At 47.5% G+C, this 140,997-nt stretch overlaps 4 protein-coding genes and 1 pseudogene across 28 annotated transcripts; 3 read left to right on the top strand and 2 right to left on the bottom strand.

Annotated features, from left to right (window-relative positions):
* The first annotated feature begins 28,087 nt into the window (after nucleotides 1-28,087).
* Znf496 (zinc finger protein 496) lies at nucleotides 28,088-52,167 on the top strand. 18 transcript variants are annotated; one of them, XM_076542431.1, is made up of 11 exons: nucleotides 28,103-28,322; nucleotides 28,525-28,659; nucleotides 30,530-30,634; nucleotides 30,738-30,823; nucleotides 30,973-31,399; nucleotides 31,673-31,850; nucleotides 35,816-35,892; nucleotides 42,629-42,761; nucleotides 43,256-43,366; nucleotides 44,483-44,593; nucleotides 49,860-52,167. In XM_076542431.1, exons 5-11 carry the CDS (start codon nucleotides 31,010-31,012, stop codon nucleotides 50,609-50,611), a joined length of 1,752 nt encoding a protein of 583 aa, XP_076398546.1. In that variant the 5' UTR covers nucleotides 28,103-28,322; nucleotides 28,525-28,659; nucleotides 30,530-30,634; nucleotides 30,738-30,823; nucleotides 30,973-31,009; the 3' UTR covers nucleotides 50,612-52,167. The 18 variants fall into 18 exon arrangements, with proteins under 18 accessions (XP_076398543.1, XP_076398544.1, XP_076398552.1 ...); XM_076542428.1 differs by lacking the exon at nucleotides 30,738-30,823 and having other exon boundaries at nucleotides 28,088-28,322; XM_076542429.1 differs by lacking the exon at nucleotides 30,738-30,823 and having other exon boundaries at nucleotides 28,088-28,322; nucleotides 28,525-28,722.
* Nucleotides 52,168-57,104: 4,937 nt separating this feature from the next.
* On the bottom strand, nucleotides 57,105-59,533 carry LOC102906703 (large ribosomal subunit protein eL18 pseudogene; annotated as a pseudogene).
* Nucleotides 59,534-65,688: 6,155 nt separating this feature from the next.
* On the top strand, nucleotides 65,689-75,086 carry LOC102906394 (uncharacterized). Of its 2 annotated transcripts, none has more exons than XM_015990376.3 (4): nucleotides 65,689-65,826; nucleotides 71,517-71,643; nucleotides 71,842-71,899; nucleotides 72,633-75,086. In XM_015990376.3, exons 1-4 carry the CDS (start codon nucleotides 65,824-65,826, stop codon nucleotides 73,834-73,836), a joined length of 1,392 nt encoding a protein of 463 aa, XP_015845862.1. In that variant the 5' UTR covers nucleotides 65,689-65,823; the 3' UTR covers nucleotides 73,837-75,086. The 2 variants fall into 2 exon arrangements, with proteins under 2 accessions (XP_015845862.1, XP_076398565.1); XM_076542450.1 differs by having other exon boundaries at nucleotides 65,712-65,826; nucleotides 71,559-71,643.
* On the top strand, nucleotides 65,714-137,512 carry Snap47 (synaptosome associated protein 47). 6 transcript variants are annotated; one of them, XM_042284107.2, is made up of 5 exons: nucleotides 65,714-65,826; nucleotides 106,128-106,669; nucleotides 114,653-115,143; nucleotides 122,084-122,208; nucleotides 137,002-137,512. In XM_042284107.2, exons 2-5 carry the CDS (start codon nucleotides 106,173-106,175, stop codon nucleotides 137,146-137,148), a joined length of 1,260 nt encoding a protein of 419 aa, XP_042140041.1. In that variant the 5' UTR covers nucleotides 65,714-65,826; nucleotides 106,128-106,172; the 3' UTR covers nucleotides 137,149-137,512. The 6 variants fall into 6 exon arrangements, with proteins under 6 accessions (XP_042140041.1, XP_006997288.1, XP_042140042.1 ...); XM_006997226.4 differs by lacking the exon at nucleotides 65,714-65,826 and adding an exon at nucleotides 88,174-88,306; XM_042284106.2 differs by lacking the exon at nucleotides 65,714-65,826 and adding an exon at nucleotides 88,300-88,424.
* Nucleotides 79,483-87,976, bottom strand: Jmjd4 (jumonji domain containing 4). 2 transcript variants are annotated; one of them, XM_006997228.4, is made up of 6 exons: nucleotides 87,712-87,976; nucleotides 87,358-87,523; nucleotides 85,165-85,299; nucleotides 84,761-85,028; nucleotides 83,675-83,821; nucleotides 79,483-83,431 (listed from the first exon to the last, which is right to left on the bottom strand). In XM_006997228.4, the coding sequence occupies exons 1-6, from the start codon at nucleotides 87,974-87,976 to the stop codon at nucleotides 83,132-83,134; spliced, it is 1,281 nt and encodes a 426-aa protein (XP_006997290.1). In that variant the 3' UTR covers nucleotides 79,483-83,131. The 2 variants fall into 2 exon arrangements, with proteins under 2 accessions (XP_006997290.1, XP_076398566.1); XM_076542451.1 differs by having other exon boundaries at nucleotides 83,675-83,749.
* Nucleotides 137,513-140,997: the final 3,485 nt, after the last annotated feature.

The raw sequence follows: 140,997 nt of genomic DNA, 5'->3' as shown, positions 1-140,997 counted from the left end.
ATATATATATGTGTGTGTGTGTGTGTGTGTGTGTATGTATGTATATATGTATGTATTAATATGCTATATACCATTATATGTATATATATATATATGTATATATATATATATATATATATATATATTAAAGCCAGGGCCAATGAGAAGGCTTAGTGAGTAAAGATGTTTACCAACACACCTGAGGACGTGATTTCAATTCCTGTGGTCTACATGGTAGAAGAAGAGAACCAATTCCTTTGTGCCATGGCATGCAAATGTCAAACAAATGAATAATGTAATTTAAGTGATTTATTTTTTATGTGCATTGGTTTTTGCCTGCATTTATGTCTGTATGATGTCTGTATGAGGGTGTCGAATCACTTTGAGTTGGAGAACAGACAGTTGTGAGCTGTCATGTGAGTGCTGGGAATTGAACCCGGGGCCTCTGGAAGTAGAGCCAGTGCTCTTAACCACTGAGCCATCTCTCCAGCCCGAATAATGTAATTTTTAAACCCCAGACTTTCAGCCACATAATAATAATGCACTCCTGAACAGACCCAGAGCTCCACTGGACCTTCCTCATCTCAACTAGCTCGTCACTTCAGCTCACGTGGCTCTCACCTGTGTTACCCAAGTCCCAAGAATCCTTCCGACACATCCTGCATACTAGATGTCTCAATACCCTCCATGTCCAACCCTGCTCCTCATTCCCGCCAAAGAGTCCCTTGACCTTTGCTAGAGAAAAGTCATTTCAAATTTGTTGAGGTCAGCAAGGCTGACTGTCTTCAGGACCTCAGCCACAGGGTTTTATAGTGTAGTTTGGGCCTGACTCCAAATGCAGTAACAACAACAACAACAAAACAGGGCATGTGTGGCTGTCTTAATCAGGGTTTCCATTACTGTGATAAAACACCATGACCAAATTCAACTCGGGGAGGAAAGGGTTGGTTTTATCTTGCGGCTCTCAGGTCACAGTCCATCACTGATGGAAGTCAGAGCAGGAACTCAGGGCAGGAACCTGGGGACAGGAATTGAAGCTGAAACCATGGAGAAAGCTGCTGCTGGCTGGCTCCCTTGGTCTGCTCAGCCTGCTTTCTCAAACAACCCAGGACTGCCTGCCCAGGGATGACACAGGCCACAGTGAGCTGGGCCCTTCCACACCGATCAGTAATCAAGACAATAGCCTCACAGACTTGCCTGTGGAAACTTCTGGAAACGTTCTCTCAATTAAGATTCTTTCTTCCCAGGCATGTCTGTCTGCGTCAAGTGGACAAAACCCAACAATGGCCAAGGGGTGTGGCTGGAGGGCAGTAGATAAAGTGACTAAGACGTCTGCACACGAGGCTGGAGAGATGGCTTGGTGGCTAAGAGCACTGGTTGCTCTTCCAGAGGTCCTGGGTTTGAGTCCCAGCACCCACATGGTGGTTTGCAACCCTCTGTAACTCCAGTTCCAGGGGGATCCAACATCCTCTTCTTGCCTCCACAAGCACCACACATACACATGGTACACAGACACACACACACAGACACACACACACACAGACACACACACACACACACACACACACACACACACACACACACACGGTACACAGACACATGCAGACAAAACACTCATACACATAAATAAATAAAAGTTTCAAAAGAGCAAAAGTACAAAACTCCTGCCCCACAGGAGGCAGGTGAGGTGTGTGGGTATCACCTGGGATAGGTGGGGGAGTTCGGACAGTGAGGAGCCTGGCTCAGGGATGAAGCAAAGTTATCAAAGAGGGGGGTCTTGGTAACTGACCCGCAAGATTCCTACCATAAGGTAGAGTTTACAAGGAAATACACAGACAGGAGCAGCAGAAAGAAGCCTAGCAGGAGCCCGGGTTTGGCTCAGAAGTAGACCACTCGCCCAGCTGGCGTGAGGCTCTGGGTTTGATCCCAGAGTTAGAAGAAAAAGAAAAAAAAAAGGCCTGACTAAAGCTTAGTCAAACCCCTGATGTCTCCTCTTAGTTACTGGTGGTGGGTGGGTACCAATGACAGAATCAAGGCCTCCAGCAATGCTTAACCCCTTCTAGCACTGAGCACTCGATGCACAACAACAACAACACACACACACAGAGTAACCCACCATTCACTGCCCCTTGCTCTCTTGGGTCATCTCCCCCCCACCCCCACCCCCGCCACCCCCGCTTCAGCCATCGATGGTCCCGAGTAAAGTCTCCCTCGCTGTTTCAACAAGGCTCAGGACCCTTTCCTTCACCTTCAATAGCAGCTGTCACCCAGGTTCCTATGGTGCAATGTCAAAAGTCCCAGAGTGAGGAGTGTGGGCGGCAGTACAGCTGAGTGGCACAGCCTGGGAGCCACAGCGATCCCAGAAGATGGAAAAGAAGAAGAAGGTCCCAGAGTGAGGTCATTGCAGTTTTGCGTCCGTCAGATGTTTCGCTGATGCCTTTCTGCGTACACAGAAACACAAAGTGTCCTGTCACCTGAGGACTTGTACCCGTAACGGTTGATGGAGGAGGCAGATGTTTGCTCCAGTGCTCCAGCCGCTGGGGAAGTGCACACGCTCCTGAACGACCCTAATGACACTCACTGGGACACACGAGCAAGCCATTGTGGGCCAGCGGCTAAGAGGAAAGGGTCTGTGGGAGAGGGAGGGTAACAGGGTGACTATGAATGCAGGAAAATGTCATAGTTAAATCATCACAGATAAGTCGTAGACTAATAAAAGACATCTTTAGATGCGTGTGTCATTGCACTAGGTTTCAAGTTTCAAAAAAAGGTGTGGCCAATGCAAGCGTTTAAAACACTTCAGTGGCACATCTGAGCTGTCATTTCCCTTTTTATTTTTATGAACTGAGATTCCTAAACCAAAAAAAAACAAAATTAAAAAATTAAAAAAGAGAACTGGCCTCAACCTGCTGTCTGTCGCAATGCTTTTCCCAACTGCCCTGTACTTCCCTTTTCTGCTGTCTCCCTCAGCTGCTGCCCCAACTGAGTGGGTGTGTTCCCACTCTCATGCTCTTCCCCTCCCCCTCCCTCCCCTCCTCCCCTGCCCTCATAAGCCTAGCCTGGCCTGGCTTGACTGTTCTGCACCCCCAATGTTTCCCTCCTTGCCCCACTGGGGAGAGGAGAGGTCACACCACTTGGGTCCATGGGCCACTCCGGTTACTTTCTGTTTGCCCCTGCTGGTCACCAAGGACGTGATGACGACAGTCTGCCCTCCATCACCGGATGGAGAGAATGGAAAAGCGAGAACTGAGAACCGAGAGTGAAGCCAGAGCACCAGAGAGCAAAAGCTAGCTACTGAGAGCAAGCCCATGTGGTCTGACTGAGGTTTCCAGGAGAAAGGCAAAGTGAGATACTGGGGGGACATTGCGGGGTGAGGGCTTGCCTAGCTCTTAGTTCATAGCTTGCCACATAAACTTCCCTGTATTAAGTTGGATGCGGTGGCACACACCTTTAATCTCATCACTCCGGAGGTAGAGGCAGGAGGATCTCTGTGAGTTTGAGGCCAGCCTGGTCTACTGAGCAAGTTCCAGACAGCCAGGGCCATACAGAGAGACCAGGTCTCGAAAAAAAACAAAACAACAAACAAACAAAAAACCAGTTTCCCTGTATTCCAAATAATTAAGATATGGACACTGATAAAGAATATGCAATTATTTACAGTGTGGCCTAATAGAGAAGAGAGAGACTCTTAGTTTCTCTCTGCCTTTCCAGGTCAGAGTTACAGATTTCTAGAAAAGGTGAAACAAAATCCCGGAGATACACATATGTAAATTTACCTATGAGATAAGCTGTCAGAGCTACGTGAAATCTCTTCCCATGGGCAAGCTTCTCTCCTGGTGCCGGGTTTCAGCCTTTTCCACCCCTGCCTTGGATTGATTCCTGGGGAAACTTTTAATTCATAGGGGTCCATGGCTGTAGGGTTCCTAATGTACTGGTTTCAATCCTCAGCACTGGGCACGGGGGTGGGGGGCACCTCACTCATTCATAGGCCACCCAGTCCATGGTTATAGCAGCTCAGGTGTACTAAAATACAGTGGGTTGGTATTTTAAAATAGAATGGGTCAAGCCGGGCAGTGGTGGCGCATGCTTTAATCCCAGCCAGCACTTGGGAGGCAGAGCCAGGCAGATCTCTGTGAGTTCGAGGCCAGCCTGGTCTACAGAGTGAGTTCCAGGACAGCCTCCAAAGCTACACAGAGAAACCCTGTCTCAAAAAACAAAACAAAACAAAAACAAAAACAAAAAAAAAATGGGTCAGTAAGGACAGAAGTGGAATTGAGTCTTTATATGGTTGTTTTGGTTTAGGAAAGTTAGGTTGTGTTTGTTTCTTTGCTTAATTGCTTGCTTGTTTTTTGAGACAGAGTTTCATATTGTCCAGGCTGGCCTGGAGTCTTTTATGTAGTCAGGGATAACCTTGAACTTCTGACTCACCTGCCTCTACCTCCAGAGTGCAGGTACACACCCAGTTTGATGCAGTGGTGGGGGGCAAACACAGAGCTTCACATATGCTAGGCAAACACCCTGCCAAGTGAGCCACATCCACAGCCCTATACAGTTCTTACTTGGAATTTCTGTAGGAAAAGTTCTCAGGAAGTCCCAACAGCCTTCAATCCTGCAGTCAGGGTGCTGCAGGCCAGCAGCGCACCCCCTCCTCGAGAAATCATAAGCATGTCTTGGGGTTAGGAGAGAAGGAGTGTGACATTTCCCTTTCCTGCTGGCCAGCCCTGCTGTCTCTGAAGCCCCCAACATCCTGCTCAGGGAGGCTAAGAGACAAACCCATCTGCTGTTAGGAAAAGCAGTCAAGGGTTTCCTCTGGCGCTATGAGTTCTGACCCCCGTAGAGATGAGGAACGTGGAAAGAGATTGCTGTGGAGGAGGGTCCCGCGTGGGGATCACGGGTGGGAGACAGGTTGCTGTGGAGGAGGGTCCCGTGTGGGGATCAGGGGTGCGGAGACAGGTTGCTGTGGAGGAGGGTCCCGCGTGGGGATCACGGGTGGGAGACAGGTTGCTGTGGAGGAGGGTCCCGCGTGGGGATCACGGGTGGGAGACAGGTTGCTGTGGAGGAGGGTCCCGCGTGGGGATCAGGGGTGGGAGACAGGTTGCTGTGGAGGAGGGTCCCGCGTGGGGGATCAGGGGTGGGAGACAGGTTGCTGTGGAGGAGGGTCCCGCGTGGGGATCAGGGGTGCCGAGACAGGTTGCTGTGGAGGAGGGTCCCGCGTAGGGATCAAGGGTGGGAGACAGGTTGCTGTGGAGGAGGGTCCCGCGTGGGGACCAGGGGTGCGGAGACAGATTGCTGTGGAGGAGGGTCCCGCGTGGGGACCAGGGGTGGGAGACAGGTTGCTGTGGAGGAGGGTCCCGCGTGGGGATCACGGGTGGGAGACAGGTTGCTGTGGCAGGTCCCACTCCACACCTCTTACACAGGGCTAGGATGTGGCCTCCCAGAACGATCTGATTCGTCAGTCTCGCGAGGACAGGGCTCTGTGAAATAATGCCCTCTGCTCAGATGGAGCACGTCAACACAAAAATGCAACTCTCGACTCAGGGGTAAGAGGTAGTTTATTCTCAAGCCAATGTGAGTGACCACGGCCCAGGAGCAGGTTCAGGTCGCCCCAGATTCCATGTTCCGATGTGTGACAGCTTGGTGAAGTTCTTAGAGCAACAGAGCAAAGGAAGTGATAAAGCAAGGCCCTACCAACAAACACACTGGTGGACGGGCTGGAGTGATGCTCAGTGCTTCAGAGCACCAAGCGCTCTTCCAGAGGACCAGAGTGTGTTCCCAGCAGCCACGGCAGGCGCCTCACAACTGCCTGTAACCGGCGCTTGCATTCACTTGCACATACCCACACAGAGAGGCATACAAATAGACATAATTAAAAAAAAAAAAAAAAAAAAAAAAAACCAGATCTTAAAAAGCAAAAAAGTCTGGGTGGTGGTGGGGCACGCCTTTAATCCCATCCTCGGGAGGTACAGGCAGGTGGATCTCTGTGAGCTCAAGGGCAGCCTGGTCTACAGAGTGAGTTCCAGGATAGCCAGAGCTACAAAATAATAATAATAAATAATAATAATAATAATAATAATAATAATAAATAAATAAATAAAACAAAAATTTAAAAAAAGAAGCCAGGTATGGTAGCATATGCCTTTCATCCCAGCACTCAGGAGACAGAAGCAAGTGGATCTCTCTGAGTTCAAGACCAGCCTAATATATAAAGTAAGTTCCAAGCAAGTCAGAGCTACATAGTGAGGCCTTAACTCAAGAAAGGAAGGAAAGAAGGAAGGGAGGGAGGAAGGGAGGGAGGGGAGGGAGGGAGGGAGGAAGACAGTGAAGGAGACACCCCCTCCCATGCACAGCAGGGGCTCCCACCTGGATCCTGGATTAGGCACAAACCACACCCAAACACAATGAGATCTTTTATTAAGCCAGAAAGAAAAGTTAAAGTGGCTGCTTTCTGATTCAGGCAGAAAACAGCAGCAGATGACCTTGAGGTGTGATTTTTTTTTTTAACTGTATTTTTATTTTATGTGCATTGGTACTTTGCTTGTATGTATCTCTGTGTGAGAATGTCAGATTCCTTGGAACTAGAGTTACAGACAGGTGTGAGCTGCCATGTGGGTGCTGGGAATTAAATCTGGATCCTCTGGAAGAGCATCCAGTGCTCTTAACTGGTTGAGTCATCTCTCAGGTGTGATATTTAATTTATTTATTTTAATTTTTTTATTTTTTTGGTTTTTTTGATGTCTTCCTGTTCTACCCATTTGGCTATAAGAGACAGAATTACCATCTTTATGCCTGAATAAAACTCCATTTTGTATATAGACCCTATTTTCTTTCTTTCTTTTTCTTTTGTTGTTGTTTTCTTTTGTTTTGTTTTCCGAGACAGGGTTTCTCTGTGTAGTTTTGGTGCCTGTCCTAGATCTTACTCTGTAGACTAGGTTGGCCTCAAACTCACAGAGATCCGCCTGGCTCTGCCTCCCAAGTGCTGGGATTAAAAGCGTGCGCCGCCACTGCCTGGCATATTTATTTATTTATTATGTATACAGTGTGCTGCCTGCATGTGTCCTAGCAGCCAGAAGAGGGCGCCAGATCTCATTACAGGTAGTCGTGAGCCACCATATGGGTGCTGGGAATTGAACTCAGGACCTCTGGAAGAGCAGCCAGTGCTCTTAACCTCTGAGCCATCTCTCCAGCCCTCAGGTGTGATTTTTAAGAGGAGAAAAGCAGGAGGTCCGTGTTAGAACGGGCTAGGATACAGTAGTAAGGGGGGTAGGGGACTAGGGAGAAGAGGAAGGGGACAAGGGAAAGGGGGCAGGGATATTTGCTCCAGGAGGACAAAGGACTGCCTCTGGATGGATAGAGGGAGACAGATGTGGTCCATAGAAAAATAGCGGTTTATAAAGGTAAAGGGGGCCGGGCGGTGGTGGCGCACGCCTTTAATCCCAGCACTCGGGAGGCAGAGGCAGGCGGATCTCTGTGAGTTCGAGGCCAGCCTGGGCTACCAAGTGAGTTCCAGGAAAGGCGCAAAGCTACATAGAGAAACCCTGTCTCGAAAAACCAAAAAAAAAAAAAAAGGTAAAGGGGGAAACACCATATTAGGATGAAGTGTTTAATTTTGGTTGGGCATGTTTATTAGGGCAGCCAAACGGGGGCTTTTTATTGCTGGACTTCAAAACTTTGATGGCTGGACCTTGGTGGTCAGCCTCAGGAGGAGGAAGTGGCCAAATAAGGGAGTAGAGACCTTGGTGGCTCGCTTTAGGAATGTAATCTAACAGTTTTTAGCAAGGCAGAGGGAATGGGGGAGAAGGGCAAGGCCTGCCAGAGCCACATGATCGAGTGGGCTAGCATCCCCTCAGAACGAAGGAAAGCAGTCCAGACATGGTGGCTGCATGCCTTTCACCCCAGCAGAGGCAGGTGGATTTCTGTGAGTTTAAGGCCAGCCTGGTCTACAGTGAGTTTTGGGCCAACCATAGCTAACAATGAGAACATGTCTAAAATGTGTGTGTGTGTGTGTGTGTGTGTGTGTGTGTGTGTGTGTGTGTGTGTGTGTGTGTGTTGAGAGAGAGAGAGAGAGGAGAAGAAGAAGAAGAGGAGGAGAAGGAGGAAGAGGAGGAAGAGAAAAGAAAAGGGAAATTAAAATACATTAAGGTTCTTAGGGTTCTGTTTTTCTGGAAAACCCTGTCTGTTCTTAAACTCATGATCTTCCTGCCTCAGCCTCCTCCTTAGTTTCTGGGGTGATAGGAGAAAGCCACCAGTTCCAGTGAACCTTGACCAAAATAGCCTCCAACCCTGACTTCCAAACAAACTTTGACCCTCTCCATCCTCCCTGAACCCAGCTGTCCATTTCACTCATGCCTTGAGACTATTTCAACTGTCCAGCAAAAGCAGCCAGATCCTGAGCAACACAGGGAGGGCATCTGTCCCTTTAACACTCAAAAGACCCACCGTGGGGCAGGAGGGTGCCTGACCCAGCCCTGCTCTGGGAGGTCAGTTCACACAGCTACCAGACAGGGAGAAGCCATGCTCACAAGGGTAACTTTTCCAGGGTGAGACTAATTCACTGAACTCTGGATTTGGAAGCTCTGAGAGTTTCCCAAATGTTGGAAATCAAATGTGATCCTATCATCCACCCCACACCCCCAACATCAAACCCCACGGGCTGCCAAGTGTAGTAGTGCGGGCCTGTAATCCCAGCATTTGGGAAGTGGAGGCGGCGGAAAGAGTTCAGAGTTAGGGGCTGGAGAGATGGCTCAGCCAGTTAAGAGCACTGGTTGCTCTTCCAGAGAGAGGTCTTGCGTTCAATTCCCAGCAACCACAAGGTGTTCACAACCATCTATAATGGGATGTGATGCCCTCTTCTGGTGTGCAGATACGTGAAGACAGAAGAGTTCAAGGCCAGCCTGGTCCAGGACTGCCACGGCTACACAGAGGAACCTTGTCTCGAAAAACAAAGCAAAAAAGTTCATAGGTTCAGAGTTATCTTCATCTTTGGTTACAAAGAGAGTTCTAGACCAGGCATAGTTAAAATTTCAGCCTCACAAGACTTCCCGGATTTAGGTATCACTCCAAGGTCCTTGGATGTTGCTTCTAGCCAACTGGCTATAAATTCAATTTCTAACAGTCTCCCAAATTCAAGCTCAATAATTCAAAAAAAGTGGCTTTCACGACTCCTCCGGGAAGCACTTACTGCAGGGGTGACCCCCGCCAGGTGGCGCAGGGAGAGCATCTCCACATCTCATTCTCTCGGAGCAGCATGGATGTGGTGCCTGTTGGGCGCTGTGCTGGACCGCGGACTTCCAGGGTTTTGAAGGACAGCGCGAGTAGCAGAGGAACTGTCTTTGCTGCCCTCTGCTGGTCACCAGTGGAACTGCCAGGGACCGCCTCCTGAGGCATTCCGCGGTGATTTTTTGATTTTCCTGATTCCTCTGGGAGGAGTACCCTCAGGACCCCGAAATCTGCATCTTTTAGAGGTGCAGGGATGACCTTGAGCCCTCAAAACCCCAGCGGTTAGACGTGCTTTTATGTCTCAGTGTTCCTCCAGGACCATCCCACACTAGGATGGTATGCTAAGGGGTAGGGGGTAGGTTGTGGGGCGAGGGGTACACATTCCCTGCTACCAAACCGCCATTCTGGTTTCAAAGCTACATCATAGCTGTGCCAATATTCGTCCCTCGGGTCTGCTTCCAGGGACATACCTGCTCTGTAGTCACCGGTCCCTATTGACTAGGGTAGAGGGGATGCATAACAGAATTGGGGCAGATCACCCTTAACCTTTGCTGGGCTGCACATAGCCTTTCATGGAGACACTGGCCTTTTGCATTAACACTTTATGAGTGGCTCTTTGCCTTTACCTCCACCTTGCCGTTCAACTCACAATGGGGAGTAAACACAAGATTAGTCTATTGGTGGGCAAACTTTCTCCTAATTGCATGGTTATTTTCAGATGTATTTATTGAGTGAAAGAGGAGTTAGGCCTAAGAAATTAAGAATACTGAGTTCTGTATTCTGGTGGGTTATATGCCAGCTCACAAAACTAAACCATATATCTTATACCACGTGAGCTTTGTTTTACTTTTCTGCATCAGAACTCAGCTTTAACAGTATCTGAATGTATTTCTGTGTTTGTCCTAAGGAATAATGGACAAGAGAAAAGAACTCTTGAGTCAGGTTTTCTGTAAAACTTGTAAGTGTTCAAGTTTTGCAAACTTCCCTCTATATGGATACCAGCTACTAAGGATTATGCATCTAGAGAAACTTAAAACTTAGTCGGCATGGTGGCACACATCGATAATCTCAGCCTGGTTCTACAGAGCGAGTTCCCAGGACAACAAGGGATACACAGAGAAACCTTGTCTCGGAAAAACAAAACAAAACAAACAAACAAAAAACAAAAACAAAAAACAAAAAAACCCTGGCAGGTGGGGTACCAGAGAGTTGGCACAGCAATAAAGAACACTAGCTGTCCTTCTAGACAACCTGGGTTCAAACCCAGCATCAACATGGCAGTTTACAACCATCTCTAGCCTCAGGAGATCCAACGCCCTCTTCTGGCCGCTGACGACACTGCACACACATGGTACAGATACATGCAGGTAAAACACCCAAGCACATAAAAGATTTTTTTTTCAGTTAATAAAATTGGCGGGTGCTGTGTTTCACAGTTTCTAAATTTATATAAGTTTCCTCTAGGAAGAGTTCTCCTTTGTAACTGGGTCAAAATATGACAGGTTCCAAACTCTCTTAATCTTCAAATGTGTTTTACTTGTGCTAAAATAAACTTCAAACATATAAAACTGTGAATAATAAAATATGAGAAAAGTGCTCGGGAGCGGTTCAGCTCCACAGGAGAGCAAGCCACCACAGCTGCCCGGAGCTGGGAGCCCCTCTGTGGTCAGGGCCTCCCTCCTGTCACCCAGGACCTGTCTTCCATATATTCCCAGCAAGCACTGGGCCTTACTTAGCCCAAGATGTATCCGCTATTTTCCCCCTTTTTTCTTTTGGTGTTTTGAAACGGTCTCTGCCCTCACCCCACTCCCACCCCCTCTCTCTCCTAGGCTGGCCTCAAACTCGGGATCATCCTCTTGCTTAAGATCCCCCGGGTGCAGGCATCACAGGAATACACACCACCCAGTCGGGCTTGCACTGGATTTCCCGGTAAACCATCCCCGGGTCATCGCCTGCCCTGGGGCCAGGGAGGCTTGGTTGCAGACATTCCCTAGCTCTGTATCTGCCCCACCCAAGCTTTTAGTTGTCAGTGAGGACACCATGTGTGGAGCTCTTCAAGACATCTGCCCAACCTCCATCGGTTGGGCGGCACCACAGCAAAAAGAAAAAGGCCCGGTCCTTCCGCGGTGTGGACCCACGTGTGTCTTCACTTTCCCAGGAATTCCTGATAAAAGGGGACCCAAGGCTGCTAAACATCCACCTGAGCCCTGGATGTCGGCGCTGAGGTCCCTCAGAGCTGACAGCCCTTCCTTGATAGCGACATTTTCTTCTTCTCCACATTGAAGTATAATGGAGCCTAGAAGAGAGCTTGAGGAACTTTTTCATTATCTTAATGTCACCCGAGTGGTAGTTTTTCAGCTTTGTGTTTAGGAAACCCACCCAGGACTTGGGTGTAGCTGAGCATTTGGCCAGCATTTTGGGGGATGTTGGGGGCTTGGGCAGGACCTGAAGCAGAAAGAGGGGTAAGGAGAGATGGGGAAGAGAGGAGGCAAACCCAGAGGGGATCTTACAGAAACAGGAAGGTGTTTCAGGCCTGCAGAACCTCTCAAGCCTTAACCAAGGGGTTTTGCTACAGGAGAGCTTCCCTACACTTCAGGAAAAACCTAAAATGTTGGTGCTAAAATGGAGATTCCACAGCTGCTTTGGAGAGATAATGTGGCAGCGGGACACACACACACACACACACACACACACACACACACACACACAGACTGCCAATCTTTTATCATACTGTTGCATACTTTTTAAAATTCCAAGCATAGGGGTTGGGACTGTACCTCAGTTAATAGAGTGCTTGCCTATCATACCGGAAGCCCTGGATTCAATCTCCAGCTTTGCATAAACCTAGTGAGTTGGCACAGGCCTGTAATCCCAGCACTAGACGGGGAGGCAAGAGGATCAGAAGTTCAAAGTCACCACTAATGAATTTGAGGCCAGCCTTGGCTAGTAACGGCCATTTTTTAAAAACTGGTTCCAGTGGATCCCATGCCTTCTTCTGACCTCCTCAGGCACCAGGCACAAACATGGTACATATGCATATAAGAAGCAAAACATTCAGATAATTAAAATAAATAAATCTAAAAAACTAAAAAGCAAAAACATTAAAATCATAGCAATAAATAAAGTAAAAAATAAAACACAAATAAGAAGTGCAATTTAGGTTGGGTGGATCACACCTTGGTAAACCAACCTTCCTCCATCTTAGGCTTGAAAGCTATCTTATAGTAAACACAAACTAGATTCATTCCTGCTTACGATTAAACCTCTGTTTCTGGAAGATTGGGCTATGGAATCTTAACTACAAATGGTTCTGTACTGCCTGTTCCAGGAACAGAAACCATGCCTTTGTTTCCAAAGGTTGTTATGACCACGTCGTTATACCACTGCCTTATTTAGGGTTTTTATTGCCATGAAGAGACACCATGACCACAGCAACTCTTATAAAATACTTAACTGGGGTTACTCTCTTACAGTTTCAGGGTTCCATCCATTATCATCATGGCAAGGAGCATGGCAGTATGAAAATGTGGTACTGACTACATATTGGTTTGCAGGCAACAGGAAGTCAAATCCATCCCGATGGGGACACACTTCCTCCAACAAGCACACACCTAGTCCAACAAAGCCACACCTCCTAATAGTGCCACTCTCTGAGATGATGGAAGCCAATTACATCCAAACTACCACGACTACCTTGTTATGTGTTATGCCCACCTTGCAACCATGTCTTTGTTTCAGGAGGTTATTATGACCAACTTGCAATACTTTCGTTCTGCCTCTGTAACCCCACCTATTTGCCTGCCAATGCCCCATTTGGAAATTCCTGAGCTATAAAAACCCATATCTTCCGCCTGTCCAAGGCTGATCTCTTGAACTCCACCTTTAGGGAGACACAGCCTATGTACATGAATTTAAAAAGCTTGCTTTGATTGTTTGTTTCGATTAATTTGGCATGATTTGGGTTGGTGGTCTTTCTCTTCACATCTGTGGGACTAACAGCCTTTAATCCCAGCACTTGGGAGGCAGAGACAGGTGAATCTCTGAGTTGGAGGCTAGCCTGGTCTACAGAGTTAGTTCCAGGACAGCCAGGGCTACAAGAGAAACCTTGTCTCAAAGAACCAAAAGAAAAGAAAAGAAAAGAAAAGCACTTTAAATAAAATGGAGGGTCTCCCTAAGCAACCCAAGTAGGTATGGCACTCAGAGCCAGGATTATAGGTGTGTGACATCATGTGTGCCTTAGGAAACACATTTATTAGAACTATACTACACACATGTATTTGCTGGTGTGTGCCAGGGATAGAAAACACTTCAGGAAGCCACTGGGGTGGGGTGAGGAGCCACCTGTAGTGGGAACTTTGCAGAGCATTCTAAAACTTAAAGACTCCAATTTCTCATGCACCCTTTTCTCAGGGTGTTGCCAAATACCATTATTATTCTGAATACCTTTTAAAGTATGTGTGCCTGTTTGGGGTACTTTCAAATACAAATTTCGCCATTTTCTTGGCGATTCAGGCTGACTCACACTCTAAACCTAGAGAGCTTTTCAAAGGTAAATGAAAGGCTTGCTTTCTGATAAGGGCGACCTCTGGAGAGCCTCCGAATAAAATTGTGCAGGGTGGGAGGGTCTCCCGTTCTCAGCAACACTTGCAAACATTAAGTGCAAAAGAAAAAATGCACACGCAGGCACCTGCTCTACCCATCCTGAGCAGTGTTCTGCTAGGCAGGCAACCATCCAGAAACACTGACCCGAGGAGACTTCTCTTCAGGGCACACTGGAATCAGCAAGCTATCTGTCCCCTCCCTAAAGCATAGGAGCCCACTGAGTTGTATGTAGATCGGATCTAGAGCATCCTTCAGCAAAGGAAGTGAGTATGTGTGAGAACCTCCTGGAGATCTTACCTCTCTTTTGCTCTACCTACTCACGTACTTGACACCAAACATTGGAAATCAAGTCATACTCCTTTGAAATGTAGTTCTGTCTACTTTCTATTTTATTTTGTTTGTGGAGGTTTTTTTTTTTTTTTTTTTTTTTTTTTTTTTTTTTTTTTTTTTTTTTTTAACACATCCCCCTGGAACTACATAAACCTTACTGGCCTAGAACCTGCAGCAATTCTGCTTCTGCCCCCCAAGTGTGGAACTAGAGGCATGTAGCACCACACCCAGCTTTAAAGGTTACTGAAACTAAAGAACAATTTTTGTCTATTATTGAGCTTATCTATTTTGTCTGAGGGCAAGAGACAGAAGGCAGAAAGAGGCCAGAGTCTGACCTCAACAGATCAGAATGTGTTTATTAGCACACACAGCGAGGGATAGCCTCTTCCAAAGGAAATGAAGGGTTCTGTGTAGGGAAAAGGTTAACTGGGACCCTCTATGGAGGTGGTGGGGGTCTTGGGAGTTGATTCAACTTCAGGGAGCTACTTGTAGGTCTGTAGTCTCCCCTTCCTGAAATTGTTTGCCCAAGGCAAGACAGAGCATCATGGGAGACAGGCTGTCTCAGCAGACATCCCTTTCTGTACTGACCAATAGTGATTGAGCAAGGTCAGCTGTAATCTCACAGGAATTCTGTTTGTGAAACTGAGGCACTCTATCAGATGATGTTTTTATGGTAACTGAACAAAGAAACCCATATGCCGGGCTGTGGTGGCCCACACCTTTAATCCCAGCACTCAGGAGGCAGAGCCAGGTGGATCTCTGTGAGTTCCAGGCCAACCTGATCTACAAAGTGAGTTCCAGGACAGCCTCCAAAGCTACACAGAGAAACCCTGTCTTGAAAAACAAAACAAAACAAAAAAACAAAGAGAGCCATAAATCAAGGTGCTTTCAAATACCCTGGTGAAAACAGAAAGGGACAGTCACAGCAGAGCAGTCTCAGGGACAGGCTTCAGCTGCTAGCTGATGACACCCTGAGCTTTTTGTTAATGCATTCAGAAAGGTTTTATTGGAGAAAGGTTTTATCAGTTGTCCGTACAGAGAGGTGGGCATGGAATGGCCGTTTAAGGGACAGCGGTAACCCAAAATTAAGAGTAATAAGGCTCTCGGTCTGTAACTTTTCAACAATCACCCAATCTCTAATCAGTTAATCAGTCTGAAGTTAATTTGATTTTTTTTTTCTTGGTAACATAAATCTTTCCTGAAGACCTTCTATGCTGGATGGGTGAGGAGGCTCCTGACCCCGGACCATTCTCCCAAGGCCTGAAGTCTTCCTGCAGCTGGATCCCCTGAACAACAACCTTGGTGCTGCAGGGCCGCAGGAATCTATCATAAGAACTCAGCTGGTTATGGCAAAGTCACTACCTGGAGGGATCAGGGAATTCCTCCAGAGGAAGCCAAATTCCAAGGAGCTTTTGGTGTTATTTGGCTTGTTATATATGAGATGTATTCTGTTATGAAAATCATGTGTGCCTTCATAGTTTTCCCAAATGACTTTTCCCTAAGAAGGGCTAACAGTGTGGACTGATCACTCTCTGGACATACACATTCCAAGTATTTGGAGAACAATCTCAGGAAAGGCCTTCTCTGGAATCAGGTATTTCCCTTAGCCACTTTCAAGGACTAACAGTGTTAACAGCCCACATGCAAGTCTCCTGACTTAAGGTAAATCCCACAAGAAGACACCACCTAGGTCAGGTAGACATTAAGTAATAGCTTTACACAATTTAGCTTGGACTTTCCTTTCTTAACTTCCTCCTTTCCCAAACCTTACCTCTAGTTCCAGATCTCCCTTTAATTATCACCAGAGGCATCTAGCTGTACTCTAGGGACTGAGCACACTTTCCCCCACCCTGCAGATAAACGGCAGATAGCTTGGACAGATAGGAGCCCCAGGAAAAAAGTAGGCAGTTTTATTTTCTCCCATTGACCTAGCAACTTACAGATTCTTAACATTTTCTACCAATCACGTTGAAGACTATAGTGGAGCACGTAAGATTCCCTCTTCTTAGATATTACCCGAATTTAGGCTTTAGTTAATTCATTTCCCCATTAGTCACTTCCCTTTTGGGCTGCAAATGATAATTAACAATTACTGCCCCTCTATGTGATTATCACCCCTCAGTTTGACCCTGGAAGCCTGGTGGTCACTATCTGAGGAAAATTCTTACCTGCCTTTATGACCCTGTAGAATTCAAGTCTGGTGACCTTACTCGACCAGAGGCTTGCTATTGCTTATTGTGCCCTGGGTGTGAGACCCCCGAAGAGACCACCAGAGACAGCAACTCACCGAAATGCAAAAACAAGGTTTATTTCAATTCAAGCCTCGGCAGGGACCTTGGTCGAATACCCCAGACATAGCAGAGGCTGGAGGAGGTGCCCACCCCTCTGCAAGCTTCATTTTTAAAGGCAAAAACCACAAGGTTACATCATTTAGGGGTGCAAGTAAGGGTACAATTCTAATTGACTCAAGTTTTAGGGGCTTTTCAAGAATTTCTGTGTTATCTTACTTTGTAGTTTTAACCATTTGTTTGTTAAACTTTATAGACTACCTCCGGCATTGGGGCATTCTGTGGTTAATCAATTGCTACCAGATAGTCCTTCAGACATCCTGACTTTGTCCTGGGACCTGTGTCAGCAGCTCTGAGAATTTTGAAACTCAGGCCTGTTTCAAGCTGGGGTGAGGGGCTTGCTTGGAATGGGGGTGCTTTGGTTCTTCAGGTTTATAACTGGATTCCTGGGAGACTTAGGTGGTATGTGGAGAAGGGAGAGATGGAGAACAGAGAGGGATAAGGAGAGCACATGTGGACGAGATGGAAGATGAGGAAGAGTCAGATGGGGAAGTACTAGCTGGGTAAGAACAAGGTGAAAAGGACCTAGATGAGGTAGAATTAAGACGAGAGAATTAAGATAGAACTTAGAGGGAACAGTAGATAAATAAAGAGAGAAATCAGGCAAGAAAGGAGCTAGACATGAGAGCAGAACAGAAGCTGTGTAGAGAGAGAACCATCACAGAATAATAAAGTGTATGGACTAAGAAGTTTCCTGTACATAGATTCATTTCTTTTCATCAAAGATTAATTATCAGCTGGTTGTAGATTCTTCCCAGACCCTGGGAGGGGACTATCGAGGGGCTTGGTAGTACTGGTAACTTACAGACATCAGTGGCTTGGGCCAGTTGTCACATTAAGAGGACAACAGGGAAATTCCTTCCTAATGACCACGTCAAGAAAATCTGAGGCCAATCAAATAATTGCTCGGCAATTATTCTGGTGGAGTTGAGGAGACTCAGAGGGGGCTTCAGAGCTATCCTGACATCCGTTGGCACCACAAGGGAGGAAGGAATGACATCTGCTGTACTGAAGAGGCTCGGTGTCCCGGAGTGCACTAGTCAGGATGGACACTGTTCAAAGAAATCTCATCTCTTTCATGAAGACTGAAACTGGCAGCCCGTTTGTCTTGAGGACATCAGTATGCCATCTGTATCTGCCTGCCTTTGCCACTGACCAGCAGGAAGGTGTAGAGATAAAAGATGGGTATTCTATGTCTCTCTTCCCTAGAGTCTGCCCTTCTCAGCTCCCCAGATGCTTACAAGCCCAGAGGACCAGCAGAGCCACTCCAGCTATGCAGATGGAACAGCAAATGATGCTTTCAGCACCAAGCCAAGGGGCCCATGGGTGCCTGGGAGGAGAGTGAGCAGTCCAGGGGTCTAGCCTTCCTCCCTGTGAAATGGCAGATTAATTTCTCCCAGCAAGAAGTCACTCCAAGCACCCAGAGATAAAGGGAGAAAGACTTTGAGCACTCAACCATAAACCTACCTGTTGCTCAAGGAGGCTTCTCCCCAAACAGAAATCTTCCATTGTTTATACAGATTTGAGCTATAACATTGTAGTCTTACACATGCTTTTACCTGCAGATGGCTTCAAAGGTTCCCACTGCAAGCTTGGGTCATTATTTAGGCAAATGGGAAGATTTACATGCAGAGATCCTATTGCAGCCATCTTTGAGACAGACCAGAGATGTTCTTCTAGGCAACTGTTAGTCAGGGTCATTGTCTTTGAACGGCCTGGCTGACCTGGGTTCTTCCTGTAGGAGGAATAGGGTTGAATGACCAGGCAGCCCCAGTGAACAAATTCCAAAAGGAACATATCCTTGGTGGATCGGAATTCTAATTCTGTTAGAAGCACATCTCTAGTTTCTGTATTTTTTTTTTTTTTACAATTTCTAAGAAGTCTGGTCAGGTGCTTCTTGCCTTACAGTTCCGTCTGAGACAATGCTCCTCCAGCTGAATTTTACTTCTGTGTGACAACATGTTCTGAGCAAGTTTATTGGTAAATCCTCTTAACATTAGTTTGCTGTTTTTATTTTCTTCTTTACCCACCGCCACCAAAAAAGCAGGAGACACAAAACTGGGAGTCGTGACCAAGTATTTTGGTCCCATAAATTCCTCCAGATAATGTGGTCCTGAATCTATCGAAGCCCATCTCGACTCAATTAGGAAGCTTGATGGTGGGTAATTTATCAGTGTTAACTGTCTGCTAATAGAAGCAGCAAATTAAAAAACAACAATAAAAAGTAATCAACACTTGGGAAACAGAGACAGAACAACTGCTGTCAGTTCAAGGTCATTCTCAATACACAGCCAGTCCCAGGCAGCCTGCAGCCCCCTTCCGGGTGTGTGCACTCTGCCTGCAGCGCCCCCTATAGTCCAATAGTCCAGATAGCAATCCAAGGACTGAAGCTTCCTCTCTACTTGGAGGGAGTTCACCACTGAGGCCGACATCTCCACCTGCCTTGCTCACTCTTTATATATATATAAAGAGTGTGTGTATGTTGTTCTCTGTATATATATATATAAAGAGTGTGTATGTGTGTGTGTATGTTGTTCTCAGGCAGGCCAGGGAACCCTCCATAAGTAAGCAAGACTCATTCCCAGAGTGGCTCCTGTAATACTGCATAGTGGATGCCCTCTGCATGCCCCAGATCAGCAGCAAACGGGGTTCTCCCTTCAGTTCTTCCTCGGTTCCACACTTTCCCTCCTTGACTGGGTCTCTGCAGAAGAAATCCCGATCATTGCAGGCCTTCCTAAGTGTCCAGGATGTGAGTTGCTCCGTATTTCCTAAAGTGAGTTGAATCCCCACATACACCTCTGCTTGGGTCTTTGTATTAGTTCCCATTCAGCAGAGAAACAGAACCAATAATATAAAGCCAGGGTGGGTATGTAGCTCAGTGTGTGTGCCTAGCATATGAAGCCTGGAGTTCCATCTTAAAAAAAGCAAAAAAAAAAAAAAAAAAAAAAAAAACAGGCCTGGAAGTACACAGCTATGATCCCAGCACTTGGAAAGTAGAAGCAGGAGAGACGGAAGGCATTTTTGTTTTGTTTCGAGACAGGGTTTCTCTGTGTAGCCCTGGCTGTCCTGGAACTCACTCTGTAGATCAGACTGGCCTCAAACTCAGTGATCCCCCTGCCTTTGCCTCTAGTGCTAGGAATAAAGGTGTGTGCTATCATTACCTGGTAAGTCAGAAGGTTTTATTTGGCTGTATGAGACACCCCCTCCCTCCTTCCCACCACACACCCACAAAGCTAACCATCTGACCATCTGTTCTAATTTTTCTGTTGTGATAGACACCATGAGCAAAATCATCTTGGGGGGGGGGTTGATTTCATTTTACAGGTTATAGCTCATCGTCACGTTAACTAAGGCAGGAGCCTGGAGACAGAACTGAAGCAGAAGCCAGATCCACCTGCCTAGCGATGATGTCACCCACAGCGACCGAGGCCCCCCTACATCTCTCTCACACACACACACACACACACACACACAGAATTCAGGAGGGATATCTGCTTAACTCAACCTCACACATACTAGGCTCACCCCACCCCCCAGCTATACTTCCAGCCCAGCCCCAGAAATACACCCCAGTATCTCTCTAAGCCTCAGTTCCCTTCCAGACATTCCAGATTGGAGAATTCAGCTCATTTAAGGAAATAAGGACCAATTCCCATTCCCTGACACGAAGGACTGCAAAGATCGAGATTTCTTCCTCTGTAGAGACTCATTCAAAACTATCAAGGAGGAAGCCAGGAAGGACCGGAGAGAGAACAGTTTGCTGGGGTCTGGGGGCAGACTCGGTATCTATCAGCTGTGCAGTGTTAAAAGGAGCCACTCTGGGAATGAATCTTACATCCTCATCAAGGGTTCCCTGGCCTGCCTGACACCCCCAGCTACTAACTGCGACGGCAGTGACACTCACCTCCAGCTGGCTCCACTTTTCTTGCGCCAATCAGTAAACAGCAAACAGGGCAGAGGGGACCCCACTTCTGCTTTGTAACTTTCTTGCAATCGTCCTAACTTCCTGAGGCAAGCTGTGAGCACTCCATCTGCACTGGAACGGGGAGATAAGGCTACTTCTACCTCAACGTGAGGCAGGACAGGATTAAAAATGATGGGGTATGTGAGGGAAAAGTGTGAGAAAGGTCTGGATTACTTGCTGCCTGTCGGGGAAACTTTGGGAACCACTGATAAAGCCAAAACTACTTCCAGAAAGGGTGTATGCTTTCCAAGAGAGGGCTTTTTAAGTTGGTATGTAAATCTTAAAAAACAAAAAAAGACAGTAAACTGCTTACTCAGGACCAAAATGACATCTAACCTTCAATTACCAGCATCAACTCTTTTCTTAATTCTAAAAATCCCTCATAAATCATCTCTCCAGCTTTGTTTTTTTTTTTAATTTTATTATTTTTAATTATGGGCATGTGTTGTGTGGGTATGTGCATGTATGTGCAGGCCAGAGGAGTTGGATCTCCTAGAACTGGAGTTATAAGTGGTAGAACATCAGGGATAGAACCTGATGTGGGTTCTAGGAATTGAACTCAGGACCTCTGGAAGAGTAGTGCAGGCTCTTAACCACTGAGCCATCTTTCCAGCTCCTGGAGCTTCGTTTTTACAGAAGAAAATTCTTTAAATTTTAACCTTTTTGTAAACTATAACTCTGAGCAATGTTTTTTGTTTTGTTTTGTTTTCAAAAAGGGGAGGGAGGTCCTTAGCAACCTGTAGAGATGTTGAGAGCCACCAAAATCTTATACTCATTGTAAAGAAATCTAATTTCTACTCTCCAAGAGAAGCCCACACTCATACTATTGGGGGTCTCTCCTTCCTCACTTTTCAGCATCTTTCTTTCTAATAATCCCTGTGATTAAGGTCTATATTAAAAACCGGGCAGTGGTGGCACACGTCTTTAATTCTAGCTCTCAGGAGGAAGAGGCAGGCGGATCTCCATGAGTTCAAGGCCAACCTGGTCTACATGAGCGAGTTCCAAGATAGCCACAGTGGTTACACAGAAAAACCATGTCTCGAGAAACTGAAAAAAAAAAAATCTATATTAAAGCCAGGTGTGGTGGCACACACCTTTAGTACCAGAACTTAGGAGGCAGAGGCAGTTGGATAAGCTTGGTCTACATAGTAAGTTCCAGGCCAGCCAGAGCTACATAGTGAGACCCTGTCTCAAAATGGGGAGAGACATCCCAGTGGTTAAGAGCATTAGCTGCTCTTCCAGAGGACCCAAATTCAATCCCAAGTACCCACATGGCAACTCAGCTCTCTGTAACTCTAATCTCAGGGAATCTGACACCCTCTTGTGACCTCCATAGACACTGCATGCACATGATAACATGCAAGCAAGCATGCACTTGATAACATGCAAATAAGCATGCACTTGATACACAGAAATACATGCAGGTAAAACACTCATACACATAATAAAAATAAATAAATCTACATTTAAAACGTCTCTTTATTGAAGCCATTAACCCATTTGACCTGAGTAAAGAAAGAGAACCCTTTGGACTGTAGCAGGGATAGACTAGAACTGTGCCTCTGTCCCTACGGCCAGTGACAAACTCACATAGTCACAAGGAAACACTCTAAGTAATGGTCATTACATCTTTTACTAGTGGGCTGTACCCTAGCCTATGAAGCAAGGCCCCACAACCCCACAATCCTTTTCACCCTTACCCACCTGGTTAAGTTACCAGTTTGGATTTCTATGGTGGTGTCCTTTGTCTGGAATCCCGCCCCACAACTGAGGGCGTCCCTGCAGGTGTCAGGCAGGGAAACAAACTATGCAGAAGAGATGAGAATGAATACCCAGTACAGAATGACTTTGTCAACCTGGATCAGACTCAGCGAGTCTAATGCCAGACTGTTCATTGTCAGCATATTTAAAGCACAGTACAATCTGGGAAAAGATTTCCAGGCAACAGTCAGTCCAATTCCAAGTACACAATAAAGCTTAAGGTGTGAGTACATAGAGACTCTTTTATGCAGGACATGTAACCATGAGAGTGAGTTCTGTAGCTAAAAGGCCTAGCATCTAGTGTGGTCTCTGACCAGTAGCATAGAGGTCGGCAGGCCATAAAGTACGTGTGACATCTCCCCTAAGGATAGGTAATGGTCTAGGAAGGGAAGAGTCTGGGATAATCATCTGGAGAATCTGGGTGAGGGGCTGCCTCCACAGATAGCCAAAAGGTCACCAGGTCATTCATAAAATGCATTCTCAGCTTTCTGGATGGAATGCAGGAATTTGATTTGTATCTCCTCCATTGAGGAGTCACATTCTGTGATTAACATTCCTGGTTCTCTTGGCGCTTCTTTGTGAGTACAAGGACCTCTGTGACCCCAACAATGAGCCATCAGCAACCTCTTACCTCCCCGACCTCTCAAGAGTACAACAGAAGTTTGGGGATGGGGGGGTGGCGGGGGTGGGGGGCACATCTGTTTTGAAGATTCTGCATTGCTGATAGACTGATTTAAAACTTCCCTGACTGTGGAGAGATGGAATGTTATAGGTTCAAAGCCAAACTATCGTGGGCTATCTTTAGCCCCCTTAATAGCCATTCATTAGTCACCTCAGTATCTGATCTAGCATCCTGTGAACCCTATGAATGCTGATCTAGCGTCCACATGAATCTTTTGGGATGTATTAACAGGCCGCTCACTCCCAACAGCCCCAAAGCTAAGAATGTCATCAGACAGCATCTGAGACACAGAGTAGCCATTTCCCTCCTTTCCTGTTTACTACTAAGATATGGAATCAGTTCACGAGCCATCTGCAGCCGAACGTATAAAGAAAATAGGGTCAATATACAAAGTGGAGTTGTATTCAGGCATAAAGAGGGTAATTCTGTTACTTACAGCCAAATGGATAGAACACGAAGACATCAAATGGTAGCATAGAAAGAAAAAAAAAACACGCTGCATGGTCCCTTCCTTCTCTCCCACACATGAAAGGTTAAAAAAAAAGAAAAGAAAGAGTAAACCGATCTGCTGGGATGCGTCAGTGGGTAAAGGTACTAACTAGGAAGCCTGGTGACCTGAGTTTGGTCCCCAGGACCCACCAAGTAGAAGGAAAGATTTGATCCCTGCAAGGTGTGCACTGACCTCCAGAGTGTGCCTTGGCACGCACATCTGCCCACACTGCAAACATAAATAAATGCAATCAAACTTTTTTAAGTTAAGAGCCAGGTGCGGTGGCACATGCTTTGGCTCACAGCGCTCAGGAGGCAGAAGCAAGCAGATCGGTGAGTTCTAGGCCAGTCAGGGCTACACAGTAAGACTGTCTCAAAACAATGATAAACAAATAAGTCAACCTAAAAGAAAACTAGAGCTTCCTGAAGACCAGGAAGGCTGTGCAGAGGGCGGGTATATAGATTACTCAAGGCATGTGTACATGAAAATGGCACTCTGTAGCTCATCAATTTGTATTTTTCAGACAGGATATCTAATTCAAGCTGACCCCAAACTCACTATATAGGAGACGACCTTGAACACCTGGTCCTCCTGGCCCCAGCTCCCAAGTGCCTAGATTACAGCCATGTAATAACCATTCTTGGTTTTTTGCCATGCTAACGTTTAATCTAGGGCTTGGTGCACACTGACAAACACTGTACCAACTTGAACTACATTCTCAGTCCCTCTTCCACTGATGTCCCAGGCGATCCTTAAAGTCTGTTCCTCCTGCTTCAGCCTTGAGTGTAGGATTGCAGATGTGCAACACTGTGTCCAGCCCTGAATGTGTGTAATTAGTGTGTTTGGGGTGGCGGGGACAACAACCTGCTATTGAGTTTGGCCTAGCATTGTTCAGTCTGTCTGAGCAAGCAAACTCCATCTTCTTGGCTTTTTCCCTATTTTTTTCATTAAGGCATCTATCACTTTATGGCATTATCTTATTGGCATTTGAATACTTTTGAACAACATACATTAGTTATAAAAAGGATTTCATTGTCATTTTCTATATGTCTCTAAAGTATTTTGATTGTATCCATTGTGTGTGTGTGTGTGTGTGTGTGTGTGTGTGTGTGTGTGTGTGTGTGTGTCCTAGTAAGTTTTATTAGGGTTGCTTATAGGATTATGAGCACCTTTGGTCATAACATTTTTTTTTTTTTTGGTCTCCTTTTTTTTTGTTTGTTTTTTTGAGACAGGGTTTCTCTGTGTAGCTTTGTGCCTGTCCTGGATCTCGCTCTGTAGCTCAGGCTGGCCTGGAACTCACAGAGATCCACCTGGCTCTGCCTCCCGAGTGCTGGGATTAAAGGCATGCACCACCACCACCACCACCACCACCACCACCACCACCACCACCACCACCACCACCCGGCTTATTTGTCTCTTATATATCACATCCTGACCAGTTTCCCCTTCCTCCTCTTCTTCCAGCCCCTCCCCCTCCCCCATCCACTCCTCCTTCTCCCTTCAGAAAAGAGCAGGCCTCCAGGGATATTAACCAAACGTGGCATATCAAGTTGTAGTAAGACCAGGCACATCCCCTCATGTTAAGGCTGGGCAAGGCAACCCAGTCAGAGGAAAGGGGTCTCAAAAGCAGGCAAAGAGTCAGAAACCGCTCCCGCTCCCACTGTTAGGAGACCCCCAAGAACACCAAGCTACACAACCATAACATATATGCAGAGGGCCTAGGTCAGACCCATACAGGCTCCCCGATTGTGGGTTTAGTCTCTGTGAGCCCCTGTGAGCCCTGCATACTGTGTCTTTTAAGACAGGGCCTCACTCCTCAAATTAGCTATGTAGCTGAGGACTGAATTTTGATCCCCCCCCCCATCTCTATTCCTGTATGCTGGGATACAGGTGTGCATCAGCCTGTCCACTTATAAGGTTCTGGAGACTGAACCAGCGCCTTCTGCTAGGCAAGGGCTCTACAACTGCGCTACAGCCCCAGTCCTGACATCATCTATTATTTCGTTCCCCTTCCAGCTTCTTGAAGTCGGGTTTTCTTCGTTTCCTCTTGTGTCGCCCTGAGTCCTGCTTCAGTGGCCCTAGCTAAACTCCTACCTCTTCCCAGCCCTCTCAGAGAGCTGGGTGTCTAACGGCCAAAGTCCCTCTTCTGGTGGGCCAGCAGAAACTGGCTAGGTCTCAGCTATCTTAAGACACAATGAAGCTCTACCTTCATTATAATCCCATCTGCAAGCTGAACAATACCTCCTATCTCCTGGCTGTTAATAATTGTCAAGAACCACAAAAGGAATGTAAGCAGACACCCAGATCCCTGGAAATTTTCCAGAAACCCCAGAAAAAAATTAACATTCCTATTTTATTAGTTGACCCCTCCCCCCATCTCCCTTCCTCTCCCCACCCGCTGCCCCCTTGAAATAGAGTCTGGTCTTGTTGTCTAGACTGGCCTCCAGCTCTCCATCTTCCTGCCTCGGCCTCCCAAGTGGTGGGATCAGAGGCACACACTCTGGCACTCAGCTTCCCTCGTTTATCACACAGCTATAACATCCCCACACCCAAGGGCTGAAAAGTTGATTTTTGAGTCTCTCTCTCTCTCTCTCTCTCTCTCTCTCTCTCGGCAAGAATAAAAGTCCCCCTCACTTCGAAGCTGGCACCCTGACTGACCAGTGGTAGCAGACATGGGGGATCGTTGGCACAGCATGTGCCAGTGACAACAGAGCAGGGATCACGGGCAGAGTGCCCTCGGGTACTTCACCCAGAACTCCTCACAGAAGCCTGCTTGTCATAGAGCACAATGTCCTCCTGCGGCTTCCAGTGCTGCCCCAGAGCCCCAACACCTCAGCTTCATTCCGGAGATCACCTTTGCAGGGATGTCTGATCCACCCTATCTTCAACCCAGTGAGGTGACAACCCTTAGGCCCTGCTCGGCACTCCTGCCTTGAGGCTGCCCCTCTGCTCTGGATTCTTCTCGTGCTCTGCAAACCAGCACCTGGCTCTGCTCATCATTTACTCTCCCGATGGCCGGTGGTGTGTCCAGATGTGTCCAGATGTGCCCAGGGATCTGGATGGGAGCTTCAAACTGCAGATGCCCTGTGGACGCTCAGTACACATTTCCTGAATGACCACAAAATGAAGCAGACAGCATCACCTGCCTTCTATGTGAGGCACCTGAAGCCCCATAAAGGTGAGGCAGGCCTGAGATCACCTGACTGGGCCTTGATGGGCATGGTTTAACACAGGTGTTCTGACTCCCAGCCCACAGGCCGGGCTCAATGCAGAAGAAACACAAAAGGAAGGCATAGTTAGAGCCCTAGGCAGCCACCAAACAGGGAGAGGGGACCTGAATGCTGAGAGGTGTGAGACCAAGGGAAGAAACTGAAGGGGAGGGGTGGGGGGGGGGGAGTCACATGAAGTGTACCAGCCATCTCTTGGCCCTGCATTTTACCTGCTTGAGGGCTGAAATAAGGGAGCACAGGAACCCTAGCAGCCAGGAGCTTAAACAGCAGTCCTTCAGGATGCTCAGCTGGCCACTTGCTAGGCTTGACCGGCCTTGGGGGTCTCTGACTGCTCTAGGACCTCGAGTCTAGGCTGTGCTTCCCAGCTGACGTTCCTGAGAAGGGACTGGCATGCACTGTGATCTAGACAAGCTGAAGGTGGCTCCTACTCTACAAGTCTCAAGTCCCAGCCCTGGGGGACCCTGGTTCGGATTTGCCGCACTTGAACAAACCATTCACTCACCCACTTGGTTCATCTCCTAAATGTCACAAAATCTGAACGTTTGACTCGATACCTACTAGTCGGAAGTGATTATCCCAGTTATGAAAGGAAATGGAAGTACACAGACCCACAAGACATAAACAGTCTGCCGGTGACGGGGTGTCTCCATCAAGCTACCTTCTTTAAGGGAACCGACTTCCTTCTATGTACCCTTGAAAGAGGATCCTTAGAAAATCAGCACAGTCGCTTACTTCTGGGCAGAACTTCCTCTGCCTCTTCCATTTGACAGTCTGCTTCCATTGTCCAGCCCCGGAGAACAGATGTGGGGAGGATTTGGACTCTATTCAGCACAGGACAGATACAGCAGGAATCGGTTCTGATACCCTAGTTCTTGGTTGCTTCTCACTCTCCGTGATGAAGTAAAAGTCTGTCCTGTCTCTATGCAATGTATCAACCTCTTTAAGCCAGCCACAAGCTCCCTGACTCTCACTCTCAGGATTGGCAGCCTTCTCTCTCCGTACTCACCAGGACCGTCCTAGTGCTCACAGAACACAGGACGCTACAGCCTTCCTTAAACAGAGAGATACAGCGGATGATTTCCGCGCCACGAAGGCGCTGGCCGATGCTTCGGCGTGCCTAGTGGATCGCCGGGTCTGCCTTTCTCCAGCCTTGCTGGCCTGGGTGGCTCTGGAAGCGCTGGCTTTGAAATGGAATTTTGGCTGGAAGGGGTTGGGCCACACCGGCACAGACTGGATGCGGGTGGTCACAGAGCAATCCCCCAACACCTCATCTCTCCTCCTCCCAATTCTGGCATTCCGCCAGCGCCGCCAGACCGGCCCTTCCCTGCGCCCACAAGAGAGGAGCAGGGAAGAGCGGCGCCCCAGGCCGGCCTCCCTGGCTAGTGGCCGCGCGAACTGGCCCCCAGCGCCCGGGTCCCGTCGGGACGCGCGCATCCCTAACGAGCTGCGGAGGCCCACAAAGCCGAAGCCCGGGCCCCGCGCCCAAGCCGGGCGAGCACAGAGCGGGGCGGGGCGGGCCGCGCGGGCCGGGGGTGTCGGATGTCACCCCCCGCGTACACCTCGGCCGGGAGGCGGGGAAGCGAACCACTGAGATGAGGAGACCTCCTCGGTCCTAGAGCGGTGCAGGAAGTGTCCCAGGGGAGGGAGCCGGAGGGCTCCGGCCTTTCCTTTCCGCGGCGGCCCGGCCTGCGCGGCCCGCCAACCGGGACGCTGCTCAGCGGTGAGTATACCGTGGTCTGTTCCCCATGTCCTGCTGCCTGAACCCGGATCCTGCTCCCCACTTCCCGCGCTCTGATCCCCAGCCCCGCGCCCTGGGTCCTGTTCCCTGTTCTCCACTTCCCGCGCCCTGGCCCTGAGCCTTGCTCCCAGCGCTGCGTCCTCATCGGTGCCCTCGGGGATGAAGCAATACGATTGTGTTTCAGGCGGCTCCCTTCGCTCCCAAGCCCAGCTGATGCTCCCTAGATGATCCCGAGACAGGGTTGGCCTGGCCAGGAACGGAATCTGGCCCATGCAGAGGAGCCGCCTCGGGGGAGACACCAGGGAGACCGGGCTGGAAGGTGAGAACCTGCTACCCTGCAGTCCCGGGCTTCGAGGTGAAGAGCCAGCAAACCTGGAAGAGTGTAAGCGACAGAAACCCCATAGTTCTCCTGGCCTAAAACACCCTCCGCATTCCTTTCCTCCGATCCTGCTCCTTCGGTAACTGCTTTGGGCAAGCCCCGCCCCTGGGGGAGCCCTCCCCTCACTAACGGTAGTTCATTCATAAAGCTTCCGCTGCCGAGGCTCCTGCGCGCCAGGTGCCAGGGTGACAAAGAGGCAGACGCCTGTCTGGCCCCGGGGTTCTCCGAGCAGTCCCCCCCGCGGAGCCGAGTGCTGAGGGTGGGACGCCGGGGTACCCCACCATGGGGTTAGGCCTGAGCCATTCAGGGCCCAGCAGGTGGGAGATAGTGGGCGGAGGAAGCTGGGAAGAGAGCGGGCGGGGCCCAGATGGGGTTCTTAATGCCGGAGAAAGATGTGAGAGTAGTCGCGGTTCACAGCCTGTTGCTTTCGGAGTTTCGCTCCGGCTGTCTGTCGGTCTTGACTTCGGAAATCAAAGGGATACAGGAAACTTGGGGTTCCAGGTGGTGTTCGGTTGCTTGGTGGCTTTTCTGGTGTCGCTTGTCTTCCGGCAGAGTGGTGCTGCCCGGCTAGGAATCTCTTCCAGGTGAGGGTGTGAAGGGTCAGTGGCCCTGCCTGGGGTTCCCAGAGTCCTGAGAGCAGAGCCCTGTGTGTCTCCGTTTGACTTTTCTCCTCGTGCTCGGAAGCATGGGTCGGAGAACACAGGTCAAGCGGAGTGACCATGCTCTGCTCTGTCCCTGGTGTGTTTGCTCTGTTGCGTACGTGATGTCCAGGGGGGTATAGAGAACCCGAGCCCCACCACGTGTGTGTGGCTGTGTGTGTGTGTGTGTGTGTGTGTGTGTGTGTGTGTGTGTGTGTGTGGCAGTCGGTGGCGCCAAGAGTTCCTGCGAGCGGAAGGTCACGAGAGACCTTCCCTCATGACCAGGAAGGTCTGTGAAATAAATCAATGTGTACCACTGCCTTGAGCATGATTTGGAAAGAGCAAGGGATAGGAACCGATGAGATTCAAGTAGTTTCTTTCTTTTTTTTAATCACATTTTTGATACTAAAATGTAATTACATCATTTTTCTCCTTCCCTTTCCTCCAGCCCATCCCATGTCCCCTCCCCCTCAAAATCTTGGCCTCTTTTTCTCTAGTTGTGACATTGTTTTACACACACACTTTAATCACACACCCCCATGCCTAGCAAGTAACTTTTTAGAATTTTTTTATTTTTAAGATTTTATTTTTCAAATTATGTGTACACCTGAGTAGACATCTGTGTATAGGTGTATGCGCTTGAGCGCAGTGCCCATGGGGGTCAGAAGGAGGTGGTAGAGACCCTGGAGTTGGTGGAATTCAAGGGCTTTGTGAACAACTTGCCTGGGGTGGATGATGGGGACAGTAGTGTGCACTCTTAACCACTAAGTTGTCTCTCCAGCCCCCAGACACCAATGGCCTTTAAATATAGGAGAAAGATTATAGCTCCATGTTGTAAGGCTTGTGTAAGTTTGGTGTAAGGCTTGTCATAAAGCGCTGATATTTGGGGGAGGGGAGCAGTTCTGGTGCACTAACCTAGGACCTTGCATCTCTGCCACTGAGCTGCACCCCTAGGCCTAGGGACGGGGTTGTTTAAATAGTGTTCTTTCTCTCCGGTAAACTTCTGCGGCTGTCTCTGAGTTCCTCCTCTGCCTGGAAGTTTTTGCCCCCGCCGACACACAGAGTGCAGGCTCTGTTGGGCCCCTGTCCACCCATCTGTCCTTGGCAGAGTGGCGGTGCCCCCTCGATGGTCTTGGATGACTCATCCTTCGCTTTTTTTTTTCCCCTTTCAGATCAGTTTGTGAAGATCTCAAGAACAGCGACAGTGACTTTGGCTTCAGAGCTTCAAGATTGCGGCCTGCTGGGGCTATATCCTCCAAGAGGACCTGTCCACAAAGGTATCACAGGTCCTGGTTTCACGTGTCTGCATGTGGCCTTGTTTGCTCCTGGGATGCTGGAATTGCCAGTGTCCTGTTGAAATGCCACCACTTTTCTCCCCAGATTTCCTGTCTCCACTGCCACCAGTTAGGGGAATCTACATGGAATGATGCTGGTGGGAAGGGCCATCTTTCTTTCTGTCCCCATGTGTAAGGACCAGCCACACCAACCTTTCATACATTTCCCAGGGATTCCTCAAAGGGCTGGTCTCCCGTGGGCTCTGTCTACCACCTCCACCCCCCAGAAACAACCACAGAAGACCAGAGCATTGAAGCCAGCGATTTCTGTTTGGAAATAGGGTCGTCTTCTGCCGCTGACCCCCATCAAATCCCATCATGCCCACAGCCCTGTGCCCACGAGTCTTGGCTCCAAAGGAAAGTGAGGAGCCCAGGAAAATGCGGAGTCCTCCTGGAGAGAACCCCAGCCCTCAGGGTGAGCCTCCCAGCCCAGAGTCCTCTCGACGCCTCTTCCGCCGGTTCCGCTACCAGGAGGCCGCAGGCCCTCGGGAGGCCCTGCAGCGCCTCTGGGAGCTGTGCCGGGGCTGGCTGCGGCTTGAGAGGCACACGAAGGAGCAGATCCTGGAGCTGCTGGTGCTGGAGCAGTTCCTGGCCATCCTGCCATGGGAGATCCAGAGCTGGGTGCGTGCCCAGGAGCCGGAGAGCGGAGAGCAGGCTGTGGCTGCTGTAGAGGCTCTGGAACGGGAGCCAGGGAGACCCTGGCAGTGGGTGAGCACCGGGCATCTGGGAGAGGGGAGCCCTGCTGACCTTGTGAGACCCCTGAGCTCAAGAGGAGAAATTCTGTCTAGATGCAGTATTTGGCTTCCTAAGAAAGCAAACATTAGTCTCTGAAGTCCAAGTTGAGATGATGGTTACCTGTCGTGCGTGGCCAGCAGGACCAGAAAGGGAGAGGGGCCTGTGCAGAGCTGTGCAGAGCCAGCAGGAAGGGCCCTGTCGCACTCCTGTCCACCTGGCCCTGACCTGCTCTCTCCGGGGTTACAGCTCAAGCACTGTGAGGACCCTGTGGTGATTGAAGATGGCGATGGGCCTGGGCCTCAGGACCTGGAACAGGAGCGAATGTCAGCAGAGTCCCAGAGCAACCCTGATGCCCAGCCTGTGGCCCTAGCACAGGGCCTCGGGCTCCTAAGCAGACCACCAGGCCAGCCCACTGAGGACCCAAGTATGTAGCCTGTCGCGTGAGTTGGGGAGCTGAGTTACCGTCTGTGTGCTCTGGTGTGGACTGTGGCGATGGCTTCTTTACATTCGGTTTTCTCTTGTCTCCTCTGAACTTTGCAGAGCAGCTGACCCAGAGTCTCTTCCTGGGATTGAGTCCTCCCAGAGGGAAGGCCTCTGAGCACATGGTGTGATGTTGTATGGTCCTCTTTCTTTGAGAGTGTTCTCAGTAGAGACATAGAGTCACTGTAGGACCGGGACCTGTGGCCTCATCTGAGCATGGCTCTAGCTTCCATCCTCTGAAAACCACATTGTCTTGCCTGGGTTACCCTGCAGCTGTAAGAAAATCTAAGATCCCCCGGGAGAGAACTGTGGCCTCTCCTGCAGATGGCCTCAGTGCCTTGTGGCAGGATTTTGGTATCTATTCAAAGCATCCAAAAGCTATATAGAGGGGGGAGTGTCACACACAAAGCCAGAGCCACCATTCCCTTGAGCTACAGTAGGTGACCTCTTGGTTCCTTGAGGTTTGCTCTCAAGGTGACAGTTCCCCAAAGCCCCTCAAGGCCTAGGGACCGTGTGTCCCTCTTGTATAACATTGGCATAGTGGCCTGGTGGTGCACACCTTTAATCCCAGCACTTAGGAGGAGTCAGGTGGATCTCTGTGAGTTGGAGACCAGCGTGGTCTACAGAGCGAGTTGCAGTCCAGTTAGAGGTGCGGGTGAGACCCTGTCTCTGTTTTCTGAGATCTAGCTGTGTCGCCCAGTCTAGCCGGAAACTCAATCCTCCCACCTTAACCTCCTAAGTTCTAGCTCCGTTCACAGCATTTTTATATAACTCAGACATATTCTGTGTGCTTTCATTTGTTTCTCGTTTCTTGATAATGCCTTCTACACTGTAAATGCTAAAGGACAAGAAAAACGTATGCACGCACCATTCATTCTCTTTGTCCGACTGGTGGTCGAGTTGGGCTAATGACCCTGGAAAGTTGGAGCACCTTGAAGTTTCATACGTGTTTGGGTGGCCTTGCCCTGTTACTCTGATTACAATGGGGAAAGTGCATTCTTGTGATTTTCAGCCATTGTTCCTGACATTGAATCTTTTGAGTGAGCAGGAGGTACAGCTCTGGGAGGGCATCTGTCTAGCATGGGTAAGCCCCCCGGTTCACTCTCCGGGACCTCACCCAAACTAAAAGCAAAGGTTGTTCTCTGTTTTTTTTTTTTTCCTTCTCTCCTTCCTCCTCTCATTCCTTTCTCTTTGTTTTTCCGATTCCCTTTCTTGGGTTGGCCTCAAATTCATGACTCTCCTGCCTCAGCCTCCTGAGTGTCACGATTACAGGCCTGCTTGATCACACTTGGCAATAATAGTCTTTGTTTAAAGAAAAATGTGCATGTGTGTGTCATATATATATATAGTGTATGTGTATATGTGTGTGTGTGTGTGTATATATGTATGTGTATATATGTATGTATGTGTGTGTATATATATATACACACATACACTATATATATAATTTTTCTGCCTGTAGACATTTACTGACTTCTGCACAAATCAGAACTCTTGGGTTTCTCTTGGCTCAAAGTGAAGGCTGGTGTATTGATTTGGTGGGGCTGCCACTGGATCTACACACTGGACCACTTACCTAACAGCAGTTTATTCTCTCACAGCAGGCCTGAACTGAAGGACGGGTCAGCCATGGCTTCTTGCTTTAGCGGATAGACAGCCACTTCTTGCTGTCACCTCCCGTCTGTGTAACTAACTGTCTTCTGACTGCCCCCTCTTTAGTGATACCAGTTATGTTGGAATTGGGCCCATGCACATACGTGACCTCATTTTAGCTTAATTGATTCTTTGGAGAGCCTTTCTCCATATACAGTCACATTCTGAGGTGTCTAGGTTAGGATTTGAGCATGTAAATTTCCAGGGGACATAGTTTAAATATATCTGGAAATAGAAGGAAAGAACCATTTCCCCAAATCAACAGCACTATGCAAGCTGGTGAGCAGTCCTAGGGGAGGAATGCCCAGGGAGAGGCCTGCTGTGAAGAATCTTCTAGATCCCAGTTGTCTGAGATAACATAACATCCACTCTGGCTTTGGGTTGCTTACTTGAGCAATACTCGGTGCAGGATTTCCTGATGCACAGCATTTGGGAAAACATTAAATACTAGGATTTGCTGGAGATACATATTGTAATTGTGAAGCTCTTCCCCCAAAGCTAGGCTTTGTTTGAGTAAAATAAGACAGCGATCCATCCATGATAGGTGGTGGGCATTGCAGAATTAAAACTTCCTCCAGATACCACAGAGAACTCTAGAACTTGCTTGGAAATAATACACTGTGTATTCTGTTTATTGAGACCACATCTCATTAGCCTGGAACTCACTGTATAACTCAAGTTGGCCTCAGAGTTTGGATGTTTGTACCTCAGCCTATAAAATGCTGGCCTTGTAGCACCACCGTACCGTACTACATTTTTAAATTCTATATATGAGCAAAATTGGGCCGTGCTTGTCATCCTGTGCCTGGTTTATTTCTCGTAGGATATGCATTCCAGGTTCACCATGTTGCACCAGTGATAGACAGGGTTTCTCTGTGTAGCCCTGGCTATCCTGGAACTCACTCTGTAGACCAGGCTGGCCTCAAACTCAGAGATCTGCCTGCCTCTGCCTCCCAAGTGCTGGGATTAAAAGCATGCGCCACCACCACCTGGCTGTTTTTCTTTTCCTTTTTTTTTTTTTTTTTACACATTAGATGTGTGGATTTTTTTTTTTTTTATTTATTCTTCTGTCATACAATACATCCCGACCACAATTTCCCCTTCCTTCCCTCCACCCAGCCCCTCCCTCTCATCCACTGCTCTTCCATTTTCCTTCATAAAAGAGCAGGTCTTCCAGCTATATCAACCAAACATGGCATAGCAGGATGTGATAAGACTAGGTACATCCCCTCATGTCAAGGCTGGATGAGGCACCCCAGTAGGAGGAAAAGGGTCCCGAGAACAGGCAAAAGACTAAGGCTGTGCTAATTCCCATTTTCAGTAATGACACAGTGGTTCTCTTTCTGCATCCTCACTAACTTGGATAACAGTTTTCTTGTGGAGCTTTGCAGGTGTCAGGCTTACAAATGTATATGGTCCCACATGGGTCCTCACCCTCAAAGAACCATAGTGCCACAATTTTAGCCTTCCCTTGGGTTTTTTTAAATATGCATCCATGTCAGTGCACACATGCTATGGCATACATGTGATGGCCAGGGGACAGCTGGGTCTTTATAATGTAGGTGCCTGGGATTGAACTCAAGTCATTGTGTTAGCAGCAAGCACCCTTACTCACTGAGCCATCTCACTGGCCCTGTGTTGTTTATTTTTTGAGACATGGTTTCTTCTTTTTTTTTTTTTTTTTTTTTTTTTTTTTTTTCCGAGACAGGGTTTCTCTGTGTAGCTTTGCGCCTTTCCTGGAACTCGCTTTGGAGACCAGGCTGGCCTCGAACTCACAGAGATCCACCTACCTCTGCCTCCCAAGTGCTGGGATTAAAGGCGTGCGGCTGCCGCCGCCGCCACCACCACCACCACCACCACCACCACCACCCAGCGAGACATGGTTTCTTAATAGTTGAGGCTGGCTGATTCTCCTGCCTCCACCTTCCAAATGCTGGGATTACGGCATGTAATACTGTACCTGGCTCTTGGGCGTATTTTAGATGATGAAACAGGTCCCTGAATCAAGGAAAGTTGAATAGCTAATTGATCAGGCCATCCTAAACCCAGGTACTCCCTGTGCTAGCCCCCATTGTCTACTTGAAAAGACTACGAGAACCCTTGTGGTTTGCAAAGGGGGGTTTATGCGGAGCACCAGGAATGCTCGCTGCCGTTGTTCCCTCTCTGCTTTTCTTTGTACAATCTGCAGCACAGAGTCCGGGAGGTGTTGGGGCCTAGGCCTGGCTCCCTTTGGGACATCTTTTCCATCTCTTCCAGTTCCGCAAGATGTTTTCCTTGTTCAGGAGCCGAGTATCAGGGACGCCCAGCCGGTGACCACCTGCCAGCTGCCCCCGGTGAGTGATTTCCGAAAAAAGCTTATCTCTGAGCCGCCCCACAGGACAGTTCTGTAGACAGTTCTGCTTGCTCAAGGACCAAGGTGAGCAGGACTGGGCTTTAAGATGCCCATTGCTTCTGCTTTTCCTGCAGCTCAAAGGGCTGCTTGCCAGGCCACCCCAGGAAACTGCAGGTGTGCATATAGAGCCCCTGGAGTAGACATCTCTCCTTTTCTAAATTCCTCCAGTGAAGAGGAGAGAAAGCTGCCCTTTACTTCACAAGGAGAGTATTTTAATGAGGTGATCTTCCAAATAGTAGCTACATTTCTGGAAGAACCCGGAGCAGTTGCAGCACCATCATGTGACCTGTGACCACGTCTTGATCACATGGGGCGGCAAGACTTGGTGTCCTGTCTGTGTCCTGGGTCACGTTTGCTTGCTTCAGTGTTGGGGGAGGGCCTGGTGTTCGGAGAGGGTGGAGCCGGGATCTGGTCTCACAGGTGGAGTGCATTTCTCTCCAGCCCGGTTTCTTCATTTACTGAGGTGCTCAGCAGACCTTAGCTTTTCCCTTCTCACTGCCCTTTCTACTGCCTTGTGGGACACTACGGTGTGACCTTCCCCCAGGGAGTCCTCCACGGGGCATAGGGCTGCACCAGCAGAAGACTGTTGAGAACTAAGGACATGCAGAGTTGACAGCCCCCCTCCAAAATGCTTAGGGCCCTTAAGTTTGGGGCAGATGTTGAAATATTTGCATTCATAAAATGAAAACTTGGGCTGGGGTGGTGGTGGTGGCTTTGTATCCCAGCACTCTGGGAGGCAGGCGTATCTCTGAGTTCAAGGTCAGCCTGGTCTACAAAGTGAGTTCCAAGACAGCCAGAGCTATTACACAGAGAAACCCTGTCTTGGAAAACAAAACAAAATGAGAACTTGGAATAAGACCCAAGTTTATGCATGTAATTCATTTGTTTCATATACATCTTATACATAAACTGAAGGTCATTTTATGCTTTTTTTTTTTTTTTTTTAAAGAGTTTTAATTACATCTTTTTGTCTGTGCCTGCCATCAGTCATGAGTGTGAGGTAGCTGGGCTGGGAGTCCCATCCAAAGCCCCAGCTTGTGTCTTCCTCTTCTTTCTGTAGCATCACTTTCTGTGCCATGGCCTCAGTGTTTGGTACCCTAGGTTCTGAGTTAAAAGGGAGAGTTTTGGGGATGGTCATGAGGTCATAAACTCATAGTCCTCAAGGATGAAGTTGGTGCTTTCACAAAAAAGGCCCCAGATAGGGCTGGGGAGATTGCTTAGTTGGTAAAGTTATCTTGCTAGCATGAAGACCTCAACTCAATCTCCGAACCCACATAAAAAAGCCAGGTGCAGTAGTAGTACACACTTCATCTCAGTACCAGGGAGGCCAAAACAGGTGGATCCCTGGGCTCCCATAGTCTACTTAGTGTTAAGTTTCAACGCCCCCCGCCCAACAAATGCTGAGGGCCTATTCAACATGTCTAAGCTGGACCTACCCCCCTGGTTCTCCCAGCATCCCTCAGTTCCTACCTGTTAGAGGGTATGGATAGCAGCATACCTGCCCTCTACCCTGAACTCTCCAGCCCAGGGCCTGGGCTGCCCTTCCCCAGAGGCTCTTCCCTATATAATCCACACATTTGGTTTGTCCCTTTTGGATCTTTGGCCTCCTAGCTGCTGCCCCTGGTTCCCCTCTCTCCCTTCTTCCTTCCCTACCCCACATGGCCCAGCTCAGTCTGGTCATGTCCACTCTGGACTCTCCCAGATGTGTCTGCCTCTGGCTATCCCACATAGCTACAATAAACTTTCCTCCACCATACCTCGGAACAGTCACGTACTTTCCTTTTTATTTCTTCTTTTCATTCACTTGGTGAATTCCAGGCCAGGGTGAGGCCCTTATCTATCAACAACAATGACAACCAAAAACTATAAAGGTAGATGGGAATAACAACTGAGGTTACCTTTGGTCTCTGTTAACACCCACACTTATGCAAATGTATGTGCATGTACATGTATACACAGATAGCCCTCAGAGACTTGCCTTGTCCCTTCTGTCTCAGAAGGACGCAGTGAAAGGCCCTGACAGTCAAGAAGTGGAGCTGCAGTTAAGGGAAACTGACTGTTCTTCCAGAGGCCCTGGATTTGATTCCCTGCACCCACATGGCAGCTCACAGCCATCTGTAACTCCAGTTCCCTGGTATCAGCGCCCTCTTCTGCCTTCTTAGGCACCAGGTGCTCAAGTGGTACACAGACAGGCCAAGTTCTCACATGCATAAAACAAACTGAAAGGTTTTTTAATGTTTTAAAAGAACAAGGAACTGCCCAGATGGGAACCGAAGATGGAGGACTGTGACACATTCCTGAAAGTGTCCTTAGGACCTGAGGCTAAGGAACTCCTTCTTGAGATTTTGAGAGAGGGAAACAGGTGGTTCATACTGAGCCTTCACTGCTGGTAGACTACAGGGACAGGACAGACACTCTCAATGGGAAGGACACTAGTCCATGAAGACAAAGGTCTTGTTTTTTCCTCTTTTTTTTTTTTTTTTTCTTTTCTGAGGCAGATTCTTACACTGTAGGCCAGGCTAGCCCGGCACTCAGGACCATCTTTCTGCCTCAGGCTCCCAAGTGCTAGCAGGATTATAGATGTGAAGGTATGGTGCTGCCCTGTCTGGCTCTTAACCCTTGCTACTACCCGGCTGGTTGTTTCCAAAAGCAGAATGCTGTGACCTTGATAGAACTTGAGCAGAGGAAAGCAACGTGGATAGATTGTTTTCTTCTTTGCTGGTTTAGCCTGAAACTGAGTTAAAAATGGTTCAGTCCCTTCTCTCCATTCTCTGGCCTGTGGCTCAGAACACCTCAGAATTTTTTTCTACCATTTCCTCTTTTTTATTTGTTTATTTTTAGGTGTATTTTGTATGTATGCATGTGTACCATGGGGGTGCTAGGAATCAAATTCGGGTCCTCTGTAAAAACAACTGTTTTTATCTGAAGAACCATCTTTCCAGACCTCCCCGACCCTTTCCACTGGACTCTTTCAGAGAAAGCCTCCCAGATGACTACCATATTTTCCTGGGCTCTAAGCAATCTGTATTCAGTCTCATCCTCTTTGGGGAAGGCTTTTTCCTAGGAAGTCATATTCTATAGGGAAGAGTGGTTGGTAGAGGAGATCTGTGACGTATCCTTTAGCCTAGTTACCACAAGTGGTAGGAGAGAGGAAGGTGGGCAGAGAATATCTAGTCACCATGAGGCCTGTTCTGTATTTTTAGAAGTGGCTTCTTTTGGAAAGGCGTAGGAAGGTAGTTCAATTTTTTTAAGCAAGCATATGCCTGGAATTTGGTCTACCAAATGGGAGAGAGAAACTGTTCAGCATTTAGAGATTATGACAGTCAAAGGACCTGCAGTATAGATCTGCTAAGCCAGCCTAGAATAGTTTGGTTTTTCTGAACAGTGAAAATATTTAGTAATTAACTTAAAAAAATACTAACAGACTAAGTGTGAGTAAGTCCATGAGACCTGGGGGAGCTGCTTAGTTTCTTGTCTAATATTTCCCACATGGGAATTTGTTGCCCACACAGCAAGATACTCAACCAGTGCACCTCCTTACTCTGTTAATGTATACACCACAAGGCAATTTGGTTGTCTAGCCACTGGGTTTTTTTTGTTTGTTTGTTTGTTTTCTTAGGGTTTCTCTGTATAGTCCTAGTTGTCCTGGAACCCACTCTGTAGACCAGGCTGGCCTTGAACTCACAGAGATCCGCCTGCTTTTGCCTCCTAAGTGCTGGGATTGAAGGCCTGTGCCGCTACCCAGTTGCTACTGGCTTTTTAATGGTCTATTGAAGAGGCCACCCTTGCAACAAGCAGGAAGGTTTCTGACCCATGTTGACATGAGAAGTAGCACATCATCATTGCAAAAGGGCTCTTCCAGAGGAGCTCAAGCCAGCCTCCTGTTCCTGGTAAATACTTGAAAGATTTTGGCCAAATCAAGTCCCCACAGAAAATGAATTGCTTGGTTTCCTCTGAGCCAGGTATGGATACAGGTGCACTGTCTGTTGTGATCCATCCTGGATTGTCTCAGGACCCATGGGTGGCAGTCTTCTCCCCACACCACAGATTTGTCTTGTTTTGTATGACTTGGTGATTAAGCTGCGGGTCACATTGCAGCATCCAGTCTGTCTGGACTCCCTTCTTAGACAGTCTGTTGAGGAATTTTGTTTTCAGTTCAGCGTCTGCCTGTTTGGTCATACTGTGGTAGGTTTTGGGGGTTAGTAAGAGCGTAGTATGAGCACTTGGCATGGGTTGACTAGATCTACTGATGGGCTAGGCAGAAGATGTGAGGTTGGAGCCTGCATCTCTTGGTTTTGACTGGTGGTCCTGAGGAGGAGGAGGAGGAGGAGGAAGAGGAGGAGGTACTGCGGACAGCTGCTGTGAGAGCTTTTCGGGTGGGTGGCAGACCTAACATTTTCTGGAGATGGTGAGATTCTGATTGAGCAACCAACTTTCTGTATCTTGGCAAAAGGAATGAGATAATAACTGTCCATCAAAACCTTAGCAACCCAGCATGGTAGCATACCCCATTAATCCAAGTGCTTGGGAGGCTAAGGCAGGCGAATTAGCTCTACACAGTGAGACTTGTCCCAAACAACAAGAAACAAAACAAAAAAGCCTAGAGAGATGCTTCAGTGGTTAGTACTGGCTGCTCTTAGGGGACCTACATGGCAGCTGACAACTGTCTGTTAACACCAGTCCCAGGGACCTGATGCCCTCTTCTGGCCATTACAGGCACTGCATGCATATGGTGCATAGACGTGCAAGCAGACCACCCTTCAACATAAAATAAATCTTTTAAAGTTTTTTACTAGCCAGGTGGTGGTGACACACACTTTTAATCCAGCACTTGGGAGGCAGAGCCAGGAGGATCTCTGTGAGTTCGAGGCTAGCCTGGGCTACAAAGTGAGTTTCAGGAAAGACACCAAAGCTACACAGAGAAACCCTGTCTCAAAAAACTGCCCCCACAAAAAAATTTTTTTAATTAAACCTTTTGTTATTTTTAGTGGCTTAAAATAACAGTCTAGCCGGGCGGTGGTGGCGCACGCCTTTAATCCCAGCACTCGGGAGGCAGAGCCAGGTGGATCTCTGTGAGTTCGAGGCCAGCCTGGGCTACCAAGTGAGCTCCAGGAAAGGCGCAAAGCTACGCAGAGAAACCCTGTCTCGAAAAACCAAAAAAAAAAAAAAATAATAATAACAGTCTAAAACCCAAGGACACTAACTGGCTTTATATAGCATAATCAAAATTACAATCAAAATAAAAAAATAATCTCGTGCCGGGCGGTGGTGGTGCACACCTTTAATCCCAGCACTCGGGAGGCAGAAGCAGGTGGATCTCTGTGAGTTCGAGGCCAGCCTGGTCTACAGAGCTAGTCCAGGACAGGCTCCAAAGCTACAGAGAAACCCTGTCTTGAAAAACCAAAAAAAAAAAAAAAAAATCTCAAGATCAAAATTAGCATAGTAACTATAGAGTAAGCAAAGGGGGTCCAGCATGAGGGGCTGGAGAGATAGCTCAGAGGTTAAGAGCACTTGTCACTCTTTCAGAAGACCTAGGTCCAGTTCCTAGCATCCATGTGGCAACTCACAACTGTCTGTAACCAGCTCCAGGGGATCCAATGGCCTCTTGACCTCTGAGGGCACCAAGCATTCTCATGGTACAGATAGACACAGACAGGCAAAACAGTCATACACAAAAAAATAGATTTAAAAGAAAAAAGAATCAGCAGCTCAAGACTCACCCCGACCTTGGGCAAAAGTGTCATTCTCAGGCTAGCGCTCATTTCCCTGTCAGAAAGAAGCTCGGAGCTAGTGCCGACATCCCAGGGACCTTGTCAGGTCGGCTGCAGATGTCCTCCCCAAGCGTGTGAAGCCTCCTCTCCAGGAGGTTGTAAGCAGTTTCTTCCAAGAGCCGTTTGTTCCCTGTAAATGAAACCACCAACCTGGACTTTCAGGTAGAAGGTCACTCCTTGTTACAACATAAAAGATGGTTTTCCCTTAACAGCCTTAATGAGTTCTTGGCAATGCCCAAGGCTTCCCTTCTCAGTAGCTAAAGAGCCTCCGGCCCCAGAGGAGGATGCTCAAATATCTGTGTTTCCCAAAGGGGTGGATCTGCAATTGCAGATAACTGAAGGTCAGGCTTTGGGCCAAGCAATGTTGGAAGTTCCCATAAATTTAGCTGAGTCTTAATTCCATTTGTCCTTTTTACCAACCCCAAGGGCTAGAGGTGGTAGGCATGGTGAAAATGTAATAATACTGAACCCTAGACAGCTTCTTTGTCACTTCCACCGTGTAAGGACCCTGGGTCTTCTCCCCTGGCCACCTCCTGCAAGACAGGGTTTTTCTGTATAATAACCCTGGCTGTCCTGGAACTCACTCCGTAGACCAGGCTGGCTTCGAACTCACCAAGATCCACTTGCCTCTGTCTCCTGAGTGCTGGGATTAAAAACCTGTGCCGCCACTGTCCAGCAAAGAGCCTCGGTCTTTAAACAAAAAAACAAAACAAAACAAAAAAAGAACCAGTAGGCTGTTGCCAGAGGCGCGTCTGCTATGCCTCGGTCTTGGTTTCTGGCCTCTGAAGTCATCAGCCATAAATGCCTCGTGTCACATGTCACCTGACCCTGGCATCTGGTCATCACAGCTGATAAACCCAAGGGCCCTGCTCCTCCCCAGCTGACAGCCCTGCTCTGTGCTTTCAGAGCCGAGTTTCTCCATTTAAGGACATGATCTTATGCTTCTCAGAAGAAGACTGGTCCCTTCTGGACCCGGCGCAGACTGGTTTCTATGGAGAATTCATCATTGGGGAGGACTACGGGGTCTCCATGCCGCCAAGTAAGACCTAGCTCTTCATGCAGCCAAGTATATGGAAGGTGGGTGGGGGCCTCAGTCCGAGTGAAAGACACCACCTGTGTGGCTGAATCTGTCCTCTTTACCTCTTACCTTGACAGGAAGCTATCTGTACAGGACCACAGGGAGCTTGTGGGTGACCTGGCTGTCCTAACATGTAGATTCGGCTCTTAGGCTCTGTCCCACAAACCAAACACGACATTATTTCAGTGTTTCCTCAGCTTCCAACCATTCTCGCTTCAGTTGCCCTTTCACGTGTATTCAGTAGGCCTCAGAGGGACGGTCCTCAGCCCTGGCCTGCTCTGTCGTATGCTGCCTTTCACCCTTGCCCAGTTCTATAGCCCCAGTGGTCTGTGTCAGATCTCAGTGGCTCTCTCTCCTCAGTCTCTTGGGCTGGACAGGGGTTACCTCACTGGGCCTGCCCTGGTCACCTGTAACAGCAGGTCACTATTGAAGGTATCCTACCTCTTTGTGAACAGATGACCTTGCAGCTCAGCCAGCTCAGCCCTCACCTGAAGAGGAGAACGGGTCACGGGTTACCGAGATGACAGACCTCCAGGGTAAAGACGCACCCCAGATCTCCTGCTTAGGTGAGTGACAATCCTGAGGCAACAAGGTAGAAAACTGTTGCAGCCAGAGCATCCCCGGGATTCCTCCACAGCTCCCGCACCCCCCCCCACTCCCCCTCACCACCACCACCCCCACCACCACCCCCCCACCCCCCCACCCCCCCGGCATTCTGTTTCTTGCCTTGCCTCTGACTTCTTTTGGTTTTTTGAGACAGGGTTTCTCTGTGTAACTTTGCGCCTTTCCTGGAACTCGCTCTGTAGCCCAGGCTAGCCTTGAACTCACAGAGTTCCTCTGCCTCTGCTGCCCGAGTGCTGGGATTACAGGCGTGCGCCACCACTGCCTGGTGCCTCTGACTTCTTGTAGAGAGTGGGAAGTCTGGATTTTGCTGTCCATTGAGACTGTGTGTTCCTCAACCAGGGCTAGTCGAGAAGGGAAATGTCTTCTGCTGTCCATAGTAGCCTTGTGTTTGTAGTAAGGCTCTCTCCAGAAAAGTGGTCAGATGCTCATGGCTGAGGACTGGGCACAAAGCACAACTTCTTTAGACACTGCTTGCCTGTGCCCTGCTCCCACACACAGATTCTGGGAGAATTCCATGGGAGAGATGGGCTAAGATTCATCTGCACCACATGTCTGTGTGCCCAGAGTGTGTGCGTGCCTGCCTGTGTGTGTGTGTGTGTGTGTGTGTGTGTGTGTGTGTGTGTGTGTGTGTCCTGCGCTATGAAGGGAAGAAGCCTTTAATAGAATCAGCAGCAACACTGGACCTCCATGCCCACAGGGCCTTCCCATCTCTGCCTCATAGGATGACCGCAGTCTATTTGTGGCGGTCTGTGGCCTAAAGGTCTGTACAGGGCCTATCATGGAAGGGGGCAGTGACCTTAGGGTCAATCAAGCTCTTGTCTATGGCCAGAGAGCTAAATGGGCAGAACTAGAACCTACATTATTCTGTCTGGCTTCAGAACCTAAGTTCATGGTGTTTGCTAATTTGCCTTCGGGTTCATTCACCCAGCGGAATGACCCCTTCATGCCAGGCCCCAGGAAGGAGCAGCACCTGCAGATCATAGCCTGCCTCTTCCTTACTTGTTTCTGGGTAGTGATACCAGTATATGATAAATGCTTTCTCCATTTTCTTTGGAAAGACCTTCCTAGTCTCCAGCCGTTCCAAGAAGAAGGAAGGAAATGGGAGGAACTGCAGGTGCCAGAGCTCCAGTCCTGCCAGCAGGGGGCGCTCACTCAAAGTCCTAGTCCAGGTGAGGAGCCTGGGTGTGGTGTGTGACCCTGTGGTGCATGGTATGAATGTGGGGGAGAGGAGATGATGGGCATGTGTGTGTTGACTTAGGACAGTAGGAGTTAAGCTGTTCCTGCTGACTGCTGCTGTGGGGTTATCGGCCTCTCGTTCTGGTTTGGTCCTGCTGTTTCCCCATCCCACAGTGGCTGCCTTTCCTGGGTGGGTTGTCGAGGGCTAATGTAGCACTGCTCTCTATGTGGTGAGTGTGTTTTTATGGGATGGTGGATGGCCAGAATTCCAAGATGATCTTGTTGGAAAGAGCGGATTCTAGAATGCAGAAGCCACTGCAGCCCTCTCAGTAGAGTCTTGTCATAGTAAACGGAACCCTGCAGAGGCAGACTACAGCATCCTGTCCTTGGACAGCACATGCAGGCGCTGCTGAACACCCCATGTCACAGTGGCTTCCTACAGTTGTCTAGAGTCCCTTTTTTTTACTTGTGACGATTTTGAAGGGAGGGCTAGTGTGTCCATCTCAAACAATGCAGGGCACTCAGAAATTAGTGCTAGGCTTCCCCTCGTGTAGCCAGAAGGAGACCTCGCTCTGCCAGTACTTCTGTCTTTTTCTTTTTCTCTCTTTTTTTTTTTTAATATTTATTTATTTATTATGTATACAATGTTCTGCCTGCGGGCCAGAAAAGGGCACCAGATCTCATTATTGATGGTTGTGAACCACCATGTGGGTGCTGAGAATTGAACTCAGGACCTCTGGAAGAACAGCCAGTGCTCTTAACCTCTGAGCCATCCCTCCAGCCCTTGTCTTTTTCTTTTCTGCATTTTTTTCATTCATATGTATTCAACTCTTAAAAATGTTTTCTGCCCTTTAATCCCAGCACTCAGGAGGCAGAGGCAGGCAGATCTCCGAGTTCACAAGGCCAGCCTGGTCTACAGAGCAAGTTCCAAAACAGCTAAGGGTATACAGAGAAATTCTGTCTCAAAAACAAAAACCTGTTTTCTTTTGCTAATGACACAATAGGCCTTAGTCTTAGAGTCTCTTGCTACAATAAAACACCATGACCATCAACAACTTGGAGAGGAAAGGGTTTATTGCAGCTTTCAGCTCTTAGGTCACACTCTATCATTGAGGGAAGTCGGGGCAGGAATCGGGAGGCAGAAACTGAAACAGGCTATAGAGGAGTGCTGCCCACTGGCTTGCTCCCATGACCTGCCCAGTCTGCTTTCTTATACAACTCAGAACTGAATGCTAGCGTTAATACCCCCCACGGTGGGCTGAGTCCTCCCAAATGAGCCATCAATCAAGAAGACGCCCCACAGCCTTTCCCACAGGCCAGTCTGTGGAGGTGTTTTCTAAATTAAGAGTCCCTCTCCCACATGACTCTAGCTTGTGTCAAAGTGACATAAAATTAACCAAACAACCCTTGTCAACTTGATATACAAAACACATCACTATTAAGTCATAAACTTTCCTTTCTTGTTTGTCCCCAAGATCTTGTATTTTCAAGATGTGATTTCTCTGTGTAACAGCCCTGGCTGTCCTGGAACTGTTTCTGTAGACCAGGCAGGCCTTGAACTCAGAGACCCACCTGCCTCTGCCTGAGTGCTAGGTAAAGGCATGAGCCACTATGTTCAGGTCAAAACATTCCAACTTTTAAAAGTTCTACAGTCTTAAAATTTAAACACTTTAAAAGTTCAGTCTTTTTGCCAGGACAATCCCAGAACTTGGGAGGCAGAGGCAGGCTGATCTCTGAGTTCAAGTCCAGCCTGGTCTACAGAGTGAGTTTCAGGACAGCCAGGGCTATATAGTGAGATCCTATCTCAAAAACTAAAACAAACAAAAATGTTCAGTCGTCTTAAAATGTCCAAAGTCTCACCAGGCAGTGGTGGTGTACTCCTTTAATTCCAGCCAGAGCTACACAGAGAAACTTTCTTGAAATACCCCCCTCCCAAAAAAGATTCAAAGTCTCTACAATTACAAAGTCTCTTAACTGTGGGCTCTCGTAAAATAAAAATAAGTTACATCCTTTCTTAGTGCAAGACAGAAAAGCCAGGGCACATTCAAATGAAAACCAAAGTCCAGCACTGTAAAACTCAGTGTTAGATGTCTAGGACTTGGGATCGTTGGGACCTAGGCAGCTCTACTCTCCAGCTCTGCTCTCCATAGCCAACACACAGCTTGTCTCTTGGGCTCCAAGGCACACCCTTTCTTAATATGCTGACAACTGATTGAGGTGACTGCCCACAATACAGATGTATCACACCAGCACACAGATATCACACACACAGACCAACCACACTATTATGTGGAAACTGAGTCCAGAATCGTAGGAAGCAAAATTTTGTATAAGTATGGTCTAAGCAAAAGATATATTCACTCCTAGGGAGAGTAGCCTAGGCAGCAGGAAGAAAGAAAGCAGTGTCTCCAACAGTTTCCTTAGAAATCCCTTGAGCTAAATATCCATGTTATCACTTAGCTCTGCTTGTCACAGAACACCTAGCACACAGTTTAGCCAAGTTCTTCTGCCACTTTGCAAGAATCACCTTTCCCTTACACTTCAGTACCTTGTTCTGGCTTCATCTGAGACACATCCCTGTTTCTACCAGCCACCTCTTCACATCTGCCAATAACATGCACCTTAACACTCTCCCGGTCTATCCATTTCCCAGTTCTGAAGCAGCTTCCACATTTTGAAATGTTTCTCACAACTGTCCCCATACATTTGGTACCAAAAGCTGTGAGACTGAGACTGTCAAAGTAGCTTACCACAGATGGAGCTTTTTCCCCCCTTTGCTGTGTGTGGATGTGCTGATAGAGGCCAGAAGAGAACATCAGTTCCTCTGGAAATGAGTTACAGATTGTTGTGAGCAGCCATGTTGGTGCTGGGAATTGAACCCAGGTCCTCTGGAAGAGCAGCCAGTGTTTAACCACAGAGCCATCTCTCTGGCCTCACACTGACCATACTTTAACCACATAAAAGTCTCTCTCGGTTCCCGAGGCCACTAGTGCAGGGTCAAGGTCTTACTAGAGTGGGCTTCCTCCCAGCTCTGCACCACCCCACCCCTCCCTGCTACCTCTTCACTGTGACCCACATGACCTTCTCTCTGCCTCAGGATTCCTTTCGGTGGAAACACCAGTTGTGTTGAGGCCTTACCTCTGTCTTTTCCTATTTAAAAGCCAGCTGTGGGGTAGAGTTTCCTATGTGTTTTGCTCACATTTTTTCCTGTCACCCTCTAGCTCCTGCTGGTCCCTTCCTTGTTGCAAGTAGCTCCCTTTCTGCTTGAGGTATTGAGTATTGAAGGTGAAGCCTTGTGTGTGCTAGGCAAGTTCATATACTGAGTTAGCCAGGTTAGCCTTGAACTCATTCTGTAACCCTGGTGATTCTTAAACTTTCAATCCTCCTGCCTCAGCCTCCTGTGCAGCTGCAGCTGGCATTACAGGATGTCCCATCAGGCTGGCTTATTTTTCTTTCTTAAAAGATTTATTTTTACTTTGTGTGTGTGTGTGTGTGTGTGTGTGTGTGTGTGTGTGTGTGTGTGTATACATTCATGTGGGTACTAGTGGAGCCCAGAAGAGGGCATCAGAGTCATTGGAGCTGGAGTTCCGGATTGTAAGCCACCTGACCTTGGTGCTTGGAACCAAATCAGGTTCTCTGGAGTAGCAGCAAGCCACCTCTCCAGCCTTTTTTAAACTACTAGGTTCTACATAGATGTCAACTTGCCTGTTGAGAAACTGTCTCCAAATACAGTGGCATTCTACCATCCTGGAGGTTACTTCAGCATTTGAACACTACATTTGGAAGGCACAGTCGGTTCATGGCTTATGCTTCCTACTGTCATAATTTCATCTCCTAGTGAATAAGGAGAGACCTTTGTCATCCACTGTAGCACTGCGTTAGCTGAAAGCCAGCGGTGATTAATAGAAGAAAGTTGTCATTAACAAGAGCTCAGTAGGGGGCTGGGGATTTAGCTCAGTGGTAGAGTACTTGTAAGTACAGGCAAGGCCCTGAGTTTGGTCCTCAGCTCTGGGGGAAAAAACAAAACAAAACAGACCCCCCCCCCAAAAAAAAAAAAAACAGCTCAGTAGCACTTTCTACCTGTCCAGTCTAAGGTGTAGAAAGTCTTTCTCAGCTTGAGTTGTCCCACCAGCAACCTGGACATCAGAGCAGCTGTGGTCCTTTCAGTCATGTAGATATGGCTGCACGGGCTTAGAAAAGCCTCCTGGCTAGAATGAGACCTCTCAGCTGGGAAACCCAGAGGAGAGATGAGCGTTGAAGCTCATCTAGCTGCTAGCTCCGTCAGGCAGACTTAGGTTGGGAAACAGTGAGTGTTGTAGAATATCATTTTAAGATGTGTTACATTTGTTTATGCTGTGGAACATTTGTTTAATGGTGTAAAAATGTCTTGCATTCTTTTATGTTGCATTTGTTTAACACTGTGAAGCTGTGTTACTGTGCCTGTCTAAAACACCTGGTGGTTGAGTTGAACATCCAATAGCGAGGCAGGAGAAAGGCTAGGCGGGGCTGGCAGGCAGAGAATAGATAGAAGGAGAAAAATGGGAGGAAGAAGAAAGAGCAAGAGAACAAGGAGATGAGGATGCTAGGGGCCAGCCACCCAGCTGCACAGCAAGCCGTGGAGTAAAAAGTAATGTAAGATATACAGAAATAGAGAAAGGTAAAAAGCCCAGAGGCAAAAGATAGACGAGATAATTTAAGAAACTGGCTAGAAACGAGCCAAGATGAGGCCTGGCAAATAATTAAGAATAAGCCTCTATGTGTGGTTTACTTGGAAACTGGGTGGCAGGCCCCCCAAAAGAGCAAAGAGTAAAACAACATGAGGGTCAAGTCCTGCTACCACGCTGCTTCCTCAGGCTTGTCCCCGAGGCTGGGACAGTGTGCAACAGAAGTACCACAGCACTTGTTAGAGTCTAGGAACAGAGGGGGCTGTGCACACCATGACTCTAACATGGTCCCTGAACCTCCAGGGTCCTTGGCACGGTGCCTAGTTCAGTCATATAAATGGCGTGTCAAAGGTTTACACAGATAAGTGCCAGATCTTAGAATTTGAAGTCCCAGTGGCTCATGAAGGCCGGAAAGAAAGATAGAGTTGCCGCACCAGCAGCCCGTGCATGGTAGCCAGACCCTCAGCAGTTACTGAGGAACATTGTAACCCCAGTCTCTGGACCCCCGCTTAAGCCTTTCTGAGTAGGGTTCCCAAGGGCTGGGGCAGGAAGTAGTCTGGACTGTTCCACTGACCATACTGGTTTCCTGTAACAGGAGGTGACCCACCGCCCCTAAAGAGCAGCCTGGACCAGGAGGTGACCATTGAGATCGTGCTGTCCAGTTCTGGGGATGAGGACTCCCAACACAGCCCATATTGCACAGAGGAGCTGAGGAGCCCTACAGAAAAGCCCCACAGTCTCCCGACCCACCGGGGCAGCACTGAGGTTGGGGGTGAGGTGCAGACCTCACAAAAGTCTTACATGTGTCCGAGCTGTGGGAAGAGCTTCCGCTGGAGGGTCAACTTCATCCGGCACATGCGCAGCCGCAGGGAGCAGAAGCCACACAAGTGCGCAGTGTGTGGGGAGTTATTCAGTGACAGCGAGGACCTGGACGGACACCTGGAGACCCATGAGGTCCAGAAGCCCTACAGGTGCACTATCTGCGGGAAGAGCTTCCGCCTCAACTCACACCTGCTCTCCCACCGACGCATCATCCACTTGCAGCCAGACAGGCAGCAGCCGGTGAAGAAGAGTGAGGAGGACGCGTCGGAAACGGAGGGTACGGGTGCCCAGGCCCTGATGGAGAAGAGCAAGGCCAAGCTGGGCTTCCGGTGCGGGAACTGTGGAAAGAGCTTCCAGCGACATGACCATCTGGTGAGACACCGTAGCCACTGTCACCTGAAGAGCGAGGGCCATCCCCTCCAGTGTCGGTACTGTGTCAAAACTTTCCGGCAGAATTATGATCTTCTCCGCCACGAGCGCATACACATGAAGCGTCGCTCCAAGCAGGCTCTGAACTCATACTGAGCAGGGTGTGGCCCCGTGAGCTAGTCCCTGCCCGAGCACAAAGCCCGAACCACCTGCCCTTTGCTCTCAGGTAGTGTTCAACTTCTGGTGCCGTGCCTCTTCCTCCCCAGATAAAGTAGCCACCTGAGCAGTCTTTCTGCTGTGCCAAACCCAGGGAGGCGAGGCAACTCCAGCCTCCAGAGCTGCATCTTAGAGACCTCCAGCCGTTTGCTCCAGCCCTCAAAGGGGCTGGGCTGCCCCAATCCAATGGCTTCTAGGGGTGGGGTGTGTATAGTGGGGAGCTGTCCTTAGAAGTCAGCCTGAGATGATTGTGTACAGGAGAGCATCCCACAGATCCACAGATGGCCAGGAGGGCCTTTAGGATCCATTGGGGATTGTCATGAGGCCTGATTAAGCCAGGTCACTGACCATATGGGGATCAGGAGCTCACATTTTAAAAGTGTGTGCACCTATCCCAACAGGTCTGTTTTCCCCCAAAAACATAAATCATAAATGTGTGATGGAAACTGCCTGTCACCACTCAGATTCCTCCCCTTTCTGTCTGGAATTGAGAGTTCAGCCCCTGAAGTCTCTGCTGGGCAAGCCAAACCCTGGGACAGAAGCTTCTGTGAAGCCATGTCCTTCAAGGATGTTGACTCCAAGGCAGTTTGTTTAGTTTCCTAGCATGGTTCTAACTAGTACTAAATAGGCTCTTCTAACAGCACAAGGCTGAGGTCTGGTGTCAGCTGGATTGGTTCTTTCTGAGGCTAGAAGGAGAGAGTCACCCTGGGTCTGATGGTCACTAACACTTGTCTGTAGCCCTGGGCTTGTACAAACGTCTCTCCATTTTGCCTTCATCTCCAATGTGTCGGGTCTCCAAACTTACCTTTTGTACAAGGATCCCAGTTTTGGGGTTGGGGCTCACCCTGTCTGCCGCAGCAGAACCCCACCTACATCTGGAGCAGCCATTTCCAAATAAAGTCCCATCTTGAGGTCCTAGGAGTAAGGACTTCAACACTGGGGTTTGAGTGGACATAGGCAAACTCCAGATAATTCCGTGGTGCTGTTATTCCTGCCTCAGATGAACCAGTTGGAGCTTGAGGTAGCTTGCTTGCCATCTTTGAATGCTGGGTTTGATCCCAGTTGTCTGCTCTCAGAGCTGCTGGTATCTACAAGGAAGAATCTTCATCCATGGCCTTTAAGTTCAGAGCCTGGCAATTCTGGGATTGGCCGCTGGCAGGAGACCTCAAGGCATCAAAAATGTGGTCTTACTGGCTAGGTTCAGCTGTGAGGGTGCTGGCCTTAGTGTGACTATGACTGGACTTGAGAGCTGCAGCCAGGCTGGTTCTGAAGGCTGGACCAGCTCTCAGCTGTGAGGAAACCTGGGAAAATGAATTCAAGGCCTCTGGTGCTCTCTCCTGATTTTCACATCAAAAAGCCTCTAACCTAGACCCAATCAAAGAATTATGAGGCTTTCTTTTTCTGCTCAGTACATCACCCAGAAATAGTAAATGCAATAAAACCATTTGGTCACATCTTAAACAAGAAATAAACTGTCAGAAGTCCTAGTTTCTAAATAGTTCTCTTCTATCCTTGTGTCGGGGAAAGGGAGAAGTTGGGTCTTATGGTCAAGGGAAGGGAGACTTCCACATGGAGGCCAGGGTCTTTGTATTCACCCTGTCTACCCCTGCACTCTTGCCTGAAGCTCACAGTTACCTGAAGGGGAAACGTGCTGTTCCCTTGTGTATATGACAGTCAGCTAAAAAATACAGGGGGCAGTAATGGAGATATCCCAAGTATACTGCAGATACTGCCAGGGAGCCCTCATTGCTGGTCCAGAGCCTTCCAGGGCATCACCGCAACTGGAAGGTCACTTTCACCTGTCTTAGAAGCCAGGGGATGCAGTTCAAATCCCAGTTTCCCCTCAGTGGTGAGTAGGAGTTACCTGTGAGGAACAGTGGCAGACCTCCTCCAAACATCCCGTCCTTACTGGACCGGATTGGTCTTTGTCTTCCTCTGGCTGCTGGTGTCTGTAGCCTTAGCTGAGAAGAGCCACTTACTCCTCCGGGTCTTCTCATAGTAGCCCATAGAAGGCTGCAGATGGAGACCCTACATCTGAGAAGCCGCCTTCCATGCTCCCCCAATTCCGTGGCTTCCCACAGTTGGTGCAGGTGCATAATAAAAACTCACTGAATTGAGATTTGTGTTCAACTTCACTAAAAATAGTGTGAAGCTGGTCGTGGCAACATAGGTTTGTGATCCCAGCAGTTCATGAATTGGAAGCAATCACCTACACAAACTGGGAAGACCATGTCTCGAACAAGTTTTTAAATGGTGGTGGATGTAGCTTGATGATAAAAAACAGTTTCCTGATGTGCTAGGCACGGACCTCAGTCCCCAGAAGCGTAGCCATAGTGGTGAGTGGTAGCCAGGTAAGTGGCGTTTAGGAGTCCTTAGGAGGAGGGAAGTCACTGTTTCTGGGGTTAGGGGAGGTGGATCCATTCCCTACCACACAGCAGAGGTTCTGCTCAGCCTCCATTGTCCTGCTCTTTATCTCCCCAACTCACCCTAGCCTGGAAAGAGGTGAGAACAATGGCCCAGAGGTCTCTCATTGTGGCACAGTGGGTGAGAAAGGTCTGCCCACATTTGTGGAGATCTGGGCCAAGTCACTTCTGCTCGATGGTCCCCCTCAGTCAAAAGCAGAACTGAGATCAGGCAGTAGGAGGATAATTTCTATCACCTTGCCAGTTCCATCAACGCCCAGACACTTATTCTCCACACCCCACCACCACCACCATTAAACCCAGGGCCTCCTGCGGTAGTAGGTTCTTCCTGAAGATTTATGCTCTCTCTAGCCACAAGTTCTTGGCAGGTTTCTAACCCCAGGCTCGAATTCTCTCCTGTTGAGTGGCCCTTAAATCTAACCAGAGAGCTGTTGGTTGCCCCAGACATCCGTACCACTGCTGCACCCATGAGCATACCTTGCTGAGTGAGTCATCAGTGTGCTCACCGGGTTCACAGCTGAGTAAGACTCTTCCTTGAGGAAGCTGACCATCAGAGAGGAGACGTCCTGTCCGATACCAGCTCCATTTCTCCAAGTGCTGCCTGGGACCATCATCAATAGGGAGATACTTCCAAGTTCCGATGGGCAAGCAAAGGCAGTGGCAATAGCCTGTATTGTTTTGGGGTTTCTTAGACTTCCCTGACCAGCAACTTGAAGGGAGATATCCCACACCTGGGATTGAGCCTTTTTTGATAGTTTGTGGTTTCTGGGAGAAGCATTATCCCCCAGGTGGAGTAATTTCAATTAAACTTTAAAAAAATTTGATTTACTTTTTTATGGGTTTGGGTGTTTTGTCTGTGTACTGTGTGTGTTCCCGGTGCTCACAGAGGTCAGAAGATGGTGTTGGATCCCATGTATCTGGAGTTACAGATGATTGGACATTGCTATGTGGATGATGGGAAGTGAACCCTGGTCCTCTGGAAGAGCAGCTAGTGCTCTTAACTGCCAAGCCATCTCTCCAGCCCCCCAATTAATTTTTTTAAAATATGTTTTTAGAAAGCTTACACAAAGCCAGGCAGTGGTGGTGTACACTCTTAATCCCAGCACTCGGGAGGCAGAGGTAGGCAGATCTCTGAGTTCAAGGTTTTTGAGTGAGTTCCAGGACAGCCAGAACTACACAGAGAAACCCTGTCTCAAAAAACCAAAAACAAGCAGGCGGCGGCGGCGGCGGCGCTCGCTTTTAATCCCAGCACTTAGGAGACAGAACCAGACGTATCTCTGTGAGTTCGAGGCCAGCCTGGGCTACAGAGTGAGTTCCAGGACAGACTCCAAAGCTATATAGAGAAACCAAAAAACTTACCACAATAGTAGGTCTCCATATGGCATTTTCAAACATCCTGTTCTTCCTCTCAGCCCCCACTCACCACTCTACTTTTCTACCCGCCTCTCCTCTTGATCTTCCCTTTACTATCCCGTCAGTTCTTTCTCCCCTTCCTCCATTTTGATCTACTAAACAGCCATCCCTCGCCCTACTGTGTAGGACTTAACATCCTGTAACTAACAGTTAAAGCAGAACCTAAAGTCCTAACAGATGATGAAAACAAAACAAAACTTTTTGAATCTATTAACTTAGCCACGCCCTAGCTTTCCACCAATCAAAGGGCTCGGTGTCATTGCATCCTCTAAGGTCTGTCTATGCCTACAGCTGAGATTCCTCTGCTTTGTGTACCACCTAGTTAACCTTTCCATCTATGTATTTTCAAAGTGCCTATTGCTTTCTTTGTTCTATTACTATAAAAAACATTCATGAAACTCCTCCCATGTTGGAACATGGAATTTGGGGTAACCTAAACCTATTTCTGGACCATGACTACTCATATTTGGCTCTAGAATAAACCGTTGTTCCCATTTGAGGTGAGAGCTGTGTTTCTGTATCCACCCTGGGTGTGTTGTTTCAGGCACTACGTAAAAGTGTCCATCAGACCCTTAGGTAGCTGTCAGTCTCCTGCCGTTTCTCCAGCATCTAACTCTGTGGATTTTTCTGTTTCCTTTCCCCTGGGGGGGGGGGGCAGGGAATCTCTGTGTGTTTGAGGTCAGCCTGGTCTACATAGTGAGTAGAGAGACCCTGTCTCAAAACAACAACAACAACAACATAACCATCACCAAAACAAAGTTTCGACAGAAGACTGTTCTTTCTCTCACAGAGGCCTGAGCTCTGAGAGCTGAGGTAGTCAAAGATGAGGGAGAACTGGTTTCTCCCTTCCTGGATGAGTCAGTGATGTTCCCTCTAATCAGGTGATGGGGGTGTCCTTCAGTCGGATGTCTCATGCTACCTGTGCTGGACTAAGGAGGCTTCCAGTCAACTAGAAGCTACCCCACAAACTGAATTTTATCTCTTTTGTTTTCAATTATTTTAACTGAAAATTGTAAGATTAGATATATATGCGTGTGTGTGTTTGTGTGTGGGCTGTGCACCTGAATGTAAATGCCCGGGGAGGTCTCACAGGATTTGGATCCACCTGGAGATGTCTGTTATGAGCTGCCTGACATTGGGTGCTGCAAACTGAACTCCAGTTCTCCTCAAAAGAGGTGTGTGTTCGTAACCACTAAGCTATCTCTCTAGCTCCTGTGTGTGTGGGGGGGGGGGGATTCAATTCATCTTCATTAGCATAGCTAATGCCATTGATCAAACTGGGAGTCGCCAAGACCCAACTTGCAGTTACATAAACAACCACACGATGTCACCATGAGCTCAAAGTATTTTAGACAAACAACCAGTACTCTACATTGAAAAGAAAAAAAATTGTCAAACATGGAAAATGATGATATCAGACTTGAAAGAACTCTCTCGACCAACCACCTCCAAATTGGACAGTTTGTCCTGGAAGTCCTGGTGCGTCCCTGATGGATGGATCCAGGAACCGGAAATTGGAACAGATTACCCAATAATTTCTCACCGTGACAGCCTCAACATCTTGAAACTTGGTTTCAGGGCCTTAGGAGGGTGGAAGGGGAGGCTGTCTTCTTGGTTCTAGCTGTCTCAAACAGTCCTGTGTCGAGGAGCAAGGATTGCTGCTGAGGGAAAGGCCCCTTTTCCCTACTTCGAAGGCCAGGTCCTATGTTGGAACTCCCAGAGCAGGGTGGGGCCTCTTGCCTAGGACAGATTACAACATTGCCACCAAATATGTCAAATCAAAGTTTTAGAGACCAGGTGATATAATTTAAAAAACAACAACCCATATTTGCTCAGCCATAACAAATGCTAGGTGGGGGGAATGGTCCTGCCGCTGTTCTGGAACCACCAACGGCGTAGAAAAGTGTTCGCATGTCCACATTTCATCAGGAAAAGGTGAGCACATAAACAGCTTACAGTGAGTCTCCATTGTCTGTCGTTAAGAGAGTCAAGACACTGGACAAAGCCTTGGGATAGGATAAAGTGTAGATGGGATGGTGTAAACCAAAGTCTTGGGATAGGATAAAGTGTGAATGGGATGGTGTAAAGCCAAGTGCTGCTGCTTCTTGGTTGGTTGGTCTTTGCTAGCAGAGTGTGGTGTTCTCATGATGGCAGATATCTGCCTTACAGGGAACAGTTTTCTTTTCTCTGTTTAGCCCAAGAGTGTGAGTCTGACCACCTCCTTCATCTCCTTCCCTGCGTCCTTTAGCCTATAACAAGGACATCTGGGGGTTTTATTATTATTATTAATTTAGAAATTGGACTTATGCATTTTATTTTATGTGTGAGTGTTTTGACTGTATGTAAATGAACCCCCTGTGTGCTTGGTGCCTGGAGAGGGCAGAAGATGTCATTGGATCCCCTGGAACTGGAGTTATGGATGGTTGTGAACCATTATGTGGGTGCTAGGACTCAAACCCAATTAAACCTGGGTCTCTGCAAGAGCAACAAGTGCTCTTAACCAATGAGCCATCTCTCCAGCTATCTTGGAATTATTTTCATTCTTCCCTCCCCATCCCCCAACATCCAAAGCTTTTTAATAACAGTAAGATCCAGGGTTATCTTTTGTAGCCACGGCTGGCCCTCAGCCTCTGGCACCCTCAAACTTCCCGCACTTGGAGCAGACATAGGGTTTCGTGTGGCTTTGTGTGGTTCCTGGGACCTTGTCAAAGTGCCAGTACACCTCCCAGGACCAGATAGGAGCACGGTGCCACGGCCCTTGGAAGACTCCAGGCCAGCTGGCTGATGGTGGATCTTACCCCCAGTCTTGAGGATGCGACTTCTGGCTGGCTGCTCACCTGCAGTGCACACACCTTCAGCCTGGGCACTTCCAGAATCCACACATCGTCTGTGACTGTCCCCACAACCACAGCTGTTTTGTTTTATCAGCCAAGAAGCTTCATCTTTTGGATCATCCAGGGCAGGGACAGAGGTGGCCAGTTAGTGCGACTCCTAGATAACCTTTCCAGTGTAACTTGATTGAAGATGAAGGTGTTTGTCTGGCTAGAAACCAGCAGAGCTTCACTAGCAGCCAGAGGAGGCTGTCCTTGCTCTTGGGCTCCTTGAGCTGAACCTTTCAGTCCTTGTGGCTGCATCAACTCCCATGATGGTGCCTCCTGCTCAGAAAACTTATTTGTAGGCTGAATTTCTTTGTGTCCCTGCAGTTGCTCCCAAATAACCACACAGAGACTTCTTATTAATTGTAAGTGCTCAGCTGATAGCTTAGGTTTGTATTTAGCTAGCTCTTATAACTTAAATTAACCCATTTCAGTTAATCTATATGCTGCCCCAAGGCCCATTTACCTCATCAACGTACTTCCCAGCCTGCTTGCTCTGTGTCTCATGGCATTTCCTCCCGACTCTGCTCTTCTCCCCAGCATTCTCTCCACCCTGAAAACCCTGCCTAGCTACTGGCTGTTTAGCTTTTTTATTAAACCAATCACAGTGACATATATTCACACAGTGTAAAAGAATATTCCACACTTACTTTAATTTTTTGAATGATACTTGCAATTTTTAGGTATTAATGGGGGAAGGTGGCATGCATACTATCTCTCATACATGAAAGATTAAAAAGTCAACCTGATTGTAAAATCAAATATAATAATAAATAGTAATTGAAAAGGATGTGTGGTGGGGAGGCTGGATAAAGAGAGATCAGATTTACAGAGTATAAGCTGTATGCATGTGTGGGAATAATGACACTAACCTCCCCCCATGAATGTATATGAGTTTCAGATGTTAAGCAAAATAAAACATTTATGAGTAAAAATAAACATATACTAAGGCATATATATTTGTGAATATATATGATACTTAACTTTATTCTTATACATGTTGTGTGGCAATTCCTTCTAATTGAAATATTTCATCATGGAGAAAGGGTCATTAAGAGGAAATATGGGGCTGGAGAGATGGTTCAGCAGTTAAGAGCACTGGCTGACCATCCCAAGGATCCAGGTTTGATTCCCAGAGCCCACATAGCAGCTCACAACTGTCTGTAACTCCAGTTCAGATCTGACGGCCTTTTCTGACCTCCAAAGGCACCAGGCATACATAGGGTACACAGACAGGCATGCAGGCAAATGCCCATACACATTAAAATAAAATAAATAAAAATTTTGAAGAGTCAGAAAGTACAAACCGAAGGGATGACTTGGTGGTTAGGAGTGCTGACGGCTCGTAACCTGAGGACCTGAGCTCATTTCCCAGCACCCACATGGCAGCTCACAAACACCTGTAATTCCAGTTCTAGGGGATCTGATGCCTTCAACTGGCCTCCCAAGGTATCAGGCACATGGTGCACAGACACACATGCCGGCAAAACACCCATACACGTAAAATAAAATAATACAAACTAATTTTTAAAAGACTCAGGAAGTAAACAAAACTTACAAGGCTCAGAAAGTAAATACCCTCAAGTCTGAGGATACTCCCCAAACTTAGAGGGACCCCAAGGTCCCTCCCCAAGGCTAGACAGCTATAGAAGTAGAAAGAACTGCTGGGGTGAAGAATCTCTGACCTGTCCAACTGCCTGAAATTGTGCAACTTTCATGGGTCATCACCTAGGCTAGGGCATGCTTGTTCAGTGAGCTGTCTTTGCATCATCCATGCTCCTGTAAATAATGACTTATCCATACTCTTATAGGGAACCCTAATAAACTCATTGGTTCACCAAGTTGACTTATGGTGCAATCGTTTCATTGATCTGTTGTCAATGCCCTGTCTGGGGTGGGTAGATGTCTGTCTGTCTGCAGAGAAGGAAAGGCCACATAACACAATGAGTGTCTAAATTATAGAGACCAACAGAACAAAAGGATGAGTTGTGGAGGAGTGGATGCACTGCCCCTGCAGTGGGTGCTGAGACACGCACCTGAGGCTGATCCATGTGATTGATGGTGGAGGATCACAGGGGACCATTCCCGACCCGGCTCCCTCTCCCCTACCTCTTTGACAATGTGCCTCCTTGCCGTCGTGGGGGTCCCATGCCCTATGTGATGGGTGGCAGCAAAGGCAACCAAGGCCAAGCCATCTGAGACTAGAATGGCACTGAGGGAAGTCCCGGGGTAGTCGTCGTTCTCTGTTTAACATGTGGGTAAAGTCCTCATGAGGATTATAGAGGAAAAAGGACCACTGCCGAGAAAGGTGGGTGTGAGAGAGGCAGTGTTTGATCCCACTTCACTGAGCTGTATAGGATGATATTCACAGGAAGATTCAGAAAAACATTGATTCGGCAGGGACTATGGGACTGGTTTAGGGGTTTAATAGCTGTTCATCTCTCTAGAAAAGTTTCTTTTGTTTCCCCCCAAAAAATCTATTCCCAGAAGGAAATCAACAATTTCTTCTTAGCCAGGCATTAAGAGCTTTGCTGAGGGGTTGGGGATTTAGCTCAGAGGTAGAGTGCTTGCCTAGCAAGCACAAGGTCCTGGGTTCGGTCCTCAGCTCCAGAATGGAAAAAAACAAAAACAAAACAAGAGCTTTGCTGAGCCCTGTGATGGTAATTTCACATCTCAAGAAAAAAATGCTAGCAAAAAATGGAATTGAATAAAAAAAAAGTACTTCAGAATGTTCCTAGCCCCCGCAGTCAACCATAAACAGTGAAGAACTCAAATGTACATAAGTAGAAAATTTGATAACCTCAAACACATAGACACAGAAAAATATTTCTCATTACTAACTAGTAATTTAATTCCAGCAGAGGCAGGGAGATCTCTGTGAGTTTGAGCCCAGCCTGGTCTACAGAGCGAGTTCCAGGACAGCCAGAGCTACACACAGAGAAACCCTGTCTTGAAAACCAAACCAAACCAAACCAAAAAGTCTCCAAAGAAAAGTAATCAGTTTATTTCTGGGCTAAAGCTAGAAGATCTTTGGTCCTCTTGGTAGCTTCATTCTTGCCAGAGGCCAGAGATTCCCAAAATGTTTTAGGGCCTAAGCTGACTCTTCAATGATTTCAGGGTGACCTAGATCATGAGATCATTAATTGACCCAGAACAGACAGACTATCAGGATTCAACAGGCACGGACTTACTTTCTTTCCCCTTTGTTTAATGAATTTCTTGTTTGGTGGCATTGACTTATACAAACATGCATGTAGACATACTGGCATGTGCTTAGACTCAGTAGTTACCTGACATCTCAGAGGAGACAGATGATCAAAGCCTGAGTGTGAGTCCCAAGGCCAATAACATAATAAAAACCTTGCCTTTGTTTGGAGCTGAGGATGTGGTTCACTTGGAGAAGTACTTGTCTGGCATGAACAGAGTCTTAGGTTGAATCACCAAGACTGCCTACACTGGGTGGTGTTGAGCCCAGCACTTGGGAGGTGGAGGCAGAGTGTTACTCCTCTAGAGGCAGTGAGACCTGGGAGAATGGAGCCGAGAAACGAGGCAGACTAAAGTCTCATGCAATAGCCAACTTTGTTCAGAGCATCAGACAATGTATACTCTGAGGGTTAAAGAGGAGCCGCATGAGTAAATTGTCCAATCACGAGGGCAAGCCGCATGTGATGAGCAAGCCACACTAGGCACAAACATGTTTTTCCATAGAGGTGTATAAACTACTAATAACAGCCTGTTGTAATGAATAATCTGAAGTAAATTCACTCCTATCTGCTACACCCACAAGGAGCATGAAAACATAATCCATGTTTTTTTAAGAAACTGAGGTCACAAGACTCTTGTCTTAGTTTCTTGGAGTTTTCTCGTCAGCCCTCAGAAATCTCCCGTGACTCTATCCTTGGACCATGTTCTGGCAGCAGAGGATCAAAAGTTCAAGGTCATTCTTGGGCTCGTAGAAGATTCAAGGCCAGCTTGGGATTCACCATATCTTAGAGAGGGTGGGAGAATGGGAAGGAAGGAGGGGAGAAAGAGAAAGAGAACTCATAGAGAAAATGGCCTATGGGGCTGTAAACGCTCAGCAATTAGGATGTCCACACAAAATTTGCCTTTCAAGTATGCTCGGTTTATTCACATAAACCTGCCTTAAAATATCATGTTAATATGAAAGTTAAACAGGCCTCTCACCAAATGGGGAACAGTTGTTTGGGCAGAACTGCTACAGCAGGGTTCCACAGCAGAGTCTTCTCCGTGAGGACACTTCAGAAGCTTGCAGGCCCCACCCATGTCAACTGTGAAGTCCGTCAGCTGGGAAGTTCTTCAGCTGTGGTAGGCTGGAAGGATGGCATTGATGGAGGTCCAGGAGGTCCTTGAGAGAGCGTAGGCCAACAGCCAGGGCTGACAGGCTGGCTTGTGTGGGCCGGGCAACAGTGCGGAAGTTCAACAGTCATCGAGGCCCGGGCCTCACACAGAGTCTCAAGTCCTCTTGCCAATCAAAACAGGCTAGAGAAGTGGTGTCAGGTAAGCCCAGCAGTGAGAATCTAGAGACCATTCCCATGTTGTGAGGTAACTCCTTCAGAGAACACAGGGACTCTTAAAGGCAGTAGAAAGTTCTTTATTTTGCCGGCTGGTGGGCTACACAGGGAATTTGCTCAAAGCGTATAGCCCTGAGTCTCACCGGTCTTTGCCTTTTAGGCACAAAAAGCACATCCTGGCTGACATACTTTGGTTAGCAAGAAGCTAAACTAAAGAAGCCAAAGAGCAAGGTTAGTACATTCCCGGAGTTGGGGCTTATGTGTGGGGTTGGGTTCTAAGGTCAGAATGGTGCCTTGAGCATGGTGTCAGTGTTAACATCAAAGATGGGAGGAGAAAGACCACTGGCCCAAATCGTGATGGCCAAATTAATTAAAGCAAGCAATTAATTAGAGCAACTTTTTTTGTTTGTTTACACAGGCTGCCTCCAAGACAGGCTTTGAGAGGTCAGCATTGGATGTGAGGAAGACAAGGTTTTTATAAAGCTCAAGGGGAGGGGTTTCCAAATGGGGGATTTGGTGGGCAAAATAGGTGGAGTTACAGGACCAGGCCAAGAGCATAACAAGTCAGTCCCTGCTGAAACAAAGACATGGTTCCAAGGCGGACGTAACAACAGGCAGTCATAACAAGGCAGCCGTATCAAGCCTTTTGAGGCAGAGCTAGGGTTGCCGGATGGTTATGAACAACTTTTTGAAATGAAGGCATGATTGCCGTTCCTGGAATAGGCAGTCCAGAACCATTTGTAGTTAAGGTTACAGGTGGGACATCACTCAGTCCTTGAGAAACAGAGGTTTAATCATAAACAGAAATGAACTTAGTTTGTCTTTACTATAAGATGGCTTTCAAGCCTAAGATGGAGGCAGGCTGGTTCTTCACCAGTTGTGCTAAGGTCTGGGGGCCTGTTAGACTCAAGGTTCCAGCTCTTGTGTTATTTCATTGACAGCTTTGTGCCACCAGGGCTCACAGCTTGGGGCTGGTTCACTAGCAAATCAACACCATCTTGGGGTTAGTTCATTAATATCAAGGCTTGTCCTGGCCTACCAGTGGCCTGCCTAGAGCTTGCTTCTGAAGCCTAGCTCTTACCAGAGCTATTCCCTCCCCAGGGATGCCCCCCGTTTCTCTCACCCCCCCCCCTCTCTCTCTCACACACACACACACACACACACACACACACACACACACACACACAGAGACAGAGTTTGTTTTCCTTTATTTGATCTCTGGAAGTCAAAGCTGTGAATGGGTCTGTAATGAGTCTATAGTCAGAGGTTCCCTCCCACCTGTGTGTGGACCGATTATCCTTCCCTTCCTGTCTGATCAGTGGAAAGGAGACGGGCACCATCATGCAGTGTGGGAATGGAGACTTGCTATTTGCGTGCTCTGCTTTCTTGGGAATCGTCTCTGCCTGAGGAAAAAGGTTAGCAGGGAAAAGATGTTCTCTTATTTCTGGCACGCAAGTGGGGGGAGTGGTCAGTGGTGGTGCACTCCTTTAATCCCAGTGTAGCTAGAGTTTTCCTGCCTGGCCCACAGTCAGGACAAATCTCTATCACCCGCCAGTCCCACAGCCGCTCAGACCCAACCAAGTAAACACAGAGACTTATATTGCTTACAAACTGTATGGCCGTGGCAGGCTTCTTGCTAACTGTTCTTATAGCTTAAATTAATCCATTTCCATAAATCTATACCTTGCCACGTGGCTTGTGGCTTACCGGCGTCTTCACAAGCTGCTGGTCATGGCGGCAGCTGGCAGTGTGTGTCTGTTGTCCCCACTTCCTGTTTTCTCTGTTCTTCTCTCTGTTAGTTCCACCTATACTTCCTGCCTGGCCACTGGCCAATCAGTGTTTTATTTATTGACCAATCAGAGCAATTTGACATGCAGACCATCCCACAGCATCCCAGCACTCAGGAGGCAGCGGCAGGTACATCTCTGAGGTCGAGGCCAGCCTGGTCTACAGAGCGAGTTCCAAGACAGCTGGGGCTATACACAGAAACCCTCTCTTGAAAAAACAAAAGGGGTGGTAGTTCAGGCTTGGCATTTTGTGTGTGTGTGTGTGTGTGTGTGTGTGTGTGTGTGTGTGTGTGTGTGTGTGTTTTGAAGAGACTGGGAGGCACGAGAGATGTACTTTCCTGTGACTGCCCAGGCAAGATAGGGTTTACTGAACACCTGGAATGTGGCTGATACAGCGATGTTCAGGAATGTTAAAATGCAGGGTAAATTTCAAAGAAATTAGCAGCAAAAAAGTAGGTATTTTGTTAATAAAAATGAAAATGTATCTTTTATGTATATTTTGCAGAATCATGTTATAGAAAACACAAGGAATTTTACTCATATCCATTTGTTGTTTATGTATTCTTTGGTTTGTTTTAGAGTCCTGAATGAAGATCTGCTCCCAAACCCTTCATCAGCACCATCCACAAACTTTACCTGTTCCTTTTAACATTCTCGTGTTGTTTCTAGAAAATTTAAAGTTACAGATGTGGCCCTTCATTAATTTCTATTAGCTAGTATTATTATTTATTATTATTTCTATTAGTCTTAAAGGACAGCCTTCCTTTCAAAGCCTAGGCTAACTCCTTATATTTGTCAGGGTTCTCAAGAACACTGATTCTCAACCTGTGTGTCGAGACTTCTTTGGGGTTGCATATCAGATATGCAACATTATAATTCATAACAGTAGCAAAATTACAGTTATGAAGTAGCAAGGAAATAGTTTTATTGTTGGGGTGGGGGTAAGCACAACATGAGAAACTGTATTAAAGGGCCTCAACATTAAGAAGGTTGAGAACCATGCTCTCCAGGAACAGAACTGATAGTATATATAATTTACTAGAGTGGCTTGTGGTTTACAGACTGGGGTCCAACAAGTTCGACAATAGCTGTCTCCCAACAGAAAGTCCAAGAATCCAATAGCTGTGCAAGCCATGAGGCTGGATGTCTCAGTGGTCTTCAGTATACATTGGAATCCTAAAGAAGTAGGGTCTAAATGCCTCAGCAGCAGGGTAGAGGAACTTGCCAGTGTGACTGAGGGCAAGCAGGCAAAAGACAAACGTTTCCTTACTTCGTGTCCTTTTATACAGGCTGCCACCAAGGTGTGGCTCAGATTTAGGGTAGGTCTTCGGACCTCAAAGGATCCAGTCAAGAAAAATTCCCTCACGGGCATGCCCAGCTGCTTGGGTTTCAGTTGATGTGTCAAGTTGACAACCAAGATTAGCCATCACACTCCTCAAACTAGGAAGATTATAACATCTAAATTTCTAAAACGAGGGCTGTGGCTCCGTTGGCAGAGTCCATGCCTAGCATGCGAGAAGCCCTCAGCCTGTCCCTGGTGCTGCATAATCAATCATTCATAGTGGCACATGTGTCACCCTAGCATTCAAAAGATGGAGGAACCACTGAGGGTTCAAGGTTGGCCTGAACTGTATTTGAGGCAAGCTACATGAGACCCTGTCTCAAAGTATTTAGAAGAAAAATTTTAAACCATTGTCATATTAGTAATTTCCAGTTGTGAATAGCACGTGTATATTTACATTATTAACTCATGGCTATGCCTTCTATAGGTCAAGGGCAAGTGTGTCCTGGCAGGGCCATCGCTAGTGTGCAGAGGAGACCTGTCCCCCAGTCTCTTCAGTCAGGGGTTGGATTACATACACCCTTTGTCACTCAAGACTTGGGGGCGTGTCCTAGGCCCTGTCTTTCAGAGTAGAATTGTCCAACCAGGCTGCAGCTGGAGGAGAGGGGCGGAGCAGGTTGCTGCACTCTCGCGGTGTTTGGCTCTTAACACTGTTCAGTCTTGGCGTGGGTTCTGCTTCTTCAGCTTCTGTGTCTTTAGCTCACCGTAGTCTAAGGTGGCCCCGCTGTCGCTAGTGTCCCCGTCAGGTGCAGACGACGCGGGACGCCCGGAATTCGGAAATGGTGAGCGTTCTGGCCGGCGCTGGCCACCTCCAACCAGAGCGAGCCTCGGGGAAGGCCTCCGTAGCGGGAGCCCGCGGCCCGATCCCGCTGCTGTCCCCCGGTCCTGAGTGGCCTGGGCGGTGGGTCCCCACGCGTCCCATCGGCCCCCGCGGCGTCCTGGCCGACCCACCTCGGGACTTGGGGCGCTGGCTTCTCGTTGTGCGTTCCTGCCGGGCAGCCACGGCTGAGCTTTCCTGAGGCATGGGAAGCAGGGCGTCAGTCTGGCTGCTCCCGGGGTTCACAGTGAACCTCCCCAAATTCCAGCTCCTTCCTCTTCCAAGAGTCTGTAAGGCAAACCCCAGCTCGTCTTGGCCACCCGTCCCAGGATGCCGGTTAGAGAGATGGGTAGTCGGGGAAAGCCGAAAGTGGAGATTTCATCGTCAGTGTGGGTCCAGTGGGAAGAGGGACAGATGAAGGGTCCAGTGACATCTGCTGTCCCAGTTCATCTTCAGCAGGAGCTTTAGGCTTAACTAGAGGAAGGCCAGACCAGAAGCAAGCTTCAACAGCAGCCTCATCCAAAGTGTGGCTCCGCCCATCATTGTCTCAGCTCACTTTAGACCTCTAGGGGACTAGGTGGCTCGCTGGAGATAACTTCTGCTTCTGTGAGGTTTGTTCTTCCCTCAGCCTTGGAGATGAAGTAGGTTAGACAGACACTACTTGAAAGATTACATGCTTAGGTTGAACCGAAAAAGGAGGGAGTAAGCCCAGAGCGAAGGCAGAGACGTCAGGCTTTCATCCCGCTTTTATTCATGTGTGTATATGTTTGCACACGTGGGTGGGTGTCTGTGGGGTCGGGGGAGGGTCCCGGCTTCCCTAGAGCTAAAGATGTAGGCAGTTAGGAATTGCCCAAAGTGGCTACTGGAAATTGAACTCCAGTTCTCTGCAAGAACAGCAAATGGGCTTAACCACTGAGCCATCTCTGCAGCCCACCCCCCCCCCCCAAGCAGTTTCTGAGTGCCGGCTTCCCCCGCAGTATTCTCAGATGCCAACTTCTAGTCCAGGAGGATTAAAAAGTGACAACCATTGCTGTCTATTTTCCTTGCTAAATAAGTAGAACTGGACACAACGTTTTTCATTTCCTCTTAGTAATGGTCCCAGGTTTCGGAACTGCCAAGGGGCTGACAAGTTTCTTAGGGCTGCCATAGGTCCTCTTGGACACCAGTCCGAGGTCTTGGGTAGAACCTCTCAGGGGAGCAGCTGGAGGCCCTGGGGCGGGAGGAATCTCCCAGAGTAGTCCCCATCTCAATAGCTAATTTTTAGAGACATTATCTCCCCCTAAGCTTAGTTCGATTCCTAGGACACATGGTTTAGTTAGATGCTGGTGAATGAGGGTCTGCAGAGTAGTATTTCCTGCCCTCTTGAGTGTCTCTCAGTTGTTCCGGGAGGAAACTTTCTCCCAAAGGATTAGAAAGACAACTCCACTACGGTGCAGTGGGACAGAGACCTGCAAAGCGGAGTAAGTGTGCGAGGGTCACAGATAGTCCGGAGCCGCCCGAGGAGGTGTGATTGCTGAGTATTTCAGCAGCACTTGGGAGACAGAATGGCCAGGTTTGTGCCGTCTTCAGAATTGCCCCTTTCCCATGTTTATCAGCCTGAAATATTTGTTTATTTGAACTTCAGCTTTAAGTATGAAATGTACTCAGAGTTGAATAAGGTAAAAAATTTTTGTTTGTTTTTTCTGAGACATGGTCTCTCCCTGACTGTCCTGGAACTCACTCTGTAGACCAGGCTGGCCTCAGACTTAGAGATCTGTCTGCCTCTGAGTGCTGGGATTAGAGGTGCGCAACCCCTCCCCCGCTGCAAAGTAAACTATTCATGAAGCTAGAAGGAAGCAGATTTCATAAAAAAAAGTAGAGTTTCATTTCCACTGATTTTTTTTTTTTAAATCCTTTGCTTCCCCTGAACATATATAGAAAAATTCCTGAGATCTCATGCCAAGGTGTGGGTGTGGAGATCAGAAGACATCTGTGGAAGTTAGAAATTGAACTCATACCATCAGGTTTAGAAGAAGTGCCTTACCTTCGGAACCATCTTGCTAGCCCAATCATTTGGTTTATTTATTTATTTATTTTAAGACATGGTCTCACTGTGTGGCCATGTCTGTCCTGGATCTTACCATAGGGTTTAAAGGTGTACACCACCACGCCCAGCCTTTTATTTTACTTGATTATGTGTATGTGTGAGTTTCTGTATAAGTCCAGTGCCTGTGGAGGCCAGAAGGTATTAGATCCTCCTGAACTGGAGTTACAGGTGGTTCCGAGCTCTCTGGTGTGCTAGAAATCGAACTTACAAGAATAGTAAGCATGCGCTCTTAACTGCTCGGCCATTGCTCCAGCCCCTCATTGATTTCTTCATTACAAATCCAGTGTTGCCTCCTCAGTTTCTCTGGGTTGCTATAGGCTACCGTCCTCTTCAAAGTGGAAGATTAAGTGGCTGGCTTTAAATCTTCAAGAATGTATGGATTTGATGCTTGAAACTTTTCCTGTGTACTGCCTGTACTATATCCCACAGGTTTTCATATGATGAACTTAAGTTTCTTTTCCTTGAACTATTCAGGTTCCTTCAGATGACTATCTGATTCTCATGTGATTTTGTACTTTGTGATTTTATTTCCAGTTTAGAGGCTTTCCTACTGTATTTGTTACTGATTTCTATTTAATGTTCACGTATTTTTAGAATATACTTTATGTACTTGCTTGTTAGGGTGTGTTTGATCACTCAGAATATGATCTACCATTTAGTTTTGCTGTGGACTGAAGTGCTCTAGAAATATCAATGAAATCCTTCTGGTTGATGTTGTTCAATAACAATATTACTATTACTGCTTTTTCTGGCTACTGGATCTGTCAATTACTGATAAGGAGTATTTTGGTGTTTCTAATTGTAATTATGAATTTCTCCATTTTGCATTTCAAATTCTAGAAGTGTTCCCTATGTAATTTGATATCTTATTTTATGTTACATATATTAAAGACAGCTGATTATTTAAAAAGTCTTATTTAGTGAGTATAGCATTCATTGACTGTAGTGTCAAATGTTTCTCAAAGATAGTTTGTCTCAAATTTTTTCCTCATTGTTTCTCTATAGTTGGTATTTTTTCTTAACTGAAAAATGGACATTTGAAAATTATAATATGGGATAACTGAAAATCAGTTTCCCCACTTTCTCTGTTATCTGTTCTTATTTATTGAAGGCTGTGTCCATTTATGTAATAAAATACTGTCCAAAACATTTCCTTTTAAAATTTTTATTTTTCATTCCTTTTTTTTTTTTTTTGTTTTTTTTGTTTTTGTTTTTGTTTTGTCTTTTGAGACAGGGTTTCTCTGTGTAGCTTTTAGAGCCTGTCCTGGAACTCACTTTGTAGACCTGGCTGGCCTCAAACCCAGAGATCCACCTGCCTCTGCCTCCCCAGTGCTGGGATTAAAGGCACGCACCACCACCACCTGGCTCTATTTTTCATTTTTTTAAAGACAAGTTCTCACTATGTTGCCTTTCTGGCTTGAACTCACTATGTAGACCAGGTTGGCCTCAAGCTCATAGAGATCTGTCTGTCTCTGTCTCCTGAGTGCTTGGTTTTTTGAGACAGGGTTTCTCTATGTAAACAGTCCTGGCTGTCCTGGAACTCTGTAGACCAGGCTAGCCTCAAACCCACAGAGATCCACCTGCCTCTGCCCCCCAAGTGCTGGGATTAAAGGCATGCACCACCACTGCCCAGCAAAAAATTACTTTTATTTTATGTATATGGGTATTTTTTTGACTGCATGTATGTTTGTGTACCACACGCATGCAGTGCTCTTGGAGGCCAGAAGAGGACATTAGGAATTCTAGAACTGGAATTATAGATGGTTAACTGTTAGCTGACACCTGGGTCCTTTGCAAGAGCCACAAGTGCTTTTGAATTGCTTGGCTATTTCTCCAGCCGCCATTTCCAAAATATTGCAGAGACTATATTGCTTATGTGTAGTCAGTTTGTTCTATTGTCCTTTATTATTTATTCAACTAGTGTTTTGACATATTTCTGTGAATGTCATATACTAAAACAGAAAAATTAGAAGAAACAGCAAAAGGTCACCTCTTTCAGTTTTTCTTTGGCGGGGAGGGGGTGGGGTGGGTTGGTGTAAGAGGACATTCCTTTAACACATAATCGGGTTGGGTTTTTTTGGTCCTTAAAATTTCTTGGAATGCATGGAGCTTTCTGAATTTCACATTATCCTTGGGTACTTTTGAATAATTTCTGAATGAAATTTTCACTGCAGCTTTCCCCCCCAGAGTTTAGGTGTTAATGTACTTGTTGTGAATATAAGCAGCAATTTATTTTTCCAGGTAGATGTAGGCTTTTTTTTTTTTTTTTTTTTTTTGGTTTTTCGAGACAGGGTTTCTCTGCGTAGCTTTGCGCCTTTCCTGGAGCTCACTTGGTAGCCCAGGCTGGCCTCGAACTCACAGAGATCCGCCTGGCTCTGCCTCCCGAGTGCTGGGAATAAAGGTGATGTAGGCTTTTTGTTTACTTGATGCAAAATAAGGTCCACTCTGCTCCTGCACTGGAAACTTAGGCTGTTGTCTTAAGACTGTTAGCATATTAGAGACAGGTTAAAACATGGATGAGAAGCTACGCAAGGCTTTCTTGCCATTTTCATGTTTTTATAGGTTTACATTCACATGGTTGATACACAGTTTGAGAATATTTAAATTTTTTTTTTTTTTTTTTTTTTTTTTTTTTTTTGGTTTTTTCAAGACAGGGTTTCTCTGTGTAGCTTTGCGCCTTTCCTGGAGCTCACTTGGTAGCCCAGGCTGGCCTCGAACTCACAGAGATCCACCTGGCTCTGCCTCCCGAGTGCTGGGATTAAAGGCGTGCGCCACCAACGCCCGGCCCGAGAATATTTAAATTTTTAATGAAGTTGTTTCTGCTTGTACTTTCATGTATCTGTGGAGGCATGCGTGTTTGGAGCATCCCACAGCCATTTTCCTGACCTCATTCTCCCTGGAATCTGTGGATGTTCATTCACATAATGATGTTCTTTGTGTCATTACTTACATGTTACTACATAACAATCTTGATTACTGTTGCTTTAAGAGTAGAAGCCCTAGTCTTATTGTGTTCTTTCTCAAGATTCTTGTAGTGCTGTATAATTTCATATGAAAATTTGCACTAGTTTTTCAATTCCTCTAAGTTAGTCACCCAGGATTCTAATTGTTCTTAGTTACTCTAATACTTGTGTTTTTAGAATTTCTTCCAAATCCTGAGGTCCCTGATAAACACCAGCAAAGGTTCAATTTTGTGAGTAGTCATTTCTAACAATAAGAACTCTCACAGTACAAATATTAGCATTGTTTTATAGAGCAGATAGTAGGGTTTATTAGTAACGTGTATTGGAGATATACTATACAATGATAAATTAGGGATAACCAAGAAATATCTTATTCCCTGGATTTACCAATGAGAAGGGTGTTTTTACTCTGCTATTGCTTTCTGAGTGCTTCAATTGAATTATAATATTAATGTAGCTGTATGTAAACAACTAAGTACATAAACTTTTAGATGACCAAATTTAGATGAACGAATATTTGGAAATCACAAAATCAGTGAACAGAGTATAGATTCCTAGTGGTATAAGTTTTACCCAGCCTCCAATACACATTGTGGGATATTTTAGAACTCAGTGGCCTTTGACGATGTGGCTATAAACTTCACCCAGGAAGAGTGGGCTTTGCTGGATACTTCCCAGAAGAATCTCTACACAGATGTGATGCAAGAAGTCTTTAGGAACCTGAATTATATAGGTAAGAATGATAACATTTCTTTACTTAATTAAAAAAAAACACCCTAGGAATTTTTTTATCAATTTGAAATGTGGAAAGGGACTACTTTTTTTTTTAATGAATAAATGGGCATATTTTCAGTGTACAGTGAACTTCAAAGCTGCTATTAATTTTTTGAAGTTCATAATTAATAGTGCTTTTCCTCGGTCTATATTTTAGAGAACGGGTGGGAAGACCAGAACATTGAGGAGGACAAAAATCCTGAGATAAATCTAAGGTAATTTGTATTCACAAAAGGGTATGATGTCCCTTGAGGGAGCGTTAGCATGTCATGTAAACTTTGGTAAACAAACGAAACAAATAAGCACAGCTTTAAACATTTATCACTAGCTTGTTTGCGTGCTCTCTCTCTCTCTCTCTCTCTCTCTGTCTCTCTCTCTTCGGTTTAACAGAGTTTTATATTTTCAAGGTAGTTGACTTCCATGTAGTACTAAGAAACTATATGACTATCACTGCTTTGATAATGGATTTGGGGAAGCCATGTTTCAGAGAGATTATTTCATTTATTTTCTAATAATTAAGATATGCCAAGACACCTGGACTTCCTCTGATTTTGGTTATAATGTAGGTCTAAGACATTATTGAATAGAAAATCAGTAATAAACCATCAATAATGTGCTTGTCTCTTTTTGTACAGAAGACATGATGATTCTGTAAAAGTAAATATTGTAAAAGTCAATGTGGGCAAACTTTCAGTGAGAATTCCAAATCTTTTGTTTGTTTTGTATTTGGAGACAGGGTTTCCGCTGTGTATCCCTGGCTGTTCTGGGACTCATGCTGTAGACCAGGCTAGCTTCAAACTCAGAGATCCTCCTGCCTCTGCATCCCAAGTGTGTGCTACCACTGCCTGGCTAAGATTATGGAAAAAAAAAAAGAGTTCACAGTTGCGTAAAACCATGTAATTGTGACTTGTCTGGAAAAGTCTTCATATGTTGTTCATTCCTTAATAGGCACATCATAACTGACTCTGGATACAACCTATATGAAAATCAAGAATATTCAGAGAAGCCATATAAATTTACACAATATAGGAACTCTTTCATTTCTCTTATGAGTATTCAAAGACATATGACAATGGACACTGGAAGTAAACCTTATAAATGTATGTTATGTGGGAAAGCCTTTCATTTCCCCAGTGAATTTAGAATACATCTAAGAACTCATACAGGAGAGAAACCTTATGAATGTAAACAATGTGGGAAAGCTTTCAGTCATTCCAGTTCCTTTAGAAAGCATGAGAGAACTCATACAGGAGAGAGGCCCTATGTATGTAAACAGTGTGGGAAAGCCTTTAATTGTTCTGGTTCCATCCGAAAACATGAAAGAACTCATACCGGAGAGAAGCCCTATGAATGTAAACAGTGTGGAAAAGCCTTCAATTGTCCCAGTTATCTTCAAATTCATGAAAGAAGTCACACTGGAGAGAAGCCCTATGAATGTAAACAGTGTGATAAGACATTCAGTTGTTCCAGTTCCCTTCGAAAACATGAAAGAACTCATACTGGAGAGAAGCCTTATGAATGTAAACAGTGTGGGAAAGCCTTCAGTTGTTCCAGTTCCTTTCGAAAGCATGAACGAACTCATACTGGGGAGAAGCCCTATGAATGCAAACAGTGTGGTAAGGCCTTCTTTTCTCTCACAAGTGTTCGAACACACATGATAAAGCACACTGGCAATGGGCCTTTTAAATGCAATGTATGTGAGGAAGTGTTTCCTTTTTCTAGTGTATTTAGAAGACATCAAACATCTCATGCTGGAGAGAAGCCCTATGAATGTAAACAATGTAGTAAATGGTTTAGTTCTTCCACTTCACTTCAGATACATGAAAGAACTCATAATGGGGAAAAACCCTATGTGTGTAAGCAATGTGGTAAAGCATTCAGTTGTCCCAGTTACATTCGAAAACATGAACGAACTCATACTGGGGAAAAATCCTATCCATGTAAACAATGTGGCAAGTGGTTTAGTGCTTTCAGTTCTCTTCAAATACATGAAAGAATTCATACTGGAGAAAAGCCCTATAAATGTAAACAATGTGGTAGAGCATTCAGTCGGTCCACTTCCATTAGAAAACATGAACAAACTCATACAGGGGAGAAACCCTATGAATATAATGTGGGAAAGCCTTCACTTCCAGTTGAAATTGATTACTAAATAGTCTTATGAATGTAAATTCTGGTAAACCCTCAATTTATCTCACAGGCTTTTGAATAAATACACTGGAAATGGACCTTTTAAATGTGAGGTATGTCAGAAGCCTTTCACAATCCCAGGATATTTAGAGCACATCAAATAACTCATGCAGGAAAGAAACAAAGTGAATGTAAAAAATATGGTAAATCCTTCGCTTCTTCTGGGTATCCTCAAAACCATAAAATAATTCATGTTGGAGAGTATCCCTACTAATGAAAGCAATGGAGAATCATCCATTACAATTGCTTTTATAAACATAAATGAACTTGTACTGGAGAAACATACTTTGAGTACAAATAAATATGGTAATATCACATTTCCCCATTTGCCTTCAAAGAAACTAAAATATTCATTGGACAATAAATCATCAGAAAGTGATTGTAAGGAATATGAAAAAAAAAAACCAGTTTTCTTGATTCTTTTAAAGGACACAGAAAGATTGACACTGGATAGTAACCCTGTGTATGTGAGAAAAATGGTTAAGGCTTCAGATGCTCCAGTTATTTTAGATTATATGAAAGAATATGTACCAGATAAAACACTATGAATAGGAATGTGGGGGAAGTATTCAAGTTTTCAGTTTTCTTTAAAGACATTAAATAGGGAGGGGGGGAGCCTGTAGCTCTAAGCAATGTGGTTAGGCTTTTTTTATAGTTCTTTTTTGAAAACCATGGAAGAACTCTGGAGAAAAGGCTGAGTGTAAGAAATGTCAGAAGGCCTTCAATTTTTCCATTTTCATTCAATGACATGAAAGAACTCGTTTAGAAAGACTGTCGGGGACGCAGAAAGTCTCCCGACTTTCTCATGGAAAGATATGTGATAATGCACACTGGAGATGGGCATGCATTACACTGACTTTACAATGTGAAAAACATTGCTTTTCTGGGTTAAAGCATGGAATGTGTCTTTATATTAGATACAATTTTGTAGTACTTTGTTGAGACTTTTTACAATTGTATTCAAAGAGATTTGTGTATCTTGGTATAATATATAATATAGTATTATTTAGTACATACAGTGTATGCATGTGTATATGTGTATCTGTAGGATACGTATAGTTTGTACATGAGTAGTATATATTATATAACTAGTTCATATGGTATGTAATTAAAATATATGTAACTGCTATTTTACTACATAGTAGCATACTACATTGGTTATGCTATTGGAATCTTATCAATGTGTAGAATAAAGTATTTCAGTTACCCACACCACTCCCCATCCCCAGCTACTTCTTGCTCCAGGAGCATGGTTACCATGGTTACCCCAATATTTAGCATCAGCAATCCATGGCCTGAGACTCCAGATGTTATCAAAATCCTCAGCATCAACTGGGTGTGGTGGTGCACACCTTTAATCCCCAAACTGGTGAGACAGAGACAGAAGGGTCTCTGAGTTTGAGGCCAGCCTGGTCTACACAGTGAGTTCCATGACAGTGAGGGATATTAAAAAAAAAAAAAAAAAAATCTTCAGCAGACTAAGGAAAGTCCTACTCCCCCCCCCCCCCTTTTTTTTTAGGTTTTTCGAGACAGGGTTTCTCTGTGTAGTTTTGGTGTCTGTCCTGGATCTCGATCTGTAGACCAGGTTGGCTGGCCTTGAACTCACAGAGATTCACCTGGCTCTGTCTCCCTAGTGTTGGAATTAAAGGCGTGCACCACCACCGCCTGGCGTAGGAAGGTCTTACTCTTTACCCCTGGGAATATGGCTATCAAAGCTTTAGACTAGGTCCCTACAAAACTACCAATATATGATCTACAAACATCCCTATCCACATCCTGTAGGATTACACATATCAAAGTTTTTTTTTTTGTTTTTTCGAGACAGGGTTTCTCTGTGTAGCTTTGCGCCTTTCCTGGAACTTGCTTTGGAGACCAGGCTGGCCTCGAACTCAGATCCGCCTGCCTCTGCCTCCTGAGTGCTGGAATTAAAGGCGTGCGCCGCCACCACCGCCCGGCTAAAGTTTTAAGGCCTAGCATCATCTTTCCTCTACTCAAGGGATGTAAGATGGTCTCTCATTTTACTCCTAGAAGAGATTAGACACCAGACTCAAAATCCAAATGTTACCTTTCAATATCCCATAGTGCTTAGGGATGATTTTCAGAGCAAATAAGAGTTAAGAGATTCTGAAAAAACAAACAAACAAACAAACAAAACAACCCTGGGCACTACTTGGGTTTATACTATAAGACTTCCAGAAGACTTCATCTAGGTCTCATACCTACAAAAAGTGGTTAAGAATGCTACATGCCCCAGTACCTACTTCGTCTCACACCTAAGGAAGGTACCCTTTGTGTTTCAAAACCTAGATTCTGGGATTACCATGTCACATACCATAGCCTTATCTTACAGGACCTGATGGAGGTTCCATGGCATCCTGTGACATCAAAACTGGCCAATGGTGCCACAATCCCATGCATCTCCTGCATTTATCTTGGGTTCCAAGGGAAGTCTTCACATGGCTGTGAAGTGTCAGCCCATGGCATCACCTATGTTTGTCCTTAGGTGAGGCTTGGATAGTTTTCAGTATCCTATAGCACAACTAATGATAGTTAACACCACAACATCTATCACTGTTCAGCCTTTGATGCCTGAGAATCCACACACCTTTAGATGACTGTGTTCAACTATTTTATGAAGTGTTGTGGTCCAGACTATCGGGATACTCATGGACACTGCTGACATCAAGCAGAGATGAAGAAAACACAGGCTGTGCTCAGTTGTAGGCTAAGATTGGAGCCTAGAGGGCACCCTGGAAGGAATTCTACAGGGATGTAGCTAGCTTTACAAGCAGAGAAAGTTTAATAAGAAGAGTGCTTCCCAGAAGGGAGATGGGCCTTAGCTGGGGAGAAAGATCAGAGGCTAACCAACATATCGGGATCTTAATACATTATTTATACAGTGTGCTCTTCTTGTAAGTATGCTTAAGCTTCAGCTGGGGGTGGGCTTTCCAAACTGTTTCTTCCCCTGGGTTGTTTCTATCACTGCTCCCTTTTATATACTGATTTATATGTTCCACTCTACTCTTCTGCCACAACTTTATCAAACCTGATGGCTATGGGGGTCATAGACATTTGCATATTTATTTCTCCATGTCTCAGTGGCCATTCCTCTTCACCAGCTAAGTAACTGCCCTAAGAAGCAGTAAGGGTATATAAATCTGGCTGTGACTAAGACCCAGATTTCCAAACTCAGACCTATGTGACGAGAAATTCTGGCTGTGCTGCAGAGAGAAGTACAGCGACTTCTACTTGGGATCTTTGGTTGGAATCTTGGGAGAAGAATTTGGACAACCCGTGTATGGATGAGTAGCAGCTGGGCACAGGAACTAGTGTGGCACGGTGTGGAGGATCACTCAGTGTCTGCTCCCTCTTAGACTGTTTTTTTTTTTTTTTTTTTTTTTCCCCAGTCTTAGCCCCGCAGAGGCATTTAGTAGAAATGCAGCCACTTCTTGGGAATTTCCCACACATGCACTGGCAGATCATGCCTGGTGTGAGGAAACAGCTAGCTGGGTGTGGTCTATGGGTGAGTCATTATGATTGGAAGGCAGCTCCTATATTCTCCCCATTGCAAGTCCTGCATACAGAGATCACATGTATAATTTCAGACCCACAGAGGTCATTGTCTAAGCTTGCATGCACCAGCTGACAAGACAAAACCTGGCTCCATACAACACTTTGTCCTGTAGATCTGAGGGAAAATGACTCATCACTCTCTTGTCATGCCTTGTGAACATTGAGAAGCAAGAGAAAAAAGTGAAACCTGCCTACCTTGTCACCTCAGCAAGAAGGAAACAATACCTGATGATGGCCACTTTTTATTGCTGTGCTTAGCTTTGCATTTGTTCCATTCTCTTTCCCTCCATCACTTCTACTCTTCCTGTGTGAATCTGCCAATTAGGTATGTTTCTCACAGGCAACAAACAGTTGGGTTTGTCTTTTTTCAGACAGGGTCTCTTTATATAGCCCTGGCTGTCCTGGAATTCACATGTAGCCCAGGCTGGGCTCAAACTCATAGAGATCCTCCTGTCTCTGCCTCCTGAGTGCTGGGATTAAAGGCGAGCATCACCATGCCAGACCATTGTTTGTTTCTTTGTTTTTTCCTTTGAGATAGGGTCTCATGTATCCTAGATGGGCCTTAGACTTCTGGATTTATAGATATACACCATCATGGTTGATCTACTTAATACTGTGAATCAAACCCAGGACTTCATGCATGCTAGGCAAGCATTCTACCAAATGAGGTGCTTTATATCTCCTGCCCAGATGTTGCTTTCTTGGGACTGGGAAAATAGTTGTTCGTAAAGAGCTTGCTATGTACGTCTGAGGACCTGAGTTTAGACCCCAACCCTCCTGTAAAAAGCTGGATATGGCAATGCATGTCTGTAGTCCAGTGCTAGTGAGATAGAGAAAGACAGATCCCTAGAGCTTAGTAGCTAACAACTGTAGCTGAATCAGTAAATTGCAAGTTCAGTGAGATACCCTGTCTGTAAAAATAAGGGAGAAACAATTGAGGAAGACACCCACCATTAACACTATCAATGTGGTTTCAGTGTTTCAAGGAAGTAATTTTTACGTTTTTGAGGCTAGTATCAGAGCCCATCTTTATTCTCCATTAATAGGCATTTCATTTTATCTTAAGCTCTTAGAAGAAAAGGAAAGGATTCCTAGAATTCACTCTGTAGACCAGGCTGGCCTTGAACTCAGAGACCCTGCTTCTGCCTCCTGGGTACTGGGATTAAAGGTGGGCACCACCACCACCACCTAGCTGTTAAAGGCATTCATTCTTGATAAGACATAAAAAGGATTATACAGTAGTAAGTTAAAGCTTCTTAAATGGTGGGCTAAAATCTTGCCATGGTTCTCTGACTGGGAATTGAACCCAGAACACTGTGATGAAGACACCAAAATCTCATCATAACTAGCAGGAAAAGATGCATGGCTTTGGTGCCAAAAGAAAGCTAATGTCTATGAAATCTCTATTTTTATTTGACCAAGAACTATAATAGAATATTTTAAGTTTCTATTGTTGTGATAAAACACTGACCAAAAGCAGCTTGGGGAGTGTCTCAGCCACTTTTCTATTGATATGACAAAATGTCATGACCAAGGCAAATTATGAAAGAAAGCATTTGTTGGGGCTTACAGTTCCAGGGGATTAGAATCCAGAAGCATCACAGTCAGAGTCATGGCAGCAGACAGGCAGGCAGGCATGATGCTGGAGCTTATATCCTTTCTCAAAAGTAGGAGGCAGGGCTGGAGAGATGTCTCTGTGGTTAAGAGCACTGGCTACTCTGGAATTCCAGAGGACCCAGGTTCAATTTCCAGCACCCACATGGCAGCTTACAACTGTTTATAACTCCAGTTCCAGAGGACCCAACACCCTCACAGATAAATGTGCACATAAAATAAAGTATATTTTTTAAAAAAGTAGGAGGCAAAGAGAGCTAACTGGGAATGAGATGGACTTTTGAACCTTCAACACCCACCCCCCAGTGACACACCTCCTCCAATAAAGCCACACTTCTTAATCCTTCCTGAATAGTTCTACCAATTAGAGACCAAGCATTCAAATACACAAGCCTATGGGGACCATTCTTATTCAAACCACTACAGGGAGGAATGCATTTATTCCATTTTACATTTCCAGGTAATAGGAACTCAAACAGGGCAGGAATCTGGAGGCAGGAACTGAAACAGAAGCCATGGAGGAACACTGATCACTGGCTTGCTCTTCCCAGCTTGCAGTTTGGTTTCTTACATACTGCAGTCCTACCTGCCCAGGGTGGTACCTTCCCCACCTCAATCATTAATCAAGAAAATGCTCCACAGATTTGCCCATGTACCAATCTTAGGTATTTTCTTAATTATGATTCTTTTTTTTTTTTTGGTTTTTCGAGACAGGGTTTCTCTGCGTAGCTTTGCGCCTTTCCTGGAGCTCACTTGGTAGCCCAGGCTGGCCTCGAACTCACAGAGATCCCCCTGCCTCTGCCTCCCGAGTGCTGGGATTAAAGGCGCGTGCCACCACTGCCCGGCAATTATGATTCTTTATTCTCAGATGTGTATAGGTTTGTGTCAAGTTGACAAAAGCTAACCAGTACACAGAGCAATATTGTTATATATGAAGTACTCTGGCATACAAACTTTAATTATATTTATGACAAAATGCAGCAGGTTAAAGTAACCTGTTCATAGGCTAAATTAATCATGGGGAAGCTGTGGACCAAACTTTTCAAGTGAAATCAAGATCTAAGCTTTTATCTAAGCTTTTAGAGTTCATTCTACCCAATTCCTTTTCCTTTAGTCTCAAATGAGTTTAGGAGTTAATTCTTAGATGTTCATTTCAGCTAGGACTGGATGAAATTAATAAAAATTCAACCTAAAAGTAAAACTTTTTTTTTTTCCAAGACAAGTTTCTTTCTATAACAGCTTTGGCTGTCCTGGAACTTACTCTGTAGACCAGGCTGACCTCGAACTCAGAGATCCTGCCATGAGTGCTGGAATTAAAGGTATGTGCCACCACCACCCGGCTCCTATCACAATTTATAAAGCATAGTAAGGAAAGAAGTCATAATAGAACTCTAACAATATACTGTAGTAAGTTGTATGAATGTGATCAAAATACCTGCTTTCATTCACTTAGTATTTCTGGATCACAGTTGGATAATGTTGACAATGGGGAATGGAAGCCGGACTGGTGGGGAGAAGGGTATAGCTCTCCTTCATATTAAATCATGAATGATCTTGCTTGCATTTTGCCCATTTTTCTTATTCCATCTCAACAGTTTAGAACAGCTGTGGAACCCACTCATCACCCTTAGTCAGATTCTGATCTGAGTAGTGGGGGCTTATCTCCATTTCTGCAAATAGAGGTTAAATACCTTGGTCAATAGTTGAGGCTGGACCCAGAAGCATCGGAGTGCAGAGGAAGCCCTTCTTGGGATTAGGATGTTTTCCTTTCATTAAAGCTTTTCAAGTATTGGCATAACTAGGTGGAGGATATTTAACTGTCCATCCAAATAATCTTCCAAAAGACATTACTTCTTGTAAATAGCCATGTCACAGTGGGAACACGTGCCAGTAAACTAAGGCTGTACCCATGGTGGTTGGGGCAACAGGAAGTTGCAAAGGCAAAATAAGGAGATTATATATCACGAAAAACTAAGTTTTAGCTACAAGGATCAGCAACAAGAGTGGTAACAGTCCAAGGCTGGCCAGACAGCTACTGAGCAGAGGTCCTTACACAAACATCAAATTGTGGCAGCCTTGGTGCAAGCAAGGGTTTTGGCAGTCTGTGAGGTAGATGAAGGGGCTTCTCCCCTATACCTCCTTCCACTCACATGGATTCTGGGGTGCAAACTCAGGGGCACAGATGTGCACAGCAAGCATCTTTACCTGCTGAGCTGTGTGACTGTTATTTCTAGTTAGGATGGTCATGGGAGTACATAGTAGGTAATGTCTGTCACACATGGCCCAGGGTGTTAACTTTCCTTAATTTTGCAAATCTGGAGTAAGGAAGGCTAACTGCCCCATTAAGTTGCTGGGCCACTTTTGTAAAGTGTCTTCACAACAGAAAGGAGCCAGGGCCCCAGATACCACACCCCTGGCCAGGAGCTCAAAGGCACCACCTGGGCAGGCTTATCTGCCTGGTCATGTTTGAGGATTCCCTGGGACAATGCTGCTGGTAAAGGCTCTGAATCTGGAGATGTTACTATTTTTAGCTGGCGAAGCGCTTGAAGGTATTAATAAATAAATAAATGATTGATTGATTTATTGATTGATTCTACATCTAACACCAAGAGATATTCTCCTAGCCACAGAGCTTCAGCACCTCCCCAGTAGTCCCAACCAAGAGGAGACCTGTGTGGCAGGCAGGGCAGAGATACAGGTGCCCCTGCCCCTACCCAAATTCTTACTTACCTAGTCTGTGTAGGACCTACAGCTCACAGGGTAAACTAGCATTAGTGCCACTCTGCAGGTTGTGCCTTGAAAAGTCAGCGCTCTAAGCCTCAAGTGGCTCCTCCAAAAACATTCCCAGGAGGCCCTACCCAGAGGGTTTTCCTGGGGATGACAAGGTCTGTCACTGGCACCAGGTCCTGCATAGGATCTCTGCAAAGGCTGTGGCTAATTCTGCTTATAATTTCCTTCTGTCTGTGAGGCCCCACCTCTGATCATGAAGGCTGCAGGTTTAGGCAAAGCTGTCTCCAAAAAGGTCTACAAGTCCAACACTATATGTACAGCTGTGCCTCATCTTGGTGGTTCATGCTGGGGCCCAGAGTAAGCAGCTCTCACACAGGCTGTGCACCTCTGTCCTCAGCCACAACCCCCTATTCCTAGAAATAGCACAGTGAACGTGGTGGCCTGCAGGATATTATGTGGAGCCACGCAGGCCATTAAGCAATGACTTGTCTCCATCTAAGAAGCACAGGCAGGGAGTGCAGCCAACAGAGGAGGCACTGCCTCATCCAGCACCAGCCTGAGACTGGGGTATCTGTCTCCTCTACAAGACTCCCTGTACTTCTGCTCTGGACTTAGCCCTGTGCCCTTGGGCAGAAGATGGGCTAGCACAGCGTTAGCATAGGAGCCCAGGCCTTGAAGGAGTGCTGTGGGGAAGAATGCTACTTCCCCCTAGTCCTGCACATCATCTCCATCCTGGGGACTTGGCTAGATCAGTATTTGGGGTTTTTTAGCCACCTAGCACTGTGCCTCCAGCCACAGGGGAACAACATCCAGCTTAAGAAGTCCCCTGCCACTTGCCATACCCAGGTTAACTCTTCCTAGTCCAGCTGCTGGAGCTCCCAGGACAGAACTAGAGGACACAGAGGCTTGGAAGGCAACTGCATATATGCATCTCTATGTCCCAGGTCACACAGGGTCACCTCCAAGAGATGGACTGGATATCCATCACTCAGGAGTCCTAGGATCACTAGGAGAGGTTGGAAGGCTCCAAGGAAACCCGGTTTCATGATCACCATTCAATTAAGTTCTTGGCAGGCTTGTTATAGGCTAAATGGGTGAATATCCCTCTAGCCCCCATGAGTTAAATTCCCGTTTTGGCTGGACCTTCCTCAAGATCCAGGGCCTAGATACTGGGAAACAGCACTAGATGGGCAAGACTGTGTCTGCCCACACTGCAAGAACTGCACCCGCACAGCCTTGAGGTACGTCCTAGGCCTCAAGGAAGGGTAGCCTGGGCGAGGCCCTGCGGCAATTCTGAAGCTGCCCTCTAGAATTCTTCCTATATCATGACCTGTAGAGTACTAAAGGGCCTTAGCAGCAGCCACAGTATCCTCCAGCTGCTGAAGCAGCTGCCTTGGCTGTGGTGAGAATGCGTTGGTGTCCACTCTCTGAAAGTCAGGATGTGCAACCACAGAGGCCAGCACATCTGCAAGGCGTCCAACATCAAATGCAGCCTGCTGCAGGCCCAGCCTTGGGCCCGCGCTGTCCCCTGTGTCCCCCTTCAGGCCTTGCCTCAGGACAAGAAGTCTCTTCTCAGCGATGACCTTGAGGAAGTGGTAAAATTCTTCAAAATTGATCCCTGTACAGGACTTCATGATGACCTGGGCCAAAAGGAAAGGGCAAGTAAGCCCTGGGGTCACATGCAGACTCAGACTGCTCTGGTGTGCAAAGATCCCTCCCACACACCCAGGTGTCGGGCTAAGATGGGACCCAGAGACAAAGGTATAAAGCCAGGATGGTGGCCGGGGGGTGGGGTGTGTGTGTGTGTGTCTGAGTCACGAAGCCTGGCCCTGGCATCTGTACTGGACCCGAAGCTGACTCGACATGGGCAGGCTGCTTCTCACCTGGCAGTGGTGGTGCCAGTCAGGCATGGAGTCCTTCCATTCTCTGACCTCCTGCTGTACTGCCTGGAGTTCTTGCTGCAAGAAGTACCACATGTTAGCCAGGTTGCAGCCATTGACCCAGTTGTGGTTGATAGAGATGGTGTCGTCCTGGAGGGCAGAGGACAAGCTCCATGAGGCAACAGCAGATATCACCTTTGGTGAGCAAACGAAATCCCATTCCATATCCACCAGGCTCGGTGCTTTGGGTGAGTGTGATAGTTTTAACTGTCAACTTGACACAATCTAGAATTACTTGAGAAGATAATCTCAATGAGGAATTGTCTACATTGGATTGGCCTGTGCTCATGTCTGTGGGGAGACTGTCTTAATTGATATGGGAAGACCCACTGTGTGTAGTACCACCATTCCCTAAGCAGAGGGTCCTGAACTGTGTAAGAGTAGAAAAACTGAGCCAAGCACAAATAAACATATATGCATTCATTTCTCTATTCTTGACTGTGGATGTGATGTGACTAGTCATTTCAAGTTCCCGCCCTGACTTCCCCACAATGATAAGCTGTAATTTGGAATAAACCTTTTCTCCTCTAAGTTGCTTTTTGTCAGAGTAGTTTGTCACAGCAACAGAAATGAAAGAATAGTGGGCAAAGGTAGAAAACAGACGCTCAGCCAGGGCAGCCAAGAAATGCTGATCCCATCTCATGATGGGGCTAACACACTGGGATGAGAGAAAGAGGAACCAGCCGGGCAGTGGTGGCGCACGCCTTTAATCCCAGCACTTGGGAGGCAGAAGCAGGTGGATCTCTGTGAGTTCGAGGCCAACCTGGGCTATAGAGTGCCAGGAAAGGCACAAAGCTACACAGAGAAACCCTGTCTCGAAACATCCCCCCACCCCACCCCCCAAAAAAAGAGAAAGAGGAACCAAGTTAGAACAGGGCTAGGGGATAAGTTCTCCGTAGTCTCACTTGTGGCTTCCCTACCCTACCTTCAGCCCTTGCAGGGGAATAATACTGCCTTCTTTCTACACAGGCAGTTGGGGATGTAGAGGGAGAGAGTCTGGTAGAAACAGGGTCATGTGCACTGTCTTACCAGGTTGTACACTTGATGGTGCCACCCGCTGGGCACAAATACCATCTCACCAGCCTCCTGTATGACTTCAAGGGGTAGGCTGCTGTGCTGGATCCTGGGATAGAGGCGAGTGTCTAGGAGCTCGGCGGAAGTCACATCATAGGGCAGGTTACCGTGGCAGTCCCGAAGGGCCTCCTCCTGCCCTGGCGGGAAGAACAACCATTTCTTCCTCCCACAGATGTTCACTGACCAGCTGAAGGAGCGGAAGATATCCGCATGGAAGGGAGACCTACAGCAAGGGCTTTAGGTTTGTGTTGTGGAGTCCTGTATGGACCCTGGTTTTTGCTGGCCTCTAGGCAGATGCCCTAGATGGTCACACCTCCCATCTCATCTTCACCAGGTGCCCAAGTCCCTTCTGTCATTACCAGGTGCCCCTGGGCCCCGCGTAGACAAAGCGGTAGTCATCCACATTGAGGACGTCCCAGAACTCATTCAGCCAGTCTGATGAGAAGTACACAGGCAGGGTGAATATATCTTCCAGGTCATCCACCAAGGAGTCTCTGAGGAAAGCACAGGAGCTATATAGCACTAATCTACCCTGAGCCCCATCCCAGCAGGCCCACCCACATCAAATAGGGCCACCTAAGATCACCCAGCCCTAGTGGACTTGACTGCTGCAGATCCTGAGGACCTGAGCTGAACCTCAAGTTGCTCAGTTCAGAATGCTGAAGATAAAATGACTTTGGGGGCATCATGGCATAACCATGCCATTTAGGCAGTGGTCACTGGGGCTCCAAACACAAGGTGAGCACCATCCCAGTTCCTGAGCTAATGGCCTCCTTCTTCACCAATATATGGTGGAACACTACCTGGCAACTCCAGGCTGCAGCCCCAGGTGTGAGAGCCTCAAAACCCATCATTTGGGTCCTCAAACACTGGATCATATTAACACTAGCCTCAGAGAAGGCACAACTCCCATCAACATCATTCTGGAAAAAGCTTCTAGACTCACGTGCGTGCCTGTAACTCCCAACAACAAACAGAGATAGGCAGGGTCCCAGTAGCAACAAATTATCTGTAGGTCCCCAAACATCAGGCCTGCTTGCCTTTGAGCACTCAGCAGACTCTTAAATGCTGCTCAGGCATCACTTCCCCTGTGGCCTCCTGATTATGCGACTCCATGCCTTCTTCTGCCCTTTTTGGTTTCAGGGTCTTCCAGACAGAAGTATGATCAAACATTGGATTTAAATACAATGAACAATTTTTTTTAGCATAAATATGCCAGTATAATATTTGGGAAATATTCATTACCCCCTGCAATAAAAAACAAAACAATCCAACTCAAATGTTTACCTAAAACTTTAAACTACTACATAGGGCAGTATTTAGGCCTGTGAGTCCATCTCTACCTGCTTCAACATTATACAGATTCAGGACCAGTGTCCAGTCATGCTTTACCCAGCTCCTGCATAGACCAGCTTTCTGCCTAAACAAGAAGTAGTAGTATGCCAAAGTAGCTGGAGGCTGGTGTTTCTTTTGTATCTGGTCAGTTGTGGAAATTGCAGGGGCCTGAATTCCATCCCATTCTACAGTTCTGAGCCCTATTTTGCACACAAGGGATACAGGAATTCACCTGTCCGCTGTGCCTTTTGCTGGGGTTCTGAGCACAACAGTCTGTGCTTGTGAAAGGCAGAGAAAACACCCAGTCCCAGGACCACCATGGAAAGAAGTGATGCTCTTCCCAAAGTGAGCATCATGAAACTCCTCAGATGTAGTGGGCTTATGGACTGACATGTCCAAGTTGGAAATATCATAAATTTAAAAATGTACTAACAGCATGTGTTTAGATGCTCAAGACCTTAGCACTCCAATAAGAAAAAGGCAGCAGTGTGCCTAAATGGACGACCACTGTAGCTCAGCAGAGCAGTGCAGCATACTCTAGAGGTGTGATCATTTCAGTAGACCCATGGGTTGGAAGTGGGTATGGCTTCTTGACACTGTCCAACATAGAGGAAAGGGATAGGGAAGAAACACCACATACGGCTAGCCTGGGAAAATTCAAACCTTGAAGTAGTTTCTACCAAATGCATTGCACCTATGCAAACATCACAAAGTCAAAAATCTCCTAAGTAAAGCTGTCATAAGTTGATGTGTGAGAAAAGAAGAGGCTAATCAGGGAGGGTGCTGAGTGCCTCTTTAAATAATGAGGGATTTTCAAAGTGGGGTGAGAGCAGTTGTAGAAAGGTCACTTGCCCCTTTTGAGAGTCTAGAATGGGCCAGTAGACAGCAAGAATCCCCGGAACAACCGTGGAAGAAACAAACCTGTCCTCAGTGGGGTCAGGAGAGGGCAGTCCCAGAGGATCTGAGAGAACCTGCTCAAACATTACACAGCAGAGGCCATACAAGAGCTACACAAGACTTATTTTCCTCATGACAGTCCACCTGGGCTGGTATGGTGACCCTCCCAGGGAACTACCCTCCCACCAGTTTTGAGACAGACTAGAACTCTACTGCAGACGTAACCCCTCTGACTGCAGTAGGAATGCTCTACCAAGAAGGCCTGCACTCGCTGCTTAGGGAAAAGTCCCCAGCAGCCATCCGCCGGCCGGTCCTATTACCTGCACAGGTGCCAGTCCTTGAGGTAGAGGCAGCCCCGAGGGGAGGAGCAACCTCCTTGGATGTACTCCTTCCAGTAATCGATATAGTCACGGAAGGGCATGTGCTCCTTGGGGTTTGAATTGTATTCCCGCACTCCACAATTGGCAACCGGCACAACCACGTCTCCTGCAGCGAGAGGGTCGGCACAGAAGTGGCCGAGTCATACGTGCAGTTTCATCCCCTTGGGTTCCGGCCACCCTCTGGGCGAATTATCCAGGTCCCACTCGTCTGTCCGGTCCTGGCCACCCTCCCATCCCGGGGTCTACGCCTCCTGTCTGCTCCGAGTTCCCCAGGTCAGTCCGCCTGCGCCCTACCATACTTCTGCCGCAGATACTCGAAGTCAGGCTTCCCCGCCGACGTCACCCACCGCCGCCGGCTGCCCCAGCTCTCGGTGAAGGCGCTGGAAAACACGCAGGGCTGGTTAGGCAGCAGGAAGCCCTTCACGAAGTCAGCGTAGGAGAAGGCGTCCGGCGCCTGAATGAAGGTCACACTGCTGGGTGCGGGCCCGCTGCAGCCAGGGACTTGGCCCCCGAGGCCCCGGTAGTGCCGCTCGGCAAAGAGGCGGGTCTCTCGATCCATCCACCGGGGAACCTGACCCCGGAGGCCCAGCTCTGCTCCTCACTACACTCCAGATGGGGAGCGGAGGCCGAGAAACCTCCTAAGACGAGTTTGGATCAGAAAACCACAGTAAAGGAGCCCGGAACCAGACACCAGAGGGGCAGCATTCCAGCAGGAACTCAAGCCTTGGCGCTCCCAGCATGTGCGCGTGCGCCCTACGCAGTCCCGCCCTCCCGCGCAGGCGCACGAGCGCTCGCCCGCTGGTGGACCGGCTTCCCAGCTCCTGGCGTCTGTGTTTGGTGGTCCGGTGGCGCTTGCCACAGCGTCTTCCGCGCGCTCCTCTTGCCTCAGGTGAGCGGTACTGCTAACGCGCAGCTAGGCAGTACTCGAGCCCGCCACCGAGACTGGAGATGAACATGAGTCCCAAACCTTAAGGATGACAGAGTCCTGGTGGGGTGCGGAGCGGAGGGTGAGGATCCACGGGGCGTGGTGAGGCTCCCGAGTCTCCGGGATAGGTTGAGGGACCTTTCCAAGAATTGTGGTGTTTACCTAGAAATAGAAAGGGACAAATTAGAAGGGGGAAAAGTGAGTTTTAGGAGATTCTGAGGTTCAGGTAGAGAGGTGTTGATTAGGAAGAGAGCAAGGGTAGAAACAGGAGGCAGAGGATTGTTTGATCTAATTCTCCCATTGTGGACCTCATTGTGACTCTTTGGTCAAAGTGTGGAACTCTATTGCAGCTAGGTCATGGTAGGAGATGACAGCTCATAGAGAAATTCAAGTGGAGAGAAACACATAACCTTATGCCGGGACTTGTGGTGCACGCCTTAATCTCGGCATTGGGGATGCTGAGGTAGAAAGATCCGAGGGTTCTAGGACAATTTGAACCACAAACCAAGACTGGTCTCAAAAAGAAAAAAAAAAAAAGCCAGAATACAGTAACAGCAATAAAACCCCAAGTCATCCAAAAATTACATTAAATCATTAAAGCTTCTGGTATCAAGCCTGTTTTTCCAGGCATACATGAATTTATACATTTTATTCCTGTTCCCTCCTCCGTCTCCTGGAGTTCTCTTCCTTCTTTTCCTACATTGGCAGCATGTTATATTTGGAAACATCATTTTAGATCTTTAATCTATTTCTTGGCATACAGTTCTTAAAATTCTTGGACTACCTGAGGGTATAAATGCCGTTTTGCATGCTAAGGAGCCCAACACCATTCAGCATCCACTAGGGTAGATTCCAGGTGGAACTGGTAACTGAAAACCTGAACAGGATCAGAGGGTGGGGACTTTGAACCCAGACCTCAGCCTCTAGGGCTGAAGGTTAAGTAGGTCATCAGTGACCAGTGTTTAATCAGTCATGCCCATGTAATGAAATGTCCAGAAAATCCTTAGGCAACTCATTTAGAGGATCCTGGAGAGTGTGCCTAGGGAGAACGTGGGCAAGGAGTTCTCCTACTTGACCTCTTGCAACTTTTTATACCCAGTGTAATGTCCTTTATAATAAAACAGTAAATGTAAGTTAGTGCTTCTCTGAGTACTGTGAGCTTCTGGGGGAAATCCAACTCAAGGAGGGCTCTCTAGGACCCTATTTATAGGTACTGGTCATCAGAAAAAGAGGTGACATGGCCTGGGCTTGCATCTGCACTCAAGTAGGGCCTCTTGGGAGACTGAGTCCACAACCTTGGGATCTGATGCCATCTTCTGGCAGACATTGTCAGAGCTGAACTGAATTAAAGGACGTTCTTCTGGTGTCCACTGCTGACACTTAGGGTCCCAGAATTCTGTGCTATGACGTGAGACTAGAGGTAAAATAAGCAGTTTGTTTTTCCATAAAAGATGAAAAACCAAAGTAGGAATTGCTGCTTTACCTGTTAGTCTAAGACCGGTGTCCCTGAGGAAGAGGTCAGGCCCAGCAGGTATGTATGCTGTCATGATCTCTGGGGCAGCACAGCCCCTAACACAGGAAGTGGGACATGAGCTCCCAGCCTCATTTAGTTAATGCTGTAATTCTGGTCTTCACATGGTGGCCTCTGGGTGTTAGTCACATCGTCGAATATGTGAGGCCTGGAGAGAGAGGCCTGAAACACAGGTGTGTGTCTACAAAGCTGCCTCTCCTGCCCCCCGCTGGGGGCTGCTAGTGATGCATATCCTCTGCCCACACAGACCTATGGAAACTGCGCATCCTGGGCAGAGTCACCCCAGAAGAAAACAGGAAAGGACCGGAGTTGGCACTCTGGAGGAGATGAGGTGGAAACAGTGGATGGTCTCATTTCTCTCTGAGTATCTAGAGCATGCCCTGCAGCTAGGCTGTGGTGTTTGAAACATCCTCAGAAGCATGGCTGAGCCTCCCAGGGTGGAGATGGGAACTTCTGAGGGAGTGGAAAGAGGGTCTGCCGCAGAGCGGGAGGGCAGGTAATGGAAAGAACCAGTCTTACCGCCCCCGCTTGGACACACTGCCGCACTGTTCTCTCTCCCAGCCTTGTAGTGGAAGGTGTGCAAAATGTTGCGAGTTCTGGTACTTTGGAAATTAACTAAAAATAGGCTGTTTACTTGCTATTGAGTTTTACTCAAGGGCACATGTGTGATGGAAATGCTGAAAGAGACCCATTATGCCAATCCCAATGTGTTCGGAGTCACAGTCAAGTGACGTGGGCCTATTCCCTAAGAACGTCATTTATGTGAATTAGCTTGACACCCAGGGATTGCTGGCCATGACTTCCCACAGTAATTGTGCCTCTCACATGAGGGTCCACACAGGGCTCCTACTCTACCTGTACTGGTGTAGGCAAATTAACCTAACAAAGGTAGACACCAAACAAAGAATTCAGGAACAGAGCATTTCTGGAGGGCCCACTTGGTATGTGTGCACCAGGTGCCCATGGAGTGCATAAGGCTCGCTTCTGTGAAGGTCCCCTTTGGTGCACAGAGCGGGTTACCTTTGGAAAGCTCTCTGAGGTGTGGGATGCTGTGGTTGGCGGTGGGCATTAGGAAGGGCAGAGGTGCCGTTTAAGCAGAAGTGTCAAGGTGGAGAGCAGTTCAGGCAGGGATGGGAAGGAAGGGGCCACAGGATGAAGCTCAGAGCCCTGGTAGACTGGTTGGAGTTGGGTATGTTTTCTGTGATTTGTTTTGCACTCTCCCCCATTCTCCCAGAACTCAGGACCTCCCATATGCCAAGCAAGTGCTTTACCCTCAGGGATCCTATATTCAGAAGAGTTTTTGGCGGAAGCATGACATTTCCTAACTCTCTTTCCTGACTGAAGGGGCAGGATGAAGGGAGAAGGTCCTGGAGGGGCTGTGCCAATAAAGAATGACACCGAACCCGAGAAGGTATCATGGAGAGCTGTCCGTGTTGCCAGATGGGGGTCACAGCCTGTATCCTAAGCCAGGTCTGAATAGAGCCAGATTAAAGGTGGAAAGCAGAAAAAGGAGATTTACTCAATGTGGCCACATTGGGAAGAGGGACAAAGAGACCCAGTGAACCCCCAAGTCCTGGAGTGAGATTAAATAGAAGGCCAAAGATTTGCATATCTAAGCAGTACAGGTGTGGCCCCACCCACCATTAACCCGTCTTTGATCTTCCGTCTCCTGTAAGGTGGTCTAATAAGTTGTTAGAATCATGGGAGATCTCTTTCTGGGAGACAAGTTCCCTCTGACTAGTACCGTTTCCTTCTCCCAGCTGGAGATTCCAGGGGAGATTCCCATCTCTTTGGGGTCCATTGTTTCAATACTCTGGTGATAGTCAGAATGAGAGACACAGTTGTCTCTTTAAAGTATCTTCACTTTTGCCAGGCCTAGTACATTAGGATTTGCGTATGGGCTTAGGAGGATGAGGAAGAAAGGGATCCAGAAGGACTCTTGGTTCCAGCAGAGCTTTTGTGAGAATAAGAAGCATGTGGCCAGGGCCTGGAACAGCCTGAGGTACCCAACAGATGACTGAACAAGGAGGGGTGATGGGGCCGGACTGGTTGGAGATGCCTGGTAGGCGTGTCATGAAGCCGCCCAGCGGGCAGCCAGAGGTCTGAGGTGAAGCACTGAGAGCCCGCGGGCCTGACAGATGTGGTTAGGTGACGTCAGCCTTGTCACGGTACTCTTACGCCTTTGTGTCAAACTGGGGGCAGGGATTGGAGGGGGGGTGGCGTCTGAGGGAGGGAGGAAGGGTGGTGTGTGTTTTGACCTGGAGATTTTCGTTGTTGTTTTTGGTTTTTCAAGACAGGGTTTCTCTGTGCTGTCCTGGAACTCACTCTGTAGACCAGACTCGCCTTGAACTCAGAGATCTTCCTGCCTCAGCCTCCCTAAAGGTGTACACCACCACCACTGCCCAGCTAAACTAGGAGATTTTTAATAGGCTTGTGGACCAATGATGTTGTCCAGGAGAATTCCTGGAAAGTTGTGTCTGATTAAAACTATAGTGACGTGGAGAGGTTGGAAAGTTGCCAGGAGCTAATTACCTTATCTCGGGCCCACTTTAGCCACGTGACTAGCCATTCCTTGCCCGCCTCTGTATCCGTAACATCCTGTGACTAAGAGTAAAAACCTCTGGCATCTAGTAACTTAGCAAACCGCTAGCCTCTACCAATCCAAAGGCTGAGAATGTCATCGGACAGCATCTGAGGCCTATAGAAAAGCTTTCTCCGTCTTGCTATATCTACCTCTCTGATGAACCCACCAAAGTGTTTTACATTTGCTTGATTGATGACTTTCTTTGTTCTGTAAAACTATAAAACTTGATGAAACTGCTTGCACTTTGGACCCTGGAATTGGGGGTGACCTACATCTGTGTCACTGGGCCATGGTCACTCAACATGGTTCTAGAAGAAACCTCTGTTACTCCATTTAAGGTGAGAGCTGTGCTTTTTGTGTTGACAAATGAGATTGGCCACAACCTGTAGTCCATGTCTAGTTGCCAGAATTGTGTAGATGAAGTTTATTGGAATAGCCATACCTCTTGGTTGATGGGTCACCTGTGGTGGTTAGTGATCGTGACTAAGACTCATGGCTTCTCGCCTGAAGTGCTTACCACGTGGTCCTACAGCAGCTTAGTAGACCCAGTGCAAAGAAGAGTGAAATCAGTGATTCTGAGGAGCAGAGGTTGGGTGGAGGGCCCTGTGAAAGATCTGGGTTCAAGGGGACCAGGACCCCCTTCTTGAGGACTCCATGGGAGGCATGTCAGTCTAAGCAAGGTCATGGGGTCTAACCACACATGGGCAGCTTCTGCTGCATGGGTGGGAACAGCTTTCTCCTTTCTGCCCTTCCACTTAATATCTGTTTATTTTGGCTTTCTGGAAAAGACGTCCTGGAAATCTGTGGTAGGAAAAGTTGTAGCCACATGCTTCTCCCTTGGCGTTTGTCAAACACGGGTACAGTTCTCATCCTTATTGTCCATAATGTCCTAACGGCAAGTGCTTGCTCTCTTCTCCTCAGCTTTTGGTTCTCTGTCCTTTTCTCTTTGAATTTCAGAATGACCTAGAGCTGGTATTGACCCGCGGTCTTTTACTTATTTTACCAGAGGGTAAACAGAGGTCCAGAAGCTGAGGTAACTTTTCCCAAGTTGTAAAGCTGTGGTGGAGCTGGAGGAGCTGCAGCTGGGACCAGGGCGAGCTTCCTCTGCTGCCCCACTGCTGGGCCTGGAGATTTTCTGGGAACCCGTGGATAATTTCACTGCCTACTCATGCTCTGCACAGGGACAATCTTGTGGAGCTGAAACAAACCTTTTGTGGTGTCTAGCAAGGTGGCAGTGTGTTGTCCTGTTTCCTGGAATATGACTCCTAAATCCTGGGAAATGATATGCCTTCTGCTAGCCAGCAGCCCCTAGGTAATTCGGGGCAGAACGGTCATTGAAAGACCAGGGCAGGGTCAGAGGATGGGGACTTCAGTCTTATTCCCAGGCCCCAAAGAAGGAAGAGGGTCTGAAGGTTGAGCAGATCACCACTGACTAGTGGTTGAGTCAGTCATACCCATGTCATGAAGCCTCCACGGGTAGACTGCCTAGCAGCTTCCTGGTAGCTGAACACGCAGAAGTTCCAGGGAGGGCACGGAAGCCTTACCCCGTCTTCACACCTGGCCCCGTGTGTTTCTTCATCTGCATCCGTTTTAATGGCCTTTACAATCAAATGGTAAGTATAAGTGTTTCCCTGAGTTCTGTGAGCTGTTGGAGAAAACAAATCCAATCTGAGAAGATGGTGAACCCCCACACATGGGTAGTGGGTCAGATGTAGCCTGGGCTTGAGGTCGGCGTCTGAAGTGAAGGCCATCTTAGGACCAGACTGTCTTCAAGAAGACGAGGTTGCATGGAAGTGGACTGGAGCCACCAAGCTAATGTACACCTTAGAACCAGTTGCTGGGTGCTGAATAAGGAGACATCACACGCGTATGTGTTTGCAGAAGTGATGGTAATGTAGGAGAAGCTGAGTGTGGGTTTTTTCCTTATATGGACCCAGGCATTGAACAAGCCTGCCTGTTCTCAGGCAGGTCTGGTTATAGCTGAGCAATGGGAAACCCCTTCCAGCCAGGAATTAGATAAGGCTGTCTTCAGAAGCTGAGCAGTGTTCTGTGTGGCTCCCTGCCTTGGAAACCATGACTGATTGGGCTGAAGTAGCTCCCCTAATTCTGAGAAGTGCATGCCAGTGCTTTTTAAAGCTATTATTTTGTGTTACAGGTGTTTTACCTGCATGTATAAACATCACGTGAATTCAGTAACCCTAAAGACCAAAAGATGGCGCCAGATTCCCCCTCTCCCAAACAGGAGTAATAGACAGTTGTGAGCTACTATGTGGGTGTGGAGAATCGAACCTGGGTCATCTGGAAGAGCAGCCAGTGTTCTTAAACAGCTGAGCCATTGCTCCAGCCCCCACCCCCCGCCCCGTGACTTTGAAGGGTTCAGAGGTCACGTGCATGGCTTGGAGGTGCTCTAGCCTGTGCTCACTAATCTTACTGGAGTATCGGCAGCTCTGCAGAGGCAGGAAGGTGTCAGTACCCTCCCCCTGCCTCCCCAGGCATATGGTAGAAGGATCAGGCACCGGCTTCCTAGTTCAGGGACTTGTTGCCCACGACTCAGTGTGGCTTGTCGCAGTAGAAGAGGCTGCCACTGGGGTGGCCCTGGTGTGCTAGGGAGGGGCTCGATGCAGGCTCGCCTGCTGAACCCCTCCCTCAGAAAGACAAAGCAGCCTTCTCTACAGAAGGAAGTGTCTCCTGCAGCTGAGAAAATCTCCCCACTTTCCAGTGACGTCAGCCTGTAAACTTCCTGGCTGTTTCTCATGGAGCTTTCCTGATGTAAGAGTTCAAGGTGTTTTGTTTGTTTTTAATGTGGTGGTTCCCCTTGGTCGGGCCAAGGACAGGTTGTTAGGAGGCCTGTCAGGTCCCACATAGGACCTGGTTGTCCTCTGCAACTTGGGAGTTATCTATGAAATCCTTTTCTGAAAAATGAGTTTTCCGTATCTTCTTTTATTTGTGATGATGACAAAATTCTCATAGCTAGCTGGTTTGGCAACTTTCTTCCGGGAAGGTCCTAGCTTCAGGTCTTGGAGCTGGTGGAGCTGTGATTCCTGGCGTGTAGGAGTGACACATACCGAGAGGGAAATCTGGGTCTGCTCTTGGAGGAACGGTCTAGGGTGTGTTTGTGGAGAACCTGGGCCAGCTTATTAGAGAAGCCAAATCCACATTTGTTGTACTGGTGCTTTCCTGTTGTATATACTAAGGGTGCTGTGAATAAGGTGTCCTTTCTTCTGCTGCTCCTCTTCCCTGGTATGTCTGCTTGTTTCTGTGCATCTGATATGTCTAACTGATACCTAGCCAAGGCCAGGTAGCAGGTGCTTGGTATGGTGATCCCCTAGAGCAGTGGTTCTCAACCTTCCTCATGCTGCAACCCTTTGATACAGTTCCTCATGTTGTGGTGACCCCAACCATAAGCTTATTTCCTTTCTATTTCATAACTGTAGTTTTGCTACTGTTATGAATCGCAATACAAATATCTGATATACAGGTTGAGAACCACTGCCCTAGAGGTCCTAGGAAAGATGGATCCAAGACACGGGAGTAGACTCCTCACGTCCCTGATGGGTGAGCTTCCATGTCGCTCTGGTCTCTTCAGTTTGTTTCATACAGTATTTGGTGAAGGCTGCCATCCACAGGACTCCCAAGCAGGACGGGCCTTCACCATGCCCACTGTGTCCCAGCCGAACAAAAACTGAAAAATGAACACCCATCACAAGGAAGTCGCTGAGCCAGAACCTTGAATAAAATATAGTCTGTTGTCCTCCAAGAGCTTTCAGTCAAACAAACAAGATGTGTCACACTGTGTCCTTGTCAGCTGTTTGGAGTCCTTCTGCTTTATCCAGAGATTGTGACGAGGTGAGAAGTCCTTGTGCTGGCGGTCCTGAGCCCTGAGTGCCCAAGGGCTGACGGGGCTGTACTGCGGGGCACATCCAGGCCTTATAACTCCAAGCTCTGGGACTAGGGACCTGTTTCCCTATTAGAAGCCAGCCATGTGACTTTACACACTCAGGTTGAAGGTTTGTTGCTCTGAGCTTTACCAGTGGCTCCTGTACTTGGCGGCTGCTGTAGTCTGTGGCGGTTGCTGCTGCTGCTGCTTGTCGTGCAGGTCTGGAATGGGCCTCAGGTATTGAGACACTATGCTCCAGCAGCACTTTGTACTGTAGTTCTGAGGCATAGAGTGTTGGGACCCTTGCTTGGGTCTTGACAGGCCAGAGTCACAGCTTTCATCCCTGGCATTTGAATTCCTGGCTGTTAAGGCGTGGCAGCTCCCTCACCGCTTCCAGTGATGGAAACCTGACGGGTTCGTCGTCTCCAGCTGCTCCCAGTCTGTATTTGACCACCTCTGCTCCACCACAGCCAGCCTCTGGAACTCCTAAGATAACCTGCTGCTGCTGCTGCTGCCGCTGCCTTTGCCGCTGTTACCACTTTCCTCTCTATTTTACCAGCTCAGTCACTCTGCTGAGAAGAGTAAGCAAAGATGGGTGATGTGTAAGGGTTACCACTTCTCCATTGCCCTGCCTGCCAGCACTTACCGTCCTTAGCCCTCCGCCACAAACACCAGGGGGTGAACCCAAGGCCTCACATGTGCTAGGCAAGTGCTGCGGAAGGATGTCCTCTACCTTTGAAGAATGTTTCTAGAACCTCGTTATTCTTTTATTTTGTCTCCCCCCCACACCCCCCGGAGCTGAGAACCGAACCCAGGGCCTTGCACTTGCTAGGCAAGCGCTCCACCACTGCACTAAATCCCCAAGCCCTATTCTTTTGATAATAGCCGTTCTTACTGGAATGATGCAATCAGTGGGCAAGTTTTCACATGCTTGCTCCTTTGTATAATTTGTGAAAAACATTCATTCATATTTTAACCCTTGTTAATTGCAACTTTGGTGTTTTTAAGCTCATTATCTATTTTGGATATTTATTTATTTGGTTTATGTGTATTAATATTTTCCTGTGTGTGTATGTACATCATGTGCATGTAGTGCCCAAGAAGGCCAGAAGAGGGTGTGCATTCCCTGAGACTGGAGTTACAGGCAGTTGTGAGCTGCCATATGGGTACTGGGAATCAAACCCAGGGCCCCTGGAAGAGCAGCAAGTGCTCTCTCTAGCTCTAAGGGATATTAATCTTTTAAAATTTTGTATGCATTGTTCCAGGCAGTGGCAGCACATACCTTTAATCCCAGTACTCAGGAAGCAGAGGCAGACCAATCTCTGTGAGTTCAAGGCCAGCCTGGTATATAGAGCAAGTTCCAGGACATCCAGGGCTACACAGGGAAACCCTGTCTCGAAACAGCAATAACAAATTGCATATATTGTGTAAAATACTGAACTTCATGGTTATGTTTTCATATATTCATATAATGTGCTTTTTTTTCTTGATGACAGTCATTTTGACTAGGATGAGATGAATCTCAATGTGATTTGATTTGCCCCTCCCCTCCCCTCCCCTCTCCGCCCCTTATTTTTTAGACAGCAATTCATGTAGCCCAGGAAGACCTCAAACCATATAGGTAGTTGAGGATGATCTTGAACTTCTGATCCTTGGGTTGCTACCTCCTGAGTGCTTGGATTACAGGTGTGTTAGCTACCACATCCAGCTTGATTTGCATTTTCTCGGTAGCTAAAGATGTTGGACATTTTTTTCATGCATTTATTGGCTTTGCACACCTTCTTAAACTAAAATGATTTTTTCCTGTGTGTTTTAGTTTTGGTTCCTGTTCAAAACAAATTCTCTCTGTGTGTACCAGGCTCCCAACCCTCCGGCCTCAACTTCCCAAGTCCTGGGATGGCAGGTGTGCCCCTCTACACCAGCCTGGCTTTTACTATATTTTTTTTTTTGGAAAGTTTTTATGTCCTTGTTCATCAGGGTATAGGGGTCCAGTTTTCTTTTGTTGTTGTATCTTTGTGTGGTTTTTGATAGTCCTTGACCTCATAAAAAGAATTTAGCAATGTTCTTTCTTTGTCAATGTTTCTTAAATTTTTGAAAATTAGATTATTTTTTTTCTCTAAATGCTTTGTAGAATTCAGCTGAAAAAAGTCATCATGCCCTTGGATTTTTTTTTTTTTTTTTTTTTTTTTTTTTTTTTTTTGAAGACAGGGTCTCACTATGTAACCTTGGCTGACTGGAGCTTGCTATGTTTATGGGAGACTTTTAACTATGGTTTCCATTTTATTTTTTATTACTGGTACATTTAGATTTTCTCTCTATTCAGTCTGAATAGGTTGCATATGTCTAAAAAATTGTGCATTTCTTTTAGATTTTTCCAGTTTGTTACCCATGTTTATTAATTAATTTTTAATTAAATAATATTAATTTTTTTGTTGTAGTTTCTTTTTTAAAGAGCAGATCTATTTTATTTTTATTTATGTGTATGTCTGTGTGTATGCCACATGAGAACAGTGACCACAGAGGCCAGAAGAGGACATCAGATTCCCCACAGCTGGAGTTACAGGTGGCTGTGGACCCCCCAGTGTGAGTGCTGGGAGCCAGGCAGCTCTGAAAGAGCTCTTAGCCCTGAGCCATCTCTCTAGCCTGTCATGGCAGTTGGTTTTCCTTCCTTTTTTTCCCTTTGGTTTTTCCAGACAGGGTTTCTTTGTGTGGTCCTGGCTGTCCTGGAACTCGCTCTGTAGACCAGGCTGGCCTGGAACTCAGAGAGAGCCACCTGCCTCTGTCTCCCAAATGCCGAGTTAAAGGTGTGCATCGCCACCACCTGGCTGTATCTCATGAATTTTAACACAGGATGTTTTCATCTTTATTTCAAGAAAAATTTACTTGTGGATTCTTTCGGACGCTCATTGATTGTTTGGGAGCATATTGTTCTGTCTCCATGTGTTCACCACAGTTCTTGTGTATTTCTAGTTTTTGTTCATTGTCATCCGAGAGTAGACGTGATGGTACTTTTTAATTTAAGACTTGCTTTGTGCTAACAGTGGATGTAGTTTTGGAGAGTGTGCTATGTGCAGATGAGAGGACTGTGTTTTGTAGCTGCTGACTAATGTATTCTGCAAATACCTGCTGGGTCTGTTTGCTCTCCGGTATGGTTCAACTCAGATTTCCTTCATTGATTCTCTGAGTGTGTTTTCTGCTCATTGATGAAAGGATATCAAGGTCCTCAATTGTTAGTGTTCCTGGAATTACCTCTCCTATAGAGCTAATGATTTCTGCTTATATTTTTTGGTGGTCTAGCATTGGGTGAATATATATTTACAGTAGTTCTGTCTTCCTACTCAATTGATAGTTTATCAATATGCAGTGACCCTTCTTTGAAAATTTACATTTTATTTCTGCTCTATCTAACACGAGTACAGCTACTTCTGTTCATTGTGGTCTCCTTTTATAAGGCACATCTTTTTCAAATGCTTCAATTTTCAGTGTATGCTTTTACCAGTGGAGCAAGTTTCTTGTACACAGCATATAATCAGCTCCTGTCTTATATTTAACCAATTCAGCCAGTGTGTCTTTTGACTGGTGATTTTAGTCCATTTACATTTGAGGTTATTGTTGATATGGGTGGACTTCCTGCCGGTGTGACTGCTTTCTAATTGTTTTTTCTGCTTTTTGTCCCATTCCATCTCTATTACTGTTTATTATTGAGATTTGATAGTTTTCTATCATACTAGTATCTTCTTTCTATTTAGTATTTAACGGGTGCGGCTTGTGAGTTGTGTGCATTTGTGTTTTCATAATGGTGGTCATCATCTTTTTGTTTCTAGTGTAAGATTTTCTTAAACCTTTTTTATATGTTTATACCTCTCTGTATGCATGTGCGCGAGCATGTATGGTGCATTCACGCATTCATGTATGTATGTATGTGGGTGTATGAGTACCATTGCTTGTACGTGGGGGTCAGAGGACAACTTATAGGAGTCAATTTTCTCCTTCCTGTGGATTCTGAAAATAGAATCCAGGTGGTCAGGCTTGGAGGAAAGCATCTTTACCCACTGAGACTTCTTTTTTAGTTTTTTTTTTTTTTTACATTTTTCATTAAAATATAATTACATCACCTACCTCCTGCCCTTTTCCCCCTCCAGTCCCTCCCATGCCCCCTCCCTCCAAACCTTCCTGTCCCCCCCATCTCAAATCGATAGCCTCTTTCCTTTGATTATTATTGTTACATATATGTACACATATATACAAATATGAAATACAACCTGTGAGTCCATTGTTATTATTTGTGCGTACATAGTTCCAGAGCAGACCACCTTGGATTGGATTGCCAATCAAGGGGTTCATTTCTGGGAGATAATACGTCTCCCTTTTTAAAATTATTCTTTTTTTGAATAATTTAAGAAATATTGGTGCAAATCTCCGAGTTCGAGGCCAGCCTAGTCTACAAAGCGAGTTCCAGGACAGCCAGGGCAGCACAGAGAAACCCTGTCTCAGGGAGAGAAAAAAAAGTAGTAGTATTGGTGAGGTGGCTCAGTGGTTAAGAGCACTGGCTGCTCTTCCTTAGGACCAGGGTTCAGTTCCCAGCACCCACATGGCAGTTCCTAACTGTCTGCAACTCCAATCCCAAGGGATCCAACACCCTCTTCTGGCCTCCTTGGTCACCCACACGAGGTACACAAACATCCATGCAGGGAAAACACCTATACAAATAAAAATAAAGTTTGGAAAGGAAAAAAGGAATATTGGTTGTAGTTCTTGAGTCAGTCTGGACCTTTGCTTTTTACAGTCGGAAATTCTTTAATTACTGGCGCAGTCTCTTCCTTCGTTAGGGTCTGTTTTAGGTTGTTGGTTTCTTTTGGTTTAACTGTGGTAGTTTGATTGAATCAAGAAATCCATCCATTTCTTTTTGATTTTCCAACTTATTGAAGTATAAGTTTTTTAAATTTCCTTAATATTTTTAATTTCTTTGGTATCTGTTATAATGTTTTCCTTTTCATTTCTGGTTTTTAATTTGGGTCATCTTTTTCTTTCTTTTGCAAGGTTCTGTCAATCTTGTTTACCTTCTTAAAGAACCTGCTCTTAGATCCATTGTTTCTTTGTATTGTTTTGTTTGTTTCTATTTTATTTTTTCTTGCCATCTACTGGGTTTGGATTTGATTTGTTCTTATTTTTCCAAATTCTTATTTTTAAGTGTTCTTTTTAAAAGATTTTATTTTTATTTTATGTATGTGAGTGTTTTGCCTGAGTATATGTCTGATATGTCCATGTACCATGTGAATGCCATATAAACCCAGAGGCCAGAGTTGCACCATTAAGTTATTTATTTGTGCTCTTTCTGATTTTTTTTTCTTTTCAAGACAGGGTTTCTCCTGTCTGTCCTGGAACTTGCTTTGTAGACCAGGCTGGCCTTGAACTCAGAGATTCACCTGCCTCTGCCCGCTGAGTGCTGGGAGTAAAGGTGTGTGCCACCACTGCCCAGTGTCCTTTCTGATTTTTTAATGTAGGAACTTAGGGCTATAAACTTCCTGCTTAGGACTGCCTTTACTGTATTCCAGAGGTTTTGTTGTCTTGTGTTTTAATTTTCATTTAGTTTCCAGAATATTTTAATTTTTTTTCTTGATTTCTTCCTTGACTCATTCAGTAATGAGTTGTTTAATTTCCATGAGTTTAAATACTTACTAGAGTTTTGTTTGCTGTTGATTTTAAGTTTCATTGCATAATGGGTGGATAGCATGCATGGAATTATTTCAATTTTTCTGCATTTGTGAAAGTTTGTTTTGCGTTCCAGCATATGATCATACAGAAGCTTCCGCGTGCTGCTGAGTCAAATGAATATACTCTGGCGCTTGGGTAAAATGTTCTGTAAATATGTTAGGACTATTTGATATAAGATGTCATTAAGTCTGAGGGTTCTCTGTTAAATTTTTTTTTCTAGAGGACTTATCTATTGGAGAAGGTAAGGTGTTGAAGTCACCTACTATTATTGGTTTATGTTAATCGTGTCTTTAATTCCACTTACACTTTTTTTTGAAATTGAGTGTCAGAGTTTAGTGTATCTAGGTTAGTATTGTAACATTTTCTTGATTAATCGATGCCCTGGTCAGAATGAAGTACCCTTCTCTATCTCTTCTGATTAGTTCTAGTTTGAAGTCCAGTTTGTCAGGTATTAGAATGGCAATGCCTGCTTGCACCCTCAGCCTAATTACTTAGAATACTTTTTTCCCTATTTTCCCTTTAACATGGTGCCAGTCTTTAAAGGTATGATGGGTTTCTTAAGACAACAGAAGGGTGTTTTTGTTTCTTAATCCATGTAGCGAGTCTATGTCTTTTGATTGGAGAATTGAGGCTATTAATGTTTTCTAAGTAATTTTATTTTTTTTGATATATTTATTTTATATGTGTAAGTATTTTCCTTGCATGTATATCTGTGCACTGCATGCGTGCCTGGTGCCCACGGAAGTCAGAAGAGAATATTATGTACCCTGACGAGAACTATGCTTGATTGTGAGCACCCATGTGGGTGCTGGAAACTGAACCGAGTTCTCTGCAAGAACAAGTACTCTTAGCTGCTGAGTCGTTTCTCTAGCCCTTTGCTTCCCAGCCCACCCCTCCCCCATTTTGTTTGTTTGATGAGGTAGGGTCTTCCTCTGTATCCCAGACTGTTGCTGCGTAGCCCAAATTGGCCTCCAACTCATAGTCTTCCTCCTTAGCCTCCCTGGGCACCCCTGTATTCATCCTTTTCCCCTGGTGCATTTCTTTTTTTTTCTTTTTTTTTTCTTTTATTTTTCGAGACAGGGTTTCTCTGTGTAGCTTTGCGCCTTTCCTGGGACTCACTTGGTAGCCCAGGCTGGCCTCGAACTCACAGAGATCCACCTGCCTCTGCCTCCCGAGTGCTGGGATTAAAGGCATGCGCCACCACCGCCCGGCTCCTGGTGCATTTCTTACGGAGTGGTCTGGTGGTGACAGGTCCTTTCTGTTTCTGCTCATCTAGGAGAATTCATTTGTCCGTTTCTCTGGGGTAGTTGAGAATTCTGTCTTCATCTTGCACTTTTGACATTTTGACTTTAATATTCTTTGAAAAAGCTCTTTTTTTTTTTTTTGGATTCTTTGAGCTTCTTGGATCTGGATGTCAACATCTTATTGAAGGCTTCAGAGCTCTATCTCTAGAGAATTACTGTGTCCTTTAGAGGTGTCGTGTATCCTCAATTTTAAAATGTCTTCATTGATGTCTTCACATCTGGCATAATAGTTGCCGTTTCCAGTTTTGTGGAAAGACTTTTATTTAGATAGGATCGAGGGTGCCGGTGTTGGGGCTTTACTTACGGGTGAAGATGGGCGGGTGGCCTCTAGTTTCTCTAGGTGTCGTCAGTCCCACCACTGCTGTCTAGTCCTGCATAGTCCAGTCCGCAGCAGTGTGGGAGGGCAGGTGCACACATTTGCAGTGGACGTGGATTCCAAATGTGTGTTTCCTTACGCCCCGCATACGTGGGTGACTCTGGGGCTTATGATGGTGGCAGTTGAAATTCTGATGCTACAGAGTGTGGAGGGTGCTGTCATTAGGTCCTGTGGGGCACGTGTAGGTGATGACACAGGTAGGTATGGTCTTGGCGTTCATGACATTGATGGTATCTTCCCCAGGTCCCACTGGGCAGCATGGGTGATCACCTGTGACACTAGTAACCACAGGTGATGGTGGCACTTTGGTGTCAGTAGCTGGGAATCTCAAACATATAATGTATGGGAGAGGTGAATGCAGGCAAGGCCATGGTTGTGGCGTTGGCGCCACAGTATACCAAGAAGTCTGTGCTCTGCCTGGGGTAGCTACTGGCCCCCTAAAACAGATTGACATCTATCGGTGACTTTTGGAGCAGCTTGGGTTCTGAGGGCTGGGAGGATCGATGTGAGGTCATTTGTTGGAGCGAAGCGGTCACTGAGAGCTCCACTGAAACCCTTGAGTGCATGGGCTCCTACAGTTAGGCCTGTAGGTCTGCTGCTGGCCCTGGTTCTTCCCAGGTCCCCCAGAGAGGGGCTGGAGTAGACCGCAGTGCGGCGTGTTCCTACTGCTGGGCTCCTTCCTGCTCTGCTGTGTCCTCTTCTCATCATTTCCCTACACACTTACGGTTTCTCCTCAGCCACTTTCCTCAAGCGCAGTCTTCCTCTGGTAGACCCACCTCTGCCTCCCCTCCTGCTGTGGACAGCCTGAGGGATTTAGCTCTCACCTTAGTTCCTGACCTGGTGGTTTGTGTAGACCCAGGTCTGCTCAGGGGAGCTGGTGGCCCTGGGCAGCAGAAGTAGAGGGGGTTGGCAGGCCACAGCCTCTTAGGTTTTCTGGACCCACTGCTGACACCGAATTCACAGACTCCTGACAAACTTTAAGAGCATTTAGCCTCCAGCATAGATGTCCTCACACCTCAGGACTTCCACCTGACACTGTGTAAAACATGTGACTGAAGATGAAGTAGCAGCCCAGACTGCTCGGGGAGACCTCACCCTTGGGGGGGGAGGGACTCCATCACAGGGCTCTGCCTCTTTGGGGCTGGTCCCACCTGAGTGCTTTAGGACAGTGCTTATCTCCAGGATCGGCTGTGCAGAGGGTGGCTCAGGGAGAGAATGAGTGAGATCCCCGTGGACGCCACATCACAGGAGCTGGGGCCTTGCCGGTGCTACCTTTGCATACTTACTGCCCATCCTGTCACTTGCATGCCAGGGCCTTACAGACCTGGGGACTGACAGCAGTGTCCCTGTGGCCCACAGCTGGGTTCAGGATTTGAGGGATCATGCTAAGATAGCTCCTAAGAAGTAAAGTCATATCACACAAAGACTGTAATTGAGAGACAGAGAGAGAGACACAGACACAGAGAAACATAGGCAGGGAGAGGTGGGAAAGTCTGCTTACCCAGTCAGTACCGTAGACTGCAGTGTGGAGCCTCTTGTCTTGACTAATTTGGTATCTGAACAAAGAGGATTGGGCAACATGTTCTATAAGTGTTAATTCAAACCTGTCATCCATGACTTATGACTGCCCTGATGAATATAGTTATAAATATGAAATGCAAACTGTACCAGGTGTGATGGCACACGCCAGTGCTTCTGGTACTGGCCAAGTATGGCACAGGGAACTTGAGGCCACCCTGGGCTACATAGCAAGTTCAAAGCTTGTCTGAGCTACACGTGAGACCCTATTTCAAAACAAGGGCTGGGGCTGTAGCTCAGCGGCAGACCACTTTCCTGGATGCATCTCGGTGTGATCCTCATTACTGGGGGGTGGACAGAAGCAGAAGAAAATGAAGCTAGCGTGCGTCACTGCTTCTGGCCACACAACACTATCTACATATAAATGCATCCATGTACATGTGACTCTAGAGGTAACTCTGAGATATGGCTGTCCAGGAGGGGGACACGTGTCTATAAGACTTTTCTGTAAGCAGTTGGATACATACACAGAGAGTTGAAAGGGGATCCCCAGGAGGACCTTGTACAGATAGACAGTGATAGGGACATCACAGCCGCCAGGTTGTATGCATGGGAAGGATCTGGGGCCTTGTCTGTAATGATTGATCCCTTCATGGCTTGCCCAGTGGGCACAGGAGTGGAGAGTTTCATGTAAAGAGTAAGGGACAAGCACAGTTCTTGGTTCTGATCTCAGCCCTCTCTACCCTTTACTTGCTGGGCAGAGAGGCCTAGAACTCCCTGGAGACTGTACTTCTCTCCTGGCCAACCTCCTGCTATCTGTAATCTAAAGGAAATTGATGTATTGCAGCCTCACCCGCCCACTTTGTTTCTTTTCCCTCAGAAACAGACACGACAGCCTCCGTGTGGTCCAGCTGCCTAGGGACAGATGAGTAGTGATGTGCGTGTCCACTCCTGGCCCTGTTCCTATTACCTGAACCTTGAGAAGCAATGGGTTCCTGGGAAACTGACCTTGACGCCTCACTCACTGAAGTTCAGTGCGGACAGAACTGAAGAGGTCCTTGTGGGCCTGCCTCTCTGCAGCATCACTGAGATCAGGAAGGAGGCGTCTCTCTTTATCTTCAGTGCCATCACGATCCTGGAGAAGGGCCAGGCCAAGCACTGGTTCAGTTCACTGCGGCCCAGTCGCAATGTGGTCTTCAATGTCATCGAGCACTTCTGGAGGGAGCTGCTCCTGTCCCAGCCAGGCACTGCTGCCCACACACCCTCCCCCAGGACCCGGGGCCAGGAGCTGGTGGGACTGATGGCCAGTTCCCAGAGACGCATGGAAGACACATCAAAGGTCCTTCATCACCAGGGCGAGCAGCTAGACAGCGTCATGAGGGGCCTGGAGAAGATGGAGTCAGATCTAGATGTGGCTGACAGGTGGGCACCCCCCCCAAGTCTGCTCTGCTTCTATGGAGAAGGCAGGGAGTCCTCTCGGCGATCTCGTGGTTAGGACAGTTCCAGTACTCAGAGCAAAGGCTGTGCACCTGCTGTGTGGACTGTGTGGGACTCGGCCCAGAGAGCCTCCGCCTGTCACCACCTGGATCCTCTGGGTTTACAGAGTAGGGAGGCGAGTGTTCATGTTGTGGTGGGCTGCACAGGGAGGGGTCTTGCTCTGTCGATGTGTGTGGTTTCTGTGTGCTGGTTAGTCATGCCCCCAGTTCTCAGGTCATGAGCAGGAGACGTCCCTCCTGGTGGTGATCCGCTTTCATGGGGACAAATAGTTTTGTTTTTGTTTGTTTTTTGTATGTACTTTGAAATGCCCTCACTGAGTTTGTCCTTCAGAATGGGCTTTTTAAAATTTTGTTTGTATTATTTCTTTGGTAACTTTTTCACATCACTTTAACAATGTGAGCCGTTCGGAGCTCCTGTTTTCAGTTGTCCTTCATTGGGTGTCTTGTGCTTTCTCTTCATCTTGCTTTTGTTTTCATCCTGGTTTCTACTTCTTGGGTTTTTCTTTTATTTCCGTTAGATTTTAACATCTAAGAATTAGTTTTGCTCGGCATATGTTGTTTGACTCACACTCCAGCACTGCTTCCTGCCTGTTTTGACTTAGCATTTCAGTTGCCCTTTGGTTTTGGTTTTTAAAGACACGGTTTCTCTGTGTAACAGCCTGGCTGTCCTGGACCTCACTTTACAGACCAGGCTGGCCTCGAACTCACAGAGATCCGTCTGCCTCTGCCTCCTGAGTGCTGGGATTAAAGATTAAAGATGTGCACCACCACTGCCCAGCTGCCTTTTTTTTCTTTTATGTTGACCTATCTCTTCTAGTTTTCTCTGTCTGGGTTTCTTTATTTTCTGTCTTTAATCAGAAGCATTTGTCCCAGGGTCCCTGTGTAGGGGGACTTCCAGGACTAGACTTTCAATAAAACCTCATCTTGGGTCCCTGCCTCCCTCCTGCAGTGTGAGCTCTGTAGGCCTTGCTTGCCTTGACATGGAGGATCCAGCTGTCTTCTCTCCTTTCTGCCCCTGCTCCATTAGACACTGCTGAACAGTGTCTTCTCCCAAGGGCGCAGGCTAGGTGTAGGGTCATTGTGTCTTCCCCCAAGCCAGCCTGCTCTGTCTCTGACCCCATTCCATCCCAGCTATTAGAGGAGGATGCTGGTACCCTGGATTTCCAGCGGCTCCTGCCACTGGTGTATAGAAAAGTCTCTACACTCTTTCGGCTGTCTTCCCCTGTCCTTAGGGAAGTGGTGTTCAGCTTGTAGTCCTTGAAGAGCATTCCCTGGCCAGTCTTCCTAAGGCCCACCTTTGAGAGTGTTCTTTTTCAGCACACCAAGTTCGAACTTGTTTTAAATTCCCATACTTCTTTTTCAAAAATTAGGTTGGAAATGTACTCTTTCTGATATTTGCAATTGTAACCTTATTGTCTGTAGTTCTGTTTTCTTGTTTTGGTTATCCCAGAGTCCCCCCTGAAAAGAGTAGGTAAAAATGGACCTCTTTGGTCACCTGTAGTGTCGGTGCCACTCTGAGTAGCCTGGTGAGAGTTCAGACATGAGCCCATGCCTCCTAGGATATGATCAGCCCTTTGTCTGGCCTGTCTGCACTGTTCACGGCCATGTTAGTCACCAGCAACCACTTTGGTTATCAGATTTTTTAGGTGTCTTAGTGCTGTGTTCAGAAGTATTTTACTTAAATGATCCTAGTGTGCAAGAATAGTGGCGTTCACAATTGGATATGCCAAGGAGAGGCTGCCGAGCGAAACACAGGGAGACGTTTTGAGAGGAAGACTACTCACGTGATTCCTATTACAATGTAGTAATAGTATGTGTGGTCTGCAAATAAGTATATTGTAAGTCTGCATATTAGAAACACAGCTTATATGGGGTTTAATACTGTCCTTTGTTTCTGTTATTCCTCAGGACCTGGGAACATGTGTTCCCTATGGATGAAAGGCTGTGTATGTAAAGAGCATGCAGTGCTCCTGAGCCGCTGTGTGGTGGAATGTCCAGGCTCTCTCAGAGCTTCATAGGTGTGATGGCCTTTGCCATAGTCCACGCCTGGTTAGAGATTTGCTCAGAGAGAGCTTATGACCGGGCTGAAGACACATCCTCTCCTCTTACCAAGCCAAAGAGATTCTTTTAGTAAGACCATGCCATGGAGGCTGTCGTGTGTGAGGCTTGTTACAGGAGCAGAGGCAGCAGAACCTGCAGACTGTTCAGAGTGGAGTTCTGTTCTCTCTGCCCTCGGCTTAGTTGGTCCTCAGGATGAAATGGGATAAAATGGACGTAGAGAGTAAACTCCCATGTGTCCCAGGAATGGGTTTTTCATTATGTCTTCTCTTCTGGTTGACATGTCATAGCCTCTGTGCACATGGATTTGTACTTTCCGGGAACTCGGGATAGTTCAGCGTATTTCATAGTCTGCCAAGTTAGAGTTCTTGTTGTTTGCTTTTGGTTCCTGTTGGGACACACTGGATACATCTGAGTTTCTGTCTTCTCCATGCAGATGAGTTGGAGAGAAGTGAGATCCTGCTGTTACAGGACTGGTCACGCTGTAGACGCTGGCTCAGTGCTTGACTCTTCCCTGATGTCTGTTCAGTATTCCTGACAGAGTTCACCCCTGAAGAGCCCTCTCCATCCCCAGCTCAGGTTGGAGAGGCCACACCCCTCCTACCTGCCCATCTGCTATTTTCTGCACTGTCGTGTCACACTTCCTGCCAGCGGCCCCTGGCCCAGCCCTCATTCCTGCCAGCGGCCCCAGGTCCAGCTCTCATAGGCACCACAGCAGAACCAGAGCTTCTGGACCTGAGTGTTAGAGCAGATGTCCTGGTATGAGGCCCCAACTGTTGGCCTCTTATGTTTTCAGTGTGTGCCTATTTTTCAGTATCACAGAGCCTGTTCCATGGTAGGCTAGACCGAGACACCTTCCATGTCTGAGAGCAGTGCTCTGTGGTCTGAGCATGTTTGGTTCCTTGTCCACCATGGTGCCTGGAAAGCTCCTCACTGAGAGTGGCCTCCAGCCTCAGAACTTACAGGGAAGGACTTGTGTATAAAGGAAAAACATGATCTGGTAGTCTGTTTTTTGTTTACCACTTGTTGATTGTGGTGTCGTTTATAGTAACCAAACTAGGAAGTAACCCAAGTGTCTATCAATAGATGGACAAATAAAGAAAATGACACACACACACACACACACACACACACACACGCACACACGCACGCACGCACGCACGCACGCACGCACGCACAATGGAATATTACTTGGCAATAAAGAAGGATGACATTGTGTATCATTTACAGAGAAATGGAGGGATTGGAGATCAGCACGCTGTGGTAAATAGCAGACTCAGAAAGAAATATTCTGCATGTTCTCTCACATACAGAAGCAGGTGGCGGAGGGGCATGAAAGTAGTTGGACTTTCTAGAAGAGGGAGGAGATCCAGTGGGAGGAGGGTGGAGGGACAAGAGTGTTGGCAGTGAGGAACTGTTACTTTTCTAGTCATTGCCACCACACCTAACTAGGAGCAACCCGTGAGAGCAAGCGTTTTAACTGACAAGAAGGGTCCATCCCCTTGACAGGAGAATAGCAGTAGGAGCCTGAAGGAGTTTGCATTCCCATGCCAGGATGGGGAAACGAGACATAGAAAGGATAGATGGGACCAGAGCAGAACTAACGGACTGTTTCTATGGAGAGCTGTGGTGAACAGTCACAAAGACACAGTGACAGTGGTCAGCATAGTGGGCTCGAGTAGAGATGATCTAGTCGGAGCAGCCAGTGTCCCGCACACACATGGATAAGGAGAACATGGTGTAGCTATGCAATGACATGTTACTCAGCCATGAAGAATAAACTCCAGCTATTTGTAGCAATATAGATGAACCTGGGGGTTGTGAGCCAATTAACTAAGGCACAAAACGACAAATGCTGCATGGGAAAGCCACAGATTTTCACTTGTGGCAGTCTGAAGAAGTGGGTTTGTACAGACAGGTTTGTAGCTCCTGCCTGACTCAGTAGGTCCCCAGGCCCACCTTGTTGTGCCTCCAGTTCTATAATACTTAAGTAGAGTGGACATACTGAGGGGTGAGCAGAGCCCTCGTGCTGGGTCCCAGGCCTGTGTTGAGAGAGCCTTTACGGTGGTAAAGAGTAAAGGAAGCCCCTGGCACCCCTGTTGGAGAACATAGTAGCCAGCAGCCTAACTGTGAAGGGCTCGCAGAGGGAGGGCCCCCCCAAACGGCTGTACATTAGCTCCTTTGACCCGTGAGTTGCACTGATTTGCAGCCCACAGAAGTTGTGTTGACTGGTTTACCATGAGGACAATTACCAAGGATACAGGTGAAGACAGGTCCGGTGTGTGGAAGAGGCGGGGCTTCCATGTCCTCCCTGGCCACTGCCCCCCAGGACCTCCACACGTCCAGCTCCTGGGAAGCTCTGAACTTGTCTCTAGGGGATTTATAGACACGTCATTACATGGGGTGATTAATGAAACCACTGGCCATCGGTGATCCAATCAACCTTCAACCCTTCTTCCTTCTCTAGGGGCTGAGATGAGGCTGAGGGTCCCCACCCTCTGACCCAGCCCTGATCTTTCAGTGACCAGCCCCACCTGGGAGCTCTCCAGGGGCTGCTGGCCAGCAGAGGGTTTATCAGCATATGGAATACACTTTGCTTCCAGACTCCTAGGAAACAGGATAAGGACCAAATGTATTTCAGAAAGTCATACTTGAGAAATGCCTGCAAAATTTGGCACATTCAGGAATCTCCTTGCTTTATTATTTTCATTCGGGGGCGGGGGGGGGGGGTGTCATATTGTTCAAGTTTTTTTGTAGGTGCCCTGTATCAGACTGAGGAAGTGTTCTTTCTGTGATGGAATTCTTCAGGCTCGATGCTGTTCCAATGAGCTTATAGCTTTCCTGTTTCACTGTCAGTGAGATGAGTTCCACTGGTTCATTTCCGGTCGTTACACCATCCTCGTCTTCCTGAGACGAAGACCTCTTATATGTGGGCGAGTAACTTTCATGTCATCAGGTGTACTTGTTGGTTTAGAGGCATCTTACTGTGTTGGGATTCATACGTCTTGTGGCGTTGGGGCGGTGAGTCAGGTGGCCTGTATGATGGAGGGCTGTGGACAGACAGTGGTTGATCTTCATCTTTGGCAGAATTCACCAGTGAAGCCGCTCAGGCCACGGTGTTCTCTCTGGTGTCGGTGTTACAGGTTTAGTTTCTTTCTCAAGCTGTTCAGTTTTTTTCCCTTGCCTGAGTTTCAGAGGTTGGGCTGTCCAGTGTTGTACATTTCAGAGAAGTTGTTAGATTTATTGGCACTGAGAATAATGTCCATAAGACTTTCCACCATCCGCCACTCTCAGTCCTGTGTCAGAAATTTATATTTTCTCTATAGGAACTCACTTTTGACTCTCTCTCTCTCTCTCTCTCTCTCTCTCTCTCTCTCTCTCTCTCTCTCTCTCTCTCTCTCTCTCTCTGTTTCTTTAAAGACATAGTCTCAATATGTAGCCCTGGCTCACCTGGAACTCACTCTGTAGACCAGGCTGGCTTCTAACTCACAGAAATCTAGTTGCCTCTGTCTTCAGAATGCTGGGATTAAAGTCACAGATCACTCAATTTTTTTTATCTTCTCTGTGTGTATACAGGCATGTATGTGCCATAGCATTTGTATGGAAAGTTGGAGTCAGTTTTCTCCTTCCATCATGTGAGTTCAAAGGATCAAACCCAAATCTTTAGGCTTGGTGGCAAGTTCCTTACCCACTGAGCCATCTCCCCAGACCAGTTTCTTTCTTTTCCTGTTTTTTTTTTAACTGCTTCTAATTTCATTGATCTCTACATTTTCTACTTTGTTTGTGTATGTTTTACTCTTCATTTTAAACCAATTTGAAATAGAAGCTTAGATAACTAATTTTAGGCCATTTATTTATTTATTTATTTATTTATTTATTTATTTATTTATTTATTTATTTTTGGGTTTTTTGAGACAGTGTTTCTCAGTGTAGCCATGGCTGTCTTGGAACTCACTCTGTAGATCAGGCTGGCCTGGTGCACAGAGATCTGCCTGCTTCTGCCTCCCAAGTGCTGGAATTGAAGGTGTGTGCTACTACCATCCAATTGTAAACCTTTCTAATATACACATATACACATTGGAAACTCACTTCTCTCGGATGGGATCATGTTTGCTTCTCATGTGTGTTGTATTTCTATTGTTATTCACTTTAAGTATTTTCTTTTTTTTTTTTAAAGATGTTTTATATGTAGTGTTTTGCCTGAATCTATGTCTGTGTATATATCAATGCATACTTGTGCTCTTGGAGGTCAGAAGAAGGTGTCAGGTCCCCTGGAACTGGAGTTACAGATACTTATAAACCACCATGTGTGTTCTGGGAAAGGAACCCAGGTCCTCTGCAAGAGTAGCAAGTGCTCTTAACCACTGAGCCATTGCTTCATCCCCTTTAAATGTTTTCTGGTTTCCTTTTTGCATTTATGGTACATGTACTTCAATGTGCATTAATCTGCAAATATTTTCAGATTTGTATTTGTCTTTTGGACATAGTGTCTTTGCACCTAGCTGCAGTCCCTGGCATGAGTGTTCTGTGTCCAGTTGAAAGCATCGTGCATTCATCGGATGCTGGGTTATTCTATATCAGTCAGGCCGAGCTGCCACAATACTGTTCAAAACTCCAATTCTTACTAATTTTGTGTCATTTTGTCCTATCAGCCATTGAAAGAAATGTAACTGTTGAAATCTACAGCTGTGGTTGTCTGTTTTGTCAACTTTTTTGCTTAATGAATTTTGAAGTGGTGTTATTTGGTACATATATGTTTAATGTTAAGTCTTCCTCTCTATCATACAGAGCCTCTGGTAGCATCATTTACTGCTAGCATCCTGTGTATTATGTGTATATTTCAATTCTCTGTTTTCTGTAACTCTATTCTTTCTTGTTTTACAGTGTTTTTGCGAACAAGCTGTAGCTGCCTCTTTTTCTTCCAAGCTGATAATGTCTTTTCACTTGGTCCTGGTTCAGTTTAACACAGTTAATTCTGCCTTATGTTTTCTGTTTGTTCTTCTTGATAGTTACTTCTTTAAACTTGTATTTATTTATTTATATTTTATGTGTAAGTGCTCTGCATATATACCTGCACCCTAGAAGAGGGCATCAGATCCTATTATAGATGGTTGTGAGCGACCGTGTGGTTGCTGGGAATTGAACCCGGGACCTCTGCAAGAGCAGCCAGTGTTCTTAACCGCTGAGCTCTCTCTCCAGCCCCCGACAGTTGCTTTTTCTGTCCTGCCTCCATTTGAAGCACTGGATGTATTTCTTGGTGTTGCAGTTGTGCTGTGCAGTCTAGTAGACCCTAGCTATACTGACATTGAATATATCAGGCTGGGAAGCGGCTTAGATGTAGAGCCCTGGATTTGATTCCCCAGCTCTACAAACAGTTAATTAATTGAATTAAGAATTGAGGTTCTCAGTTGCTATGGCTATAAATAAAGTGTTGGTAGCTACATGTGCCTCCATTTGTCTTGGACAGTGTCGACAGGGCTTTTCCACGCTGCAGAAAGCTTAGCAGACAGCTCTAGATAGCTTGGTGGGTTGATGAATTCATGGATGGCTTCTGAGTCAGAACTCTCCAGGTCAAGGCGTAGTGTGGAAAGAACAACATGAGTCATATGCACATGTTTGCTGTATCTTTGGTTAGCTAGGTCCCCTCTAGGCAGGTGTGCTTACCACCCCAAGCCTCAGGTCCCCACCCTTTGCTTTTTCTGCTTCATGAGTGCTTGTTGGGGAAGATGGACTATAAAATGGTAACCTGCTCTATAAAGATCAAAGCAGTCTTCTGAAGAAAAAAAAAGAGGAGGGGCTTACACCTTAAAACTGATCGTCTCTAATTTCCATGGTTTCTTTGCTCTTTTAGATTGCTCACAGAATTGGAGTCTCCTTCCTGGTGGCCTTTTAGCTCTAAGCTTTGGAAGACACCGGCAGAAGCCAAGACCAAGGAAGGTGTCTCTGAAGCCTCTTGTGAGCCCTTTGGAAAGGAAGGGGTAGTGATCAGAGTCCCTGCTGTTGTTTCTCAGAGAACAGAGTCTCATTCCAAGCCGGGAAAGCTCACTGTCCTGGTTTCTGGTTTGGAAATCCATGACTCCAGTTCATTGCTCCTGCACAGGTTTGAGAGGGAAGATGTGGATGATATCAAGGTTCACTCTCCCTACGAGGTCAGCATACGCCAGCGGTTCATTGGGAAGCCAGACGTGGCTTATCGGCTGATATCTGCCAAGATGCCAGAGGTCATTCCCATTTTAGAAGTGCAGTTCAGCAAGAAGATTGAGCTCCTGGAAGATGCCCTAGTGCTCAGGAGCAGGGCCCAGACTTCCTCTGCAGAGGCGAGTTGCTCCATTCGGCATGCAGGTGAGTGGCCAGCAGGGCGGTGCGTGTACGGACTTCCAAAATTAGAGCCTCACTCAGCACGCTGTGGTGTGTGTTCAGCATGCGCATCAGTCAGCAGCTGCTGGCTCTAGCTGGCAGGCAGTCATGGGCTTGTGCAACCCTTCCAGGCTGCCAACTTGTACCTGTCCTTGACAGATAATTGGGTTTCAGAATAGGGCAGTGCCAAAGCTTGGGTCTTGAATGTCTCCCAAAGACTTACCTCTCAGGGTGGCACTATAAAGAGACAGTGGGGCCTTTAGAAGGACAGGCCTTGGGGGGCCTTAGATCATGGGAGGCTTGCTCTCTCTTCCCAACTGTCTTCGTGCACGCTGATGGTAGTGAGCAGTTCTGTTCCTGTGGTAATAGACTGCCTCACCACAGGTCCAAAGCGTGAGGGGCCACTTGACCTTGGACTGGCACTCTCTAGAACCCTGGGTTAGAGTAAATCTTTTCTCTTGCTGGTTGTTTGGATATTTCCTTGTGGTATAGAAAACTGAATAGTGTAGTCAAAGGTATTATCAGCCCATTTTGTGTTGCTTTAACAAAATACCAGAATCTAGGTGTTATATAAAGAAAAGATTAGGTAGCTTACCATTCTGAAAACTTAAAGCCCAGGATTGGACAGCTCTCTTTGGTCTCTGGTGAGGGTCACATGGCAGATACACATGGTGAGTGTGCTTGACAAGACAGGATGCTGAGGAGATTCAAGGGCCAGGCTTTCTCCTTTACAACATCTTTCTCAGAAACTTACGTGGATCCCATAGTACTTCCCAAAGACAGTATCCTTAAGACCTGATAACCTCCCCCAGAAGGTGCCACCACTTCCCAACGTCACTTAGCACCTAGCAGATGAGCAGATGAGCACTCAGACCACATCTGAACAATAGCAAAGGGTTTGGGTAAGTCAAGCAAAGGAAGCTTCAGGTCCTGAGCCCTTGTCTCTGCTCAGCCTAATTCAAGAAGTGCCACTCTCAGATACATTCTGGTGTGACCCACACCTACCCTGACATGTCCTCCACCAGCCTACCACTATCCTTTGGCATTGAGTTGTGCATTGTAGAGGTCTGTATCCTTGAATTCTTGGACACAGAGCTGAGTTTTCAAGTTCAGGTGCTGTGCACTGGGTCAAATGGGGCAGCAGAACCTAACACCAAGGTCCAGGATAGGGCTAGTGCATTTGGACATGATATATGTGCATTCACCATGGTATTCAGTTTTCCTGAATTAGGATTAGCAAGGTGAGGACCTAAGTGTAGCAGATGAGATGCTACAGTGTGAAGCTGGACATCTGTCAGTGTTCTATGCTCGGCCCTTTCAATAGAGGCTCTCTAGACTTGGAGTGTCCGGGGCTGGAGAGATGGTTCAGTGGTTAGAGCACTGGCTGCTCTTCCAGAGGCCCTGATTCCCAGCACCCACATGGTGGCTCACACCATCTAAAGTGGGACCTGATGCCCTCTTCTGGCATGCAGGCATCCATGCAGACAGAGTACTCATCCCAAAAGAAAACAGAAAATCCGGAGTGTCCAGTGAGGTATAAGCAGAGAAGCAAGAAGTGGGGTCTGTCCTAGTAGAGGAAGGAGTAAGGGGCTGATGGAAGCCGCCGGTGTGCACAGTGTTGAGGAGGAGGCATGTGATATTGTGACTGGGCGGTAGCTGCCCCGGGGAAGGATGACTGAGGGAGGGAGTGCCCCCCTGGGGGGACTTCAGGAAGGAGACATTATATCTTAGGAGGGTGGCAGTTATCCCCGTGGAGGGAGAACTAAGGAGGTGTCACTGGCCTACAAGTAAGGTAACCTCAAGAGGTTTTCATAACTTCGCTGGATTGGTGGCTTGTATAACTCGTGAAGTCATAGGTCTACTGCAAGATGGGCATCCATCCATCCATCCATCCATCCATCCATCCATCCATCCATCCATCCATCCATCCATCCATCCAGTGGGTCTTGTTCGGTGGGAGTTCTGCTGACTCCCTAGTGTCAGCAGACGGTCTAGGCCTGTACACAAGCTGCAGTGTTCACCGTCCAGATGGCGGCATTGTCTTTAGGAGAGCCCTGGGTGTACTTCCTGTCCCCGCTCCTGATGGGAGCAGTTCCCAGCTGGGGCAGGCCAGCCTCCCTTAGAGAGGCTGGCTTCAAGGATGTCTTCGTAACCATCCTCTTAGCAACAGCCTGTTGGGATTTGATTGAGTTACTGGGGACCTGTCCTTCACAAGGGGCATGGGGACTCTTGTGGGAGATGAAGGGAACACTAGGAGCGTGACAAGCTGTGTTATTTTATGTCCCCTGGGGACTTCCTTAAGTGTTTGGAGTGTCCTAGGAGGGAAGCGCTGTCCTCCTTTCTGGTGGATGGGTGTGCCTCCCAGCTGGCTGGTCTGTGCAGGAAGCTCACATGTACTGAGGGCTAGTGGGGGAGATGGCTTCCAAGTAGGTGGGAACTCGGTGGTTTTCTTGCCCACAGCTTGGTGGGAGGGTTGGCGCCTTGCCCACACCTTGCCCACACCTTCATGTGCCGCAGTGCCCAGCCGGCTTCTATCTTACCACTGGGGGGTGGAGTCTGGAGGCAGTGTAGGTGGAAGCCTTGACTGAGGTCCCAGGCCCCAGCCTCCTCTGAAGGTGTGCTGCGTGCCTGTGGCCACACAGGGGCAGTCTTGAAGCATGGCGAGCTTCCGCTGCTGGAGTTAAACTTGACCCGGGAAGCTAGCTCCCCAGAGACTATTGTAGTGAATGCTTCCTACAGACCACAGAGGCCGCCAGTATCAAGAGCCTGGGCCTGGAGAGCAGGAAGATTGGCATGTTGTCTCAGGACAGCACAGCTTGATTGCTGTTTCTCTTCATAGCATCCTTAGAGACATGTGAGCTTAGATGATTCCAGATCTCAGGGTCATTATCTCCTGTTTGATGCCACGTGTTAACAGGTGTCTCAGACTCTTGAGTTTCAGATCATGGAATATTTGTGAATAGTGATGAATCCATGGAGCATAAGTCTGCATATGAAACTCACTGCTGCTTCATGTCTGCCTTACTCACATAGGCCAGGGGTGATTTTATACATTTTCTTCAGTGATTTTTGTGCATAGATCGTTTCAAAGTATCCTGGATTTTGTAGCTTATAAACTGAGTTTTAACATTTTTGAGTCCTGTGTTGCTCCCAACCCCAAATGTGCTCTTCTATCAACTCCTAATGTTAGTTTGCCTCCCTTGTCACGTCCAAGGAGCATCCTAGTCTCTTACCTCCACCTGGCTGCCTCTGCCCCCAGAGCCCCAGGGTCCTGTGATTTTGGGTTCATGAGCTCCCTGGCTCTGACTGTGCCTTGAAAAACTTATAGGAGGACTCCCTTCTGGAGGTCATGATCAACTTGTTCTAGGCTGTCTTTTAAGGCAGAGATGGCTCATCTTCGTCAGGGTTTCTATTGCTGTGGTGAAACACCATGAGCAAAAGCAAGTTGAGGGAGAGAGGGCTTATTTTGCTTACACTTCAAATAACAGTTCATCATCAAAGGCAGTCATGGCAGGAACTCAAGCAGGGCAGGAACCCAGAGGCAGGAGCTGATGCAGAGGCCCTGGAGGAGGGCTGGCCTTTCCTATGGCTTGCTTAGGTGCCTTTCTTATATGACCCAGGACCACCAGCCCAGAGGTGGCCCAACCCACAATGGCTGGGCCCTCCCCATCAATCATTAAGAAAATGCCCTATCGGCTGCCTACAGATCGATCTTAGGGAGGCCTTTCCTCCATTGAGGTTTCCTTCTCTCTGATGACTAACTTATGGCAAGTTGACCTAGAAACTAGCCAGGACGGCACCCCAGGAGGGTCCTCAAGTGTGCCAGCCCTGTGCAGTGTTTGCCTGAGCTCTCACAAGGGCCTCTGATGATACAGGTACTACATTTTGCCTGATGGCAGTCTCTGGGCCCAAGGGCAGGGTTTGTGGGGATACAGACATGAGTGGCACTGTGAGTGACGGTGCTCCTGGGGTCCAAAGACAGGGTCCTCAGGGTTGCACAGCACTGCCCTGGCGTGGCCCTCAGGCACCTGTGGTCTCCATGCTCCAGTGTACTTAAGTGCTACAGAGTCACTGTGGAAGCACAGGTGTCTGTGGAAACACAGTCTGGTCTCCCTCGGTTTCCCCTTCCTCACTCTCCCACCCCGTGGATGAATGTGCGTTGTGTTTCCTGACCTGCGTACCAGTTTCTCGGGCCTCCTACAGCCTGCAGCCCCGGCTGGAGGAGCTGCTTTCCAAGTACAGATGAGGAATGTGAGGCTAGGTCGGCCCCACAGGAGGGCTCTGCCGGGGTCAGGCATGGGACCTTTCCTCTGACTGTGTGTCAGGGCTGTCTGTGGGGGCCAGTGTCTGTCCCCTTCGCCAGCTGACTACCCTTGAGACCGTCTTACGCCCCTGCAGTCTTCCTCGCGGCCGGGGCCGTTTTTTGCTCCTTTTACTAAACAGATCATTAGTGACTAGAGAGATAGAAACCACCCTGCCCAGAGCCACAGTAATTCTTCTCAGATGTTTCAAAACACGGATCAACAAGTCAGCAACCAGCCCTGGAGGTGGCAGAGTTCTGCGGCTTAGATGGGTCCCAGCTGACCCCACCGTCATGGAAAACATCCCAGACTCCATGTGCCTGTGGGTCATTAGTGACATCCATTAGGAGAGTCTTGCTTTGACTTTCTGTTTGTTGAAGTCCCGTCAGTCAGGATCAGTCCTGAGGTTTCAGTCACTGGGGAAGTGCCTGCCAATCTGGCTGTCTCCTGTAGCTTGAGTCAGTCAGAGTCTCCTGTAGCTTCAGTCAGAGTCTCTCTGTAGCTTCAGTCAGAGTCTCTCTGTAGCTTCAGGCAGAGTCTCTCTGTAGCTTCAGGCAGAGTCTCTCTGTAGCTTCAGGCAGAGTCTCTCTGTAGCTTCAGGCAGAGTCTCCTGTAGCTTGAAGTGTGGTAGCCATGGTCAGCAGCTCTGGAGTTCCGCTTCCTGAATCCATACTGCGGCTAAGGATCCCAAGAGGCTCTGGGGAAAGGCCTCAGCATCCCAGGAGCACCGAGGCTATGCAGTGTACTATCACAGTGTACACAGCTAATTACAGATCAGGCTGAGAGGATCACCGTGCCCCAGATACATGAGCTGGCCGGCGCAAGGCAGAGGGACCCCAATTGCAGGCAGTGGGGTTCTTTGGGCCCGTGATTGGGTATCCTTTGCCCTCTCGCCCACCTGGAAGAGCCCTCTTTGTCCTGGGCTCTCACCCCAAGCCTACCTACCATTATCTCCTCAGGCTGATGATTGCTCATACGCCTTTTCTGCTCTTCCCAGCTTCCAGCCCAGGTAGCTGTGTCCACTCGCTGTAAAGCAGTGCCATACCAGCTAATCCCACGGACAGAGGCTCAGCAGTGAGCCCTGGGAGCTGGGGATGGGAGGATCTTAGCTACCACCCCCACGTTAGCACGCTGCAAACACACATTTGTAATCAGTTTTGTTTGTGTTGTTGTTGTTTTAGAGTGTAGTGGGAAAACCACTGTCCCAGTGATGGGTCCTAACTCTGCTACTTGGTAACTTGGTAGAGGGGATTTCCGCACTAAAACATGCAGAGTGTATGAGCTGAAGAGAGTGTTCACCTCTCTTCATCTACCAGTCCTGTGGACCTGTCCTCACCCTGCCTGCCTTCCTCCTGAGGGTGTGTGGCCAGTTCTTAGCTGCTCCTGCCTCTCTTTTGTTTGTTTGTTTAGTTTTTTGAGACAGGGTTTCTCTGTGTAGCTTTGGTGCCTGTCCTGGAACTCACTCTGTAGACCAGGCTGGCCTCAAACTCACAGAGGTCCTCCTGCCTCTGCCTCCTGAGTGCTGGGATTAAAGGCGTGTGCCACCGCCACCCGGCTACTCCCGCCTCTTTCAGGAGGGTTGCCTTTGAGACAGTTGGAAGAGACGCAGAGCGAAGGGAACTTTGTGCTGGGCTGGAAGCACCTGGTCTCTTTCCTGGGGAAGACAGGCATGTCTCGGTGACTGAGGAGCCCAGGGAGCTCCCCTGGGTGTGCCTTCTTCCCTCTCCTTTTCTGGTGTGAAGCAGTGAGCTCCAGGCTGCTCGACCTTGTCTAGCTAAGAGAAGAGTAAAAGCCACTGGAGGGGCTGCTTGTCACACTCCGCACTCTTCCTGTTTCCTCCCGGCCTAGAAAATGCTCTGTATCCACAGTGCCCCCTGTTGGAGGGAAGAGCAGAGATCCGACTTCAATTTCAGACCTTATCTGGCCTAGGAAGTTCTGGGTTTGTGGCCGGAGTTGCTCTCTAAAGAAAGAACAGGTGGTCCATGGCAGCCGCCAGGAGCCACGCCACACTTCACCGGTTCCGCCGTTCCTGCCAGCCGTCCGGTCTTGGGTGCAGAGATTCCCCAGCACACAGGTGTGCGTCGATCTGTCCAAGCTGTGGAGCTGACCACTGAGCTGAGCCCTCGCTGACCTCAGGACGGGTGGCTCTGACTCACCAGGGCTGGAGCAGGGCAGGCTTGTGCATGTAGCTCCACTTGGCTCCAGTAGCTGGCCATTTCCTGTTCTCTCTGGAACCGCAGTGTTCTGTGGAATAGCTCAACTGTCCCCACATTTCCTGGTGATGTGTTATATGTGTGTTCCGCCAGGGTCCAGCAGTTCTTGTGTTTCATATGCCACATCTTTAAAAATTGAACATTTACGGATTAAAGGCCCTTCTCTCCAGAGATACTTACAGAATTAGCCCTGGGTGTTTACAGTATTGAAAACTCACCTTGATGTGGGGGCATTCAGCTCAGCAGAGGCCCAGACACCGAGGCCCATACATGCCCATATGGACACTCGGACGTGCTCCTCAGGCCAAAGCCTGTGGCAGTCTTAAATGCCCCTCTGTGAGTTGCTGAGTGCTTGTGTGTGGTTTGCGCCTTCCGAAAGTTTTCACCGCTGACCTCAGCTTTCCGTTCCAGCATCCAGACTGATGGGCTGCACTGCACCCCGCGAGCTGCCCACGGGAGGCCAGGAAGGCGAGCAGCTGCAGCTGCAGAGGAACTGGCCGCTGCTCTCTGAGGGGGAAGCCCAGGAGCTGACACAGGTAGAGGGTCCCCACTGCCTCTGTAGGCCACTTAAGCATCTCTGCCCTCACTACCTGTGCCTCATCCCTCTCCTGCCTGAAGACAGGCCCTTGTTGGATTATGTTTGCCTTTCACTGAAACAGTGGTTCTCAACCTGTGGGTCTCAACCCCTTTGGGGGGATTGAACGACCCTTGCACAGGGGTCGCCTAAGACCATTGGAAAACATAGATATTCACATTACAATTCATAACAGTAGCAAAATCACAGTTGTGAAGTAGCAATGAAAATCATGTTCTGGTGGGGGTCACACAGCATGAGGACTGTATGAAAGGGTCACAGCATTAGGAAGGTTGAGGACCACTGCTCTAAAGGAGCTTCTTGGTCCCAGGCTCTGCTCTGTTTTTGGTTGGAGAGAGGACAAGAATGCAGCTGCCCATCCCAGCACTCTAGTTTCATGGCATACAAACTCACAGTGTGCACACCATCTGCACATACAGTTGCCTTGGTGGCCACCTCCCTCCATTGCATATGTATGTGTGCATGTATGTAGACTGTATGTGTATGTGCTACATAGTGCTATCCCTGTTCTGCACAGCATGTGTATGCTCTGCCTACTTACATGTGACTGTGCAGTGTGCATGTGCTCTGTGTACATGTGTTGTATGGTATGTGGGAACTGTATGCTGTGTGCTGCTCATGAACATATGTTCTCCTCTACAGCCATGTATATACAGCTAAGAGTAAATTAACTTGCTCAGATGTCTCATGTTCAACATTAGATTCTGAAAGTTCTCCACTTGTCCTCAGAAAGTTGAAATTTAAACACTCCACCAAATAGTTGACGTTTACCTCTTCGTAGTGTCCCTGCACAGTGTGCCTGCCTTTTCCTCTGGCTTTTGAAGGAGCTCATCAGCATGTTGTTTTACTTTCAGATGTTTCAGTTTCTGTCCTTAGAAGATAAGAGTTCTTGTAGGATGTGATGGCTTTTCTCTGCGGTCACAGCACCCTGAAGCATCAGGCCAGCCTGATGGAAGAGAGAGGCTCCCTAAAAAGCAACAGCCAGAAAAGAGCTGTTAGTAAGTCAGGAGGATGAGGAAGAGGCAGTAGGATCATGAGTTACCTGCAGGTGTACATGCATGCATACGTACATGCATACATAATGCATGCATGCCTGAGTCAATGTAATCCTGTTCTTAATTTAGAAGAGACAGAGGCCTGGGCGTGGTTTCCAGCATGGGTGGCTCACAACCAACCTTCTGGTCTCCGTGGGTACTGCGTTCACATAGTGCACATACAGACAGACAGACAAAAGAGTCACACACATAAAGTTAAACTAAATAAATCTTTTTTAAAAACAAACAATTTTTAAAAAAACAAATATAATTTAAAAATTAAAATGCCAAGTCAGTGTTCATGTTGCCCCAACCTGCCATGAGGCCTGTCTGTTCTAACCAGGACCTGCAGCCACCTTCAGAGATGGTAACTGCTCTGCCCCTCGTCTGTGGGAGTTGCTGGTAAATACAGGGTTCTGTCTGGGGTGGGGAGGCATGCCTCAAGCAGAGCACTGTGTGTTTCCATTGGGAGGTGGATGTGAACAGTCATTCAGTAAACCTGGATTTTAAAAATGAGTGCTCAGTTTATGTGTCTGCATAGGCACAAACTTCTTTGATCTTAGCAGTTTCATCTTTGGGGGGAAAATTCATCCTTTCTATGAGATTCTTTAAACATAGACCCCTGTTCCTTTTCCTTCATGGTTCAATAATTATGTTTAAGCACGACCCAGGCACACTGCCAGGTGTGACGAGCGTCTTCTGCAGGTCACTAGTCACATTGTCTTCAAGACTTCAGAATGTGGTCTTACTTGTATGGGATTCTGAGGAAGCCTAGTGTATCACAGGCCCACATCTCCCAGTTTCCTCTGAGCACCTTCCTGAGAGTTTGGACAAGAGTACATTGGTCTCGGGGGCTGCATATGAGGTGCCTCATGCCTACCTCTATAATAGTGTCTGAACCTGCACTTGTGTTCAGGCAGAATCTTACTTGTTAGTTGCAATGATGGTCATGTAGTCTGAGAGGCACCTCCTGTTTGTGAGCATCAAATCTCTGTCAGCCGCCAGGCGGCGGTGGCGCACGCCTTTAGTCCCAGCACTCAGGAGGCAGAGCCAGGTGGGTCTCTGTGAGTTGGAAGCCAGCATGGTCTACAGAGCGAGATCCAAGACAGGCACTAAAACTACAGAGAATCCCTGTCTCGAAAAACTAAAATAAATGAATGAATGAATGAATCAATCAATCAATCAATCAATCTGTCAATCTGTCAGCCTTCATCCTAAAGTTGAGGGCCAGAGGGGAAGATGTCAGGATGAACATAGCCCAAGCCAAGAATGGGGTAGGGCTCCACAGCGCCTGTCTGTGGCAGTACCTAGAGGTCCTGGAGTGGTCCGTGTTGGCAACACTGGATACGATGTGTAGAGGTCTTAGTGTTGGGACACTGTGATCAGTGGTGCTAAGGGTCTGTGGTGCCAGACTGGGTCTGAGGTGGGGGCTCTGTACTGGTCAGGGGGTGCAGCCTAGCTTTACGTGAAGCGGTCTTTTCGAGGTGAAACACATGTTTCGTATTTGGAGAGGAATTCCTGGCTGTGCAGTCGGAGCACAAGTAGGAACGAGTTAAATTCTGGGGAAAACAAAAATGCAAGAAATCCTCCTCCGTCCAGCTGTGGTTTGGGTTGCAGATGCTATTAAAGCCATTATGTTGAGATGTGTCCTGGTGATTTAAATTGCAGTTGGGGATGCTAATGGGGAGGTGGCCAGGATTACACAAGGGCGGGAGTGGGTGCGTGGTTTGTGGCCACCAGCTGCCGCGTCACTGCGGCTGGGGGAGAAAGAGCCCAGGAGGCCAGAAGGAAACCAATCCCCTGGTAGATTTGGCAAAGCCTCTCAACTGACAACTGGCACAGTGTCTGCTCCTCCTCAGAGCTGTGGCTGCGCTTGGTCCAGGGGATCCACAGAACCACACGTTGGTGGCGGTAAAAGGTTGATAAAACAGGAAATGGGGCTTGCTCTCCTGAAGCAAGGCTTCCAGGGTTCATACGGGGCTTCTTTCCGTCTCTGTCTCTGTGTCCTGACCCGAGTTGAGAGGTTCTTCCCACTTTACCTCTTACTGGGAGGCTACTGCTGGAGACCAGGGTGATCAGATCCGGTGGACTGTGGGCAGAAAGACCCTGGTCCTAACAATAGACGGCGGCGGCAGAGAAAGCTACTCCTGTGTGTAAGATCTAGTGTCGTGCTCAGAGGGTGTGGTGGGACTCCGCAGGTGAGGTCTGCACGGCATGATGGTCTTGCAGCTTTATGTTTATTGTTAGAATCTCCCACAAGCTCCCTCTACCCCAGCTCCACATGTACCTGTACCTGCCCAGATGTAACTGTAGCTCTCTGGAAACAGTTTTGTGGTTCTCTATTGGTTATATAACCTACTTCAAGAAACTTGTGGGCCGGTGAGATGGCTCAGTGGGTAGAGGCGCTTGCCACCAAGCCTGATGACCTGAGTTTGATCCTTGGGACCTCCATGGTAGGAGAAAACTAAGTCTCACAAGTTATTCTATGACAGGCATGGTGGTACATGTTTTTAATCCGCAGAAATCAGGAGACAGAGGCAGGAGAATCTCTGTGAGTTGAGGACAAACTTGTCTACACAAGCCAACCAGGGCTACACAGTGAGACCCTGTCTCAAAACACAGGCACCAGAACTACATAGAACCCTGTATTGAAAAAAACAAAAACAAAAACAAAGAAACAAAAAAAATGGTCCTCTGACCACCACAATACACAAAACAAAACAAAAATAAATAAATACAATTAAAAAATGTAAAAAAGTTCATGTCTGCTATCTCTACCTTTTCATTCCTCTGAGCAAATGTAGAACATGGCTCATCATTTTCGGTACCCATCACCTTGGCCTGTTTTCCTTGGTACCCCAGATTTAAACCTACCTCAAACTCTCCTCTCTCCCTGCTGGAGAGGGAAACTCCAGTCAGTCATTTTGCGTGACCCTCGTCTGCATGAGATGACTGTACTCCCCAAGTGTCCCTGATTCGAAACAGGGCTCAGGGGTCAGAGCGTCACCAACTCGACTTCTGCAACCACACTATCTGCACATTGAGACCATGGGTCTTCTCCACACAGTGGCATGCACCGTGATGACCCCACACATGTGCTGCGGGCCTTAGCCCCCTGGGCAAGGGCCACACACAATTCCCCATCAGTTTGCCCGACCAGACTGCACAGCCTCTAAAGGTAGGGCCCAGGAGGTCCCACTTGCCAGCCTGAGTTCAAGGTCCGTCCCTTGAACAGTTTGTACTGAGAGGAGGCGCTGCGTGTTTGGCTTTGGCCACTGCAGGCTTTTGCCTTTTTCATGCTCAGGTGTCCTCCCACTTACTGGAACTTTCCTGTGGATACATCATCGTCCATTCCTACCTTCATTGAGAGGTTTCCAGGGGATTTTTTTTTTTTTTTTTTTGGTTTTTCAAGTCAGGCTTTCTCTGTGTAGCTTTGGAGCCTGTCCTGGATCCTCGCACTGTAGACCAGGCCAGCCTCGAACTCACAAAGATCCGCCTGGCTCTGCCTCCCAAGTAAGTTCTGGAATTAAAGGCGTGCGCCACCACCGCCCAGCTGATGTTTTTTTATTTAGAGCTTTATTCTAGTCCACTGTAGCACTGAGCTAAATCGTGCACCTCAGACACGGGTTGAGTATCCTGACACACGTGGAGGCCAGGCATACCTTTCCTCAGTCTCCTTCACCTTACCTTTTGAGATAAAGACCCTAACCTGACCGGACCCGCGGGCCAGTGAGCCCTGGAACCCACCCGTCTGCTCCACAGTTCTAGGATTATGGTGACGCATCTCAGTGCCCCAGCTTTTATGTAGGTGCTGGGATCTGACCTCAGGTCAGGTGCTTATGTTTGTGCAGTGAGCCCTCGTCCCACCGAGTCATCTCGCCAACTCACAACTGACATTTTAATATAAAGAGTACAAGGGAGAGCGGCCAGATGAGGAAACACAGAGCTAGATCAGAGAGGCCCCAACAGTCTCCCGGCCTCTCCCAGGGAGTTGGCCTGTTACCCTCCAGCACGTTTGTGCCACCAAGCAGGATCTCCGTTAAGTCTTTCTGGGGCTTACATTGCAGGTCAAGCTGGAATCACCACTCTCAGACCTGAATCTCATACCGAACCCCCATTCTCTGGGAGGTCACACTGGGGTCCGGTGGCCACCACCTCTACCCTCTAGTCACACAGCTGGCCTTTGCATCACCACAAACTCAGGTGTAGGCCTGGGTCTCCTTGGTTACAAAGACAAAGACATTTCCATTACTTGACAAGTCCCAAAGATCTAGGTGCTTCCAGGACCCAGGAACAAAGGCTAGTCAGATCTTTTGTTTGGCATTTAGTTATTTACTTACTTGTTTGTTTGTTTAGAGACAGGGTCTCTTTGTAACCCAAGCTAGCCTAGAACTTCCTGGGTTACCAGGCTGGCTTCAAACTCTTGACAGCATTCCTGTTTCCCCTTCCCAGGTATACCGTCGTACCCAGCTTTCAAATTCTTATAATACAATAAAGGTACAAAGAGTTCAAATTATAACATTTATCCCCTCACTTTAGTATTTGAAGCAGGGTCTCACTATATATTCCTGGCTGGCCTTGAACTCACAGGGATCCATCTGCCTCTGCCTCCCAAGGCTGAGACTAAAGGTGTGTGCCACCCCACCTAATTTACCTAATGGTATACACTTTTCTCCTGTGTTGTTGTTGTTGCTTGTGATGTGCTGGTCTGCTATTTAAAGAACACATTGCTAAAAAACAAGGCCCTGAAGACTTTTGAGTTCCACCTTTTATGTCTTAAGTTGTTCATCCATTTTGAGTTCATTTTTGCATGTGAAATGAGATGGCTATAACATTGTTAGTGAACTATTTTCCCACTGTGAGTTGCCTTGAAGCCCTGTCCAAAGTCCATTAGCCATGGAAGTATGGGTTTCTCACCCTTTTTCTTCTTTATCCTGGTCTACTGGTCAGTGTTTTGATTACTATAGCTCCGTAGTAAGCTCTACAATCGTTAAGTGTGTCGTAGTTCTCTTGTTTAGTTTTTAGCTTTTGAGGTAGGGTTTCATACAGCCCAGGCTGACATCAAACTCATTATGTAGCCAACACTGGCCTCGAACTCCTGAGCCTCCAGCCTCCCGATGCTGAGATTGCACATGCATACAGGCACCCAGCTCCCACTCTGTGAGATTTGCTTTGGCTGTTCTAGGTCCCTTCCATAAGGGGGAAAAGTTCAGCTTTTCCTTTTTGGTTTACAAACTGCAGCTTGCATTTTGACCCTGCCCGCATTGACTCTGTGTCACTTTGGGAGGTTCTGTGGCCAGGGCAGCCTGAGATCTTCTGGCCGAGCACCTAGGGAATCTTCCTGTTTGTTTCGGTCTCTAGCTTCAGTCAGCAAAGCGTCTCCTTTCCTGTGCACGTGCCACCCTTTTGCTAGGCTGCTGTTTTGTTCTCTGGGACGCCGTCACAAGCAGAATGGTTTCCTCCACTTCCTTTTCCAGTCCTTTGCTGCTGCTCTAGAGGGCTACAGGCTTGTGTCACGTTGGTCCTGTGCTGAGCTCATTGCTCAGACCTGTTCACGTTTGGAGCTGAGTCTTAGGTTCCCTGCAGTCAGGTAACACCCTCTCCACACGGGAGTCTTTCTGTGTGTCCTTCCCAAAACTGTTCACTTTTTTTTTTTCCTTTCCTGCTCCACTATTTAGAAATTTTTATTTTGTATATGAATGTTTGCCCACATGTGTCTGTGGTACCATGTTCATGCTCCATTCCCGCAGAGGCCAGAAGAGGGCATCTGATCCCCTGGAACTGGAATTACAGACAGTTGTGAGCCAACCTGTGGGTTCTGGGAATTGAACCCAGGTCCTCTGGAAGAGCAGTTAGTGCTCTTAAGCACTGCGCCATCTCTGCAGTCCCCTTTTTTCACTACTTTGACTCCCAGGATGTGGGCGCCCTGTTGGTAGATGCTACTTGTGAACCCGATTGCTCTCTTGAGGAAGGTCCTCTTTTGTCTCTGAGCATTTAATCGGGAGGGCATGTCGGATTCTGTTGATGCCCATCCTTTGTCAGTGGAAGGTCTTTGCAGTGTGCTGCTAACGTGGTAAGTCATTGGTTCCCTCACACCAAATCCCCCGTTCTCTGCGAGCTTCCCATATGGATTCAGTTTGTTTCCTGTGCTGTGTTTTCGTTTTCAGTCGTCTCTAAGAATTTACTAATTTCCTTTCGTTGGTTGTTTCAGAGCTGCTGTTTAATTTGTGTATATCTATGAATGTTAGGGATTTCCAAATTTCTACTTCGATTCCACTGTGGTCAGAGAAGAAACTTATTATTTCAGTCACTGTACATTTAATGAGCTCCGTTCCCTGGCATATGATGTATGCTGGAGAAAGTCACTGAAGCATGGGATACTCTGCTTCGTTCTGAAAATCCTGGGAATCCAGAAGTGAACTCTGTTCCCATGTTAACGAGCCCTCTGCTGGCCAGTAGCCACAGCCACTAGAGTAGCTTCAGGGTGGGGCTGCTTACCGAAAAGGGCAAAGCTGGAATGTGAGGACCCTCAGCCTTACCTCAGAAGAAGGCCTGAAGGTTGAGTGCATCACCAATGGCCAGTGGTTTAATCACCCCATATAACGAAGCCTCCATAATATCCCCAGAGACCTTTTCAGACGTCTTTCCGATAGACATCTCCCCGGACAATTGGAGGACCTAAGGGCGAGTGCCCACAGAGGGCATGGAAGCCCTACCCTGGCCTTGTGCATTTCTTTGTCTGTATCCTTGGTAATTATCCTCATGACGAACCAGTCAACATAAGTTAGTGTTCTCTGCGTTCTGAGCAAACCAGGACAAGCCAAGGGGGCTTGTAGGAACCCTGACATAACTCCTGGTCATCAGGAAGGGTGGAATAGCCGGTCATCAGGAGAAGGTTCACATCCGGCACTGGAGTGGGGACACTGTGGGGACAGAGTCCCCACCCTTGGGATCTGCACTATCCAGGAAGTGGATATCAGAGCTGAATTAGAGGACACACAGCTGAGAGATGCCTGCTTGCTGATGGGGAGAGGTCCCCAGACTCTCGGTGTCAAGAGGGTGCTGTTAGTACAGGGAGGCTGGCTTGCTCCTCCCCATATTCTCAGGCTGGGGTGTTCAGCTGGAGTGTTGTTATAGTTCACCGAAGCCCTGCATTTCCTTAAGTGACCCCTTTTAATTAACTTGTCATAGTAGGTAACAGGTGTGAAGTAGCTTCGGTCTTGGCTGGGAAGCAGGTCTTGGGTTTCGATGCCATTAAATCATGTCAGATGAATGAGAGATGAACAAGCTCAGGGGCTGGCTGTCCTTCTGTCTGTGTGCAGTGTGAAGGCGGCACATGCAGAGATGGGGAGGTGTAGTGACTGCATCTGGCCGTAGAACTCATTGGGTTGGGTATTCTGGTCGTCACTGTCCCGTCATCCAGCAGGGTTGTACCTGAAAGTGTGGATAAGAACAGATGGTACCTCAAGAAGCAGTGTGAGGCATCCACATTGCTGAGAACCTGGGGAAGCCATGCCTCAGTAGATCTTCCCAGGTCTCCTGTTTTGTGTAGTGAAGATTCATCTTTCTGCAGACATTTGACTCACTTGGAGGTCACCTATGACTGAGTTGAGTAGCAGTGGTCTGGGCCAGCCTTGGATCTGTGTACTCAAGCATCATGGCTGGCCCTCAAGTGAGAACAGCTATTTGTCACTGGCAGCCGGCCGCCAGATGCGGTTCAGGGCCCACAGATCCCTGAAGGCCTGAGCTCAGCCACTCCGCTGTCTCTAAGTCACCTCAGAAGTGGCACAAGCAAGCCCACGCACACCATGGTATGGGGGAGACCATGAGACCGGAGCCTCACAGCCACCCTCCCTGCCAGCCCCAGACCACCAGGAGCCCCTCGGAATGCAGCCGCTGGGACGTGAGACTAGGGTGGTCTGCGAGCTTTGCGTGTGATGGATTGCAGCAGAGCATGCTCCTGCAGCCCCTAGGGCTTCCCTGTTGTGAAAGCCAACTTTCCCCTCTTTACCTTCTCCACAGCATGTTAATGGCTCAACTGGAAGAACTGCTCAGAGTTGCAGACAGCTTGATTTATCCCAGCTCTGTTCTTAACTGGTTGCTAATTTCTCACTGTAGGAAAATTCACAGTTTCTGGGTGAGTCAGAGTAGGAAGAGTGGCGAGCAGACGGCCTCACTCATACTAACTGTGGGTGCTCACATCCATACCCCAGACCCTAGAGTCATATGACAAGGTAGAGCAGAGCATCCTTTCCAAGATTCTCTGTGAAGAGAGCAGCCAGTGTACTGCTACACGTGTGGGCACACAGAATGTGTCCCAAGCTAGGCTGTCTTGACAGCCCAGCTCTACATCACGAGGCCAAGACCCCTTGGGAGTGTGTGTGTGTGTGGGGGCACATCCAGTGCATCTGTCAGTCAGCTCTGGTTCCATAATGTGCTGTCTTTGGAGGCTGGGGTCTCTCTATATGGCACTGCTGCCACCCAGGACTGTGTTGGTGTGCTGGTCTCCAGTCCAGGCAGCGTTGTGCAGATAGACCATTCATCATCACATACCACTGAGCTGTGAGCTCTTGTCCAGAGCAGCCTTCAGGACCCATAGGGCTTTCAAGGCCAGCAAGGTAGAGAGCCCTCCTCAAAGATTCCCTGGGAGTGGCCCCTTGCAGAGTGGCATTTGTGATTGTCCTAGGAACAGCTGTGTGTATGTGTGTATGTTGCGCACAGGGGGAGGTGGGAGGTGTGGGGGGGGGGTCTTACTGGCTTTTTCCCATGATCTTATGTGTCCCTCTCTACTTCCTGTCTGGATCCTGCCTGAGTCACCCAAACTATTGCCTTCTCCCGCCACAGACACTGAGAGGAGCTGATGTGACTCACGGACAGTGGCACTTGCTGCTCATTGCTGTGTTGCATCCGTGACTTCCCCGAGAGAAAAGCCCTCAATTTCCCAGACTTTTCCTGGACACGTGCCTGCACATGTTTACGTGCCTTGCCTGTCCAGCATGGGCTGAGCATTTGCAGTTAGGTAGTCTGCACAGGTGAAGCCGCCTGGTTACTGTGTGTTTGTTACATATGAGGGACTTGTGGGAACGTCCATTTGAGCCTGGTCTTTGACTCACAGCCAGAGAGGGCTCATCGAGGCCCCCCCCCCCCCCCCCCCCCCCCCCCCCCCCGGGTACGTCAGAGACTGGCAGCATTATGTGCTGATGACTAGACAGCTTGTCATCCTGGGCCACAGAGGGAACAACTGTTTTTAAGGTTTGGCCAGACTTCACGAGCTCCATTCTTTCCATCCCCTGTTATATGGAATGTGCGTGGTGCTATTTAATTACTTCAATCCCTCTCTTAAAGAAAAAAGGCTACCAATATTGTAAGGTATTAGTGCTGGGAAGGTTAGCTCTGCGACCTTCTTTGTCTGCAGACCTAGAAGCCGTTGGATGTCTTTTCAGTATGGGCAGTATTAATTAATTCCAAGTACATTTTGGCAGACAGGCCAAGGGGTCTTAGCGGGCTATTTGGAATGAGTTCTGTTTTTAAGACTTAAAAAATGGTGAGACTTTTTCCAAATCAAATGTTAAATAGCAACCAGCCTTTATTTTGAGTATTTTACAATAAAACGCTGAAACTTGGATGGGCAATCAGCTGTTTGGGCCACAGATTATTATATGTGAATATTCTTTGACTATTAGGCAAAGGTCACAGAATACATAGTCTTGCCTCTCCCTCCCCCCCCACTTTGGGAAAGTCCCATGTAGTTGAGGCTGGCCTAGTCAAGATGACCTTGAATTTCTGGTCTTCTGACTTCCACCTCCTAAGTGCTGAGATTACAGGCCGACACCACCACACCCGGTTTATGTAATTCTGGGGACTGAGATTCAGCTGAGCTACATCCTCAGCCCACACGTAATCTTTCTTTTTCTTCTCACTGTGTACAAGGCAAAAGCAATTGACTTAGCTTTTCAGGAAGATGACAGTGGAAATGTAAGTCTCACAGACTGTCATACAGGTGGTCTTTGTGGACACAAGGTCCTGTGACCCTTACTCCTGTTTCATATGGCTGGTATTCATGTTTGTCCTGGCTGAGATGTCTGTCCAGCCTCACATTCACACTGGCATTCTGTGTAATACATTGTGTGTATTATCTTAACCAGTCATGACTTTGGTTCACGCTCTTTTTGAAGTGTATTTTGGAAGTCTTCACTCTTCACTCACTATATGGTCATTTAAGAATGTATTGTTTCTTCCTGTACTGCAGCTCTCTGGCCACCCCCGGCTGGGAGGGCTGCTTAGGCTGTGCAGCCCAGCATCCAGGAGTGACTGCCTCCTCCAGGCCCAGATGAGATCCTTGCTTTGTTTTCAGGGACATGTGATTTCTCACAGTGCCCTGGTGATGTGACTGAATCATCCTCCTGGGGGTTAATGCCAAGCTAGTGGTTATGTCTCCTGTAAGCTAGCTCAGTCTGGATCCAGTGAGCCCCAGAGCTCATGGCCAGTGCTCAGCTTTTCTGGACCTTATTTAAAAAGAGTTTGAGATTTAAAAAAAAAAAAAAAAAAAAAAAGAGCAGTTCCTAAAATTAAGTTCTGTGAGTTGCATTGGAGGGGGTTCCCATAGCTTAAGCTTTTGTTTAAGCTCATCAGAGAAGGAAAAAGCAAATGCCAGGAAACAAAACTGAAGTGTACTTTAATCACGTATTTTTAGTTTTCATGCAAGCATGTGGATGTAGTAATAAAATCCAGCTCACATGGGCTGAACATCCCTTTTCTGAAGCACGCAGTACCCTACTGGTTTGAGATTATTTAGGAGTTTGAAATATTTCTCAGACATGAGATAGCCTCAGGCTGGGACCCAGTCTAAACATGAAATTCACTTGTCTTGTGTGCACCTTGGACACAAACCTGAAGAAGATCTCAGACCATAGTTACAGTGTACCTGCATTTCGGAGGTTTTGTTTTATATTTTATTTTTGTTGTTTTGAGATAGGGTTTTGTGTCATCAAGGCTGGACTCAAACTCCGTATGTCGCTGAGACTGGCCTTGAACTCCTGATTTCCTTGCCTCCACCTTGCAAGTGCTGGGATTGCAGATGTGCCCCTCCATGCCTGATTAGAGTGCCTGCATTTTGATGTGACCTATGTGAGATCAGGTGTGGTGGCCTACGGTAGCGTCACATCAGCTCAGAAAGACTCAGATTTGGGATTTGGGGGGATAAGGATGCCTACTTGTCACACTAATGTCATGCATAATGATTAAGTCACAGTCAGGTTTCCTTCTTTAAGTCTCTTCTTTCCCACAAGCACTGTTCTTCTTAGACACAGACAAGACAAACTCTACCTCCTAAGTAAACCAATGGCCAATGTGCTACAGGATCCACACATGCCTGGCTGGAAGCTGTGGCGCCCAGAGTTCTGGCAGGACCTGGATCCTGGTTCCAAAGAGGTCACAGTCTAAGACATTTCTATTCAGACCATGGCACGTACGTATGCCTGCAGGACAAGGGTGCTGGCCGAGAATTGCATTATTGGCCTGTCACGGTATATTTACACCCTCTGCAAAGATATGTGCTTGTATGGGACCCATGTGTACACAGCCCCGGAGACTGTAAAGAAGCATGGCCAGGGCTTGTGTATGGCCTGACTGTGGGAGGCTGGGGGACTTGTCAGATGACAGACAGAGTGACAGACAAGTAGGTGGCACCAGGCAGGTGAGAGAGGAATGTTGCCCGGGGAGAGGGTGGGACGGGGTGTTAGGGGATTCATTTCCTTGTTTTACTTTGTTGTCTGGGGTCCACTGTGTGAGGTCACAAGTATAGGAGATGGAAAAGACCTACTGCCTGATGTCATCGCCCATCTCCAGGGCTCACTGACCCCACAGTGTGCTCTCTAGAACTTGAGCCAGCTTTGGGGGAACAGATCTAGAACTGCAGAGAGTATGCTCAGTCTTGTGATGAAGTGTTCACGGGGAGACACAGGCTGTCTCCCTCTGTCTCTCCGCATGCTTTGGCGTAGCCTGTCTTTAGAGGAGCTCCTGAGGCCCATTGGTGGCCCCAATACAGGCCCTTGTCATTTGCAGTTTATTGTGCCGATGGCTTATATGACTCTAGCTGCTGGGAAAGAACTCAGGCCTTGCTGTCCTGGCTTCTCCTGCTTGTGTGTGTTGTTAGTCAAATGCACAGCTCTTGGCCGGGTCTCCAAGCTGGTGGAAGTGCCAGCCTATGAGCAAGGGTGCCTTTGTGAACTAGAACTGAGCACTTAGTGTGTGACCGGAGGTACCAGCTAGGTGCCGATAGAGCAGTGTGGGCCACCTAGGTGTGTGGTGGCTCTGCCAGACCCTCAGAGGACACTTTCACGTGTGTCCTCAGGTAGGGGTCAGGGACGGTCTTAGGATATAATGCAATCACTAGACAGACTTTGGGGGCCTCTGAAGTCCCCACTCAGCCCGTCCCTGCCGTAAGCAGCTGTGGGGAGACAGTGATTGTGTCCAAGATGTCCTGATGACTTGGGTGTAGCAAGAAATCCAAGGGAGTCTGCTTAAGGGGTATAATGAATTTATTAGGACATAGATTGGAAAAGACAACTCACTAAACAGAATAGGCGACTTGTTGCAGGGTCCTGGAAGGCTGAGGTCCTGTCCCATGCTTGTCTGCCACCTGAGTCAGTCTGCACCATCCAAGCCCACAACAGGGAGGAGAGAGCGGCCTATGTGCCTCTCAGGTCTCAAGGGTAGCCCCGAGGCCACGCCCCAGGGGCTGGTACTTAAAGGTTATAGGTGGAGAGGTATTCACTACACTCGGGTTCCTCAATCCCTCTTCCTTGGCCCACTGTGATGTGAGGCTTCCCCTGGAAGAAGGTGTTCACAGTCATCCCAAGTGGTGGGCGCTGTTTTCTTTAGTAAGTTTTCCCTTTTCCTGTCAGCTTGGAAATATTAGCTGCTTGACCCAGCTTCCCAGGAACATAGAGCAACCACAGTGTGAGGAGCTCAGAACTGCAGGAAAATCAAACTGCCTGAAGTATGACGTGCATCACTCATGTGAGTGTGGGAAGCTAGGGGAGATGGGCTTCCCAACCTGTCTGGCCTGCAGTGGTCTGTTGCTTTCTCCAGTGGCCCTGAGGGCACACATACCTGTCCTGAGACCCTCCGTGCCCTCTGCACCACCCACCCGAGGTAAGGATGGCCAGCCTTGTAGGTTTTGAAGTGGCCTTGTGTTGTGTGGCCTATAAATTATAGGCACTTGTCACTTCATGATGAGGATGCATTTTCAGAGGATCCTTGTGAGGGGACTTGAACATCACCAACATCTGGTGACTTACCCAGGTCTGAATGCTTGGCTCCCTTGCTGGTATGTGAGTTGTGAGCACAGCTGCACACAGCTGCTGCAGCATGACAAGCACACTGCTGTACCGAGTTCAAGGTTCACCCCAATATTTGTCTAGCGGTGTGAGCCACGTAGCCTAGTGACTCTGTTAGCCCAGGTCCACATGGTTTCGCTCAGCACCTTCTGGGATGGTCACATACACTTACCGATGGTGGGCAGCTGCATCCTGGGACCACAGGGTCAAGCCTAGTGCCGAGGCCAAGCCCAGGCGGCGGCGGCGGCTCTGTAGGCTGTGTCCTCCTGACTCAGAAAACCGCATCCCTTTGGTTACGTCAGGCTTCTGCTAGTGAGCTAAGGATGGAAACTGTGTGCTTATTACTTCTGCTTCTCCCAGATCCTGAGCAAGCTGAAGGGACTGGCGCTGGACACCGAGGCCGAGCTCGAGCGCCAGGACGAGGCTCTGGATGGCATCACCGTAGCTGTGGACCAGGCAACCCTGACTGTGGACAAGCATAACCGGCGTATGAGAAAGCTGATGTAGTGACGCAAACTTCAGAACGGCCATCCCTGGCATGGCTCTCCTGATTCTGCTCTTGTTCCCTGTGTCCTTTCAACTGGAACCCGGGAAGCCATTCTGGGTGCTGGAACTGCACCTTCCTAGGATGGGCCACCAAGAGGCCATGGCTGCATGAGCGTGGTGTGTTTTCCAGGTGCCCTCAGCATGTGGGCCAAGTCCTGTTCAGGTAAGGATGGCCACCACAGCATAGCCATCCTTCCTGTCTTCACCGAGACCCCAGCTTTGTGCTGCCACTGTGGGGCCGTGACCCAGGTTACCATGCACAAGTCACACCATATTGTCATCTTTTCACCACTTTGCCAAACAGTAAAGAAAATGTCAGCCATTCTGAGGGAGGTATGAGTACTTGGTCTAACTCTGCCATTCACTTGCCGCAGGCATTGGTTCCCCCTTAAGATGCTGCCGTAGCCCCCGGCACCTTCTCGTGGTCATCACTTGGAGGTCTATGGAGTGAGTCCCAGTGGCTGTATGTGTGTATTAGAACAGAGTGTTTATTGGATTGCGTACGTCGTAGGGGCTGGGTCCACGCACAGCCTTGTGCTCACTGTAGCTGCCCAGGCCAGGAATCTGGACCCCAGCAGCCCCAGTGCTGAAGGCTTGGAAGCTCCTGAATCACCGGTATTGGTTCTGCATCAGGTCAAAGATTATGGAGGCTGGTGTCCGTGGAGGAGGGCCGCAGCCATGTACTCTCAGAGGGAGAGGGCCTGCACATTTAGCACACGGCTTCCTCCACCACCCATTTAGGCTGCTCACAATCGGGGAAGCCCGCTTTCCCTAGTCACTGTCCCTCTGGAAGCACACTTCTCTCCCCCAGACACACAGGCATGTCTTGCCACTCCTAGACATCTCTTAATCTAGTAAGTTGATGACCATGACCAGTCTACTGGCCTTGCCCTGGCAGGCAGCCTTTTCTCACCACGTGTGTGGTGACTGGCTAAAGCCCCTAGTGCAGGCCGCCCCCAGCACAAACGCCCACAGAATAGATGCCTCTGCTGCCTCCTGCCACAGAAACAGTGCCAGTTTCCCGGTGTTCCGACCCGGCTACTCAGAAGTGTGACTGGGTGCCTGTTTTAGAAATGGCCCAGGCTGTCATCTCTTTCCCTTTGCTCAATCTTGTGTGTTTTCAGTGCGGGCGCTCACTTTACTGCTAGGAGCCACTTCGCAAGCCTGTCACAATGGGCCGCTAGGACTCACTCTTGGGCTTGTTTATTTGTGTGGGGGAGGAGGATGTCCTGTGGGTTGGGTTGGGTTTTGTTTTGCTGAGACAGGTTCTCACTCTAGTCTAGGCTGGTCTCAGACTTGCAGCAATCCTCCTGCTTCAACCTTCCAAGTGCTAGAATCATAGGTGTGTGTCAGCTCAGCTGGCCCCCTCACGTATTTAGTGGATACAAGGTCGCTGGTGTATGGAGATGTCTGTCTGCAATGTGTGGTGGTCAGATCAGGCAGGAACCATTTCCACCTCAAGCATGTGTTGGTTCTGTGTGTTGGAGCCTCTGTGCCTTCCCTTCACATGTATATGAACACAGTGAACTGCCAGGCACTGTAGTCCCCCCGACGTGTCTGGAGTACTGGGCATGCTCCTTCTGCCTCCCTGTCCTTCGGCCCCCATGGTCCATCCTTCCATCTGCTCTCCCTCTCCTTCCAGACAGGAGCTCCTTGAGACAGGAGCACCCAGCCCTTGTCTTTCTGTGCCTGATCATTTAGTAAAGCTTGTGCCCTCTGGGTTCATCCATGCTGTTGCAAATGATGGAATTTCATTCTTTTTCACCACTGAGTACTGATGCATGTTTTTATACTTTATGGTGTGTGTTTCTGTTAGTGCTAAGATCCCACCCAATTCAGGACCTTGTACAGGTTAGGCAAGCACTTCCCAGAGATTCATCCCTAGCCCTTGGCTTTTTGAGACTAGGTCTCACTGTGTATCCCTAGCTGGCTTCTCACTTGAGATCTTCCCGCCTCTGCCTCTTGAGTGTTGGGATTATAGGCCCGTGCCCTACACCCAAGGCCTGCTACATTTTCTTTATCCATTCATACACAAGACTTCACTCACAGGGAGGCTGGGAAAGCTGACCTCACTGAAGCAAAGAATAGGACAGTGATTACTAGAGGCAGGGCATAAGAGGGGTGGGCATTGAAGTGGGCACGGAATGAAAGTCAGACAGGCAGGATGCTCGGTATTCTTACGTAGAGAGACTAGAGTGAGCAATGGGAATGTTTCAGAACAGCTGGAAGAGAGTTCTCACCTCTTGAGAAATGATGGGTACCTAGGCATATGATCTGCTAGTTACCCACTGTGGGCGTGTCCAGGGTATCACACTGTACCCTATAAGTAGGTAAATTACTGTGTTGATTAGAAACAAGGCAGAGGGACTGGAGTAATGGGTCAGTAGTTAAGAACACTGACTGTTCTCCCAGAGGACTTGGGTTCAATTCCCAGCGCCCATGTCATGGCTCACAACCTCCTGTAACTCCAGGTCCAAGTGATCCGATGCCCTCTTCTGACCTCCGTGGGCACCAGACACACACTTAGTGAACAGACACACATTTAGGCAAAACATCATACACAAAAAATAAAAATAAATACAAATTTTAAAAAAAGGTTAGAGTTCAGAGGGTGATGTGTGGAGACCTGTGGCTTTCACAAGAGGTTTTTTTTCTCCTGGGGTTTTCTCCACAAGTGTACAGCCACACATTTCAAATGGGAAGAGCATCACCCAGCAGCTCCTTAAGGACATGTTCTAATCCTGTGAGAAACCGATCCCTCTACAGCAGTTGCTGAAATTGGTATGGTCTGTAAGTTGAGGTATTGCCCAAACCCTCCATGAAGGCCTGGGGCTGGCCTGGTGTCCCTACCACAGGCTGAATGAGCATGTGAGTACCACTGGAAGGATGCTGGGGTCGTAGGCACCTTTCAGTAGTTGCTGTGGGTTTCCACGTCCGTGTGTCCTTAAGCTCCAGGAACCTCCTCAAAACCTGATTCTGCTGAGGAGATTCTTTCCCCTGGCCTTCTGAACAGAAAAAGCCACCGTTGCTCACTCTCCACCCAGAGGACTTCTCGGCCTCCTCCCCACCACAGGGCTCCTGGACAGACTAACAAGGTTTGGGATAGGAAGATTAGTTAGTGGCCAGGTTCTGCTGGGCAGTGTGCAGGTGATTGTTCCAGGGAAGCCTCCTGTGGGAGCAATGTTTGAGCAGATACAGAATTTACAGGAAACTGTTCTGGAGGCACAGTGAGGAGATCCCCCAGGTGAATCTGTGGAGTCGGGGAGGGAACACCTCAGGGCCCTGAAGAAGACCCAGATCACGCAGTGTGGAAATACTTGCTTTGTTTGCTTTTTTTTTTTTTTTCCAATCTTCCTTTTTGAGTCTCACTTCCTGAGGTCTCACTATGTGGCCCTGGCTGGCCTGGAACTCACCGTGTAGACCAGGCTGTCCTGTAACTCACAGAGATCCTCCTGCCTCAGCCTCCTGAGTACTGGGATTAAAGGCATACACCACCACGCCTGGCTTAGTTCAATACTTGATTGTGTTTGCACAATAGACCATGTTCCTAGGAGGAGACCTCTGCCAGACAGGGTCTCTTTATGTCGCCCAGACTGGCCAAATTCAGAATCCTGCCTCACCCTTGTGGGTGCTGGGAGTACAGGTGTGTCACCACCAATTGTCGGTTTTCGGTAGAAGATGGAGAGATGTTCACCAGGCCCCAGAGCTTTCGGGATCTTCCTGAGGGCCCTGCCCTGTAGACCTGTGAGACCCGTAGGCAGCCCAGGAGGAACCTGTGCGCAGAGCAGGGCAAGACTCCCACAGCACGAG

Source organism: Peromyscus maniculatus, chromosome 8 (genome assembly GCF_049852395.1).
Source record: "Peromyscus maniculatus bairdii isolate BWxNUB_F1_BW_parent chromosome 8, HU_Pman_BW_mat_3.1, whole genome shotgun sequence".
Classification (NCBI taxonomy): Eukaryota; Metazoa; Chordata; class Mammalia; order Rodentia; family Cricetidae; genus Peromyscus; species Peromyscus maniculatus.
Note: the sequence above shows the minus strand (reverse complement) of the source record. Positions and strands in the feature narration are given on the sequence as shown.

Coding starts and splice junctions, on each gene's coding strand:
- Jmjd4 (XM_006997228.4), bottom strand. CDS start 87,976: ATGGATCGAGAGACCCGCCTCTTTGCCGAGCGGCACTACCGGGGCCTC. Junction 85,300..87,357: donor AAGGACTGGCACCTGTGCAG/GTAATAGGACCG, acceptor TGCTTTCCTCAG/AGACTCCTTGGTGGATGACC. Junction 83,822..84,760: donor ACCATCAAGTGTACAACCTG/GTAAGACAGTGC, acceptor TCTGCCCTCCAG/GACGACACCATCTCTATCAA.
- LOC102906394 (XM_015990376.3), top strand. Junction 71,644..71,841: donor TAGGAACCTGAATTATATAG/GTAAGAATGATA, acceptor TCTATATTTTAG/AGAACGGGTGGGAAGACCAG. Junction 71,900..72,632: donor AATCCTGAGATAAATCTAAG/GTAATTTGTATT, acceptor ATTCCTTAATAG/GCACATCATAACTGACTCTG.
- Snap47 (XM_042284107.2), top strand. CDS start 106,173: ATGAGTAGTGATGTGCGTGTCCACTCCTGGCCCTGTTCCTATTACCTG. Junction 115,144..122,083: donor TTGCTCCATTCGGCATGCAG/GTGAGTGGCCAG, acceptor TTTCCGTTCCAG/CATCCAGACTGATGGGCTGC. Junction 122,209..137,001: donor AAGCCCAGGAGCTGACACAG/GTAGAGGGTCCC, acceptor TGCTTCTCCCAG/ATCCTGAGCAAGCTGAAGGG.
- Znf496 (XM_006997229.4), top strand. CDS start 28,611: ATGCAGAGGAGCCGCCTCGGGGGAGACACCAGGGAGACCGGGCTGGAA. Junction 42,762..43,255: donor CGGGGTCTCCATGCCGCCAA/GTAAGACCTAGC, acceptor CTTTGTGAACAG/ATGACCTTGCAGCTCAGCCA. Junction 44,594..49,859: donor CACTCAAAGTCCTAGTCCAG/GTGAGGAGCCTG, acceptor TTCCTGTAACAG/GAGGTGACCCACCGCCCCTA.